The sequence below is a fragment of the Ambystoma mexicanum genome, chromosome 10, assembly GCF_040938575.1.
Source record: "Ambystoma mexicanum isolate Mex_15411 chromosome 10, UKY_AmexF1_1, whole genome shotgun sequence".
NCBI classification, from domain to species: domain Eukaryota; kingdom Metazoa; phylum Chordata; class Amphibia; order Caudata; family Ambystomatidae; genus Ambystoma; species Ambystoma mexicanum.
Window position 1 is genome coordinate 1,076,271,237 of NC_090932.1, and position 144,179 is coordinate 1,076,415,415.

A 144,179-nucleotide genomic window follows, 5' to 3' on the forward strand; every position below is an offset into this window, starting at 1 on the left:
CTACATTGTCCAGATAAGAGGAGCAAGGAAGCCATAGGAAGCCATGTTGTCTAATTAATGGAACTGTTTTTCACAAAGGGAGGGGGAGAGGAGGGTTAGTGAGAGGGATGGGAGGGGGAAGAGAGGTTGAAGATATTCGCAGGCAGACTCTCCCAACATGACAACTTCAGATGACACAAGCCGCGCGTTCTTCGGAGGATAAAATAGCTCTGGAGGGTGCAGAGTGAAAGCCAGTTGAGATAAGTCGGCCAAGGACAGGAAGGAAAGGGGGGGAAACAATGGATTCCATGGCTCTGTATTTTTTTGCTTGCCTGTGCGCGTTGGTGGACTTGGGAGCCTGCAGTCCCATCATGAGCTTGGAGGATTCGCTAAATGACGAGCGCCCGCTTTTCGACGAGGTCCTCTCAGAGCAAGGTGGCCTGGATTTTGACAAACTTCTTGAGAGCATGAAGGATGAGTTCCTCAAAACCCTAAACCTGTCTGGGATTCCAGGGCATGCTCCTGTTAAGGTGGACCCACCGGAATACATGCTGGAGTTGTACAATAGGTTTGCTGCAGATAAATCCACCATCCCATCTGCCAACATTGTTCGCAGTTTCAACAATGAAGGTAAGCTGGTACCTCCTAACCCTCACTTGAGAACTTTTCATCAACTTGATAGACACCCACATTTACTTGTGGCTGGCACTCAGCTTGTATTCCACCCATCTAACTTTTCATTCCTAAGCCTGAAAGAAAGCACATACCAAATACAAAAATTGCTTGTTAGACCTGTATATAAAACGTGAACTTTCCATTTCAATCTTTGAAAAAAAATAGTTGGATGAAAAACAAAAAAATGAGTTCATATTTGCAAAGTTTTGCATAATCAATGAAGCCAATGTAACATGCAAACAACCTTTTCCATTAGAGCAGACCAGCCACTGCAAGCCATTGTATATGGTTCTGCAAGGATGTGGATTCAAGTTCACCCAGTGTTTTCTATATTTGCAAGGAATGAGTGATAAAGGGGGAGGGTGGGTCTGCCGACCAGTTCGAACCCCAAGATAAATCACAGGGTTGAAATTTAGGAAACCTTTTTTGGAACCAAAGACATACATTGGGGGACATCCTGTTTTAGTCATGCATCCTCCAAAGAACTCTGCCGGTGCATAATCCTCTACATGGAGAAAGAGGGGAGTTGTACTGAAATGGGGGAGGAGCGGCAGTTCAGGCTGTGCAACACTGGATTATATGCACCGGTCTGGCTAGCTGCAATACATGTACTTCTTTAAAGGGAAATGTGCATTCAACTGACCTACAACTAAACCTGAGAACTATGGAAAACTTTTCTGTGTTGATTGTGAAATGTGAGCCCTCTCAGAAGGAACAAGGCGAGCAATTAAAAGTATCTCCTCGCAGAGCAAATGTGCCTTAATGCTGATGTACAAATCTACCCCCAAAATGTTCACTATGTCAAATACATTTCTGTGCATTATGTTTTCTTTAAATCAGTTTAAAACATGCTTTCACGACATATGCAGATAATGTGAGTGGTACACAGATTAGTAAATGCGTAATGCAGGGTTACTGTAATGTCTGGGATAGCAACGATAACACAGAACAAGCTCCCGCTCTACTATTTCCAGCTACATTTCGCCGCAGATAAAGGTGTTTTCAAATGTTGAATTGCTCTTTTCAATCTGGGTTGCTACAGTGCAAATAAAGCTCCCAGCGGCACTGTGTGCGAGTAACTGGAAACCTGCATTCAAGGAATCCCTCAGTTGACACTGCCCCTGCTTCATGAGACACTGTACAGACAACTCTCACGCTTCGAGAGGCTCTAAAAGGCCGGGGAACAGTCCGGGGCGATTAGTGACTGCCCTGGTGCATTGACTTGAAGCTGTCTCTATATTATCGTGTACACGGGCCACATGGGATGCTTATGAGCCCTGCCGGCACGGGTTCGTTTTCTGGGGTTGATTTCTAGACACATCACATGGTCACCCAGGATGGGGAAACGCTTCTCTGTGTTCTTCTCCCAAGAGCCCAATCAACTCTTAAATAAACACAGGACACAAAACAAGCATTGGTAAAGCAAATCGTTTCGGCGTTGTATAAGCTTTGAAATGAGGATGTGCAGGGAGTGAGGGGAACGAGGGGCGTGGAGGGAATGAAGGGTTATGAGCAGAGCGAAAAGGTCCTGCCAACCAGAGGTGTTGCTGAGTGAGGTGGGGGTCAGGAGGCTATAGCCCCGTTTTTTTTGGTTTTAGCCCCAAATAGAAGCCCAGGGCCTACAGCCAAAAGGCTATCTAGCCCCAACAATCCCGACATTAGCATAGCTCGGGAACTTTTCCAGACTGAGCAACACCCCTGCCTCCAACAGTTGTGGAAAGGGGGGTGGGGCAAGGTATGGGGGGAAACGTGTAGCTCGTATGGAGTTAATGTACCTGTGTAGAAGAGATTTGCGCTTAATTGAAAGTTACAGGCTCCAGTTCCAGTATCACTGATTATGGGGTTGAGAGCCAGCTGAAGATATGCATGTGTACTGCGTAACTCGGTAAATCTAACATGATTGTAATAGCCACGTGGGTTATTCCACAAGATCTTTGTTCAGTGCCCGCCCTAGTCTGAAGCTAAGCACACTATATTGCCCTGTAACCAGAAGAGACACAAAACCCCAGTCCATGCGGACCCCCACCCCACACAACTCAACTTACAGGAGTCGTACTACAAGACCACAAACTGTGCTCGATGTAATCGATGTGATGATCACTGTAAACGGCTGGAAAGGCACTGTTGAAGAGTGGGCGGAGCCTACAAAGATCTCTTATGGGAATTCTGGACGAACGTAGACGCCCTTAGAACCGAAGGGGCTCTAGCAGAATGCATCACTATCCTGCTTTCTGCCTGGTTCTGAACATGAAGGGTGCAACATGGTACCATTCAAAACCCCCATGTAACTGCTTTAATACAGCTGCTATAGAGTTCTATGTCTACATAGATTTTTAAGAATGGTCAGCTATCATTTTGTGTTGTGTTCAAAATGAAATCATCTCTTGAAATGTGATACGAATCCAGCACATTTTCAAAAACCCCTATGTGAGCAGCAGGGTCCAGAATAAATCATTTAGAAAGGGTACAGTGCCTTGGGATATCTCAAGTGGCTCCATGTCAGAATACATAATTATTTGGATAGGAGCAGATAAAAGGGTGAGGGATTATGTTTGCACTGCACACATATTCAAGTTCCACTGAGTTTTTGTAATAACCTTAATTTTGCCATCCCTAATGTTTGCAGTCTTTGTTTTTTTTTGCTCTTAACCTATGGTTGTATGATATGATATGATCATGTATTTATTGCACGTTCATACATAAGTGTTTCAAGGCCCGACGAGGCAAGGGAGGGGTATAAGGACAAGACAACCATCTTTCTAGGCCCAGTGACATTGCGAATCCGCAAGTGTAGCGGAGAATGGACGGGGAGAGTGCACGGGCGGGGGGAGGAGTGGAAAGTGCTGAACACAGGATCAAAACAACACAGGTAGTACGGCCAGCATGTGGCCAGTGCAAGAATTAAGCACAGACAACGGGTGTCTAAAAGTGCAGTTAGGGGGACTGTAGGGTTGCAGATACAGACCCAAGTGCAAGGGTTGCCAGGAGGCAGTGCAGATATGCAGATGGCTGGGCAGGGATCTGGGCCCAGATTCAGAGGGTAGCCAGGTGCCCAGTGCAAAACAGAAGCGATCAGCAGGGGAGAGGGAGACAGAAGGCAGAAGCAAAGAGGAAGGTCTTGAGGTGCTTCCGGAACTGAAGGTGGTTCTCAAGTTTCAGAGAGGCAGGGAGGCTGTTCCAGAGGGAGGCCCCAGCTGAAGAAAGATCTACCACCAACTTGCTGCTTGGATGTATGTTGGCAAGCCCCATGTTCGTAGACTTTACCCCTTTCAAAAAATGTTTTCCCCCAATGTGTATTGATAATGTAAAAGTAAACAGCTAGACATCGCATTATGAGTTTGCTGAATTTACCCTGCCAATTACTGCATGCTGAAGTTATAGTGAGCACATGCAGTCATCCAAGGGTGTCTGCCATACCAGCAGTTAAGTTGGCAGATTTCCAGATCAACTGCATCCAGTACTTTAGAAAATCTGCACGTCATGTTTTTGAATTCCTTTCTAAACCTATCACCATCACTGTTTTAAGCATGAACGTGGATCATATGAGCAAACCATCAGGTCGATTAGAATGTGGAATCCTATGTTTAAAAACTTTACTCGCTGCTTGTCCATCCATTTCCCCTTTCAATACTCAATAAGAGACCCCAACCAAATATGAACTTAACTAATAACATGGACCTGATGTGGAATGTATATGTCATGGAGCAGTTTCCATATATGTATGCATGACATTTCATGACTTCCTCTCAAAAAAGCTCACAAAAACACTGGTCTTCCCCATTATCACAGATTATAAAGCACATATCAGGACAACATATTTCGATTGGACCACCCATGTCAGCAAAAGGGGCTTGAAAATAGCAAAGAAGGCTAAGCAGCATGCTTTCTTACTCCGAGCACTTTAGAAAACACGAGTAGCTGACAAGTAGGCATTTATCAAATTAGAAGAGGCGAGATTTGAAGGGTAAGGTTGAGAAGACAATGAATCATATATTTCCCTTCACCCTCCAAAATCCTGTGGATTTTTTGCCAGCATCACATTTTTACACTGACGTAAAAACCAATGGATTTCTATGGAATCCACCTGCTTTTCATGATAGTAAAAATCAGGCGGAATCCATAGGAATGCATTGGAAACGCTGCTTGCCAGGCGTATATGGAAGGCAGCGTTTATTCAATTTGCACTGCAAAGTACAAAAGGGAAGGCGTAAGTTGCCCCGAGGATCCATTTTATGTTTGCACATAAGTACAAACATAACATGAATCCTGCGGGCAACTTGCTCCCACCTCTGCAGTGAGTTAAGGAGCATTGTGAAATAATGAAATAGCAGAAAGTGAGCTCCTGCCAATCTATAGCCATTCTCATAGCACAGCATAGATCGCTCGCTTTGACATCTGTGCAGAGCCTGCTGATGCAGGTTCGAATCCCGGCAGGGCCAAACTCAGCCTTTCATACTTCCAAGGTCGATAAATGAGCACCACACATCGTGGGTAATAATAAGCAGCACTCAGATACCTGAGGGTTCGTAGCACTATATAAATGCTAAATTATTATTATTAATTTTTATTAATTAATTTTATTTATTATTTTTATTTTACACAGACGTTAGCACTTTTGACAAAGCATTAAGGACCTGGTTCATGAAACTTTTAGCGCAGAGCAAAGTCACTTTGCACTGATGCAAAGTGGCTTTGCACTGCCAACAAACAACCTGATTCACATAGAGGTGCAAAGTGTATTTTTGCACTGCAAAGTCACTTTACACTGCAAAAGTACTCTTTGCATTGCGTTACATGGGTCTAAATCACAGTGCAAAGAGTACTTTGTTTGTATATATTGTATGTCGCTGCCACCCCTGCCTCCAGTCTTATCAATTAGTTATGTATTATTCAATCCATCTTTTATTCTATCGGGAGGCACCCAATCATGGGATTACACTATCAGCCTGAATGCCTCCATGTACAGAGATTTTTGTCAAAGCTCTCTTCTTATACAAATACAAATACAACACATAGCAGTTATTAAGTCGTCTTTGTAAGTTGCAAATGGGGACTATAAAACACAATTATCTTAGCTTTGAAAACCAAACATTTACAAATCACTATTCCTAACTCCACAATTAGCACTGGGATGAGATGTGGTAAAACTGCCTTCACTGAGACTGGGCTCCATTTACAGCTTAACTACTTAACGAAAGAGTGTGACCCAGCACAATACATGGAATATTTCCGTGCCTTATCTGCCAAAGGTTCCTAGAAGTGATTCAATTGAGAGTTTATATTATTCAAAAAAGCCTCTCTCAGGGTTTAGCAAGTCTATAAAGTTACTCCATGTAAAATATTATGCGCCCCCGGGAAGGGTGCTATCCCAATCACGTGAATGGAAATGCAGGCCGAAACTGCTAGTGGCCGCACATGTTACACCAGCCTTCTCGGGGGCTGGCATTTTTTATCGACGCCTCTGCCCCTCCTCCAACACCCACATCATCTCCAAGCTCCCACTCTTCCTCCTACCTTCCGGCTCCACCTGCTATGCTCCTTTCACTGTCCACACCAGGCTGACACCGTAAAAATGGAAAATGGACTTGTTCCCTTTTCGATTTACTATGGTGACAGACATCTTAATTTTTTTTTTTGGGACAGGAGATCGGGCTCGCACAATATGATGTGCGGGCCCATCTCCTTGCAACACATTTTTTTAAACCTATTTGTACCACAGATAGGTGCGAAGCGCAATCACCCCCTTGTCCTGGGGTGTACAGGGCCGGTATCAGCCCTGAGCTATCACAACGCCCTCGCCGAAAATTGTGACCATTGATATATTGCATACCACAAAGTAAGCTATCTCTTGGCTTACTCATGGCAACATTACTTTAAAACCATGAGTGCTTAACGATTGAAAAGTAAAATAAATGATACATTACAATGATACATACAAGGTTTGGTGGTAACTTTGTTTTAGATGTGTACATTTACGAAAAAACACATATTTACTCTGCTGTAGTATGCAGGCTGGGTAGTCAGCGCCTCTAGTTTTGTCTTTTCCCTATGTTCTGTGCCCCCAAACCATGATTAAGGATAGATGGAAGGCAAAGGACTATCTATTAATAGAAGCAGAATGGATTGCTGTATTTGCATGGAAACCCTAGGGCATACTGTCTATGAATTGTGGATGAGAGGCCCAGGTGCACCAAGGAAGTTTATGCCATTCAGCAAAGGATATTAATTGGGGAAAAGGGTACTAGCACGTGGCCTTCTTCTGAAGTGCACACCACAAAATATACTGGCTCTAAGTGCTTGCATAAGCAAAAATATGTCAGTATAATGTGACGATTCACCGGTTCTCGTCACTTCTCCCCAGAGAGGAGCCTTTCCCTATGAGGCTAGGGGTGTGAGGCCGCTACCCAATAGTCCCTCTAGCAGTGGTAAAAAGCAGGAGGACTTCATAGGGAGAGACTGCCCTCAGTAGGGATAAGGACTCCTATCCCGTGAAAGACCTCCCTAAACACTTGTCCACAGAAGCCAGGGGCCTATGGACTCATTTCTCCTCCCAACCTGAAATCACAACTGTATGTTATTGTGAAGTCTCTACTATGGCATCTACAAATTCAGATAGGATTGATACGAAGAAGCACCAAAGAAACACACAGAGCACACATAGAAGGAGTTATCCAAGAACTGGGATGAGGTGGTCACTAGAAGGCATGAAGATAACCTCAGAGGCTTGCATAACCAATCTTGATCCTATGCTGGGGCGGGCTGAGCTGTATAGAGTAAAGACAGGGGAAGACTAGAGCTGTTCGGGAGCAGGAAGAGCAGCAAGAGAAGCTGGTGTCCATCCTGCAGGGCTCGGGAAAGTAAAACCTAGGCTGCCTGAAGTAGTGAGAGACAGTTGGTCTCGAAGGTAGAGGCCGAGAGGAAGTACACGAGCTGGAGGGAACCAGACTCGCTGTAGAAGCAGAAAGAATCTAGCAGGGCCTGGCCCCTCCGAGGTGGACCATGTGGTCCATAAAACACACAGAGACCGCCGCACCAACAGTTGCACACAACCACACGGGGCAGAGAGGACAGCAGGAAGACACACTGAATGACTGCAGCAGTAACAGCGACCTGAGACCTTGGGAAGAACCAGCAGCACTCCCCAGTGAAGAAACAGGTAACTGGGGTTTCAAGAAAGCCGGGTGGGGTCCAGGGAATCCAAAGAGCCAAGTATTCATCGGGGGTGATCTTCCTCATCACAATAGTGATATACAAAGCTTCAAGAGTCAAACATTCTTTGGAACGATCTCCCTTATAACAATAGTGATACATAAAGCTTCAAGAATCAAGTATTCCTCAGGAGTGATCTCCCTCTTCATATTAGTTTGACACAAAGCTTTAAGAGTCCCCAGGAGGAATCTCCCTCATCACAGTATGCGACACAGAGTCAAGAGTTAAGTATTCTGCGGGAGTCTTCTACCTCATCACAGTAGTGGTACACAGAGTTTTAAGAGTCAAGTATTCTTTGGGAGCAATCCCTTTGTCACATTAGTGGTATTCAGAAAACCAAGAGTCAAGTATTCCTCTGGAGCAATCTCCCTCGTCCCAGTGGTGACATGAGAAACAATACATCTCAAGAGTGCCTCAGGAGTGAACACCCTCATCACAGTGGGAAACCCAGCATATGTGAAAAATACCAAAAGAACCAGGACATGTCAGGGATTAATTTCCCTAATAGTCAAGATATAAAAAGTCCTGATAAAGCTACAACATGAAGGAGAAGATTTGATAAAAGCTTAATTGTGCTTTGCAGAAACTTGTGCAAGGAACTAAAGAGACTTCAAAAGACGTATCCAGAGAACTATCAAGCAACAGTCGCCAAAACTCTTCCAGATAGACCAGGAGAAGGAAGTCATTCCTCTGGTCTAAGCGTTTTTGGTAAATCAGACCCTCCGGCAAGAGACTCTTGTTAAGACAACCCACGACTGGACTGTTTCACCAGGAGAAGGGAGTCATTCGCCTGGTGGCCTGGTCTAGCAGTTCCTTGAACACTTTTCTTTTTGGTTTGTTAGTGGTTGGAACAGAGTAGTTGGTTTGGACAGAGGAAGGCATTTTGGTTTATTTTGACTTACATCCTGACAAGCACCCGAGTTATCCTGTGTTGAGGTAGGGAAAAATCCTCTAGAAATAGGGAGAGGTAGGTTTGTACTCTTAATTTGAATAAAAGTATATAGCCAAAAATATACCACCTTGTCAGCCTCCTTACTCCATCACACCACAATACCCACTACTGTACTTCTAGTTCATAGTACTCTTTTGTCCATAAGTTTGGGTTGTAATTTTCAGGCGGGAAACCGGGACCGCAGCCGCTGTTGTATAGAATCTGAAAAAAAGAGCCTGGGCAAATGTACGTGCAATGCCTACGCACATACCTTACACAATTCCATGAGTAGTACCAAATGCCAGTGCGCTTCGACAGGCTTTAGAAACACATATGGACTCTTAGTGAGGATGGGGGGGCATGACGTACAGTAGGAAGGGGACTTATGACTAGGAGTACAGGATCCACTGCCATGATTAACTGGTATTTGCTCCTGTGTCCGCGCACTTTACACCATATGTTTGGGATACTTAAATGGATTCTATACATTGAGGGAGGTAGCATTGTTCAGCCCTAAAGATTCTTATAGACTGCCTGGTTAAACTGTGCATCAGCTCTCAACTGATGTCCAGGCAGTAGTTCTTGTGAAAGGTGTGGGAGTTCCCATTTCTGCAGCTCTGCAAATGTCTTCCAAGGGCTCATGATGTTAGAAGGCTACAGAGGCTTACACTCAGTGCACACAGAGACCTTAGGAAGTAGAATCTCTTGGAGAGTGTAGTACTGAGCTATGCATGAGATATTCTAGCTTCCAATGGTGGACTTAGCCTTCTTGGCTTTCATTCTGATCAGCAAGGTGGCAAACAGACGGATAGCTGAACAAATTGATTTAGTAGGCTCCAGACAGAGGTTCAAGGCTCTGCATGTGTGTAGATTATGGGTAACCCTTCAAAGCAATAGTATTGAAGTAGGGGCTACTTAAATCAATAATACAAATAAATAAATACATCTTTTCTGTGTAATGAACTGGATTAAAGTACTTGAAGGAACACTTCCTGGCAATATGAAACTCAGTAACTATTTTCGGTAAAAAGGAAGGGTCTGTTCTAAGGACCCCTTATCTTTTTGACAAACAAGGCAAGGGCTCGTCCAAACAGAATGGGTGTAGTTCATCAAATCATTGCGCCAGAACCATTAGCTTGAAACCGTCTGTAAATGAACTCAAGCCCTTAGTTCAAACATGTGTGTAACAAGGCTACGAACAAAACATTTAAGTCTCAAACCGTGTGCAGGGTCCTGACAGCAGGAAAGAGATGACTCAACGCATAAAAATGTCTCTTCAACACCAAGAGTGAAAAAATCTGGTGTACGAAATTAAGGATGCTACATTGGCTGACAAATAAGTACAGCAAGATTCATCTTTAAAAGTGAGTCTGTCAAACTCATAATACAGGATAGCACTTCACTCGAATGGCAGTGCAGGGAATTTACCTTTTTATCAAATGGCTAATAGTAGAACTTCATTCACTTACTCTAGTATTGTGAACAAGTGGAGTCTTTCCATTATGCCTGAATGATTTCATGTTTTTGGATGACTACACTAGGACACCATAGGCTAGGTCCAGCATTCACAGTCTCATCATGATCACTGTGAGGCTAGGAGAAGGCGATCGAAGAGCCAAAATATGCCGAGCCACCGGCCTCTATTGCAATCCTGTGGCATGGCACTGATCCCAGAACTGGAGAACAGTTAGAGTAGCAGAAGGGCAGGTGGAAAGGCATACAGGAACTTTCCCCACCATGGGAGGTGAAATTAATCCCCCTTCGAGTGTTACCCTGGGCCCCACCACGTGGCAGAGGGGGCACTTCTTGTTGATCTGAAAGGCCACTTGTGAATGAAATTCTCACTCCTGAGTGTTGTCAGATGACTCAAGGAGTCTTCCCTGGTTTTGAGAAGACCAAGCAGGTGCACTGGAACAGGGAAAATGCAAAGCAGGCTGGCACATGCCCACAGCTGCAAGTAAAGACTACACAGAGAATAGTATCGAGACCCGCTATATTTGTTGATGTTGAACGCTGCAGCAGTATTGTCCATTTGGACCAACACGATAAGACCATGGATGGACAGGAGACAGATTTTGAAATAATAATTGCTCACCAAAGAGCGGTGTTCGTTGTCATGACTGTGGTGCAATCTGTTTCATCGAAGGCGACAACAATGCTGAGATTGTCCTAATTGAGCAGTAACATTAGGTCTTCAGGGCTGCAGGCGAGACAGGGATTGGGGTCCACTGTAGCTAGTCCTCGTGTTCTCATGACAACAAAAAATGGAGTTGCGTTTGCTGCATTGGACATTTGCAGAACTGGACTACTAGAATGCAAGAAGACATATAATGCAGAACCTTCTTATAATGGCAAAATGAGACTGCCATCTTTTCTGCCAGTGTGTTTCAGCACCTCTGGAGAGATTCCACACTTTCTGGGGTATGGGAGGTTGTTCCCTGCTCGGTGCGTGCACTAGACTCCAACCTTATCACCAGCTTTCCCATGCAATCCACAAAAGGATACCTTTTATGTCTGTAAAAATTGCATTAAGCATTCCCCAATACTCTAAGCAATCTATTTTCATGTATTTAAAATTAGGGATTAGGGTGGAAATATTAAAAAAAAAAAATGAAAGCATATTTCTGTAAAAACAGCATTGTAGTATTTATGGAAATCCTCCTCTGTTGTTCCAGCCTGGTGACATTTCCATAATTACACAGATTTCTAGAAATACCAGAGTAAGTAACGTTCATTACCCCATGATGTATTTCCATTCTGAAATCTGACAAACATATAATGAGGGCCCTAGGCCGGTTCTGGGAAAAACGGATCCTTAGGTCATACATGTTCACAATTCTCAAATCCATTATCACTTCAGCACTCCCCTACTAACTGGTTCCTTCATTCCACATTTAGATAATAAGAAATGGATTCGACCCTCTGGCATGTGTTAACCTCACAAGCTATTTCAAAATGTGTTCAAGTGGTTAATACTGAGGGTCTTGTTGTATCAGGACATTTCCCTTAGATTTCCGCATGCATATTTACCATTTTATGGATACATATTGGCCCTGCATTCAAGTGTACACGGTTACATTATTGTGGCTGCCTCAAGCACATCATGCTCTCCTCAAGAATGGGATGGTGCCATGCAAGAAGGTTTTGCAAACTGGGTAAGGCCACTTAGGCCATCATCCTTCCGAGTTTGAAAAATCGAGTGCCATGAGTGGGTACTAATAGCATTGATGAATACAGCTTTTTGTAGCGGTCCTTCTACGTAAAGTGCTGCATGTATCTCCAACAAAATGAATAATGGATGCCTTGACATTTTGGTCTGCCTGCGAGTCGCAGGTTAAAATCTCAGCAGGACCAGCTTCGCTCTTCCCCCTTCCAAGGTCAACACATTGAGTAACATTAAATCGAGTGATAATAGCATCCACTACTAAGGAGCTTAGAATCGAGAGGCGGGGATCCAGTGAGAAGTCCTGTACAACAACAAAATATTAGCATTAATATTTGTTATAAAACCTGCCTGTTTTATAGTGAACGTTGCTCCATAGATTGTGTATGTATTGCCCTGTTTTATTACAAACATTGCTCCATATATTGATCAACAAGTCCATTTGATTCTAAACATTGGTGTGTGAATTGCTCACAATGTCCCTTTTTAAGATGCACATTGGTCCCTAGAGATTGCATGTATGCCAGTTTCAACAAGAAATTGACCCACAGGTTGAAATGTATTTCCACGAGGCAGGATGAGCAATGGCCCATAGGTTGCTATGGGTGTCCTATTACAGGAGAAACATTGATCCATACACTGGTATGCATGTCCCTGTTTTACGATGAACACTGGCCTAGAAGTTGCTATGTATGGCCCTCTTTTAAGATGACCAACAGTTGGCAAGGTTAGGAGCAATCAAGGAGGAGACCACCCCTTCTTGCATTTTATTGATGACTCAACTGATTTATCACTTAGATGAGTTGCCACCTCAGGCGTACCTGCTGGCTTTTTCCTCTGCGTGAGTAACACAGGAACATGATACACACAGTACTAGACAGCCGCCACCAATCTGTATATGGAAGTGAGGTAGGCGTTCTAAGCTCTGGGCATGCCCATATACCGTGTATCGAATAAGCGGGAGGGAAGACATGAAACAGTGATAATTGTACTGGGTGTACTGGGTGGGATTCTTGATGCTCTGTCAATCTTAGACTATTGATTTTCTTATTGTTACTCTGTTGATTCTTTATGGAGTGTCTGAATAAGATACAGAGGGCCTCATTACAACTCAGGTGTTAAGGGTTAACGCCACCGTTAACCCTTAACGCCTGATTCTGATTTTAACGCCTGCTTTTAGCTTTTAGCAGGCGTTAAAATCCATGGCGCTAACCTGCCATGGTGCTAATTACGCCGCCGTAATTTACGGCGGCGTAATTAGCGCCTTCCCCACTCCCATTATGCCCTATGGGGCAAAAATGGGAATGGGGAAGGGAAAATGGGAAATGGGGATTTATCGCCCCACTCACCTTGGAATGGGGCGGTAAATCCGCCATCCACCATGGTGTAAACGGAGTTTACACCATAGTGGTAAAGTTGGTGCACTTAGCACCAAGGTTGCAATGAGGCCCAAAATCCTCATACAGATAAATATGAAAAAAGATGCCCATACGTTTCTAGACATGTACATGTTTTAAAATCAGTATTGGTCAATGCGATGTGGTGCATGTCTGTTTAAAGATGAACACAGGTCAATAAGTTTTTGTGTTCTTGTTTAAGTGAGAACATTTGTCAACGGGTTGTTGTGTATGCCTCTTTTTAAGACAAACATTGGGTCCTTTGATTGTTATGTGAGCAAGTTAGAACATGTACAAAGAGCGCATTATGGCATTAGCACCTCTTGGCACTGGACCTCCAATGGAAGTTCGTTATGGTTGGTGGAATCAGTGCGGAAAAGATATTAGGTATAAATGGTTAGGTTTTCTTCATGTCCCTTAAATTGTGGAAGTTGATCCATGATTTTGATTCTCATGCTTTGAAAGCATGGCCATCTTGGATGTGTTTACAAAAGGCCAGCAAACCTTATGGGCCTTTTGATGGCAACGTTTGTGATCGTGTAGGTGGCAGTTAAGCAACAAAAGTCAATCCTGCTGGCTTTACTGGACAGTCGACAGCCCAGGATCTAAGGGTATCCGGCATAAATGTGAACAAAAATGCAGTCTGTGAAAAGGTGGTGGTGAACATACCTCTGCAGTGAAAAAGTTGCCAATCAAGAAGTAGTCAAAATGCAGCTGAAAAGTAGCCAAGAATGCAGTGCTGCTAGGATAATTGTTAGGATTCAGGAGGCTTTAGTGGGCTTGCGATTGTCTGGCTTAGGGTTAGGATAGGGGTTACAGTAAGGATAAGGGGTAGGGTAAGAGTAAAGATTGTTGTTAGTATTACGGTAACTTAGGGTCAGGGTGGGCTATGCAGGGCTGGGTATGTTGGGCATAGGGTACATTAAGTGTCAGGGTACGTGTTAGGGTAGGGGATATGTTAAGGCTAGGGTTAATAGAGTAATTGTTTGGGTAGGTGTTAAAGGGATACGGAGGGTGGAGAGGGCTGGTGATGTTGGTGTAGGATAGGGATTCGGATAAGCCTAGTGGTTAGGGCAAAGTAACCAATAAGGCAAGTGTTTGAGTTGCAATTATGGTAAGGATAAGGTTAGGATTAGAGCAAGGGTTTGCATTACGACAAATTGTAAATTGTCCTGCGCTATTGGTGGGGCTCGTTCACTGTTAATTTTCTATTGATTTTGTATTTAGAAACATGCAAATAAAATGCTTTAGCTCGCTGCAGAGTTAGTGTTCTGTAATAGTTCAGGGTAGAATAGGGGTTGTAATTAGAGTTAGGGGAAGGTTTAGGAATTGAGTTAGGGTGATTGTGGAAGCTTTGTTAGAGATTTGGGTGATATTTAGGGTTACAGACTTGTACTTTTGTGTATTTAAAAAAAAAACCTTTTGGCGATCTTATTACTGGCAACATTTTCACACTTTGCATTGCTTGTATTGAATGACTACATTTTAAAAAAATACTTTTTGCTAACTACATTTTCACATGACTACATTTTCCTGGGACATGTTCACATAGAACCGGTCTAAGTTATGGATCAGAGAGAACAAGTTACCCCTGGTAACGTTCTTTCGACTGTGGAATGAGCCCTCAAACCCTCCTGAGGATATTTCCCAGCTCACCTGTAGCACTCCGAAATAGTTAGTATAATCCATGTGGATAGTCTGCTTAGTGACTGACATACCAAGCTTGTGCCCTGCATAACCAATAACAAGTTGATCATGCTGTCTCAACTTTGCCATCCTAGATATATAGAAGCTTAGTGCTCTCCTCTGGTCGAGTCTATGGTATCTTTCCCCTTCCTTGCCAGGATGAGGTGGAGGATAGAAAGCCGGAAGCAGAATCTTCTGTGTCAGAAAGAAATCAGATACAATTTTGGGTAAAAATGATGGTTTTACCTTGAGAACATCTTTATCCTTGTAAAAGATGGTAAAAGGAGGTTTAGAGGATAATGCCTACAACTCACTCACCCTGCGTGCAGATGTTATTGCCACCAAGAAAATGGTTTTGTAAGTTAACAGTCTTAGGGGCAGGAGTGAAGCGGCTCGAAAGGAGCGCATGTTAAAAACTTTAAAACTAAGTTAAGGTCCCAAGTTGGTACATGGAATGGTGTAGGAGGAAAAACATTTGTAAGTCCTTTAAGGAATTAAATTATATGGGGTATTTTGAAATAGGATGCCTCTTCCGAGGTGCACTTGAATATGGAAAGCACAGCTAAACATCCTTTGATTGTTCCAACCTGGAGCACCAGATTTGCCAAATGTAGAAGAGAAGATAACACTGTAGGTGTATTGCGTTGAAAAGGGTCTACATCATTTTCCCTACACCAGCTTCAGAACTTGTTCCAACAGCAGTGGTATAGGGATTTTGTTGCTGGGCTTCTGGCCGAAAGCGCAATCTCCATTACATTATCCGGGAGGTCCTGATCCCTGTACGTCAGCCTCTCAGAACCCATGTGTGAAGGCAGAGTGTCTTGACCTCTGGATGGAGAACCCGAACCTCCTCTCGCGAGAGAAGGTCCTCTCTTTGTGGAAGACGCATTGGAGGGCAGATGGACATGTCCAGAACGTCCGGGTACCATGTCCTCCTGGCGCAATCTGTGGCAATTAGTACCATGCATTTCCCGAACCTTCTCAACCTCCTGATGATGTGATGAATTACGGAGACTGGAGGAAATGCATACAGGAGTGGAAATTCCCAATCCACCACAAACGCGTCTCCTAGAGCTCCTCTTGGGGGATATTCCCTGGAGCAGTACAGATCGCACTTCAGGTTGACACTGGTCACAAAGGTGACCACTTGAGGGGTTCCCCAAAGGGTGAAGATCTCCTGAAGGACTTCCTGAGCTAGTTCCCACTCGTGGGAGACTGTGGTCTGCCCGCTCAGAGCGTCCGCTCCTGTGTTCTCCTCTCCGGTTAGGTGAACTGCCGATATGGAGATTGCTTCTTGAATTGCCCAATATCAGAGCTGCACTGCTGGTCTGCACAGTGGTAGTGACCGTATACCTCCTCGTGTTGAGGTAGTACATTGCCATTGTGCTGTCTGTCATGATCAGGACATTCTTTCCGTGTACAGAGGGCAGAAAGGCCTTCAGCACTAGTCCGATTGTCCTCAGCTCCAAAATGTTGATATGTGGTTTGGACTCGGATGGAGACCAACGACTGTTGATTGTCAGATCGTTGGTATGGCCTCCTCACCCTGTGAATGAGGCATCCGTTACTACTGTTATCTCCTGCCATGGTTGCCAAAAATGTTATGCTGAGATGTTCCAGGGTTTGTTGAGGTGAACGTACCCTGATCAGCCAATCGTCCATGTAGGGGTTGACGTGAATCCCCCCTCTCCTGAGACTTGCTGCCACCAATGCCATTAGCTTGGGGAAACCCTTGGGCAGAGGTTAGCCCAAATGGCAGAACTTGAAACTGATCATAAGAAACACCAGCGGCGAACCACAGGTACTTCCTGTGCTTGTGATGGATTGGCACATGAAAGTAAGAATCCTGAAGGTCCAATGTGTGGGATGTATTTACCCATGCATCCGAGCCCTACCTCAAAACTGTGCAGTACTGACATGAAAACATCATGATGGCCAGAGTTTCCCAGAAAATGTACAGGGAAATGCAGGAAGAATAGGCTGCCACTCATTTTTGCCGATGTTATGGGCACAGAAGGACACTGCCTAAAACCACCATTGGACTACCCACACAGTAGTCTGAAACCATTGGGAATGGCAATGCTGATTGCCAAAAGCAAACCCATAACTGTTGGGAATTCATTTTCTTAAATCCCAAAAAGGGGTGCAGTACCAGTACTCACCACTATCCAAAAGCCGGTGTTTTAAAACCACCAGATTTTACTTTTTTGTAGAAAACTGAATAGATGAACCCAAAGCAAGCCAAAGAAAGACTTACTGAGAGGTGGATACAATGTAAAGTTATATTCTGAAGTGACTTGAAGGTTTATAACAAGACTGGTTGAGCTGTGGATTTCAGCAATTTAAGTAAATTTGCACTGAAAGACACTACAAATCTAAATGTTTAAAAGAAATGAGTGACCTACTTTGAGTGTCACATAGGTTGCAATTGTTTAAATGTCATAGTTTTAAACTTAGAATCAGCATTCTAGCTGCATATGTAAAAATGTTTAGTTTTATTTGAATGCAGAAACTGGGGAACAAAAAGTGACATTTTATCTGAAACTTGGCTTAAGGAACTGAATTCTGCCTGGCAACTACCCCCATCAGGAGTGAAACTTGAGTCACAGCTGTGTTCCCAGGCCTAGCTGCCCTTTTGCTGCTCACACCAAAAGGGATATGACACTTCCCTGATTGAATTACCTGGGCTCTGCAGGAAATTGAACAAAGCCCTGTCCTGACTCAGGCAAATGTTTTATTGGCGGGAGTCGTAAATGGAGCTTCCTCTTGGCAGAAGCTGGGAGGGGCAGGGTCTCTGAGCTTGCCAGAAACTGGAAAGACTGGTTTCTGTACCATGTGACATGAAAAGACACACCTCTATAGCCAGAATATGGTTTTAGAAAAAGATGAATAACTCATAGAGCGGACATGTGAAAATTGTATAAATGACACCATAATTCTTGTGATTTTTCTGCCCACATTTTAAGAGGTTTTTAGAACCGGTGGCATGTTCAGGGGGGTTTTAGCGGAAAAGAGGATATTACTCAAAATGTGTGCATGTGAAAAATCTGACACTTCATCAACTAATGTCCATACTCCTTGCGCACATGTGTGTAAATTTGGGTCAATGTCCGGAATTGCAAAATCAGTTAAAAAGTGAAATATGTGCCATTTCTGAATGCAAGCCCCCAGGAAGAGCAAAGTTTGGACAGGGTATATCTCCTGTGATATGTGATGTGTGCATGTAATTTTAAACCAATGCTTACCTGTGCAAATATGTCTTTTGTTATCAAATCTAGATTTGTGTGCAAGTTGACAGGAGGAGTGTCCTCTCTGCAGGCTGTAAACTGACATCACTCTGACACAACTTAGCTCCCCCAATCAAATGAGAAATGGAAGTTTGACCAATTAGAAGCTGAGAGAGAGGTAGGGTCAGTGATGCTAGAACACACCCACATTCTAAACACATAAAAGCAGACAGACAGGACAGATAGGGACCTTTTCAAATCCATTTGCAGCTGGAAGCTCTGCCGGGAAAATCCATACTTTACCTCCATCAATCTCCAGAGAAAGCTGTGCAGAAAGATCCAGACTTTAAATGCCTCAATCTTCAGAATCCAGAGAGAGAGCAGACCCAGATCACTGTGAAGTGCAGAGACCAGAGTCCCGTCTAAAACCTGACCAGATCCATGGCGAGGCCCATTTCACTCAGGAATATAGTGTGAGTACCTAGAAAACTGTGCAGAACCAATCTCCTAGTTAAAATAATATAATTCAATCCTATTTTAATCTAAGTAGAACTGTCTCCTAACTGTCACCTGTCATTTGTAAAGCTGTCACTTGTCATTTTCTAGTTGCAAGCTGCACTTGTCTTTTTGAACTTTAAAATTTCAAATCTGAAAAACGACCTTTATTTAATCGCTCATATCTCCACAACCGTTTGTGCTAGAGACTTGCAGTAACTTTCCCCCCTATAGTTTTGCCGTAATCGTGAAAAACGCATTCGCGAATTTTACCGCGATTTGCACATTTCTTCACGTGTAAAGATAGCTGCTTTTGCTTCCATTTGCCAGAAATTCGTTTAACCTACCAATTACTCCTAGATCCTTGCTAAAGTGAGCCTGGACTAATATTAACTTGATTTCACTCACCCTGAACCTCCTAGAGGGAATTAAAAGCATTTTAACATATTTTCACTCCATTGCCAGCACATATCAAAGCATTTGGGCCTGTGTTTTCAATTTCTGTAGTCTAAGTTGCTGGGTGAACTGAATCACATTTGATTGCATTTCTGAGAACTGTGTGCTTCCCTCCATTTCCTTGCATTGCATAAAAGGGGGGGGATTGCCAGAGAAAAGTGATTACATTGTTTTGTTGAAATCATATTGAGTATTTTCTGTACTGCATTTTATTCAACATTGCATCCATCTGAAATCTATAAAGCATTCTCTACCACATTATTCTTCTGTCCCTATTTACCAGTGTGCTACCTTATCCATTTCATGTCAACTCCTTAGTGATTATAAAGAAGTGTGCTAGTGCCAGATTCTCCGTTGTTAATCTTTATCATATCAGATTAAGTGTGATATTCAATTATTAATTTATTATAAAGCGTGATATAATATATATTGTTTAAGTTATCAAATAAACCTTTAAACTTGCAAAACAGAACTACTTCTTGGCTCAGTGGGGTCAGGGGGATTCCAACAGAGGGGTGTTATATAGGGGTAGTCATCCAGAACGCATGAACTGGACATAAAGATATATCAATAAGGGTTTTCATTCAGTATTATAGACTAGGCGTTGACTTAGCTGTAGTGTTGAATTGAATCCTCTTACAAATGACACCATCAAATCCTGGAGCTGGAGGGCCTGAATGATCTGAGAAAGTGTGATGATCTTGAACTTGTCCTTCCTGAAGAACTTGTTCAAGTATCTCAAGTCCAAGATGGGTCTCAGTGGTCTGTCGGGAATTAGGAAATAAGGAAATAAGGAGAATACTATCCTTTGTTCCTCTCCATGACAGGTATTGATTTTATAGCACCTTTCTATAGCATAGTAACAATTTCTTGCAACAGGAAGGGATCAGGAACGTTTAGTGAATGGTTTCCCGGTGAATGATCCTGAGGTCTATGTATGAAGGGGAGGCAGTAACCTTGGGCTACTGCTGTTTCCAGTGCCCATGCATCTGATTAATAGCCTGCGATTCTTTCAAATACTGTGATAGTCTGTCTCCCACCGGGGTGTTGTGAGACAAGACCTCAGAGTGGTTTAGAGGTGACTGAAGCAGCGGCTGTTGGTAAAAGCAGCCGCTGTTTGGGTGTATTTAGCACCTCTCCCTCATTCACCACGAGGGAATCTTATCTGTCCTCTTTGACTAGCCTGTCCTCTCGTTCTTCCAACTCTGGAACAGTAGCAAAAAGACCTACACCTCCAAGATGATCCAGTGGGTTGAAAAGGCTGTGGCTGCTTAACTGTGGCACTTAAAGATTTAGCCACCGCCTTTGAGGTCTGCAGCTTTTCAGGGCTCTCATCAGCTTTATTTCCAATAAGATGGGAGCCATGAAGGGTATGTTAAGGAATCTGGATTGTACATCAAGTGCAAATCCTGACTTCCTCAACCACACAAATCTGCGTATGACAGTGCTTGTCACCATGGCCCTGCTGACACTGTCAGCAGTACCCAGACCTGATTGCAGAGACTCGCATGCAGCCTCTTTGCCATCTCTTATCAGGTTCAAGAAGCCATCTCTTTCCTCACCTTCAGAAATGTGATCAGCCGCCATTGCTAAGCAGTCCTACAGGGTGTGTGCAAACATTGACAGGGCACAAGTGCAATTAGCAGATTTTAAGGCCATGCTGCTAGCAGAAAATAACTTCTTTGACCAAGAATCAATCAATTTATCATCCCTATCAGCCAGTATGGTTGGATACGCCTTTTGCCTGGAGGTAGAACTAGCAGCCTGAGCTACTAGACTTTCCGGGGTTGGATGATTTGAAAGGTAGCTAGGATCGCTACTTGATGGTCTATATTTTTTTGTTACATTTATTTTTATTGCGGGATTGGATTCTGGAGCTTCCCAGCTTGTTGCAACTCTCTTCTGCAGTGCTACATGGAAGAGTAAGATGGGGTCCTTCTGTGGCCTCTTGTCTATAATATATTTAAGGTCGTCCTGTTTAAATACAGGAGCTGGTCTACTTCATCCCAGGAAATCTACTACCCTCGACATTAGTGATCTGTAGCATGCATCTGCATGTTCAGCAGGATCTGTTTTTCCCAAATCTAGTTCTCAGGAGTGCAAACCCCACTGGCTGTTTGTAATGAGTCATAAAATTGTTTTTTCTTTCGAAACAAAACAATCATTGGATACAAATGGAGACCACCTGGAGGTGTCTCATCAGTAGTTTCATATCCCTCATAAATAGAAGTTAGTGAATTGAAAAAATCCTTTTGGGTAAAAGTTTAAATACCTTTTCTTGACTTGAGGGTTAACAGATGCAGTCAATGGATTAACCAATGGCGTCAATGGTTTAGGTATTGACATCGAAGGTGTCGATGGCGTCCGCGGCAATGGCGTCGATAGTGTCGACAACTTATTTCGACAAGGTATCAGAGCCTGATCATCGAAGATCTTATTTAATTTTCTCTTAAACAGTTCCCACTACTCTTTAGAAAATTTGGTCAGGCAGACTACCCTTTCTGACGAAGACAAGGAAGAAGAAGACAGTGATCTGTGTCTCCTCTTTGATTTTTGTGGAGGATGACGAATTGGATAGTTTTTTTGATTGTTTTTTGTGAGGAGAGAAATCTCTCAACTCGTGGGACGATGTCAATTTAGGATGGGGTGGATGGGGATTTGCCAACAATCCTACCCACTGCAAATTTAGCTGTGCGCTCTTTTAAGGCCTTACCAGCTCTACCTCTCCTGTCCCCTCCCAGGCCCTCTGCACTGCACTGGCCTCGCACTTCATCTCAAAAACTCAGGACATCCTGTCCTCGCTCTCCTCCTCTCTCCTCCCTCCCTCTCTTCCCAGCTCTCCCTCTTGCTCTCTTGCAGCCACCCCTCCACCCTCCTTCTCTGCTTTTCCACCTTTTTCTGCTGATGAGGTCTCCAGACAAGTCCGATCTATGAAAGCCTCGTCTAAACAGGTTCACCCCTGTTCCTCCAAAACCATCAAGGACCACATCGACTCCCTGGCTCCTGTCCTGGCTGACTTCTGCAACCACTCATTCGCCTCTGGAGTCTTCCCATCCCCCCTCAAGCACTCCCTTGTGCACCCCCTCCTCAAGAAACCCTCTGCCGACCCCTCCTGCCCGGCCAATTATCGCCCAATCTCCATTACTCCCTTCCTGGGTAAGCTCCTGGAGAAACTGGCCATCTCCCAGCTTAACCTCCATGCTGACTCTGTTGGTAATCTGCATGACCATCAATCTGGCTTCAGAGCTGCCAGAAGCACGGAAACTGCTCTCCTGAACATCCGTGAGGACCTGCTCCTGAACCTCGATACCAACACTCCCTGTGTTCTCATTCTGCTCGATCTCTCCTCTGCCTTTGACACTGTCAACCATGCCATCCTGCTCAACTGTCTCCGTGATAACCTGGGTATCACTGGTCAGGCTCTGGCCTGGCTGACTTCTTTCCTCTCCGATCGACCCTCCCAGGTCCAAATGGGCTCCTTCCTCTCTGACATCTTTTTCTCCACCTGTGGTGTCCCCCAGGGATCCAACCTCTCTCCCTGGCTTTTCAACCAGTATCTGGCACTCCTTGCCCACCGCATCGCCGCTCTCTGCCCCTACTTCCAGTGCTATGCAGACGATACCCAGCTCATCTTCAGGCTACCCTCAGCCTCCTCCTCTCCTTCCCTCATCTCCGACTGTCTGTCTGCTATCCATGAATGGTGCGCCGCCAATGACCTCTGCCTCAACGCCAGTAAGACTGAGATTCTACTCATCGGCACACCCACTCCCTCCTTCCCTGCAGCTCTCTGGCCGGCCTCCCTTGGCCCCCTTCCTGCCCCTACCTGCAAGGCTAAAAACCTCGGGGTCATCTTCGACTCCACACTCTCCTTCTCTCCTCATATATCTGACGTTTCTAAGAAGTCACACTACCAGCTGCACCTCCTCAGAGGTATTCTTCCCTTCCTCTCCTTCCCCCAGAAGCTCACTGTCTCTCGAGCCCTGGTTCTCTCAAGGCTGGACTACTGTAACAGCCTCTATCTTAATCTGCCTGCCTCCACTCTCCGCCCTCTGCAACTTATCCAGAACAGAACTGCGAGACTTGTCCTTGGCCTCAAGCCCAGGGACCGTATCTCTCCAGGACTGAAATCTCTTCACTGGCTCCCAGTGGCCGTGAGGATCAAGTTCAAAACCCTCTGCATTGTCCACAAGGCCTTCTGGGGCCTGGGACCAAAATACCTCCAACTCTCTCTTCCTAAATATCTTCCTTCACGAGCCCTTCGCTCATCCGTCTCCAACTCCCTCATGGTCAGCCGTTTCTCGAAGCAACGAGCTGGGGGTAGATCTCTCTCCGCAGCAGGGGCCTCCCTCTGGAACAGCCTTCCTGCCTCCCTGAAACTTGAGGAGAACCATCTCCGGTTCCGGAAGCACCTCAAAACCTTCCTCTTCACTTCTGCCTTCTCTCTCCCTCTCCCCTGCTAATCCTGCTTAACTCCCCACTGAACTCAGCTCAAACCTGCATCTGGGCCACTCTCAGCAACCTCGGTCCAGGGCCCAGCCACTCTCCACCTGCACTGCCTCCCCGGCTCCCCCTGCACTGTGGGACTGTCACTGTATCCCTACAGCCCCTTTCCCAGCACTTGCTCTGCACTTACCTCGCACTTGCCACCAGCTGGCCCTTTCTATTTATTATTTATTATTATTTTATTTTATTTTATTTTTTTTTACGCTACTTACCTTGTACTGCACTTCCCCCCCCCACCTCCTCCCCCCTGCACTTCCTCCTTTTCCCCTTACCTCTGCACTTGCGCGATCTGAATGACACCTGGCCTAGTAGGATCGTTTGTCTGTTTTCCCCTTGTTTCCCTCCCTCCCTGCCTCGTCGCGCCTTGAAACACTTGTGTATAGGCGCGTTACAAATACCATATCATATCATATCATATCGACTGACATGATCGGCAGTCGCTGGTTACCTGTTCGATGCCCAGATCCCAGTGGCAAACTTTATGCAGGTCTGTGATGGACATCTTGGCGCTGCATTGCATACACATCTTGAAGCCTGTCTTCGAAGTACTCAGAGTAGATGACGAGGCCATATCGACAGGATGTTGAAGAAAACTGAAGCGTGCCGTTAATCACAAAGCAATTACTATTGTAGGAAAACAGAACTGAAGCCAACAGACGCTGCACATGGTATATGTACTTGACGATGATATCAGCCGAGATGGAAGCCCTGGAGGGACATCGAGGTGACTGCCTCGACAGCACCTACTGGCGATGAGAATTTTTTTTCCGAAGCCGCTAAATCTGGAAATGAAGATATCAAAGATGAGGAATACGTGTAGGAAACAATCCATTCGAAGAACAAATTACTTACGCCTGGTAATGTTCTTTCGATTGGATGTTGCTCCCACATATTACTCACCTTTGATATACTTCGATATCCTGCAGCTCAGAAACTTTTTTCCCCAGCAGAGGGTGCAGTGAGTCATCGACCTTGTGTCCTTCGGGGGCCTCCGTCCTCCTCGAGTGTCATTCGCTGGTATAAAAGGCACACACTGCGCCCGTTGCCGGAGTTCATGGTTTTCCACTCGCCAGCACAGCAATCTCGAAGATTTGTATTTGTATTTATTGTTTTATATAGTGCCTTAATCCAAGGCGCTTTACAACGAACAACAAAAATACATTAAACATGGAACAGTAGAAGCAATAACGGTAAACATGAGTCAAACCAGAAAATCAGCATGTAGAACAATTTGCATTTGAGAAAGAAGAGGAGAGGAGGGGGGTGGAGAAGGAAGGAAGGAGAGGGAGAGAGTAGTGAGTAAAGTGAGTAGTAGGAAGAAGGGAAATTTAGAAGAGAAGGGAAAAGATAAAGAGAACACAGAGTTTTATTTTGATTCATACTGTGTAAAACAGCTTTTGCAAATGTGGATTTCGGCCCAAAATCTAAACAGTAGTGCTCTGCAAATGTGTGTACAGAAGACCAAGTGGCAGCATTGCAGATGTTTTTCAGTGTTACCCCTATCTGGAGGGCTGAAGAAGCGGCTATACCTCTAGTTGAGTTTGCCCTTATACTCTCGGGAATCTCTTTCCCAGCCAAGTTGTAACATTCAGAAATCCATAGTATGATCCACTGAGACAGCGTTTGTTTTGTAACCGATTGTCCCATTCTGTGGCACGCATAACCAACAAAAGGTTGGTCTTCCAGTCTTATCTTATAAAGACCCTGTTAATATAGAAACTTAGCGCTCTTCTAGGGTCAAGTCTGTGTAACCTCTCCTACTCCTTAGATGAATGAGGAGGAGGGTAGAAAGCTGGTAAAAATATGTCTCTGTTAAATGAAATTCAGAAACTATTTTAGGTAGAAAAGAAGGACAAACCCTCAAAACTATCTTGTCTTTGTGGAAGACCGTAAATGGTGGTTTGGAAGATAAGTCCTGAAGCTCGCTCACTCTGCGAACAGAGACAATGGCCGTTCAGAATACTGTCTTTAATGACAACATTCTAAGCAGACAAAAAGGTAATGGTTCGAATGGGGAACCCATCAGAAAGCTTAAAACCAGGTTGTGATCCCAGACCGGAACAATGAATGGTACTGGCGGGAAAATATTGGTCAAACCTTTTAAAAACGGTATGACAATCAGAACCTTAAAATAGGAACCTTGTTCTACAGAGCGCTTTCAAATAGGTAGCAGCACCAGATAACCCTTGGCCGTATTAACCTGTAGCGTCTGATGGGTTAGCTGTAGAAGAAAAGACAAAACCGATGGTGCGCCACAAGAAAATTGGTCATTTCTGGATGAAGAATGTGATCACCCTCTCCTGAGAGAAGATCCTCCTGTTGTGGAAGACAAATTAGAGGAAAGATGGACATTTCCAGAAGTTCCAGATACCATGTCTTCCTGATTCAATCTGGGGCAATCAGAATCATGGATTTCTGAAACTTCCTCAGCCTCCTGAGAACATGAGGAATGACGGGGATTGGCGGAAATGGGCACAGAAGCGGAAACTCCCAGTCCACTACGAATGCGTGCCCTAGAGCTTCTCTCTGTGGAAATTCCCTTGAGCAGAACCGGTACCACTTCCTGTTGACATTGGACGCAAACAGGTCCACTTGAGGGTTTCCCCAAAGGGCGAAGATATGTTGAAGGACTTCCTGAGCTAGTTCCCACTAGTGGGAGACTGTGCTCAGCCTGCTCAGAGCACCCGCCGCCGTGTCCTCCTCTCCGGCCAGATGAGCTGCCGATAGAGGGATTCCTTCCTGCAGTGCCCAAAACCAAAGCTGCATTGCCTCTGTGTACAGCGACAGCGACTCTACACCTCCTCTCTTGTGCGTCATTATCAGGAAATGTTTTTCCCCCATACAGAGGGAAGAAAGGCCATCAGTGCAAGTATGATTACCCTCAGCTCCAAAAGGTTGATATGTAGTTTGGACTCCAACAGAGACCAGCGTCCGCTGATTGTCAATCCATTTGTGTGACCTCCCCAACCTCTGAGGGAGGCGTCTGTAACCACTGTAATCTCCTGGCATGGTTGCCAAAAGGTTCCCACCTTCAAAATATTCTCCTTGATGGTCCACCAGAGGAGATCCTGCAAAACCTTGCTCAGGATATGTACCAGATCCATCACTCTGTTGGAGAACTGTGACAACTGAGTCCTGAGAACCCACTAAATAGACCTCATTCTCAGTAGAGCATCTGGCACCAGAAAAATGCAGGATGCCATGAGACCAAGCAACCTCAGAAAATCGAAGGCCGGAAGACTTGGGGCACTTTGCAATGTGCTTACCATCAGCGAAATGTGGATAGCCCTTACTTTGGGTGGTGATGCGTTCCCTAAAGAAGAGTCCAGTATCGCTCCAATTAATTGCAGCTCCTGGGAAGGTGTCATGTGGAACTTCTTGAAATTGAGGGAGAAGCCCAGTCTGTGAAGAGAGTGACAGGTGCTGTCCAGATGTTCCAGAGATTGTTCAGGTGAATGAGCTCTGATCAGCCAATTGTCCAGATAGGGGTAGATGTGAATCACCACCTCTATAGATTCGCTGCCACCACCGCCATCAACTTGGTGAAGACCCTTGGGGCGGACGGGAGCCCGAATGGCAGTACTCGAAACTGATAATGAGAACTGCGAATGGCTAATCTCAGGTATTTCCTGCGCTTGAGATGAATCGGCACATGAAATTAGCATCCTGAAGATCCAATGACACCATCCAATCCTGGAGCTGAAGGGCCTGGAAGATCTGCGAATGAGTCACAATCTTGAACTTGTCCTTCCTGAGGAACTTCAAGTCCAAGATGGGTCGCACCCCTCCATCCTTTTTTGGGATCAGAAAATAAGGAGAGTACCAGCCGCGATTCCTTTCTGCTACAGCTATCTGTTCGATTGCACCTTTCTCCAACATTGTCTGAACTTCCTGTAGAAGGAGCAGGTTTGGTACTTTCAGGGACTGGCTTCACGGGGGACAGTTTGGAGGTTTCTTTAGAAAGGGAAGGCAGTAACCATGGGCAATAGTTTGGAGACCCCAAGCATCTGTCGTAATACTTTGCCATTCCTTCAGATGCTGGGTTAATCTGCCTCCTACTGTAGACAGATGCATAATGTCTTTAAAGCGGTTTTGGGGCACCCGTTGGAGTGGAAGGCAAGTAAGCAGCTCCTCTTCCGTTACGTCTTTGACCGCTCCGTGGTTGCCTTCCCTGTCCCTGCTGTGAAAACTGTCCTCTTGTTCTTCCCACAAAGGAATAGCAAAAAGAACGTTTTTTCCATTCCTAGTTTGAAGACGGAGCTGTCCAACCTTGCTGAGGCTGTCTAATTGGCAGAGTCAGAGATTTTGCTGCAGCCTTAGATGTTTGCAATTTCTCAAATCAGCCTTAGAACCAAACAAATATGATCCTTCAAAAGGCATATCTAATAGCCTAGATTGTACATCGGAATCAATTCCTGATTATCTCAGCCAAGCGAATAGCCTGAGTACAGTTCCTGTAGCCATAGATCGGCTAATGCAGTCTGTAGTGTCTAAACTTGACTGCAAAGATTAACACGTAGCGTCCTTCCTGTCCTGAACCAGTCTCATGAAACCACCTCTTTCTTCACCCTCTGGGATATGTTTAGATGCCATAGAAATTACCTCCCACAGAGTGAAGGTATACTTTGCCAATGCACAGGTTGTATTGGCTGCCTTTAGCACCATACTTCCTGCAGAGAAGTCCCTTTCCAATAGCGTCTAGCCTTTTCTCTTCCCTATCCGGAGGATTCGTGGGATAGGCCACTCCTTAAGAAGCAGCGGTGGCTGCTTGTCCAACAAGGCTCTGTGGACTCGGATGTTTTGAAAGAAATTCAGGGTCCAATGAAGAAGGCCTATATTTTTCTGTAAAGTCCTTGTGGACTGCAGGAGTGGTGTCTGGTCTTACCCAGTTTTCCAAGACCTTGTTCTTGACAGCAGTATGAAAAGAAATGATTCGGTCTTTAGGGGGCCCCTTATCCAAAATATCTGTAAGATCATCCTTTTCGTACTCCACAGTCAAAGTACCCCAGTCCAGATAATCTATCACCTTTGCCATTACTGATCTATATGAAGAATCAGCATGCCCTGAGCTGTATGGGGTGCCAAAATCAACTTCTGGAGAAGTATCCAGACCACTGGCATCCTTTAAGCTGCCCACCAAATCTTTCATTCTAGAATCTTGGGATATCAACTCCTCCGGAACACCAGGAGTACCATACTGCAGTCCAAAACCATAATTGAACTTTCCTCCTCCAAATCCTCCTCATAAATAGAGGTCATGGACTTTAAAAAGACTCTTCTTCCCAGAGGTTTGTAAACCTTAGATCTTTCCAGAAAAGACGTTGTTGGTCTCGCCTTCATAGATTTCAGCATCGAAGAACTGGACTTCGACTCCTTTCGATGATATTGATTGAATAGGAGGAGACGTTTCCCTTCGAGGCATCAAGGCCATGACAGGCGCATGATGTGTCTTCGAGGATTTCGAATCCTTCGAATGTTTCGAGACCTTAGAGTATTTCGAGGCCTTCGACGACCTGCTGTCCGGGCTCTTGGGCGTGCGGTCAACAGTCTTTTCCGACTCCCTGTCGGCTAATAGCGCGATGGGGTCGTGAGTCTGTTTCAACTTCTTAGAAGGGGCTGATACCGCCGCCTCCTCAAACATCTGTAACATTTGCAGACTGCATTTTACCAATTCTGCTGCACTAGCCACCTTTTTTGGAAAGCTTACCCGTTTCCTATTGGGCGAGGAATCTGACAAGAACAATCTGGAGCGATGATGCCTTTTTTTAGATCTTCTCGATGAAGAAAAAGAGGAGTATCGAGTTCTCGAACGCTTAGCGCGTTAACCATGCTTCTTGGCCTGGGGCAGAGACCTCTTTCTCAAACTTTTATCTTCGGACAATCTTTTTGTAGTGGTTACAGAACATGATTTCAGGGGAGGGTTTGGCCAAGGCAAGTTTTCCTTTCCTCTCCTTTATCACTTTTCTAGTCATAGACTGGCATGAGCCACAATCCTCGATGATGTCTCCCCACCCCAGGCACCAGAGACATACCCGATGTGGATCGGTAATAGAAATTTTCGCCAAACACTCAGCACATCTCTTGAAGCACGTTTTTGCGTTATGAGTTGACATTAATCTCAGTGAAACTCGTACTAAGCAGTTTTTTTGACGCCGAGGCAAAAACCATTTCAAGCTGTGTGCAGAAAAACAGAACTGAGGCAATGGTCATGGTGTGTGTCTTTTATACCAGCATACAATGTCACACTCGAGATGGACGGAGGAACGGAACTGAGGCAATGGCCGCGTTGTGTGCCTTTTATACCAGCGTACAATGTCACACCCGAGGAGGATGCAGGCCCTCGAAGGCCAACGCTGACGACGTATGGCACCCTCAGTAGGGGAAAAATATTTCCGAGCTGCAAGCAGAATATGGCAGTATCGAAGTATATCAAAGATGAGGAATACATAGGCGGACACATCTATTCAAAGTGAGGTTCTTAATGTGGGCCTGTCACCATTACTGGCCCCTGAGACCTTAAACATCAGGTATTGCTGCAATTAGCAGCCATGGCTAACCACCAGCGTGCTGTATTTAAAAATGTAAAAGAAAAGAAGGGATGTGTGAATGCGGGTTGCAGGGAAGATGGATGCCATGGAAATGGAAGCTGGGTTCCAAGCGGAGCCCCTCTTCCATATTCACGACGCAGGAGAATATGCAAGAGGAGCGACACAACAGACAATTTGGAAGATACAACAGTAACTGGAGGCCAGCACAGTAGGCGAGGAGCAGTGTGGGGGCTGAGGTAGAGTAAAGTGAGCAGAATGTGGTGCAAGCGGAGGAGAGGGCAGAAAAGGCACCAGAGACCAGGACATGGCCAAGAGAAGTAGGCTTGTGGAGAAAGGTGCCAGCTCAGGAGGGAGCATGGGATTACATTGTGAGTTTTAACCTGCGTTCCTGTGCTCCTGATTATTTGGCACCTTCTCCTCAGGTGCTAACTTTATATAATTGTAGAGCAGAGTCTTTTCCCTGGATGTATTTGTTAATTATGGCCATCAGCGTTTTTATATCTGCAATTATAAATGATGATAATCGTGCACTGGAAACCAGTGTAGAGAGCAATATTGCCTCTATTTCGGAGGTGGCATGCCCTCAACACAGCTGCCTTCTGAACAAGGAGCACTAATAAAGCATAGTCCATAATAGATAAAGTTTGCAAGACATAGTGGAAAGTAGCTCAGAGATTGTAAAAGGGAATGCTAGTTACTTGTAATTAGAGTCCTACATCATTGATATTTTCATCACCAACTCCATAAACACATTTCAATCAGACCTTAACAGGAGTGTGAGGTGGAGAATGTGATCAGAGATAGTAATGTACAAAGAAACAGCCACGACTGACGATTTTCCATGGAGAGCCCTCCAGAATCTGCATCTCCTTCTGATCACACAACACAATCACCCTGAGCATGCATCAACAAACAACAACGTACCAATACTTCTACCAAGATTGCAAATGTAGCAACAAGTCAATTCAACAGCAGCCCGCTTCCCCCTACATATCTAAACATGTAGTCACTTCCCAGAGTAACTTCCCTTTCAGGGTAAATAACCCCCTGCAACGATCGGCAACAGCAGAGACTAGCCCTGATTGAGGCTCCAACCCAGGTCCTGAAATCATGTATGGCTACAGCAAAGAACACATTGACAGAAACCAACTTTATGTAAAGAAGTTCTGGGAACTTATTAAATACACCATACAGAAGAAGTTGAATAATTGTGCTAGCCTGGCCAAAAAAGTGTGTTTTGTTGGATTTTGCCTCTTGTTTACTGTCATGATGGAAAAGGTGTTGTTTCGAAATATTGCCCTGGTACATTTATCAACAAAGTGAAAATAGAATCCCACAAATTGCAACCATTTCTTAGGCCTTTTTAAATGCAACTGTACCTATTTAAATTGGAACTTTCTACTTGTAAATGTGCAAAAGGCCTGATTTAATGCTTTAAAGACACAGATGTAAATCATGTAGTTATTCAACTATTGTCTAATCCATATGAAAAGACACACTGAAAAATGCATAGGGAAGTTGGAACTGTGCCACTTGTAAAAAGAGCATACTTGCCAGCAAAAGAATTAAGCAGGCCTCAAAACAGTTACTGTAGTTTTATAACATAAATGAACAATTCCAAGACTTTTCATGGCGCCATGCCCCTGGATCCCAAGCACAGAGAAGAAAGGTTGCACTTGTGTAGTATAATCACATTTAATTTGTTTTCAATAATTGTATTTCACAAAACATTTAATCTAGCTAAATGAATATGAAGTTTAATGAAGAAAAGAGACCATCACTTGAAGTTCCATTGTATCTTGAGTAGCAATTCATTTAAATAACACTGTATTCTATTTAATTTGAAATGTGGCATGCCTGAGAATGTAGTGGGAGTCGGCTAGTAGTACTAAGTCCCATGCTTTGAAATTCAGTTATCAAGGCAGAGGCCCCAGTAATGCCCTGATTCATCCTGTTCACATAGCTTTTAAGGCTATGTGCCATAAACATCCATTATACAAACAATCCCTTTAGCTGAAGTAATGAGACACTTATCTGATATCTGTGAAAAGCAAAATAAACTAGCCTGTAGTAATATCAGTGAGGAGAGTGTATAGGTGATGCATCATCAGCGACATCTGTTGGCCTGAAATCACCATTTACTTAATTACACTTCTTGTCAATCTTAATAGAAAGTTTTAGGTGTGGTTTTTTAAAATCAAAAATTTTAATTAAACATTTGACAATTCTTATCTCTATCATGGAAGGTCCTTCAAACTTAAAACAAATTCCAGTTTGTAGGTTAAAAAGTATGTCTTGCACCCAATCTCAAATCTGCCTGGTGCATAATGAGGAATAATATTTTAAAAATAAGAGAAATAATTATCTCTGTGCAAACACATCGCACAGGGACGTGTAATGTCTTGCATTGTTCCCTCTGACATATAGAGTATAGTGGTCTTTATTTATAATTCAACTCACACATTCACTTCTAAAGTTACATTAAAAGAAGAAAGGCCTCGCCATTAGATTAGGGTTGATTTTCCCCTCCCTTCTGTCTCAGGAGACTGAAGCCACACAGAAGTCACAAGATGAAGGAAGAATGTGATGATTATAAAGTTGCTTGCACACAGACAAGAATATTGGAGAATAATTCTGGATGCAACTGGAAGGAGATGGCTGGGGAGAGCGGATACCAATTGGAGACTGGTTCCCAGGCAGGCTGGATAAAAACCCCTTTCAAAGAAAGACCTTGCTGATGGAGTAATTCCAGACTGAGAAGGTCCCTAGATGATAAAATATGAAGCCACATTTAAAATGAGAATAGGAAAACCCCAATATATATATATGTCACCACATAGAACTACAGTGCTGTCCATGGTAAATTGCGGGAATACGAGCGGCTGGGTGCAGAAAGGGGATGCTACTTGAGCAAAACACGGGTGTGGTGTTAAACAAAAATTCCATGTGTCTCCCATTTAAATTGAGTGCAAAGTGAGATTTCATTATAGCCCAATGTATGTTTGTATTGAGAGGCACAAATATTGACAGCATTTTTTGCATCTTAAATGCAGATTGTTTTTTAAGCAGAATTATACAAAATTAAATATAATTTGTGTCACATAGCGGGATAGGACTATGTTGACCATGGTTTTGTCAGGGAAACAGTATTGCTTGCCGAGGTATCATGAAAATTGAGCCTACTCAAAAATTAGATGTTTGCGCCATAGAAAGTAGGAAGAGAATTAATTCTATTCACTGAAAATCGTGCCAAGTGTTAAACTCCTGCAAACCCTTATCCTGAAATGCGCAGGCAGACCTATGCATAATATGAACAAGGGTGATTTCACATGGTACCTTTTAATGAAGACTACAACTCCTGCTCAAAACCTGTAAATCCGAAGGTACATGAATGGGAATAGAGTGAAAACTACTCACATGTACACTGAAAGTTACACACATTTACATTGAAAATTTGCACACACATGTTCATTGAAAACTGCATACACATATTCAAAAGAAAATTGTATAAACATTTAAAAATCCCCTGCACCACATTTAGTGCAGAGAAAGTATTTTGACTTGTACATGGTGGGTGTTATTGGGGAATATGAATAATGTATTTTAATATATTTAAATAGCAATATTATGCCTCATTTTCAAATGCTTTTGTGAGGTTAAGTCTAACAACCAATAAAAGTGTTTGGAGCACCTAATATCTTTTAGAGTATCATATTATATTTGGTTAAGAAAATTAAGGATTGTGTGCCAACCAATAGAGAGATTCATGCAGGCAGGTCACATTTCGTTTTGCTGAACAATAGTTTTTTTGTACCTATACCATTGAAGTAATGTCATTGTTATAAAGCTGGAGACCCCCTTTGTTTGAATTTGACTTTAATTATTGACAGAAATGTCAAGTTTTGAGAAATCACTGCATATTTTAATACCCAGAATTGTAGGATCACAGAAGGGGCCAAGCATTATACACCAAAGATTAAAAGCTGGAAAGCTTTGAATTGATAAAAACCTCCGCAAATTGGTCTGGACCTGTGGGAATTGGGCAACTTGCCTTACCTTTGTTCTTTAGTCTGTCTGTGTGATCACAGAAGGGGCCAAGCATATGCAAATCATGTTTTGCCTAGTATAAAGTGGCCAGGAACACACTTAACAGTGGGACAGGGTTGAGCGAGCAAGCAATCCCAGGCTTGTTCCAGTGGGGCTGTCCCGAGCCATGTGCCCCTTGCTTGCTGTGTCTAGCCAATCTATTATGCCATCCCCACAAGGCCAGAAATATTGTCTGTATTCCCATGCCGAGGGTAAGTGGTTAGTATTATGAAGTCTGGCAGAGCACATGCATGGAGAACAGATCTGACTCCTCAGAACCCCCAGAGTGACTGCGCCACCCCATAGGGCACACAATACAGTCGAGGCAATTAACTTCCTACTAGGGCTTTGCTCCCTTTCTTGAATCATTCAGTGGTAACACTGTGGTTACACAGCTTTTCTTCTGGCCAGATTACCAGAGGGCCTGAATAAATAATGCTGTCATGCGATAAATTAGTAATTAACAAAATGTGTGTCACTTTTAAATTACTGCAATCATTAAGCTCTGGTATGAATAAATGTTGCTACAAAAACATTTAAAAATCACATTATGTTCAGCAACAGGAAAGCCACAACCCAAACTGTGTGAGTGAAATTTGGCTTTACAGTTGATGCTGCAAAATGGAAGCGCATCGTTTGAGGTTTGAATCCCAGCAGAAAAGAAGCCAAGTAAAATATTTCTCCTGCAACTTACTACGTGTTCATCATAAATAATCGACTGTAGTCTGGGGAAGGGTTCAACCAAACCCTTTGCAGGCAATGTAGTGTCATTTTTCTGCCTCCAGTCTAGACACTCTGTGACCTCCATATTTTTGCTTTCCTGGCATGGAGGCCAAAAGGCCTATTATCACACATTATGCATTTTATCTGCACAAGGCATACACCAATACATGGACTCAGTGTCAATTGAAGCTTAACACTAAGGTCCCCCAGTCACTGGCAAAGTTTAACAGAATGGAAGCAGATTACAGTAGTTTTGCCATCGAGAGTCAGGTTGATGGATTTCCCTACACATCCTGAGGCAGTCTACTTGCTTACTATGTATGGTAACAAACATCTGAACCCACCATGCCTTGATGGCAATTAACAATCACTTTTGCAGCTCATGGTCACCACCTCAATAATGCACAGTCTAAAATTGGTCGTCTCTGTGCTCCTCCTACCCATCATTCTGACTTACAGGCAACATGTTCTGGAATCTGTGACCTGCGTGCTGTTCAAGCTGTTCCCATCCAGTCTGGGAATCTGGCCTACTCATTGGGGTGGCTGAATTCAGAAATCTGTGCTCTGGAACATCTGCCGACCTCACCAGCAAGGAAAGGGACAAACACAACCACACTGTACAAACGTACCTAGATGCAGCACTTGGTGGAAGCTATCAATGTTACTGGCAGGTATGACAGCTCAGCTGTTTTAACTGCCAAACGAAGATTTTCAACTTGCAAATAGTTACTTAAGATCCTAAAATTAGATCCTTCAGGTCAATATTATTCTGCTGGTAGGAGACCACAATTCTCAAGAGAGAAGGAGCTATTCAAGATAAAAGAGCAGGCCTGGAAGAAGGAAGGTATGTTTGAAGGTATAGGATATGGCAGGCTTGTCATGCAAGTAATGGAGCGTGTTAAGTTGTACATGGGCATGTGCGGCTATTGCTTGGTATGTGAAGCTATAACTGGGCTTTTAAAGGTGTGTCTGTGCATATCATGGCTAAATTCGGAATGCAGTGGCTGTAGATATGCACACGGTGGTTGGAGCTAGGAACATGGATGCGCGTGCCATATGAGCTTGTTCCTGAAAGAAGATGTCAGCATTTGTTTGAAAATATGACGGATGTGGCTTGGCAAAGGAACCTGTGGCTGTTCATGTCATGGTTTTACCATGGCATATAATGTTGCACCTTGAAATATGAAGGTATTCCCCTGGCACGTGCAATTGTACCAGAGCATTTAAGGCTGTACTTGTTCATTTGATGCTGCACCTTGAGCAGAAACATGAACATGTACCTTGCCCTTTTAAACCGTGCCTTCAAATGTGAGCCATAGCGGAGCACACAATGGTAGTAGCTGAGCATGTGAGGACTGTGCCTTTGTATATGACTATGCACATGGAACATTAGCTGGTCCAAGGGTATATGACACTGAACCTTGTATGGCAACACCTGGGTATGTGAATCTGTCCCATCATATGATGAATTTACCTTGAAGTAGCAGGCTGTACGTGAAGAATTACTTCGCCTACAACACGCCTTTTCAGCCTGAGATTATACATGGGTGTATGAGGATGAAACCTTGACATATGGGAGCTGCATCAATCATATGATGACAGTACCGGGTCATACGAGACGGTAGCGGGACTATGGTGGCTGTGCCTGGGATATGATGACTGTTCCTAGGCATGTGACTGTCCGCTGGATGGAGATCCTAAATGACTATAGTGGATGGAATGGAAGCTGAATTACTTATATATTTTTAATGGTTTTTCTCTTTGTCTCTTGTGATATCTCTTTGTGATTTATGTGGAAATCCTATTACTCCAACCCTCACCCCCATCCTAACTCTCTGGTGTTTATCTTATTTTATTTTTAATTTGCTCCATTATTTATATTTGGCTTATGTGTACTCACACTTCTTTTTGTCTTATCGTCATTATGGTTTTTTGAAATGGAAATGTGATTAGAACATGGACATGATAAACATGCCCAATTTGTTTTGAAAAAGGCTCTGGAGCAGCTGAAACACGTGTTAACTTGAGGGCACATCATTTATACAATTTGTGTGTTTGATCCACTCACATTATACACCACTTCATAACAAAATTGGAACTTGTGTGTGGCGGTCAATGTGTGGTGAATTACTGTTTTCTTCACTAACCAAGGAAGTAGGGGTACTGGTTCCTCCACCAATCACCACACTGACGCGACGCGTCCCAATGGATTTAATATAGGGTCACCAACAGAAGAAAATGTACCCCAAACCTACCCCAAGAATAGAATCCATTTTGCAGTTTATTCCTTCAGTTTATGGACAGCCTTTGGGCTGCTCCATCTGCGCCTAAATACGAATAAGCTTGTCCGGTGCACAATATAAATAACTCCAAAATCAAAACAATTGGCATATCACACCAGTGCCCTGGTGTGTGACGCTTCACGTGTCATATGGTGATTATACCTACAGTCGTATCATTTAGAAATGTATATAAAGAACACTTTCACCATGAGGAAGTTAGCATTATAAATCATCAAAAAGGAGCAAAATAAGAGCAATAGGAATGTAAGTGAAAATATATCAGATCTTGAAAGAACAATCATAATAAAAATCAGTGTCTTAAAATCTTAGCCCACCGCTTCTATAGGTGCAATATGAAAAATGTGATGTAATGTACACCTACATACCGTATGAAGAAGAAGGAACCTAGTCTATACATAGAGAACACGCTTGAAAGTGTTATGCAGGTAAGATAGGAAGGGGGGGCCCTCCCTCGCTCCAGCAATCTAATATTTGAGAGAACACTACATCTCATAGTCGCATTTAAAAGAGTGGGCCACAATGGCCAAGATCAATACAGTGAGCTTTACAGAAGCCCACCTTTCAGAAATTGTGAGAGTACCATCGATCTTCAATCCCAGAGAGACTGACCAGCCCTTACTGGCCAAACCACAGGAGAACATCTGCTGAAACTTAAGAAAACATTTCTCCACACAGAAGTGCATGGACACTTTTCTGTGCAAATACCTAAAGGCCAACATCATTCCGGCTGGACCTATAATAAAAAAAGAGCCAGTTCTATTCCTTGACGATATGGAATACAAATCAAACAAAAAGGGGTTACCTGCACTGTATACCCTGGTCCTTGAGGTAAGTAAACAGACAAAGATTATGGGGTGGACCAGTGGATAAGTGATGACAATACTTACTAACTCAATACATATAAATACACATTTTATTCAATCAATACAAAAATAAATGTTATGTGGAAAATGGAAGACCCTTTGCAGGTCTGTTAACAATGGTCAAAACAGCAGTGACTTGTCAATAATCAACAGTGGGAACCCGAACCGGTATGTCCAATGGTCGCTCTTAAAATCAGCGTTCCGGACAAACGACTCACAGGACCTATTATTCATAAACATCTATTGGAATCCCAAAAAAATCAAAACACTGTCCCTCTTAGAATGTATAGGGTCTCTAAATGACAACACGCAAAACCGTTTCCCTAATCCACTAACACTGATCTGTGGAGATCTCAACATCAAATGCCTGTCTCAGTCTGGTCTTCCCAAGCTAATCTCAGCGGAGAAACAACATCTGGTGATGTCGAACAAGACACAATGGTCAAACTTAATGCGTTCACGGAAACTTCATTTCTTAAATGGCCAGTCCCCGGGAGACATGCCAGGGAAAACGATGTGGTCAAATGGAATTCTTGCATCTACACTGGACTACATATACGTGTCAATGAACCATCTGTACAAAGTCTAATGGTTAGAGGTATTGGAAAGTAAAAATAGTGACCATAAACCCCTGATACTAACATGGGAAGCAAAGGCTATGACCCCGCAAATAACATGAGTTCCTGGACTAGAAATTAACCAAGGATGCAACCGATTAAAATTAAAACTCACAGAACGTGCAAAAGCAGGCGGCCATGTTTGTACATTGAATTAGCAATGAACCTCTAACTAAGTATTCCACAGTTGCAAATAACAATCAATGCAATGTCACAACATATACATATTAACCTATGCGTAAAAGTACATAGTGCTTACTTATCACAGGGTTAGAGGTTAAACTCACAGTTACAAGCTAAAACATGGCCGAATGGAAATCAGTCATTACACTTACATGAATGGATTAAAGTGAATATAGATGAATGAACCTTAACTGCATCTTACTAGCATTCAATCTATTTTCTAAAGTGCATGTATGGAATGTGTCATATGGTTCCACTTAGAATGTCAACACAGAACATTAAAATCAGCGCAACTCTGGAGGGGTTAAAGTGCATAGTGCTTACCTCTGGGTAAAAAACGCTGTTATAAAGTGCATGGGGGTTAAGCTGAGTTTTCACAATAAGGTGCATAGTCCACCTAAGAGGCATGTGCATTGTTTTACCCACATGATAGCTCTTTTAGGATCCCTATGCTTGGACCTGAGTATCTCTAATGGGAGGTAAGATGTTATCAATGTGCAAATACGCAAATTAAAATTAAAAGCCCTCAGTTGATACCTAATAAGATGGCTATTCAGTATACAGTATACATATCTCAGAGTAAAACCCTGATTATATTCAATTAAAGTGGAATAATGCAATTCTAAAATTTCAGACGCATGGAAAACAAATGTGAAAGACGTTTGAAACACATTTAAAAGAAAGAACACCTCTGCTCTTCAAATGACCGAGACTCAAACTTTTCAACCACTCAACATATCCACATTGTACAAATAACAGGAAATCTCCATGTCACAGTGACCTGTCGAAAAAATATAGAAGACTTGACACAATTAAATCAACTAATGACATAGTACATCATTCACTTAATTGTGAGCTCATTATCAGTCAATTATAGATTAGCCCTGCAGATACTCTAGAAAGTATGACATGTGTGAGTCAATGAATTGACAAAACAGCAAAAGACCAAACAACACATAGGAGCTAAAACAGTGGCAAAGAGGATATGAAAAGGATATCAAAGAATCTTATTTAAATACACAATAAGATAAAAAAAAATAACATGAAAACAATGTGAACGATTTTGAAAATATTTGAGAAAATGACACAGGAAAGAAGTAAAGAATAGAACCAAGAGGAAAAGAGATGAGAGAACAACTACAAACAGCAGACATTAGTAAATGAAGGATCAAAAGAAAATGCAAAAGAGGAAGAGAGGAGAAAAAATTAATAAATATGCCTCTAACTTAACACAATCAAACCAAATCAGCTTAGTGGCCAGAGGGCATTTTTCTGGTTTCAAAATTCTCACCTTCCATATACATAACCAAAATAACATCACTTCATAAAATCAATAAAAGTTCATGGACATTTCACAAGAAAGTGTACAATTCTTCCTCTATATTGTGTCCAAATGGGAATTGAGTTTCAAAATCTGATATTGTCTTAGTCTCCAACTGTCGCAGTATCAGTTCTCGGTCACCACCTCTGGGCGGTGGGGGTAAGGTTGCTAATCCCAAAAACTTTAAACCGTTTAAATAATTTTGGTGTGTTTCTTTAAATGTTTGGCCATGTGGTAATATGGATCATTGTTCTTAATGGCTCATACATGTTGTATTATTTGCAGTTTAAGGTTACACACTGTACTTTCTACATTCCACTTTTGGCATGGGCACATCAGTACAGAAACAACAAAATATGTACCACATGAGAGTCCTTGATTTTCACTATCTGTTTCAATACTGGGAGTTCGAAGTAGGTGAAATTATCTAGAATTTGGCAAACCTTACAACTTGTGCACTTACGAAACCCATTACTTGCATCTAGTAACCATTGACCCTTAGGTACTATGGGCTCTTTTTGCATGAAACTAGACACTAGGAGATCTTTAACTGAGGTGAAACGTCTGAAAGAGGTATTAGGATTCTTATCAAGTGCTTGGCCCAAATCCTTATCTAGCCTCAGCACGTGCCAATGCCGATTTATGATAGTCCTGATGTTGCTGGACCCTAAATCGAAAGTGTTGATGAATCTTGACTCATCTGCTTCTTTTTATTTTTCTTTCATAGTAGGAGATTCAATATTAGTCAGTAAACTCTCTATAGGCATATTTATGACTTTCACAAATGCACGTTCGATCAATCGTTTGGGTTGACCCTGATTTCTGAAGCCCTGTGCAGTAGCTTTACTTTGCTCAACAAAATAAACCTATGTTGAGCAATTTCTACGTAATCTTAGGAATTCATCATAAGGGATACTCCATATTACGCTATTGGGATGCTTACTGCTAGCATGCACAGTTGTATTGGAGGCAGTTGGTTTCCTTTACAAATTGGTTTCTATTCTACCAAATTTCTGTTCAACAAGGACATCCAGCAATATGACTTCTTGGCAACTGTGAGACTCCATACATTTCAAATTCAATGTGTTCTCATTAAGGACCTTAACAAAAAAACATTACTTTCTTTTTCTGTACTGTTCCAGATAAACATGTCATCTATGAACCTAAGCCATATAACAATTGTATCTGTATATTACACATTGCCCTCAGACCACACAATACAATTCTTGAACCATCCGATTGTGAGGTTGGCATAGGAGGCGGCAAATGTTGAACCCATAGCGGTTCCCTGTAGTTGTCTGTAAATATTTCCATCAAATAAAAATACATTGTTCGTCATACACAGTTCAATCATCCCTAAAATCATTTCAGTGTGTTTGAGATAACTTAATGACCTTGTATTTAAATAATACTGGCAAGCGTCTAGGCCTATTCCATGCTGTATCGATGTATAGAGAGATACAACATCCATGGTAGCAAACAAGTACTCATTCTCCCATGGGATCTCATTGATCCTACTCACAAAATCTTTAGTGTCTCTCATAAATGAAGGAATAGTGGACACAAACAGTAACAGTACCTCATCAATTAAGTATGGAGTATTTTGTAAATAAAAACATGCATATATCTTAATCTAGAATGCTATTTTCCACTGATTCAAAAAAGCTTCTAATTTGATCTCCATAGTTACTATTGGATGCCCATCAAAGCCTCATAACACGTTTTGTCTTGGAGTTGTCTTTTAGCCTCCTTTATGTAATCAATCGTGTTCATAATAACAATATTTCTTCCCTTTCTGACGGTTTTATGATACAGGTAGAGAGGTCTTGTAGTTCCTGCAGCGCTCTCTTGGATTTGCTGCTTAGAGTATCAGTCTTTTTTTGGTTGGACTTCCTCAGGCTCTTGAGATCCTTGATCACCAAGCTCTGAAAAGGTTCGATATACCCACCAGATGGAGCAGGAGGGTTGAACTTGGACTTGGATTTTAGTTTGGATAATTTCCACCAGTCAGTGCTGATGGCAAGTTCGACCTAATCTAATGGAGCCTGTGAGTCCTCGGGATTGAGCTGATCTCCCAAACTGATGAGACTTGTTAAAGTACCCATATCTTCAATCGGAATATGTGTCTGACCCGTTTGTTTGGCCATTTTCTTTTTAAGGTATGGATTTGTGATAAAAAAAACTTCTTAGGCGGATCTTATGGATATATTGGTAGAAATCAATCTGTGCCTGAACATAGTCATATGTCGCATGGGACAAAGGTTTAGACCCAAGCCTGGAACCTTCTTTTGTTCAAAAGGTGAAACTGTGATCTGATAGATGTATCACTTTGGTTTGGTCACCTTGTTTTATTGTTTGTTGTTCCGCTTGCCAGAGAGTGTGGATCGCTGCGGACTGACATTGGTCACCTGTTTGCCCACACCTGCCTCTCCTTGTTTTTTTCTGGCCATACCTCCTAGTCGTCCTCTTCCTCTAGAGGTATTGTTGGTTCTACTGTCTATGCAAAGAAGACGCATTTCTCATCTAAAATCTTTTATTTTACTACTGACTCATCACTGTCACTAGTAGAATTATCAGCCTCTGATGTGGTGGGTAATTCATTTGTAGAGGCACTCCTTGTAGGTTCTATAGCTGGACTCTTCTTGGACTATTTACGCAAGAAATCAAATCTGCGGGAAAAGGTATATACCCTACCTGTTTCGTAATCTTTCTTGTCACATAAAAAATGTCAGAACTTCCTTGGTTTGATTTCCTCTTCATGGGTTTTCAGATGTACTTCCATGTTTTTACGTATATTTTTACCATCTTAGCCTGCGTCACATCTAGACGGGACTATGAATGTTAGCATGTGCTACACTCAGATGAAATTCTTAATCTTAGCTTGCGTCACATCTAGACGGGATTGTGAATGATAGCATGTGTCACACTCAGATGGAATCCTTAACTTTGGCCTGCATCACACCTAGATAGAAATGTGAACATCAGCATGCGCCGCACCTAAATGAAAAATGCGAATGATGACAAGTGCAACACTGGAATGGAATCGTGATCACTAGCCTGCCTCACATCTAGACAGAATATTGAAATAAGCAATTTCATAATTAGAAATCAGCAAGCCACACCCGGATGGAATAGTGAATGATAGCAAGCATCACACCTAGACATAATTGCAAGGACAGCAAGGCCATCTAATCCATCCACTAACAATTTCATCCCTCTGCATACACCTCTCAAACTCTAACCAAGCACAACCACAAGTCTAAAATGCAGCAATCTGCACAAACTTCACTACACTGCAACAACAAAACAAACCACACATAGCCTCGCACAACAGCACATGACGACTACTGACCGTAAAACACCCCGAGCCCAGCCAACGGGCCCACCGGGCTGAGGCCGCCAACAGCACATCACTGCTATCTTGCACTTTTCCAGCTTATTCCCACTAACTCAACCACCTGCTCTTTTTTTCAGAGCCGCCAGAGCGCCAGGGGACCACTCCGGTGGTGATAATGTTAAAGGATATTTGTATCACGCACTAACATTAACATCTTCACTCAGGATTAATTGTTAAATTTCACCCCTATATCCGCAATTTTGTGCAGCATTTTCTCCCGATCTTGTTTTGCATATTTGACCAATATCGTCAAAAAAGATCTGGAACAGCTGTTAGTTATATTCACTGAAAAAACATTAGTTATGGTGCAGTTAAGTTGAGTGGATTTAAGGCAACAAAACTATTGAAATTCAGCAGATGTGGGAAGTCATGACCAGCTTAACTCAGCACGCTCCCACTGATGTCCCCCACAATGCCATTTTGCAGGTCATTGTGAATCCATTCTCTTATAATATGTATGTGCTCATGGGCTTTTCTTAACTAAACTGCACGTAACTATGTTTTTTTCAGTGAATTTCAAGTTTGTTTTTTACACCATCTATTTTTACTGCCCACTAGCCATGGCCTTCAGACATGGACAGTGGCCACGGCCTTTGGCCCTGTCCACTGTACATGTTCTGCCAATATGTTTCTTTTGGACCCACGAGATGGCCACAGCCAAAGGCTGTGGACACTATACATGTCCTTTGACCCCACTGGCCAGGGCCTTTGGCCATGGCCACTGTATCTTTTAAAACACTACCTTTGTTTGCCGCTCACTAGCCATGGCCTTCGCCCAAGACCATTGGTCCAGGCCTTCGGCTGTGTCCCCTTTACATGTTGCCCTAATAGCTTTCTTCCGGTCCCACTAGCCGTGGCCTCTCTACATAGTGCTCCATTAGGTTTCCAGAACAGGCCCAATAGTCTAAACGGGCCACCCGCCTAGCCATGACCGAAAGTGACACCACTAGGTTTCATTTTGACACACGTCATGGCCTTTACGCATGGCCCCTTAACATGTTGCCCTAATAGGTTTTGTTGGGGCCCACTAGCCATGGCCTTCGGCTGTGTCTACTTTCCATATTGCACCATTCAGTTCGTTAAAATAACCCACTACCGATAACCTTCGGCCACACCGCCCCCACCTCACTATCGCTGTAGAATGCCCCCTTTAATCAGAAAAAACGCACACAGAATCTAAAATTCTTCCCTACCGCCCCAGACACTCACCAAGTGCCCCACCCCCTCATGCCTTTTGCCAGGCTATCCCAAACATCTCAGGTCCTTCTCCCCTCCCTAGCCCTCTCCCATTCCCTCCAAATACTCGTCATTTCATGTGACACACTTTAATTCCAGATCACTTCCATTATACCATATCCCGCCAGATAACCGTGGTTATACAAAAACGTTTGAGCACTGAACTTGGTCCCCAGCCACCCACCAACACCCCCAATTTCACACCGTGTCCTCTTTCCCTCTCCCCACCTCTAGCCTGATGCCATTTCATCCTTTTCCCTCCTCCATGGCATTTTTTCTGTTTAAACCCGTTATAACTGCAGTTATCTCTCACATCGAGCAACAACAACAAATAAAATGGAAGGTTCTTCACTTCTGAAAAACCTTGCTGATGCACTGTGGCACACATATATAGCTATAATTTTGGGAGAAGGGGCACCCCTTTCTCTGTCAATATTTTAACAGCTACTGGGTGGAATAACCCTAGGCCCCTCCCAGAAATTGAGTCAACGCGTTGTGCCCAAGTTGTTTCATACCTGGTCCAATCCTGTCCAGTTGTTTTTGCTGTGCACTGCACACAAATGTGCACTTTTCTCTGGGGAAGTGATTGGGACTCGGCCGAAAACAGTGCTTTTTTGCCTTCTTAATAACATTTTAATTTTTTAATAAATCTGTCCCAAAATGTCCAGTCCAGTCACTGTGACAAGCTTTTTGTTTGCAAAATATCAGCCACATCCGTCATGCAAGACAAAAGTTATTAGCAATTCAATTTTCGTGTTTCCTATGTAACTTGATACTCAGCTTAACTATAGTGCGACTACTGCAGCACCATAATATATGCATATATTTATTCAGAGCCAAGAAACTTTAGTTAAAGGAAATTTAAGGTGAATAGGTCCACTGCAACAAAACCCTTTAAATTTAGTGAAAAAGTTTTAGTTGAGGCACCGATAAGGTGAAACAATCTGATGCAATAAAACCCTTGACATTTAGTTGAAGTGACATTAAGGTGCCAATTTAATGCTGCAAAGTCCTTGAAATCCAGCAGGTGTTGGAAGCTACAGCACCTTACCTATGAGGCCCACATTGCCCAGCCCCTAAGCACACTGACGACTTCAAAAATGACATCACATATGACACCCTTAGGACATGGCAGATGCCATCAATGATTACATCATATGAGAAATCAGGTTGGATACCACGTATGACCTCCTCAGTGACCTTACTGGGAACTCCCAGCCATTGGGAAAAATGTTGGACTGTATTTGAAGATTTAGCCTAGATAAAATATAACCTGTTTTTCATGAAGATCCTAAAACATTTGTCAAGCATTGTCAATAATGGGAAACTACATAAGGTTGGCCTTGCACATAGCAAGCTACAGTTTCAAACTGAATACAGGGGGCAAGCTTAGGATCTCCATAGGTTTCACATTACAACTTCCAATAGCCCTATGCAGCATAGGCAATGGTGAAGGGTCATGGGAGTCATAGCCAAAACATGTAGCAGAATGCCGGCTCCAAACACTGGCACTAAAACTATTACAACTTTCGTTTGTCCATGTTAGCTACTCTCTCTAGTCCTGATAACCATGTATCCTCACAACGTGAAAGTGTTTTTTAACATTGTTGACCCTCACAAGGCCCTAACGTGTACCATTTGACATGGTCAGGGCCTACCTTTTGGTTTGTTATACTGACAATATGTAGTCTGATAGATGAACATACAATGATTTCAGAAACTGTTCCTTCTCATATATGTTGTATTTGGTGGTCTGGCGCAAAGTCATAATGGTGCTAACCAAATGTCTCCTTTGGTTGCGAGAATGTTTTTAGAACAGTGATAAAGGTAGTAGAGTATCTTATCATGGTAAATGATCATTCAATACAGAGTAACTCTGGTGTGTTAAGAATTCCATGGTTCTAAATGGACAGTATTTTTAAATGCAAACTCCAATCAAGCTTTGCATTTGAATGGATCCTTGTATGCAGAAAAATGCTTTTAAGCATTGCATCTTTCTTACTTGCATGCGTGATCTGCTGTACCAGTAATACCATGTATGATGTCATATATGATGTCATATGTGATGCCATCAGTGATGTCATTTGTGATGTTTTCTGTTTTCTTATGGGGTGCACAATTCGGCCCTCATAGTTAAGGTGGCATAGCTTTTAACACCTACCGAATTTTGGGGTTTATTTGCATTAAATCAGCACCTTAAGATCACTTCAACAAAACTTTTATTTCACTGAATTTCAAGGATTTCGTTGCATCAGATTGTTTCACCTTAATGGTGCTTCAACTAAAGTTTTTTTCCACTGCATTTAAAGGGTTTTGTTGCACAGAACCTATTCACCTTAACTGTCCCTTAACTAAAGGTTTTTTCACTGAAGTTCAACAGTTTTGTTATGCTATACATCCCACCACTTGTAATTCTAGCTCGTTTTCTGCTAACATAACTGATATGAGAACATTTCTTATCAATATCTGTTCTTCAGCTACACAAGATTGGGTTTATCAAGTATTTCAACTTTTTTGTGTGAACTAGACCAGAACGGATTAGTAATGGTGCACTGTGACGAGGAAGAGTGAGGTAGGTTAGTGAGGGACTGCAACGAGGATGATTGAAGTAGTGAAGTTGGGGACTGTGACAAGGAAGTGTGAGATGAGGTAGTTTGGAACTGCGATGCAGAAGAGTCAGGTGTGGTAGTTGTGGACTGCCATTAGGGAGGGTGTGTTGGTGGCAGTGGGGTACTTTAATGAAAAAGAGTGGTGCCATGGTGATTGCTATTGAATTGTATTTAACACAAAAGGTTAAGCCTATTTGTCCTTAACTCTAGTGGGGTTTCCCTACCTAAACCAAAGAAACTCAGGTGCTTTTCAGGAAGTCTGTGAAAGTCAAAGGCAAAAGGCACCGTTGCAGTCCAAAAGCTCTTATGCTATCCCTGTCACTGCAAAAAACAAAAATAAAGTTTGGGTTCTGGTTGTGACCCAGTAGAATGACTCCATGCAAACTGTCTCAAAGACGTCAAGTCTTCTCAAAGTAAAAGTTCCATTAAGGTTTCAAGCTTTTTGTAACAAACAAAACAGTTCTACAGGATCCTCGTTGGGCTAGGAGAATGACTCCCTTTTCCTAGCTGGGTTCCCAATGTTCCTTATAGTTTTCAACAAAACTTGTAGGTCCTTCAAGGAAGTCTCAACACACTTGGCTTACTTTATACTTTTTATCCTGCCCCTACTGGGATGACAAAGATGCTCCATGAGTCCCTCTTGACTTTTGAACACCACACTCTTGTGGAACTGGCCAGGGATTTGAGTATAGTCTCGAGTCTTCCTGGCCCCCTCCCGGACTTGCACTTGTTCCCGTTACCTTCTCCTAGGGAACTCCTCGCCGGCTTCGACAAGGGTCGCGGGTCCACACACTCTGCTTCAACGTATTCTTTCGTGCTACTTCTGCTGCCTGCTTCTCTCTGTGGCCAATTACTGTTGGCGGTCTCTTAGCTGTTGTTGGGCAACTCAGTTCACCCACATCAGGTCTCACCACCACCACAGTCTCTTGTACTCTCCCCACACTCGCCTACACGGCTCGGCTGTAGGCTACAGTAGGTGGTTTTGGCACTGTTGTTAGACCGGATGGTCCACCGACTCGCAAGACGCTTCCCAGGCATCCCGTTGTTCGTCTCTTTAATTTTGGAGACGTGCCTCCCTACAGTGTCTTGAAGCCCCAGTTCGACCTTACAGGCTCTGATGTGGCCACCTCGCTTGCTGGGTTCCCCTTCTGAACGTTCAACAGCTCTCAGAATACAAGAACCACACACGTCATTGCTGGACGGATCATTGATCGACAGGTCAGAAGATGACAAATAACCTTGTCCTTCTTTGCTATTCAATTTAAATAGCGGGGACGGCCCCAGGGTAACACCAGTCCAATTGACAGCAGCTAGTTGAGCATTCCTCCCACTTGACTGTAGCATTCTCAAGCTCTTCTTCATCCCTGTTCCTATTACATCAGGGTGGTTTGATATTGTATAATAACACATAGTTTCGGACGTAATGTTATGTGTAGAAGATTTGTCCATTAACATCAGCCAGCAGGGTTCGGGCTTTAAAGCGTCTGTGTCTCCCACTCGAGTTCTTATCCCCAGGAAGGGAGTTACACTCCTAGAGGTCCTCCTGCATGTTACTGCCCCTAGGGGGACTATTCGTTTGCATCCTCACCTCCCTAGGCTCATGGAAAGGGGTTCCCTTTGGGGAGAAGTGACACTTTCTGAAGGATCGTCACAGGTGGTAGTGGGGTACTGTGATGAGGAACAGTGAGATGGTGGTGGTAGTGGAGGACTGTGATGAGGAAGAGCGAGTTGGTGGTAGTGGGGTACTTCAACAAGAAAGAGTGATGAGTTGGCAGTGGGGGACAGTGACGAGGAACAGTGAGATCGTGGTAGTGGGGGACTGTGACAAGGAATAGTCAGTTGGTGGTAGTTGGCGACTAGTACGAGGAAGAGTGACGTGATGTAGTGGGGTACTGTGATGGGGAAGAGTGAGGTGTGGCAATGGGGTACTGTGACGAGGAAGAGTGAGGCGGTGCTAGTGCAGAATGGTGACAAGGAAGAGTGAGGTAGGGTAGTGGGGTACTGTGACAAAGAAGAGTGAGGTGGTGGTAGTGGGGCACTGTGACATGGAATTTTGAGATGGTCATAGTGGGGGACTGTTACTAGGAAGAGTGAGTTTGTGGTAGTGGGGTACTGTGCTGAAGAAGAGAGATGTGGTGGTAATGGGGGACTGTCACTAGGAAGCGTAAGGTGCTGGTAGCGGGATTGTGATGTGAAAGAATGAGATGTGGTAGTGGGGTACTGTGATGAGTAAAAGTGATGTGGTGGTAGAGGGGGACTGTGAGGAGGTAGAGGGGTACTATGATGCTGAAGAGTGATGTGGTGGTAGTGGGGGACTGTGACAGGGAAGAGTGAGGTGGTGGGAGAAGGGTAATGTGATGAAGAATAATGGTGTGGTGGTAGTTGTCAGCTGTGAAGAGGAAAAGTGAGTTGGTGGTAGTGGGGTACTTTGATGAGAAGAGTGGCGTGGTGGTAGTGGGGAACGGATGAGAAAGAGTGAGTTGGTGGCAGTGGAGTACTGTGAAGGGGAAGAGTGAGTTGGTGGTAGTGGGGTACTGTGACAAGGAAGATTGATGTTGGGTTAGTGGGGGACTGTAATGAGGAAGAGTGAGGTGGGGTTTATACGTAAGGATACTATTGAGTAGGGGACAAGGAAGAGGAAAGTAGGAGTTCAAGTAGGTTTACTAATTATGTACTGTGACGAAGAAGAGGGTGTTGCGATAATATAGATATATTTCCTGCTGACTTCAGGAGTGAATCAAGATCTTCACTGTTAAGGCACGTGACAAGCTTGTCCAATCAAAACAAAGGCTATAGTAAACAAGCATCAGCTTCCCTCACTTGACTGTTGTACACTTTCTTTTCAATCTTATGTAAGCTTAATTAACACATTTAACACCCCCAAACACAATAGCCCCTTAATACTGCCTTACCACACATTTTAAGTTAATTTAGGAAGCAATCCCTGTAAATAAAATTATATTTATATATTTTTAAAAACAAATTGCTTCCTAAATTAACTTCAAATACTCCCCTTCCTTTAACTAGCAAACACAGTGATTGCAGCATCACAATATAGTATAGTTTTGAAGTATTTACACTTTTTTTTTACAGTTTGTGCCAATTCACAAACATAAAAAAACACTGGGGGGAAAAAACCTACACCATTCGTAAGCTACAATCCACACATCATCTTTTCAAACACTGCCCACATGCTCCCTAGCCTCAAAACTGCCCTACATGCATCCCTTATATCCTTTTAGGGCACTTTCCAATATTGATTAGAGAACTTGATTCTCAAATTACGTAATGGCGGGTTTTAAGAAATAAAAAAGCTTGGCACCAGCAATGCATCATGGGAGTCATATCTAACTTTTTGGGTACAGGGGCACCCGCATTTACGCCAACTTAAAAGGGATTTACGTCAAACTAACAAAGGATTTCCTTCAAGCGTTTTGTTCCCCAACTCACTTCTTATTTGGCGCATATATGTGTACAGCGGTTTGGGCTGTGCACTTGAGCAAAAATGTCCCTTTATCCCACTGGGAAATGTATTTCTGCACATACAAACAGCACACTGTTTCTCACTCGCCAAGAGTCCATCATCACTAGTTAATAGTGGCGATTGCTTGGTGATGATTGACTCTTGGTGAGTCGATTATAAAATATATACATACATATATGCATATATATTATAGTGCGGTGGTCACTGCACTATTTTTGACTATAAAATACCATAGGAAACCAGTAAAATGAATTGCTAATAATCTTTGACTCGTACAACGGATTTGCCTGGAATTTTGCAAACACAATTTTACTTACAAGGCCCCCCAGACCGGAAATCCTGTGAAAGATTCGGTAAAAAACAAAGATATTATTAAGAAAACAAAACACGCAGTTTCTGCCTAGTGCCCATTCATTTTCCCATAGAGGAAAAAGTCACATTTTTGCTTGAGCGCACAGCGATAACTGCTGGACGGAATTGGACTAGGTACGAAAGAACTTGGGCATGAAACGTTGACTCGATTTCCAGGTGCAGGGTGAGTCTGGGGTTACTGCATACAGTCATTTTTTTTAAATATTTCCCAAATTTATAGTGATATCTCCCATGGCGCTTTGCAGCAGAGAGGCTGACAGGATTTTCAGAAATGAAAAAGCAGCCATTTTCCCAGATATTCCTATTGCTAATAACCTTTGACTTGCTGGATGGATTGGGATGAATTTTCAAAACAAAATGTTTGCCAAGGTGCCTCTGGCCCCCTGTCCCCCACCCTCCTCCTCAAACTGCATATTTTGGGAACAATACTTTATAAAAATGAAAATGTCATTAAGAAAACAAAACACAGTTTCACAGTTTATAGCCCATTCATTTTCCCATAGAGAAAAAGTGCAGTTTTTGAACAGCCATAGCATGAAAACCACTTGGCAGATTTGGACCAAATAAGAAACCACCTGGGCACAAAGCTTTGACTTAATTTCCTTGACTGGTTGGGGGTAACTCCAGCCAGTAGTTTCTAAAATATTAAACATACAACAGGGTGTCCCCTGTGCTTTAATATCGATATTGGTGCTTTGCAGCAGGGAGGCTAATAACTTTCTACTTGCTGGCTGGATTTGGATGACATTTTCTAAACTAAGAGATTATCAAGCCCCCCCCCCCCGATATGGACATTTTGAGAACATATATATATAAAAAAAAGTTATTAAGAATGGTGTGAATAGTGTATGGTGGCCGTGCATTTTATAGTCGGCCGTGGCCACCCAGTGTCTCCAAAAGAAACACTGGTGGAACATGTACAGTGGACGTGGCTGAAGGTCATGTCTAGAGGCCCGGTAGTGTTTTAAAATATACAGTGGGCATGGCCGAAGGCCGTGGTTAATGGACAAAAAAGAAATGTAAAAGGGTGTAAAAGAAACATATTGGGGGAACATATACAGTGGGCACGGCTGACGGCCATGGCTAGTGGCCCGTAAAAAACTATGATGTAATAAAACTGTTGAAATTCATTGAAAAAACGATAGTTAAAGTGCAGCTAAGTTGACCCAATTCAAGGCAAAACCCTTGAAATTCAGTGGGTGTGGGATGTCATGACAAGCTTCACTCCGTTGCAAAGCACATGAGCACATACATATTATGAGAGAAGGGATTCTATTATGAGAGAAGGGATTCACAATTACATACAAAATGGAATTATGTAGGACATGAAATTATGGGGGACATCAACGGGTGCGTGCCAAGTTAAGCTGGTGATGACTTCCCAGATCCGCTGAATTTCAAGGGTTTTGTTGCGTTACATATGCTCAACTTAAGTGAATTGAACTACAGTTTTTTCAATTAATAAAAATATATAGAGTGAAATATACTAGGGTGGCGCTAGTCGTCCTAAAGTTAAGGTGAAACCAATCATCCATAGGAAATCAGAAAAATCTCTTATTATCTGTCTTTTGAATGACAGCTCCCTCTACTAGCCACAAAGAAGAAGCACAAATCGTCCCCATGGATTTCTTGAATGCATCTCTACATTACAAAGTACAACAAAAAAATCACTCATCATGGAGCCAACCTCTGCACTGACGCCCTTTGAAACTCTCTAAACAAAGGAAGTTTCCACTGGTACTGAGTAATCGTACTACAAATCATTTTCCCATGGTCATTCATGCTGCTGGCTTTGTGCAGTGTCACAGAGTTCAATGCAATGCTGCCATAAGGGAGAGCACAAGATAGTGGGGTACAAAGGGGTACCCGGGGGACTCCCTTGTGTATGTTGTACGTTAAAGGCCAGAAAAAAGACAGAACACTAAATAGCACATATTGACACAGAAGCAAACCCAGAGACTGAAAGAAAAGGTATGTGCCAAGCCGTGCAAAGAATACATTGTGTCAAAAACCAGCAAGGGTTTAGAAGGATTCACAGTGATATAAGATGACCCTGATATATGTCCATCACAGCCCCTCTCAACATGTTCAAGGCCCTACAGACACAGCTGGCTAACCCCCCCCCCCAAAATGTTCAACTCCATGACCTTCTATCTTGCGCCCCTCTACCACCAATGTCACATGTTCGAATAGGACTCCCAATGCCTGGTAGTTTTGCTATTTTGTGTCATTCAAATCGCCCCAGATACCCCATCTTTACGAATAGTCTGCCCTGAATCCAACTTTAACCTTTCAACTCAGCTTTTATCGCCAAGGTTCATGCATATTAATCCTTTGCACTGCCCATAAAACCTCAACACTGCTATCAGTATGGGATAACTTAGATTCCATGGCCCTTCTAAATAAATTCTCCCCTATGGGTATTTTGCCCTAAAGAAAAGTGAGAAATAACAAACACTACCTCTTCACCTCTGACATGCAAATCATCATGCAAGATCGGGTCACCCCTGAAATGGACTACTGCAATGCTGCACTAGAAAGTGATCATTCCTAACTATTTGCTAAACTGTAAATTGTATAGAATTCTGCAACCAGACTGATCATTTTAACTTGTTCTGAAACCTTTTCACTGTCTCCCCGATACATCTAATCCATAAATTCACACATGCCAGAATCTAGCTTGCCACACTCGTCTCTACCCAAAAAGCTTCTATGTTATTTTGCTCCCCCACTGTGAACCTGATTGTAATGTCCGGACCCCTTCCGAAGCTCATGCTGTGTAACCTGTGAAGTGACACGCAATGGCATGTACTCAATAAAAGGAATGCACGGGTGCACGTGCAGCAGTTACTAACTGAACTGCTGGACTCCTGTGTCTTAGTCTTGCAAGACATCGGAGGGGACCTGGCCTTATCCGGTGCCCCACAACAATGGCAACGAGGACTAGAGTAACCCTGTATGCAGACTGGTGTGGCTGGTGCATGCCCCAATGAGAGCCTGATGTACAGCGTACAGTGCTCACCTATTCTGTCGGGTTTCTCCGACGAACACCGGCCTCCCTGACGAGGTGCCACATTGAGCGGGCACATGCCCAGGAGTCCCCGGTGCATGTATATTGCGTTATTACTGGGTCGGACCTCATCCGACGACCATCGGTTTGCCCGGTCAGGTCCTGTCGTGCATAGGCGCTTGGCACTGGTGCCCCCAGTGCAGGCTCAAAGCACTGACCACAGCAGAAAGAAGAAAGAGAGGCTGTGCCGGAGAGAGGGGAGCAGCCTTCACCACTCTAGCCGCATTCATCAGAGTGGGGAGGTGCGTTTATTGCAACACTGGTGGAGGAATGGCGTGGCAGCTGCAGTGATGATGCAGGTGGCGTGATGCTGCACTATGAGAGAGAATAAAGGAGCGGGCAGCCATATGAGACCAGCTGCCACACAGAGGGAACCTCTTGCCTGGAGGAGCACTGTGAAGCAAGATTGCCGCCTCATTGAAGAAAGTGCTTGCAGCAACAGGAATTGGGAGCAGCGGGCCGCCACTCTTAAAAAAGAATAAAGAGCCCGCTTGGAAGAGAGAAACAAACAAGGCAGGCTGCCTTCCAGCCATCACCTCTTTGGGAGTGGGACGTTTATATGCCCAGATGTGGGTCCCATGCATGCTGGGCCTAGAGGCCCAAGCTTCTCCTCAATGATGAGTCCAAACAATGCCGAAACATGTCTGGGGATGCTTGTGGTCTCATGCAGAAGGGAGGTGACCTATCAGTTCAGGCTGGACTGTCCATTTTGGGGTGGGACCAAGCCTAATTTGCACATGGTCTTTCCCCTTCTGCAATGGCTTGGTAGGTGATGAACGATGGTCTGGAGGGTTGCCCAGAGCAATGCCAGAGGTTAAGATTCCTTCTAAACCTTCTAGCCATCACCTCAATAAAAGGGCTGCACGGGAGTACGGGTGGCAGTTACCAACTGAACTGCTAGACTCCTGTGTCTCTGTCATGCAAGACACCGAAGGGGGCCCGGCCTTATCCGGTGCCCCACAACACTGATTAACAGGCTAGTCCAAATCATCATCTATGGGAAGAGTAAGGCTCATAGTAAAATGAGCCACATTGGAACTCCAACCACAATAACTTGGAAACACCTCAACAGCCGTCAATTCAAAAGGCTGCTGAAAACTATGTATCCCAAACCTTCTATGTTGTTTTCTATTTCAGCTAGCCTTACCGGGAATCACATGGCTTTCTGCGATTTTATTTACTTATAAATGTACAAAATAAGAATAATTCTAAGCATTTGAAAAAATGTAAATAAGGACTGAATCTTGACACATGATGCTGTACCCGGCAACACTAACAGTATCTGGCCAAAAGAAGCTGTGCCTGTAATGCGATGCTGTACTCCAGCATACTCGGCTGCATCATTCACATGTTGGCTAATACTTGGTCTAATAAGCTAGGTGAAAGAATTGATCAGGACTGCTGGCGGAGATGCTGCAATAATGTCCAGCTGGTCAGTGTAGATTGGGGCCTAGAAGCGTCTCAGACTAAGCTTCTCTTTAGATCCTACTGGACTCCAGTACGTATGTTTAAAAGACACCTTATTGACAGTGACCAATGTTGGAAATGCAAACTGGCAAGGAGCACTTTGAGTCATTTACTCTGGACCTGCCCAAAAACAAGAGACTTTTGGAAAGGTGTCTGCGAGAGACTGGGCCTGGTTTTAAACTGCTCTATTTAAATGTGTGCTCCTATAATGATTCTTGGAGATGTATCTCCTTTGGAAGAGGTGCCATTCTGCAAAAAAAGTGTGGCTTCTCCAGGCTTGTATGGTGGCAAAACAAAATGATCCTAAGGGCTTGGAAGTCAGCCGCCTCCTTTTGTATTGATGACTGGGTGGATGAATCATTAACCATTTCCACATATGAGAAGGCCATTTACAAACAGTGTGGAAAGGCTGACACATTTAGAGGCATTTGCGGATAACTTCTTGAGACATATAGATAATGTGATAGCTATGTACTACTATTTTTGCGCTTTTTTTCCTCTCCTCTCTCTCTTATCCCTCTTCTTTTTCTTCTTCCTTTATTTGATTCTTTATTCACCTTTGATGTGTTTTTGTTTGATTGTCAATTCTAATTGTCGTTCTGTAATTCTGCATTGATTGTTCAGAATCCAATGTTGTCATGCACCATTTGACGAAGCTCTTGTTTGTGATGTATATCAAATAAAAACTTAACACATAAATTAGCACACAAACGTAGTTACCTGCACATATGAGGTTGTACATGGCATAATACGGCTGTGTCAGGCATGTGAAGACTGTTCCCATGAAAATGTGGATGTACCTTGCGTCGGAAGGATGCACAGAGGCATACAACAATGTACTTGGCTGCATTTGGGTGAATGTTTGTACACTACAAGGGGATTTGATGAATAAACCTTGGCCTCAGAGGCGACAACCTACATGACGGCAGTAGATGGTCAAGTGAAGCTGTACTAGAACATGTATGGATGTGCTTCAGTGCTTAAAATCAACCTTGACTTAACATTGTATTATTACCTGGGTTACTTTTATGGATCTAGACTGTCTCGATCCGTAAACTCACGAGCAGACCATATGGGGTCTGTGCCTGGTCTATAAAAACAGGAAAATTATTCCTGATGGCAGTACTTGTTCAGTTAAGGCTGTGTTTTGCCCATTTAGTAGGTACCTGGGTATATGATTGTGTAACCTTGGCATATGAGGTAAGTAATGTCTGGGCATGAAGCTGCATTTGGGTATATGATGAAGGAATTCCTCGGCATGCAAGACTGTACCTGGATATGTGAGGTTGCATGTCCATGTGGCTGGGCATATGATGACTGTAGCTGGGGATAGATGACTTAATCTAGTGTTACCTTCAATTTCCAAGTCACATATAGCCATACAACGCCTACAAGGGCTATGCTTTGGAACTCTCATGGACTGCCTCAGTCTTGCAGATTAGATTCCAGTATTCCCTCCTCCCCGCCCCCTCCTCTGCAACTCCCTCATCACCCTCCTGTACCAAAGTAAATTGCATCCTTTTTAATGCCCGATCTGTAGCAAAAAACAGACACAGCATCTTTGACCTCCTCTCCTCTGACCAACCGGACCTGATCTTTATCACGGAAACCTAGTTCTCTAACGACTTCGCCCTGATCGCCAACAAAGCCTTCCCCCCAGGCTACTCCATCATCCCACTGAACCGTCCCTCCAGAGGAGGAGGAATAGCAATCACCTTCAAGTCTCAGTTCTACGCCTCAATCATCGGCAACCACCCATCCATTCCTTCCTGCGAATCACTCCTCGTAAAACTCTCCCTCCCCCCTTCGTGGTCCCACAGCTTCCTAATAATCTACAGACCCCCTGGCTATGATAGACAATTCTCAAACAACCTCTGTGACTCTATTGCTACCCTCCAACTAAACCATCCCAACCTCACCCGTCTAGGAGATTTCAACATATGGCTTGACATTCCCACCAACCCTATGACACACTCTCTGGTTGACGGCCTAGACGCGATTAACCTCCAACCCCACATAAACGGGCCGACTCACTTTAAAGGACACACACGGACACACACTTGATTCCATCTTCAGCTCCCACAACCTGATACATCTAAACCCCCCAACCCCTATCATCTGGTCCGTCACTTCATTGTTTCTTTCGCCTTTCGCTCACCCAACCCGCTCCCCTTACCCAAACCTCATCCTCCGAATCTATGCAAATGCTGGAAGAAACTAATAATCATTCCTGACCTAGCATACGCGCTCCTTCAGTCTCATCCCCCTTCCTGCCTACTCAACGAACAACTAACCACCGACGGCTCAAAACCTCACTAATGCGGCTCACACACTCTTGCAAACCATCAGCTCGCCGTGGCCTTTTCCCTAGATGGCTCACACCTGGACTGAAGACCACTAAACAACTATATAAATCCCTAGAACGCAAATGGCGGAAAGACAAAACCCCCCTGACCAGATCGACTTTAGCCCGGCACCTTCATCAGAACAAGGCTGAAATCCAGAAAGCAAAAAAAGCCCATTACAACTCCCAAATCCTAAACTGTAAAAATCCCAGCAAAGAACTTCACAAAACCATCACCGAATTCACCAAACCATCATGCATCACCATCCTCCTGACCCCTCACAATCACTGTGCGACTCACTCTCTCTTCACTTTTACACCACAGCTCTCGAAAGAACAAATGCTCTAACCAACAAACTAACTCTCTTACACCCACCAGGCAATCCACCCTCCATACCAGCCAACCCACCGCCTGCGACCACTACCCAACCAACGTTTGACCCCTTCAGTCCAATATAACCCGACCAATTTCTCAAACTTCTCTCGGCCCGCAAACCATCCGGCTCTCCGCTGGACCCTTGCCCAGCCAAAACCCTCAAAGAAATGTTTGCATCTACCTGCGCAGGAGAACATGCAAGAACCATCATAAATGACTCCCTTTCCTCAGGAATTTTCCCCGACGCATTAAAAACGGTTCATGTCAAACCTCTTATAAAAAAAGCTTCCCTTGACCCTCTCGATCACAACAGAGCCCGACACGGAACCAAATCCACCCTAGCCTCAATCTGGGATGACCTTAAAAACACAGCAGATTCTGCGGGATGCGCCGCATTAATCCTTCTTGACCTATCCGCCGCTTTCGACACAAGCAACTACTCAATCCTCCTTGACCGCCTCCGCTCCCTAGGAATTCGTGGAACCGCTCTTAAATGGATAGCATCCTTCCTCAATAATAGGAACCAAATAACCCTACTCTCCACCTATTCCTCCCAAGCCCGACCGGTCAACACTGGAGTTCCACAAGGAGCATGCCTATCAGCCCTCCTGTTTAACCTCTACATGGCCACCCTCCCACAAATAATTTGTTCGCACAACATCCTGTGCTACAACTACGCCGATGACACTCAACTAATTCTAAAACTCCTCAACTCAAAACCCAACTGCTGACCTGACCTTGCTTCCTGCCTCCTCGACATAGATCTCTGGATGACCGCAAACCGCCTCTTGCTAAACCCCTCCAAAACCGACATCATGATATGTGGCAACACCGAACTTCTTCCACACCCACTACCCTAGCCATCTACAATGGGCAACTCACCGACACCCTCTAATTCAGTAAAAAACCTTGGATGCACCCTACACTCAGACCTAACCCTCTCGCGCCAAGTCAACAACATATCAAAGTCCTGCCACTACCACCTTAAAACTCTTAGGCACATTTTTCCATACCTCTCCTTTCCCAACAGACTCTCTGCGGTCCAATCTATTGTTGTATCAAGACTGGACTATGCTAACCCCCTCTACCTCAGAGTGCACGCATACCAACTGACTAAACTAGAAAGAGCACAAAACACTGCTGCCAAACTGCTACTAGCGCTTGGCCCAAGAGACCACATCTCCCCAGTCCTCAAAACTCTGCACTGGCTTCCGGTTGCCCCTAGGGTGACCTTCAAAACCTTATGCATTTCTCACCGAGCACTGCATAAAAACGGACCTCAATATCTTCAAGACAAACTAAAACCCTATCACCTTGCATGTACTCTAAGATCAAGCTCAGCTTGCCTCCTAGTCATACCAAAAACAAACTCAGTCAGGTTAGGTGGAGCATCATTCTCAGCCTTGGCCCCCACTCTGTGGAACACACTCCCACCCCACATCCACCTCTCAGAGGACCTCATGTCTTTCCGCAAATTACTGAAAACATGGCTCTTCCCCTAAAACCGACCCCTAACTCAAACTGATAACAGCAACTCAATGACACTAGCACAAATGCTAGATCATAAATAACACTCCAGCATCATGATCCGAGAAAGAAATCAAAAACTACTAACCTCTAAGGTAAACTAAAATGGACAAACAAAATAGAATGAGTAAAAAGGATCAAAGAAGTGAAGTGGATAAAAAGAATAAGTTGTATGAGAGCAGTAAAGTGGTTGAAATTAATGAAATGGAGGAAACAAATGTAATGGACAAAAGGATCAAAATGGATGAGAGGAATAAAATGGATTCATCTAGCCCAAACTACTAAATCATAAATAACAAGAACATAAATAACAATCCAACATCAAGATACAAGCGAGAAATCGAAACTAATAACCTCTAATGTAAACTAAAAATGACAAACAGAATAGAATGACATAAGTGGATCAAAGCAGTGAAGTGGATAAAAAGGATAAATTGTATGAACGCAGTAAGGTGGATGAAATCTATGAAATGGATGATATGGATGTAATGGACGAGAGGACCGAAATGGAGGAGAGGAGTGGAGTGGAGCGGATGGAAAGATGAATACATGATATGGATGAGTGTACAGAGTACACGGAACCGGTAGAGTGCATGAAACAGAAAGAAAGATGGCATGGAATGTAAGAGTGCATGGTATAAATGGAACTAATAGAATAGACGATTCAAGTGCATGAGACGGTATAAATGGAACTAATAGAATAAGCGATTCAAGTGCATGAGACGGGTGTAGTGCATGGGACAGATGGAGAACATGGGGCGGATCGAGTGCGTGCGACAAGTGTCATGAGTTGAACCGATAATGTATGATGAATGGATGAATTGAGTGGAGCAGATGAAGTCGGTGGAGCGTTTGAAGTCTGTGGAGCGGATGAATGTCGGTGGAGAGGCTGAAGTGCGTAGAGCGGATGAGAGTGTAGAGCGGATGAGAGTGCAGAATGAATGAGAGCGTGGAGCGGATGAGAGCATGGAGCAGATGAGATCGTGGAGCAGATGAGAGCATAGAGGGGATGTAAGGTATGATGCGGATGTAGGGTGTGGAGTGGATGATAGCGTGGAGCGGATGTAGGGTGTTGAGCGGATGTAGGGTGTTGAAAAGATGTAGGATGTTGAGTGGATGGAGGGTGTGGGGATGTCGAGTGGATGTAGGGTGTGGAGAGGATGTAGGGTGTGGAGTCTCGAGCGAGTGTAGAGTGTAGAGTGTGGAGCAGGCACAGAGTGTGGAGCGGGCGGATAATGTATGTAACGGAATGGATGATGTATGTGATGGAACAGGTGATGTCTGTGACGGAACGGGTGATGTTTGCGACGGAAGGGATGATGTATGTGACAGAACGGGTGATGTGGGTGGAAGGAACGAGTGAGGTAGGTGGAAGGAACAGCTCAAGTATGTTGAATGGAACAGATGTAGAGTGTGGAGCGGGTGTAGAGTGTGGAGCGAACAGGTGATGTATGTGGATGGAGCGGGTGAAGTAGGTGGAAGGAACGGGTGATGTATCTGGAAGGAACGGATGATGTATCTGGAAGGAAAGGGTGATGTATCTGGAAAGAACAAGTGAAGTATGTGGTTAGAACAGGTCACGTATGTTGAATGGAACGGGTGAATTAAGTGGATGGAACAGGTGAAGTAAGTGGATGGAACGGGTGAAGTATGTGGTTGGAACAAGTGATGTATGTGCTTGGAATGAACGAAGTATGGCGTTGGAACGGGTGAAGTATGTGAGTGGAACGGATGAACTGGATGGAACGGATGAACGGGGGTGAACAGATGAACTGGGTGGAACCGATGAACCGGGTGAAACGGATGAACTAGGTGGGACGGGTGACGTGGGTGGAACGGATGAAGCATATGGATGGAAAAGATGAAATATGTGGATGGAAAGGATGAAGTATGTGGATGGATCGGGCGAAATGGGTGGATGGAAACGATGAAGTGGATGGATGGAACGGGTGAAGTATGTGGAAGGATGGGTGAAATATGTGGATGAACCTGGGAAATGGATGAATGGAACGGGTGAAGCATGTGGATGGAACGGATGAAGTATGTGGATGGAACAGGACAAGTATGTGGATGGAACGGGTGAAGTGGATGGAACAAGTGAAGTATGTGCTTGGAACGGACGAAGTTTGGGGTTGGAACGGGTGAAGTATGTGAGTGGAACGGAGGAACTGGGTGGAACGGATGAAATGGGTGGAACGGATGAAGTATGTGGATGGAACAAGTGAAGTATGTGCTTGGAACGAACTAAGTATGGGGTTGGAACGGGTGATGTTTGTGAGTGGAACGGATGAACTGGATGGAACGGATGAACTGGGTGGATCAAATGAACCGGGTGAAATGGATGAACTGGGTGGGACGGGTGAAGTGGGTGGAACGGATGAAGTATATGGATGGAAAAGATGAAGTATGAAGATAGAAAGGATGAAGTATGTGGATGGAACGGGTGAAGTGGATGGATGGAACGGGTGAAGTGGATGGATGGAACGGATGAAGTGGATGGATGGAACGGGTGAAGTATGTGGAAGGACTGGTGAAATATGTGGATGAATCTGGGAAATGAAGGAATGGAACTTGTGAAGTATGTAGATGGAACAGATGAAGTATGTGGATGGAATGGGTGAAGTATGTGGATAGAACGGGTGAAGTATGTGGATGGAACGAGTGAAATATACAGAAGGAACGGACTAAGTATGGGCTTGGAACGGACGAAGTATGGGCTTGGAACCGGAAAGCATGAGGGCGAAACAGAGTAACTGGGTGGAACAGGTGGAGTGAGAGGAACGGATGGAGTGAGTGGAACGGGTGGAGTGGGTGGAACGGGTGAACTGGGTGAAGTGGATGAAACGAATGAAGTGTGTGGACGAATCGGGTGAAGTGGGTAGAACGGATGAAGTAGGTGGATTAACGGATGAAGTAGGTGGACGGAATCGGTGAAGTAAGTTGAACCGGTGAAGTGTCTGGAACCGGTGAAGTGGGTGGAACGGGTGAAGCGGTTGGGACGTGTAAAGTGGGTGGATGAAAGGAGTGAAGTAGGTGAATGAACGGGTGACGTATGTGGACGAACGGATTTTGTATGTGGATGGAATGGGTGAAATTTGGTATATGGAACAGGTCAAGTATGTGGATGGATGATGCATGGTGAACGTCGGATAACGTGGAAATGAGCAGACCGGATGATGAAGGATAACATGTATAGATTGGACAAAGTGCTTAGATAAAAAGAAATACTTAGAACTGATGGAGTGGAGTGCATGGAACGGTTTGGAGTGCATGGAACGGCTTGGAGTGCATGGAATGGCTTGGACTGCGTGGAACGGCTTGGAGTGCATGGAACGGTTTGGAGTGCATGGAACGGTTTGGATGCATGGAACGGTTTGGAGTGCATGGAACTATTGGAGTGTGCTCGATCTCAAGCACCTAATGTAAACCACCATATCACATCTACATGCTTACTCTCTTCCTTACACCACCACTCAACTAGAACACAGCGATACTATGACACCATTCGGTATACCTGTTCTCCTACTATCACTTGCCTCATACTGGCCATCAGCCTAACTAAACATAGCTGGTTATACACCCAGACGCCTAGGCGTTCTCCTCAAGCCTAACACAGCCAGAATCGGTCTGGATAACAACCTGCCAGAACGAACACATACTCTTGATCTCCCAACCACCACACCTACCACAAAGAAACAGCTATCACACGAATCACACCTGCAGCACACATATCCGGTGCTCACACCTACCTTATGACTCTCTCTCTCTCTAAAGACTTGAACTTCGGTTCCGAGGGCGTTCAACCTACCAGCGCCTTGAGATCATACCAATGGTACATTAGGCGCTATTTAAATGCAAAATAACATAACATAACATTGGGGTATTGAGAACAGAGCCAATGTTCTCAAGTTCAGACATATTTCCGCCAAATGCAACAAAATAATATTTAATTTCTGCATCCGATTAATTTTATAAACTAGCTATTCAGCATTTACTGGGAGCTATTCAAAATAATATCCTACCAATTGTGTGAAGCAGTTCATCATTTATTTTGATGATGCAGCATAATTCACTGACCAGACTAAGTCCAATCGTTTTTGGAATCACCCACTCTTCAAGCCTTCTGTGGGCGAAATCCCAAAGTGCCAAATATGGTAGTAGGGGGCTGTGCCTATTTACAAGAGCATAGTTTACAAGGGGCCCCACTCATTCTTAGTAAAAAGAAATACCGTTCACCTGCTGCAATCTATCAAGCTTTTGCTTTGGTTGAAGGTATTAAAGGAACATATATGATGTGGTGTCATTTTAACAACAGGAGACTTTCAGTAGCTGAGCATGAGAGACTGCTGCACCTATCAGACACCTTAGCTGAGCTTGTCCTCATTACTTAAAATACTACTTTGTTTATAAGGCGCCTCGTGCCGTAGTCCAGCCTCCAAGTTGAAGAGCGGGTACAGAACCTGTGCTGTTCCACGTTGTCTTGTTTCCAAGACACGTGAGTTACCCCTGAGATATTCTCCCAGCACGTGCTAACTTACACGTGCTATTGATGCTGCCACAATTGTTTATTTAATAGCGAATGTTGATATTGGCAAAACACCACCAAGTGAAACCCTGCCGTTTCAATCATCTGTTTCTCCTCACTCCCCACCAGGTTCCTTGCTTTCCCCCTTAAAATTCCCGCGTCGCCGGTTGCACCCTACTTGAAACGTTTTTTTCATTTTGTTTATTTTCGTAACTGCAACTTAATGTCAGGAACCAGGAGTGGAAATGCTGGAGTCGATGGAAGTTCCGAAACCGAGGATCTTTCTAGTCCTCATCCAACATGGCGCCTTGCCTTGGGAGTTCCGATACCGAGGATCTTTCTAGTCCTCATCCAACATGGCGCAATGCCTTTAAAAGCAGGCTCCGCCCCCCTGCTCGGCGCGTTGTATCTGTTGCTGTTTCTTTCAACGCTCCGAGTGCTGTTTATTTGTATCGTCCTTCCGTGATTCAACTCCTTCTACAGCCCTCCCGTAGCGAGCCTGAACTACGCTCGTTTCCTTTCCTCTCTTACCTATCCATTCCGCCAGCAGTGTTGGTTCTACTTCCAACCTTTTGGACACAGTGCCTCTCCTTCGCACCGTGTTCTCTATTCCTTTTCGGCTGCCTTTCGTCCACTACCATCTCGGCAGCTCCTTTCTTACTTGATTCTGTACCCCAGTCCTATGCTGTGTTTTGCTCGCCTCCGCGAGGTTTATCCATTTTACCATTGGATTGTAATTTCACCTATCTGGATCCACAACAAGAGCAGCTGTGCCATCTCTTCGAATCATCATCCAGATCATCTATGAACTAGGGTTTTTTCTGCCTCGTGCTTTTTCCCTAGATTGGAGGCTGGCCCCCTGGGGTTCCCCTAGGACAGGTCTTTGCCTCTGTCAAGGTGGCCTCCGGAGGGGCTAGACCTTACCTGCACGAAAAGAAGATTCGAGCACCCAAAGGTGCAAGGATAAAAGAAAGGAGACTCCAGAAGACTGAACCTGGCCGTCAAGAATCCACCTCAGGAGAGTCAGGTGAGGAGAAGGGGGAGGTAGACTTAGAACTTGACAGAATACAACGCCCGTGTAAAACCATGGCCTCCTTGGAACAATACCAAGAACTAGTGGCAGCTATGCAGAATCTAACTGCAGAAGTCCAAGCACTGAGAACTGAGAATATCGCCCTCCGACAACAGGTGGTCTTACACCGTGACGACCGCGGGGATCTACCCGCTATGCCCCTTTCTTTTGGCAAGTATGATGGTCACCCAGGGGGATTAAAGGACTTCCTCGACGCCTGCAATGTTTATTTTGCCTTTCGCACCCATACCTATGAATCCGCCAAGTCCAGAGTCGGATTTATTATTGCCAACCTCATTGGCAACGCACTGGCTTGGGCCACTCCCCTGGTAGCCAGAAATGATCCTTCCCTGAATGACTATGACCGTTTTGTAGAAACCTTTAGGGAAAGGTTCGACAGACCAGAAGTAGTCTACTCTTCCCTGGAAGCTATATTAGATGTCACACAAGGGAACACAGACGTCCAGACCTACATATCCCGCTTCCAGAGATTGGCGGCTAAGGCGGATTGGCCGGACTCTGCTCAACAAACAATATTCCGAAGAGGGCTACACGATGAAATCAAGGATGAGTTAGCTCGTGTAGCTCGACCCTTGTCCTGCCAAGGACTGATGACTCTATCTCTACAGATCGAATTCCGTCTATCAGAACGGAGACAAGAAAGAAGACGAATCAGAGGCACCCCTCAGACTATCGGTCTACCAGCTCCTTCTCCCACATCCAGGTCAAACCTCACTCCTGAAGAACCTATGCAAATAGGAGCCACCCGAGGACCTCTCACCCCTGAGGAACGCAAACGAAGAAGAGAAGCCGGATTGTGTATGTACTGCGGTTCCTCTAAACATTTACTAAGAAACTGTCCGGAAGTTCCTCCTAGGCGGAAGGAAAACTACAACCCTCGAGCTGTCGCAAGGGAAGTCTCGGGGGAATTGCTAAGTACCCTTGCAACTGCTCAAGACCCATGAATAACCCCGAGGAAAACAGTCTGATGGTGTTCCGTGTCAAGTTGTGGCTATCTGACTCGAGTCCCACTGAAGTTCTTGCCATGTTAGATTGTGGAGCAGCCGGAAACTTTATGGACTCCAATTGGGCTAAGGAACATCAGGTTTCCTCAAGACCAAAGACAACTCCCATACCTGTAGAAGGTGTGGATGGGAGGCCTTTATCTTCCGGACCTATTACTAAAGAGACTATACCTTTGAGGATGGAATTGAGCCACCATTCCGAATATTTGGTGTTCGATCAGATCCGAGCTGCGCACTTTCCAGTGGTCATTGGTATCCCTTGGTTAAGACGACACAATCCTCAGATCAACTGGAAGACCAATAGAGTGAGCTTTAATTCGCACTTTTGTAGGTCCACTTGTATGAACCAGTCAATCAGCTTAACTCACCAGGGCGGAAGGGCAGGTCCTGCTCTAAGTCCGGCTATCATCGCTTTGGTTCCAACACATTACCAAGAGTATTCGGAGGTGTTTTTAGACATCCAACCACGTGAGTTACCTCCTCACAGGGCAGAGGACTGTGGTATCGACCTACTTCCGGATGCCACAGTTCCGTTTGGACGGATGTATCCCTTGTCTCTCCCTGAAAGAAAGGCTCTACGGTATTACCTAGACTCCAATCTTCAGAACGGGCTTATTCAGGAGTCTAGATCCGCTTGTGGTGCCTCCTTATTCTTTATTCCAAAAAAGGATAGTGCAGAATTACGTCCCTGTATTGACTATAGAGGTTTGAATAAGGTGACAATTCGGGACAGGTATCCCATGCCTTTGATCAGAGATATTCTGGAGGCAGTACAGGGGGCTATTTACTTCACCAAACTGGATCTAAGGGGCGCTTACCACCTCCTAAGGATAAGAAGAGGGGACGAATGGAAGACGGCGTTCCGCACCCCATTTGGACTCTTCGAGTATCGGGTGATGCCATTCGGACTTGTCAATGCCCCAGCCATTTTTCAAAGATACATGGACAAGGTATTCACGGATATGTTGTTCGTATCTGTTGTAGTGTACTTGGACGACATCCTGGTATTCTCCCGGACATTAACCGAGCATAGGGTACTGGTTAAGAGAGTACTACAACGTCTTCAAGAACACAAGCTATTAGCTAAACCGGAGAAGTGCCAATTCGAAACCACCTCTGTATCCTACCTAGGATTCCTTTTGTCAGAAAGAGGCATAGAGATGGATCCAGGTAAGGTTAAAGCCATCAGGGAATGGAGAGAACCCAATACCGTCAAGGAGCTACAAAGCTTCTTAGGGTTAGCAAATTTTTACAGAAGGTTCATTCCCAACTTCTCCAACCTAGTGCTTCCTCTGACCTCCCTGCTAAAGAAGGGTGTCAAGTTTGTCTTCGGAGAGGAACAACAGAAGGCTATGCTAACCCTTAAGGAGTGTTTTTCTTCTGCTCCTGTTCTGGTACAACCAGACCAAACCAAACCTTTCATCTTAGAGACTGATGCGTCGATAGGAGCGATAGGTGCTATCCTATTGCAGAAGGCCGCGGATGAGTGTGAACATCCAGTGGCATACTATTCTAAGACCCTCACCAGCAGCGAACGCAATTACTCTGTTCTGGAAAGAGAGCTATTGGCCATCAAATTAGCCTGTCAAGAATGGCGTCATCTCCTACAGGGCGCTGCCCATTGTTTTGTCATCAGAACGGACCATCGTAACCTTCGGGTACTCCAACAAATGGAGTGTACCAATGCCCGACATGCCCGGTGGGCTTATTTTTTTTTACAATTTGATTTTGTGATAACCTACATACCCGGCTCTGAAAACAAGAAGGCGGATGCATTGTCACGAAGCATAGGGGACAGCTCAGGGAATTACGAAGGGCATGACCGTATTTTCCCCGATCTTAAGGTTTTAGCAACTACTGTCTCCTTCCTCCAAGACCTGATACCTCAATATCAGGCTTGCACAGAACTCCCTTCTTCGGTCCGCTTACGTAGTGATGGGTTGTACTACCATGAAGACGCACTTTTCATTCCCACTAAAGAACTGCAGAAACTCATTCTTTCCTGGTGTCATGATTCTCCTTTGACAGGACATCCCGGAATCCGAAAGACCTATGAATTGCTGCAACGAGGTTTCTGGTGGCCAAGGGTAAGAAAGGATGTGCACCAGTATGTCACTTCATGCTCTATATGTGCTTCTAATAAATACCGCACTGGCAAACCACTCGGTCTCTTGCAGCAGCATTCCTTACCATCACGACCATGGGAACACGTGTCTACAGACTTCATTGTCGAACTCCCTCCTTCTAACAACATGACAGTAATAATGGTCACAATAGATTCCTTCAGCAAGCTGGCCCACTTTTCTGCATTCAGGCAGATACCATCCGCTTCTGAGACCGCTGAGGTCTTTCTTCGAGACATTGTCCGACTGCATGGATTACCCCGGACTATTGTATCGGACAGGGGATCTCAGTTTACGTCCAAATTTTGGACTTCTCTTTGTCAGACTTTAGGAATCCACCGCGCTCTTTCCTCGGGGTACCACCCTCAGAGTAACGGGCAGACAGAAAGGCTGAATGCCAGCCTAGAACAATACTTGCGGTGTTTCTGCAGTCCACAGCAGGAGAGGTGGTACCATTTCCTCTCGCAAGCAGAGTTTGCATACAATAACACTCTGCATACCTCCATCCAAATGAGCCCTTTTTTGTGCACGTATGGGTATCATCCTCAACATCTACCAGGTCTTAGTTCTCCAGCCACAAGGATCCCTGCCTTGGATGGTATCTTACAGGAAATACAGGAAATTCATGGTCTTGCCAAGAAGGCACACCAGGCCAGTCTACAGACTCAAAAGAGATGGGCAGATAAGAACCGGGGATCTAATCCCAACTGGGGTGTGGGTCAACTGGTTTGGTTGTCAACCAAATTCCTACCTAGATGGGTTCATGCTGGGAAGTTTTCCCCTAGATATCTTGGGCCATTTTCTATCCTTCAACAAATCAATCCGGTAGCCTACAGGCTCAGACTTCCGGACTACCTCAAGAGAGTTCATCCGGTTTTTCACATATCCTTACTTAAGGAGTATAAGGAAGATCCGTTCCTTAGACCCGTCCACAAGGGTCGCGCCCAGGTACGAAGTATCCCGGAAGAATACGAAGTGGCTTACCTGGTGGATTCCAGATACCGCAAGGGCAGACTCCAATACCTGGTACACTGGAAGGGCTATCCAGTGGAAGAAAGGACCTGGGAACCAGTTAGCCACATCCACGCACCCAGACTTCTCAGGAAGTTCCATTATCTCCACCCGGGCAAGCCGGGGGGCTCCCCGAGAGGAAGGAGGTATACTGTCAGGAACCAGGAGTGGAAATGCTGGAGTCGATGGAAGTTCCGAAACCGAGGATCTTTCTAGTCCTCATCCAACATGGCGCCTTGCCTTGGGAGTTCCGATACCGAGGATCTTTCTAGTCCTCATCCAACATGGCGCAATGCCTTTAAAAGCAGGCTCCGCCCCCCTGCTCGGCGCGTTGTATCTGTTGCTGTTTCTTTCAACGCTCCGAGTGCTGTTTATTTGTATCGTCCTTCCGTGATTCAACTCCTTCTACAGCCCTCCCGTAGCGAGCCTGAACTACGCTCGTTTCCTTTCCTCTCTTACCTATCCATTCCGCCAGCAGTGTTGGTTCTACTTCCAACCTTTTGGACACAGTGCCTCTCCTTCGCACCGTGTTCTCTATTCCTTTTCGGCTGCCTTTCGTCCACTACCATCTCGGCAGCTCCTTTCTTACTTGATTCTGTACCCCAGTCCTATGCTGTGTTTTGCTCGCCTCCGCGAGGTTTATCCATTTTACCATTGGATTGTAATTTCACCTATCTGGATCCACAACAAGAGCAGCTGTGCCATCTCTTCGAATCATCATCCAGATCATCTATGAACTAGGGTTTTTTCTGCCTCGTGCTTTTTCCCTAGATTGGAGGCTGGCCCCCTGGGGTTCCCCTAGGACAGGTCTTTGCCTCTGTCAAGGTGGCCTCCGGAGGGGCTAGACCTTACCTGCACGAAAAGAAGATTCGAGCACCCAAAGGTGCAAGGATAAAAGAAAGGAGACTCCAGAAGACTGAACCTGGCCGTCAAGAATCCACCTCAGGAGAGTCAGGTGAGGAGAAGGGGGAGGTAGACTTAGAACTTGACACTTAAGCGTCACGTTACTCTACAGCATGCGTGCGAGCTTCGCCACTTGTCAGTTCTCCTTTTCCAATAAATCATCAAACGTGACTCTCGTGCTTTCCTCTAGCCGAATTAACGCGAGAGCTGGGTTCCCAGGCGCGAATGCGCAGCCATGTTCAAGTAAATGGACTCAGGGTCGGACTGGGACAAGAAATAGGCCCGGACACCCAAAGAAAAGTGGCCCACCCCTCACCCCAAAAAAGTGGCCCACCCCTCGCCTCAAAAAAGTGGCCCTCAAACCATCATCCGTGAATTGCGTCAATTCACGACTTTAGAGAAAATGCTACTTATGGAGGGTTCATGTGTCTGTTACATTACAACACAACTCATAAAATAACAACTTTGCATACAAGAATGGATCACCATATGTATCATTAATATCTGTATTTATAGATCCATATTGTCAAAATACTGTGATTGCAAGCTGACGTCCAAGGCCAAATGATAATATTTTATTGTATTGCACTTACGCTTAAATTCTTATTTATAGAACACATATGCATACAATATCACCTAACCTGTGTTGGTACTCATTTATCGACCTCAGAAGCTTGAAAGGGTGAGATGGCCTTGTTGGGATTTAAACGTGCAACCTGCAGATCACACACACACATTGCAGCAGTGAGTGCTGAACCCACTGAGCTATCATATCATCTATAGTAAAATGAGCAATTATTATGTAGTGGATACCATTAAACTGGTAACTGAGATTTAACAGCAGACCAGTTAAGTTCAGTTTGGTACGCCCTGTGCTAAACCTATGTCAAATACCAACATGTCCCAGCTCCCCACTCCATCCCAGCTGGAAGGGTTAGCATTTCATCAGTTCTGCGCTTACCTTCTGCTCGCACCGCGCATGACGCACGCTTATCTGCTTCTGCTTGGGTAACGGAGGCACAGCATTATTTGCACCAAGAGTACACATGCACTTAGGATCTGCGCAGGATTTGAATTAATTGCCACTTGGCTCTAAGCCCAGAGACCTACATTGGCAGCTCTACCCAGGACCCTGGGTATATATTTCCAGCATGGCAAATTTCGTTGCATATTATGGGTCCCAGAAGCTGTCACTGGCCACATCTTTCACGATAAGTCAGTGAATGGTGTGATTCTGGTTTATGAACTTCTGCTCTACGTGGCTAAGATAAAGGTTGCATTCAGGGAATATGGCATGAGAGGAAGTAAACATATGTCGATCATCAAGCCCAAACACTGTAGAAATTCTATATGATCCTCAAGGGGACAAGGTAATGTGTCCATACGGTGCTGGCTAGTATCAGGGCGGTGCATCTCTTACCTCAGCTCAGGGTTGTTTGCGTCTCTCCGTCTCTCCGCTACCAGCAGCAGGCAGGCAGTCTCAGCCACCTGTGGTGGTGGTGGTGGTGAGTGGGCTGTGGGGTAGGGGGTCAGAGGGTCGCCTCTGTGCTGGCTGGCTAGCTGGCCTGGGTGGCTGCCTGAGTCAGTGCCGCTCTGTGCCCTCCTGAGCTGGCTGGGGCAGGGTCAGCAGCCCTCTCTGGCTGTTGCTTCACACTGCTGCTTTGTCTGGACTCCGAGTCCATCCGAGACTCCTAGACTCAGTGAGGACAACAGCCGCCTGGCCTCCTCCGGACACCAGCCTCCTCCTCCACCTCGACTCGCACAGCCTGTGGCACTGGTCCTCCTGAGTCCTGGACTCCTGGGCCCTGGCAGTGGTCCTCCTTTCTGTCTGTGCGTGCGTGGCTGAAGCCTTGAAGGAGCTCTGCAAGCTGCAGCCCGACCTCTCTGCGCTGTGAGTCTGTGTCAGGGCAAGTTCAGCTCAGCACAGTCGATAGCAGGGTCAGAGAGAGGCTGCCGGGCCCAAGCAAAATATAGTCAGTAGGGGGCAGGCAGTGCCAGTGAGGGCTGGTGGCGACACGAAGTCTTGCTGCATTTTAATTGACAATAGTTGTTTTCAATTTGCAAAGTGGCGTGCAACAAATTGGTTGCTTGCATCCTGCAAAGTTGAAATCAACTTTAATGTGCACGCCCCTTGCCCAGCCCAACTCTGCAGGCATCCTGCCTCCAGGCTCCTCAGCCTGCCCTGCCGCCTCAGACCAGGTGTGAGTTCTCACACCGACAGTTGCTGCAAACAAACACTATCTCCTCTTGAGTGATGCTCTCTCTGTGTGAGCGGAGCATGAGCCGGGCTCGAGCACCATCTGGTCCGGACCACCCGTCTACTTTTTTGTGTGCATAACCATAATTGCATGCATGGAAATCAATACAAGGTAACAAGTGTTACCTTGCTTTGATTATGCTGCCCTGGCCCCAGCAAGCCCAACCCCTTGGGCTGAGGCAGCTCCGCCCAGCATTGCTCCGACAGTGACTGCTGCTGGCGCCAGGGTGTCGCGGCCGGGCCGCGGCAGTTGGCCGCCGGCCCGCCGCATTTATCAAAGAAAGGTAACACTTCAGTGTTACCTTTCTCTGCATCTGCGGCGGGCTGGCGGCGGCGGGCGCAGGGCTGCAATTGCAAAGGATCTGTAAGTTGCTTACTTACAGATCCTTTGCAACTTGCATCCATCCGTCCGGCGAGGCTGAGGCCTTGGGGGCTGGTTCCGAAGTGTGAAGGCTTCACAATGAAGCCCATGCCTGGGCCGAAACCGGCCCACATGGTCTTCAGGAACCGGCCCCCAGGTCTCCAGCCATGATTTTGCATCGGCCACGGGCCGATGGGCCGACGACCCAATCCGACCCTGAATGGACTCCCTGGAAGATTGTTAGGTTGGCATAAGAAAAAGAGGAATTGAAAGAGGTATGCAATGTGTGGCAGAGGAGTGGAGGTGAAAGGGGGACTTAAGAATATTACAGCCTTTCAGATAGGCAGCAGTCACTGTCTTAATGAAACATTTAACCAAAGCAAAGTGTATCTTTGATATACGATTTAGCAGCAAAAACAATTTGAAGTCACAATTGCTTTTTGGTTAGGAAAAATACGTTGGTAATATTACAATGTATATAACCAGTGGGTGTTTTAAGGCAAAAATGACAGAGGACATCCTGTGGGCAGGCCATGGAGGCAGACCCTAGAGGGGGCAGAGTTGCACAATGAAGAACTTTAGGGACAATGCTTCATTTTTTAAATTTGTGTTTTTTTAGAGTGTTTTGTGTTTGGGTGTCTGACTCTAGCTAGACACAATTGGGTCTCCTTGCTGGGTTTTGCTGTCAATGTATTGAATGATCATTACTGAAGCTAATGTTGTAAATGATAGGGTTCAACGCAATGCGCACTGACATGGGCAATCGAAAGGGACATTGCAGGAGGTGATATCACAGGATAATTCCTACAGCATGTAGATCCATTTTATGCATGTCCCCTTTGTTCTTACCCCAAACACATGAAATGTCCCCGAACATCACAGATTTAAAGGAGTTTACCTTTTAATCTCAAAACATACCAGTTGTTACCTTTTTTGTGGGAGCTGCTTGTGGCACTTGAAACACCCATTAACTCCAACCCACCACCTCCATATCTCCTCCAGATTCACAGGGCCCTGCTGCAGGAAATGGAAAGGGAGTAAGTGCATGATAGTGAGGGATAGAAGTAGAGATGGGGCAGGTGACATGGATGTTGTGTCCATGTCACTGTGCTGGGCAGGACGTGGCGTGACGTGATAAAGTCTGGGGCGCCGAAACTTCCGGCAAGGAAGCAGGCAGTCCTAACCCACGACCAGGCAGAACATAATTTATTTACAGCTCGCATGCCCGCGCTCCCCTCCTCCCCCCAGAGCACGACCTCTGCATTGTGGATCTTGCAATCCAACACTCCCAACAAGCGAGGAGGCTGGCCCATGTCAGCGGCTCATCTAACATTACACTGTCTGCCTGGAGTACGCGTTGTACATGCATGAGCAGCACTCAAGCCACCTCCATGTCTGAGAGCAGTGGGCACGTAAAGGAGGCACACTGGCAACCTCACAGAGAACTGGTAACACAGGAAGCCTACCAAGCCATTCCATAATTTTGACGTTTAGGAAGGGCATAGTAAAGAGGAAACATCAGCCAGTACAACAAAGAACAAGCCCCAACTAGAACATGGAAGGGGGCATGTCCACGCAGAGGCCAGGCACACCATCAAGGATGGCAGCCACGCTCAGCACACCCTCTACAACGTAAGGCCAAATTGGCTTGAACACAGTACTGGGCCCATTTGACCCATACACTGATCCATCAACGGTGGGGACCAGGTGGGCCATATGCCTACAAATATTAGAAATGCCATTGCACTGTAAAGACGTGACTACACCCAGGAAGATGAGATCTCAACTGCTACTGAACATGGGTGATGACATGCTGCATATTTAACTCTCTAGTCATTGCGGATAGTACAGACGTCTACAGGTCGACGAAAGACACCCTAACAGCACATTTCATGCCACAATTAAATACGGACGAAGAGATCTTTAACTTTTGCACTACAGTGAAAACTGATGACAAAACCCTCGACGCATCTCACACCAGACTATGACGGTTGTCCCTATTATGCGACTTTGAGGACGTCGACAAAGATATCAGGTGCCAAATAATCAATGGCATGCAGTCCGAGAAATTGCGGCGAATAATACTAAGTGAGAAGGGCATATCCCTAGCGAGAATCCTAAAATATGAACAACAAAGGGAGCTCTCTCACGCCAGAGCAGCCCTGCAGAAGCTCATATTTGCCCCAACAACTACAGATGCTCAAATCACCAACTGCCCATAACCCAGAGGAGATAGTAAAGAACCATACAATGCCCCCAATGTGGCAGCAGGGAACACCAGGAACGAATGACTGCAGTTAGTGCGGCGGGCAATGCTATGTGACGAGGAACCGCCCAGCACAAGGGACCACATGTGGTGCATGTGGCCACCGGGACCACTATACAGGAGTCTGACGATCAACGGGCCCACCAACTCAGAACCATGGCCAAGCATGAAGAAAAAGGAACAGACAAAATCCTGCCATGTTGAGGCCAAAGACAACTCCTCAGACGAATCGGAAGACGATAGGGGCAAAATGACAGAAATAGTTGAGATGGAATGCACAAAAAGAAGGCGAAATGTCCACCTGAAATCAGCAGCGGAACACGGGAGGAAGCCTTCAAAGAAAAGGAGGCCCAGATGCCTCGTACCCATGCAAGGACAAGAAACAGTGATGACCTTCGACATAGGGGCCTCAGTAAACATCATGCCATTGAGGAATTATGAGCAGATGCAGCCTCAGCCAGAACTGAAGAATACTGACACACTCCTGTATGCTCACGGCTGCAAGACACCTCTACCAGTGGTGGGGCCGTTTCAGACAACACTCGGCAGAGGCGACACAATAATCCAATCCAAGATCTACGTTGTCGACGCCGGCATAGAATGCCTACTCACTTGGAACTCTGCAGAGTACCTAGGTCTGATCAAGTTTATCTGCGATGTCAGACACAGATGACATATAAAGCCTGCTGGTAAAACACCCCAACCTGCTCCATGGAATAGGATACCTAAAAGTAAAGGTAATCAAATTACATATTGACACAACAGTACAGCTGAAAGCAGTGATACACAGGAGGAAGCCTTTCCACATGCAAGATATGGGCGCAAAGGAATTGCAAGAACTAGAGAAGGCGGGCATAATAGAAAAGGTGACAGGGACCACGCCGCAGCTCTCCTTAATGGTCATCACCAAAAAGCCAAAACATCTAGGAAAGGTACGCACTTGCATCGATCTGCGCTTGCTGAAAGTGGCAACCATCTGTGAATGGCATATCACCCCGACCCTGGATGAGATTGTGACTGACCTGAAGGGGTCACAGTTCTTTTCAAAACTAGACTTAAATGCTGGATACCACAAGCTAAAGTTGCCCAAAGACTTGCGTTACATTACCACCTTCTCATCCCATTTGGGGCTGAGAAGATACAAAAGATTGAACTTTGGGATATCGTTTGCAGCAGAGGTGTTCCAGAAGACAATCCAGACAGTCCTTCAAGCCATACCATGGGTGCTAGATGGCAGTGATGACATCCAGGTCCATGCCGGTAGCAAAGAGGAACACCTGCATTCTTTTATAATCAGTATTAAAAGTATTTAGACATAGTTCAAGTCGTGCCCAATAGATAAGCGGCAGCTAATGCAGTTATTAATACTTAAATGTGCTATAGTTGCATATGTTCCCTTAACCAACCCCAACCCTTGAATAGGTTTTAAGTTTGCCATGAAACATCCCGTCATAGCTGACACATATTGAGGTATAAAGCCTTTGTGTAAATAAAATTGTGTCTGAGTGTGCAGACTACTGCGTGTGGCTCGCCATATTCCCCTACTTTATTTTGAACAGACAATAAAGTAGTACTTTGCCATATTCTTTGGCTCTGTCTGGTTATTTGAGTCTGGGGTCAATAAGTATGGTAATTCCATTCTGCGCTTAATAAACATTTCAAGGTGCTATTGCACAGCGGTACCCTATCCAGAGGTCCGAACAGCCGCAGCCGATCCAAAGGCAGCTTCCACTGCAAACAGAGATGCAGGGGGCGACAAGGCAAAGAAACCATCACGGCATCACAGCAGGTACAACCTGAGGGCAGCACTTTGGCCCCAAGGCAAACTGAGTGACTATATGTTATTAGGCAAGAATGTATGTAGTAACACTGTGAGACTACAGGACACGTGTCTACTTGGTATAAGGTAACCCACCTTTTGGTATAGGGCTGTATTACACAAGTTACTAGTGTGACTGAGCAGCCAGGCCTGTCTCAAGAGGGGTAAATGCGAGCTGTAGAGCTGTAGCAATGAAATGCGCAAATACACTTGGCCAATACACGTTGTCTTAGGAGGATAGCTCAGGGGCAAAGTGCTCTCCTTGGAAGCAAGATGACACGGAGCACCACAGGTTCGATCCCCGGGTCCATGCTTAGAAACCTCTGGGTGTTAAGCGCATTATAAATAACCTAACCTATCATATCAAGTAACACTTATACTCAAGGTTTCGGTCATACATATTTATTTCTTTAACGCCAGTTTTTCAATAAGCGTTCTTTAAAAAGGGCAAGATATGTAACAATCAAATGTACCTTAAAATACTTTTCCAGAATCAGTTTAGTAGATACTCTTTAGAGATGCTTTGTACACGCTTCCTACGCCCGGAGGTGACTTCATTCAAAAGGACAGTAATGGCATTTATATATCACTAGTACACTTTGCAGATTCTGAGGTTGCAGAAAGGAAAGGTTAAAGGAAGGAAAAGGTTAAACAGTTTCTCAGGGCATGTGAGTATACTTTCTTCCAATGAAGTCTAGACAAAACCTTTCCCAGCAATAACAGTCTGAAAACAAGTTATCACTTCGGAGGGACAGAAAATATCAAAGTCAATGGACTAGAAGAGTCTGCAGGGAGCCAAGACAGCCAAAGTCAATTGGAGCACAGTCTGTGAAGCTGAGGCACTTCGTAGTTAATAAAAGACTTCCACAAAGTTAGAGAGTTTTTTAGAAAATCACTGTAGGGTCACAAGCTGTTAAACTTGTGGAGAGCAGAGCTGAAATCAACTCTAACAAAAAGAAGCTACTGCAATCTCAACTGAGAAGAGAAAAGCTAAAGACACTGAGGTAAGTACCCCAAGTCTGAACAGTACCTCTGGTTTGAAGAAGAGTGGTCCAGCTGGATTCTGTCTTCTTGTAGCGATGCAGATCCTGGGTTCCTGAGCCTCAGTCATGGGGACAAGAGGGAGGATGTCTGGAGAACTCCTGCGGCAGCAATTGGGAGGTCATCGGCAGCTACGAGCTCTTTTCATTTCAGTAGCACTTTGCGGTTTCAGCGAGCGGTTAATAGCACCACCGCGGATCTTGGATACCGGTTGGGCTTCCTTCACTCCCTGAGTCCTGCACTCTGGTGAGGGACTCGAGCCCTGGTCGTCCTGCTTCTGGAGGGTCCTTAGGAGACTCCTAGAGCTTCTGGCCGGATCACAGATGTTGCACTCAACTACAGATTTCTCGATCCCTAGCACTCGGTTCCTGCAGCAGCAAAGAAGTACAGCCAGTCGGGGAAGATGGTCCAGTAGAGTTCGTCTCGGGGTTAGTTGTTCCCACTAACCCAAGGGAAGAAGTCATCCCTTACGAAGCTTCTCTTGTCAATCAGAAAAGGGAGTTACAGCACAGCAGCAGGGCTTCAACGGACAATTCAAAGGTCCAGGAGGATGCAGCAAGCTTCGTTCATGGTTTCTTCGTCGGGTGTTCTTCCCAGTGGTCGACTCTGCCTCTAGTCCCAAAACCCTCACCGTTTAAGCGGGTTTCTCCCATTCATGCACAGCCTAGGCTGTCACTCAAACAGCATGGTGGCTGTCCTGAAAGGACAGCCAGCCATTCAGGACTGGTTGCATTCAGGCACTCCTAGAGACAAAGGACAGGTGCGTTTTGGGAACCTCCCTAACTTCCTGCCCTTCCAGACCCACTGGAGCCAGAGGCTGGTTTTAGGACTGAAGCCCCCCAAAGGCAAAAAGAACAAAGGCTTCAAACCTGGCTTGGCGAACAGAGTAAAACACAAGAAAGACCTCACAACTAGAAAATGGCGAAACAAAAGAAGACCGGGCCATTTTGATAAAATGGCCAGCCATGGGTACAATACTGCAGCTGAGCTTTCAGCCTGTGGTGGAAAAACACAATGGTAGGAAAATTAGACAACTGACACCAGCCATTTAAAGTAGTGATGGTATAATGTTACATGAGTAGGTAGGATAAGGGAATACTATGTAACACCCCAGGACTCCACATAAGATGGTGTGTGGTGGACCTACAAAGAGAAAAGGTAAGTAAAGCCTATTTCACTTTACTATTCTTGGGAACAGTAGTTCTCACAAGAAAAGGTATTTACACCTTATGAGAAATCGAAAAGATTTCTCTGTGACACTGTACTGAAGGTGCTGTCGGTCATCATACAGAAAATGGATCGCTATGGAGTTTGTCAGACTCCAAAAATGGGGGAAACACATAATCCAAATCAGGTCAAAACACATGAGAGGGTGAGAAAAAGGTCCCACTCACTCCAGGGTTAAAAGTCCTAAAGTCCAGGTAAAGAACTGAGGGTCTCTAGGGTTGAAGGGAATTAGTACAGAAATGAGAATTCTCCCTAATATATATGCTACATGGACAGGAATGGTTTGAGTGTAAATTGTTGTTTAAGGAAAAAGGAGAGAAACGTTGTGTCCACGCCACGTCACCACACTGGGACAGGATGTGGCATAATAAGGTCACGGGCGCCATAAAATCCGGTCAAGGATTCCAGCATTCCCATACTAACCCACAACCTGGCGGATCCTGTTTTATTAACAGCGCGCAGGCCTGCACCAATTCACAGCACGGCCTTGCATTGTGGATCTTGCGATCTAACAATGGACACTAATGGGACAGGAGTGGGAGAAAGATGGAGGGCAGAAGCATGAGGGACAGATTGAGAGTTAGGGAAGGCAGGAGATAAGGTGATTGAAGGGAGCCAGGGGAGGGTAAAAAGGTGAATGGGTACAGAGAATGAACGAGGGCAAGAGAATGGGTCAATAGTTAATAAGGCACAAGAGTGAAGGGAAATGTAGGGTAAACAGGATGAAAGCGAGGGGAAATAGAGAGCAGGGGGTTCAGGAGTGTAAAGAGAATGGGGACTAATGAAAATCTAAGTGTCAGGGAGAAATGAAGAGTGAGGGAGGGCAGGAGAAAGGGAGAGAAGGAAGGCAAGTGAGTGAGCAATGGGGAGTGGAGGTGGAGCAATGTAAAGGCAAATGGTGTGTAACTTGGGTAAATGACAGAGGGAAGAATTGAGTGAAGAAAGGCCAGATCTTTATAACAAAGAACCTTTGGCAGAAATAGAGGGAATGAGGCAAGAAACTAAATCAGAATAGTGGGGTTCGGATATATAAATGGCAACCTATATAGTAAAGCAAGTAGGTAACTGAATAATTGAAAGCAATTTCTTTTTCTGGGTATAGAAATTAGATGAAAGACTTACAAATACTCAAAAGGTGTATGTGGTGCAGGGACAATAGCCAAACACAATGATAACAAATTTAAGGGGGGCGTGGCTATCCACCATGCAGTAGAGACGTGAAGCTGTATGGCAAGTAACTATGAATAGGCCACCGGGCCCGGTATAGAAGCTGAGAACAGAGGTGTTGCTTGATGATGTATTCTGGGACCAGATGGCAGACAGTGTAGATGTTTCTTTCGAGAATAATGAAGGAAGTGTGGATTGTGTGGGTACACAGTTGGAGGCCTTCAAAATGGTGATAAGAGGGGAAGCAATTGGAATAATGTGTGGCATCAGGAAGAATTTGTTAAGTGACCTCTCTGATATTGAAAGACAAATAACCAAGGTAGAACACAAACATTTAGAACACGGGGAACAAGATAAGATATTGTTAGCACTCAAGCAGCAATGTATGGCACAATGGGAAAGAGTGGGTAAGTTTGACTATGCAAGGTATATGGAGACGTTGCATGATGAAGGGGATAAACTCAGTAGACCATTGGGATGGCTGTACTGCAGAGGGGAGAGAAGATAAATGATTTGTGTGATTAACGATGATGATGAGGTAACCAGAGGACATAAATAGAAATTAATTCAGTGTTTGCTAAATTGTATAAGTCTTTGTACAGTGAGATAGAGGGAGAGGATTATTCAGAAGTGGGTGAAGCATTGTCGCAGATAGCCTTGCCGAGCTTCGACCCAGAACATGTGGAGTTGTTAGATGCTCCACTGATGATAGAGGAACTGCAGGTGGTTATCAGGGCACTACCCACCGAGAAAACATTGGGAGCTGATGGGCTGCCCAGAAAATTCCATAAAGAAGGTTTAGGTCTACTTGGTTGAAAATATTTGGCCTTTTCCAATTTGACCTAATTGTTTTTGGATGAAAATGTGGAGGGAGATCCACAGCATCCTCCCCACTTCCTCCCACCTTAACCTATTCTCTTACCCCTCCCCATATATTTATTTAATTTAATTCGACCGAAAAAAACGATCAACAAAAATACCGTCAAATCGAAAACGTCAAATGTTTTTCAATCAAGTATGCTAATACCATAAAGAATACATTGAGATATTGGTGCCAAAGCTACTGGTGATCTATGAAGAGGCATATGAGAATGGGATACAGCCACAAAGCTTGATGGAATCCATAATTATACCAGTTCTGAAACCAGAGAAGTTCACTTTATACTGTGGATCATATAGGCCCCTCTCCATGATAAATTCAGTTTGTAAGATCCTCACGGCGATGCTAGCGAAAAGATTACAGAGGGTGATAGGCACACTGGTGCACCCAGATCAAACGGGTATGTCCCAGGCACATCTTGGAATGTAAGAAGGTTGCATCATATAATAGATTGTACTAACAGAACGCGCAGTGGCCTCTCTGGATGCCATAAAGGCATTTCATTCTGTCAAGTGGAACTGACTGTATGCAGCCTTGCAGCATTTTGGTATAGTACTGGTCTTTTTGCGATGGGTACGTTTGGTTTATACAGCACCACTGGTTAGGGTACGGACGGGGAAGCACATTTTGGGAATCTTGGAACTGAGAAAGTCACGAGATAAGGGTACCTCCTATCCCCCATGTTATTTATTCTGGCTCTAGAACCTCTCGCAGAGTTTCTGCGGTCTGAATATGGGGATGCAGGCATCATGGTAAAAGTAGAGAGGCATGTTGTATCGCTCTATGCGGACGATATGCCACTTTATCTAAGCAGACCAGAAGACAATGGGCCTCATTACGACCCGGGCGTTAAGGGTTTAACGGTGCCGTAAAAGGTGTTGGCGCCGTTAAACCCTTAACCCCTCATTACGAGTTCCCTTTGCGGGACCCGACCTTAACGCCTGCTTTTAGCAGGCGTTAAAGTAGGGTGCCGCAAAGGGACCTTGGTGCTAAGTACGGTGCCGCAATTTGTGGCACTGTACTTAGCGCCTTCCCCATTCCCATTGAGCCCTATGGGGCAAAAACGGGAATGGGGAAGGGCCCATGGTGAATGGGGAATTACCGCCCTGCCAACCTTGGAATGGGGCGGTAATTCCGCCATTCACCATGGCGGACCCCGGCATGGACCATGGTGCTAATAGCACCATGGTTTAGCGCTGGGGTCGTAATGAGGCTCAATGGGCCTCATTACGACCCTGGCGTTAAAGGTTTAACGGCGCCGTAAAAGGTGTCGGCGCCATTAAACCCTTAACGCCTCATTACGAGTTCCCTTTGCGGGACCCGACCTTAACTCCTGCTTTTAGCAGGCGTTAAAGTAGGGTGCCTCAAAGGGACATTGGTGCTAAGTACGGTGCCACAATTTGCGGCACCGTACTTAGCGCCTTCCCCATTCCCATTGAGCCCTATTGGGCAAAAATGGGAATGGGGAAGGGCCCATGGTGAATGGGGAATTACCGCCCCGCCAACCTTGTAATGGGGCGGTAATTCTGCCATTCACCATGGCGGACCCCGGCATGGACCATGGTGCTAATAGCACCATGGTTTAGCGCCGGGGTCGTAATGAGGCCCAATCTCCCCCACAATCTGGAGGTGCTGGATAGGTATGCAGAGATCTCTGGGATAATGATTAGTCGGGAGATATTTTGTTTGTTCCCATTGGGAGACCTGAGGGGTCTGAGAGCAGATCAGCTTCCGGTAGTGGGGTAATAGTGGTCCATTCGGACGTTTTGGTATCTAGGTGTCAACAATTGGCATGATTTTATCGACATGCATGAGCAGAACACGAAGGTAGTAATGGAGAGTTTTGAGACGACCATGCAATTCTGGAGGAAACTGCCACTGTCGCTAGCTGGTATGTCAACACTAATTAAGATGGTGGCGCTCCCATGGGTACTGTACCATTTGGTTAATATCCCATATGATATACCTGATACATTTTTCAGAAAGGCAGATAGTGTGGTTCAAGAGTTTATTTGGCCAGGAAAGAGGAATAGGATAGCGTTGAGTATGTTACAGAGGGATTATGTTGGAGGGGCAATGCGAGTGCCCAATTTATTTTGTGGCAGGGCAGTTACAATTTGTCATTGATTGGCTAGCAGATGAGAGACTTCCCTGGATACAAAACTCCTGCGTGGGTGGAACCTCTTTACTTAAAGTAGATACTGCGGCTCTATGGAAAGAGCTCAATAAAAATGCTGCTTCTGCTAGCTCATGGCAGGAAGATGTGGAGAAGAGCTTAGAAATTAATAGGTATTAAGGACTCCTACTCCCCACATGTTCCCCTGGCAGCGATAGTAGGTGAACACCAGGCATATGAGTAGCTATCAGAACACACTGGGAAGATACAGGGGTGGCCACTGTAGGAGATTTAATGCAGGAACAATGGTTAATGGCCTTTGAAACCCTATGTCTGGAAAGTGGACTTCACAGAGGACAATTATTGATATGTATTAGCCCGGTTGACATCATTTTGAAAGGGTGGCCTGAGGCACGGACTGGAATAGACTGTGATTGTACACTTGCGACCATGTATGATTTGATGGAGGGGAGGCCATGTTGTGTCCCAATTGTATGATATGATATGATATGGGATTTATAACGCACCTATACACAAGTGTTTCAAGGCACGACGAGGCAAGGGAGGGGAACAAAGGGAGGACAGACAGCGATCCTACTAGGCTAGGTGTCATTCAGATCGCATGGGAGGGGGGCAGGGAAAGTGCAGTACATGGAAATAGATAATAGCAATATGTAAAGTAACTGCCAGCATGTGGCAAGTGCAACGGTAAGTGCAGACATCAGTTGTCAAGGGCTGGTGGGGGACTGTAGGGATACAGAAACAGTCCCAAGTGTGGGGGTTGCCAGACGGGCAGTGCAGGTGTGTGACGATGGCGGGGGAGGGACCTGAGCCCGAGATCAGAGGGTGACCAGGTAGCCAGTGCGGTTCCGGTTACAGCCGAGAGGTCAGCAGAGGAGAATAGGAGAAAAGGCAGACGCAAAGAGAAAGGTTTTGAGGAGCTTCTGGAACCGGAGATGGTTCTCCTCAAGTTTAAGGGAGGCAGGGAGGCTGTTCCAGAGGGAGGCACCGGCCGGAGAAAGAGATCTACCACAAACTTGTTGCTTGGAGAAGCGACTGACCCTGAGGGAGTTGGAGGTGGATGAGCGAAGAGCTTGAGAAGGAAGGTATTTAGGAAAAGAGAGTTGAAGGTATTGAGGACCCAGAAGGCCTTGTGGACGATGCAGAGGGTTTTGAACTTAATCCTCGCAGCCACTGGGAGCCAGTGCAGAGATTTCAGTTCTGGAGAGATACGATCCCTGGGCTTGAGGCCAAGGACAAGTCTTGCAGTCCTGTTCTGGACGAGCTGCAGAGGGCAGAGAGTAGAGGCAGGCAGATTTAGAAAGAGGCTGTTGTAATAGTCCAGTCTAGAGAGAACCAGAGCTCTGGAGACAGTGAGCTTCTGGGGGAAGGAGAGGAAAGGAAGAATACCTCTGAGGAGGTGCAGCTGGTAGTGTGACTTCTTGGAGACATCAGCGATGTGAGGAGAGAAGGAGCGTGTGGAGTCGAAGATGACACCAAGGTTTTAAGCCTTGCAGGTGGGAGCAGGAAGAGGGCCAAGAGAGGCCGGCCAGAGAGCTACAGGAAAGGAGGGAGTGGATGTGTGCCAATGAGGAGAATCTCGCTCTTACTGGCATTAAGGCAGAGGTCATTGGCGGCACACCACTCATGGATAGCAGACAGGCAGTCAGAGATGAGGGACGGAGAGGAGGAGAGAGGGTAGCCCGAAAATGAGCTGGATGTCATCTGCATAACACTGAAAGTTGGGGCAGAGAGCCGCAAGGCGGCGGGCAAGGAGTGCCAGGTATTGGCTGCACAGCCAGGGAGAGAGGTTAGACCCCTGGGGAACACCACAGGTAGAGAAAAAGATAGCGGAGAGGAAGGACCTAAGTTGGACCTCGGAGGGTCGGTCAGAGAGGAAAGAAGTCAGCCACGCCAGAGCCTGACCAGTGATACCCAGGTTATCACGGAGACGGTTGAGCAGGATGGCATGGTTGACAGTGTCAAAGGCAGAAGAGAGATCAAGCAGGATGAGGAACGCAAGGGGTGTTAGAGTCAAGATTGGAGTGCAGGTCTTCATGGATGTTCAGGAGAGCAGTTTCCATGCTTCTGGCAGCTCTGAAGCCAGACTGATGGTCATGAAGACAACCAACAGATTCAGTGTCGAGATTAAGCTGGGGGATGGCCAGTTTCTCCAGGAGCTTACCCAGGAATGGAGTGATGGAGATTGGGCGATAGTTAGCTGGGCAGGAGGGGTCGGCAGAGGGTATGAGTTGCTCATGGGTCAGCAGGGTCAGGAGGTATTGCGAGCGTGAGCAAAATAGGAGGAGGTTTTGGGTAGAACATTTACAGATGAGGAGTGGTGGAAAGCCCTTATCTACATGAAACAAGTGTTGAGGAATGCCACACTTCATAGAATATTAATGATTCCAGGTGCAGGCAGGCAAAGCCGCCCCAGATGTGAGGCAGAAGGAGCAGGAATGTTGCATATGTTCTGGAATTGTCCTGTCATTGGAACATTTTGGGCATCAATTGTAGCCAGGGTAGCTAAAGGCGGGGTTGAGATGCATGGATGGCCTCCTGAGGCTTGCCTTTTAGGCATGTTTCCACGGGGTGGAAGAGGGAATAGGAAGGGCAAACATGCTGTGCACTTAACGAAAATGAATGGACCATATCTGCATATTGGCGAAGCGAAGAATAGCCATGTCCTGGAAGTTGGCAAAGGGTCGGTGTATTGAGACATGGCGGGGAGACATACGACGATGGGCAATGACGGAATCAGTGATATGGTACAGAGCGACACGCAGGGGTCAATGAGAGGGGAGTGAAGATATATTGGCTTGGAATACGCTTACCCAATTAATATTTGATGTTGCAGCTGCTACACAGTGCATGCAAGATGTAGCGTGACAATGCTCTCTTTTTGAAAGAATTATGCATTTAGATGGTAGGTTGCATGGGAGTTGTTCTTGTGGGGATGGATCTGGTAAGCTATGAAGAAGGGAAGTAAAGTAAAAAGCAGACGGGGCAGATGAGGAGATCATGTTCAGATAAGTAATAGAATGGCTGCGTTTGTTGTCCTGTGGAACCCTAAGAGTTGGAGGCCCTGCTTTGAGAAGACCTATGTGACTGACCTTAAGTAATACGGGACATAAGACTGTTACATGACAAGAAAACCAAACAAGATAGGAATCAGTTGGATCTTGATTTCACGAAATGTATGGTTACCGTTCTTAATGCTTTGATACATTGGGGAGGGAAGAGGGGGAGGTGGGAGGAGGTTGGCTGGGAGTTTGTTGTTGAATGTTTATCTTTGTTGAAAATAAATAAAATACGTTTTTTTTAAAATGATAACAAATGTAACTGATTACAATAAAAAACAAGTATTAAACTACAGTATTAAATAGTGACTAGCAACCTCTCAAGGTAGAAAAAGCTTCTGCTGTAGAGAGCCTGCTGAATTTGAATGGAGTGTGTAGTATACATTCCCAAGTTGAGTTATGATGACTCAGTGTATTAGAATATTTATGCACCTTAACATACGCATGCTAGCATCGGTAAACTCTCTACATGTTTCTGTTCTTAATCCTATTAATGTTAAACATTCAGCAGGAGCAATAGAATAGAGTTAGGGTCACTTATAGGGCTCTAGAAATTGGAACCCTTATGCTCCATTTTAGAATATTTCAATAGCGATCTTTCATGTAACTACTTTGCTTCTTCCACGATATAGGCTGCCAAAAAATAAGAAACAAAAATAGCCATTAGTGCTATTATAAACATAGAGAATAATTAGATAAATCCATCTTCAAAACTGAGGTTTGCTGGAACAATCCCTATAATTACCTCAAGGGAGTAGTGGAGTAGCTGTTTTCACAGGTAAGGCCTCCGTTATTAATCCTTGGATGTGAGTTATCTGTGGAAACATAAAAATATCTTTGTAAGCTACTTAACACTTAGAATCTCTCTCCATTGAGTCTCTTGCAAAGCTCAAGAGTGCAGGAGAAACATGCTCAGTCACCTTGTGTCCAGGTATCTGGCACACCCTTCCACTGTGTGTCTTAAGGTTCTCAAAGGTTGTCAGGTGTTGATTAATCCACAGGAGCTGGGGACCAAAGCCAGTGGTAAATCAGGTCAGTGGTAAAGTCCCACTGGGGATTAAATACATTTATTCAGATAAGTATATGATACACGTTACAGTGTATCACTTACCTAAGTATGGAGCGTGTCTGTGCTCCTTGTTTTTGACGAGTGGTAAAATAGTCATAGGCAAATATGGCAACCTGGTTTGGCTTCCTCTCCGATAGGTCTCCTCAGTGTTAGAACCCTGTAGATTTTTGATAAAACCGTGTAGATTTGTGACAAAAACGTCAATCCGACTGCTTGAACAGAATGGTCAGTTTCACATCTATAACGTTGGTATTCAGTGTAGCGGTCGCTGCACAGGTAATTGTTGCTAGGCAACCAACTGAAACTATGAAGGTTTTACATGTTGGGTTGTCAATTAATTGTCTAATATTGCCTTTAGGTTACAGGGAATGAGGCAAGAACAGGGGGTGACATAGTGTTTAAAAAGAGCAAGCAGGGAAGAGTAGGATAGTAGAGGTGAAATTGCTGGTAAGGAAAAAAGAGGGGGGCAAAAAGAATACTATATGGGAGAAAAAGGAAGCAGGAGGGAAAGCAGTAAAAAGGGAGTATGTCTGTGATGCAGGTGCTTGCCCTAACTTCCCACCTATACGCAGTCACACCTACAATAAAAAAATGAACAGGGAAACAATTACAATGCAGGCACTTAGATAATGTTGTATTGAAATGGGCCAAACGGATCCACATGGATAACGAAAAGTACCTTTGCGAGTTCTCTGTGTTCACCTTATACCAAGTTGGTAGCTAAACAAGCCCAAGGTCGGGGAACAGGGCTGGGTGTGTCTGTAGGGTGGCCACCCATCCCGCATTTTGCAGGACTGTCCCAGTTTCATGGGCTGTGTCCCGTCTCTCGCACACAGCCAGCTTGGGACAGGAATGAGGCCTGGCTTTTCTCCTGTTAAGCAGGATAAGCTGTCTAAAGTCTTCCAAGATCTTCGTGTAAGAGTTAAAAGCAAAGGGAAGCACAGCGCCTTTCCCAATGCTCCCTCAGCACACCCATGTTCCACTTTGTGTCAACCTCATTTCAATAGACCGATTAGAGGTTGATGACCCAGACACATGGGTGCCTGGTTAAGGACTGTTATCCCTTAGAAGGTGTAATTGGTGGGTGATAATACATGGCAGGGGAGTATAATGCTGAATGTTGTGTAAAACAATGGCTCAAGCAGATTACCTTATGTTGAATTCTCTTTCACTGTCAATACCTTTTTTTTAAAAACAAATGATATTGTTTTTAGGTGCATAATCCTTTGAAGGCTGCTACTGCAATCGTGCATTCAGGGTGGTGAATATAAAGCTATACATGTTTTTTGCTTGACCTATTGTTATAACAATGTAAATAAGGTCAGGTTGGTTTCTTATGTGATTTGTGTACTTTTCAAGGCATTGATAAAAAAAAACGAATTATTTTGTTTATGGAAACTCAACCTTAAAAAATAAAATTGGGACCTCTCTCTTGGAAGATATGTAGACAAGTTCTTAAATCATAGCCTGGGCCCAAATACTGATTTCACCACTTTATGGAAATGTGGAATGCTGGGCAAATGTTGTAATCTTACTGTGCCTGATCAGCTGACATTGGGTGTCACTAGAAGTGATTTCGTTTGCAATTTTTCCTATGAATAAAAACCCTCATGGTTGACTAAACTATTGCTGCATATTAATAATAGTGAATATAGATTGCACATCACATTATTCTTTTGGCTTGCACATGAAAACTTATTTTAATGTCTTTTCCAATAGTGTCCTAGAGTGCTGAAGACTGATGTCACTGCTTGTAACATGATTTACTGTGATGATGCTTCTGATCGTGCAAATTAGGGTTCTGCATATCTTTTGCTGGACAGGTCCAGAAGTCAAGTTAGAACATATCAGTGCCTTTTATGCCTACAATGTTGTGATTTTGTTGCTCTGTTCATATGTTCAAGAGCCTCTGGAAAGGTGGGCAGGGAGGGGTAAGCAGCTGTCCCTAATTGGGCTACTACACAGCAACATATTTATTTCATGGCATTAAATGTACACTTTGCCTTGTGCGCAGTTACATGCTGCCCTTTGCTGGCTGCTGTCACCTTAACTGAAGACTTTGAATGTGCGCTTTGCAGCCGGTTACATACTGGCATTGATAGCACCCAGCATACAGCAGTGTTATGACCTCTTTGCCTTTACTCTGGTTTCCTCTGCATTTGCACCTTGCTGACAGAGCCATCACTAACTTTTCAGTGGCCGTTCAGTGTTTCAGTTCCCCTCAGGTTTCCTGCATCGTGAGATTAAAGAGCATTCCTTTGTATCCATCCATTCTTATTTAAGCAACCCAAGGGTGTCCAACCGCCTTAACTATACTTAAAGGGGGGGCCCAATAATATTGAAATGTACTCCCACAAGTCCTGACAAATGTTTAGCTGGGCCCTGTGAGCGAGCACTGAGACTGCCAGCAAGAAGGGATGAGGGCTTGTGTGTTGTAGCTAGTGTGAAGAGAATGGAAATGCGTCGGAGCAGGACACACTAGCCATTTTTTTCTGTCATCTGAGTGCTAATCCGCCTCTTTGTATAGCCAAAGGTCAAAGTGTGAGGGAACTAAAGGGTACAACGTTCCCTTACTTCTCAGGGTAATATGCCATAGGGCCCCTACTTTATGTCATTTGGAGTACCGTTCCAGGGTGGTCAGAAAGGCCATGTTTTGAATGGGATTTGAACCTAGGGTATGCTTGTAACAACCCTGTGTGAAACCTCATTGTGCTATCTCGCAATTGCTGCCTATGCTTTGTTTATTTCAATGGACTGCTTATGCACGTACCCCATTCCCAAATAGACGGCAATCCTTGAATACTTGAATCACTTACTGGTGGCCCCCTGGCACAGTCAATCGTTTTATACGCACGAGAATCCCTGAAAAGATACACACCTTAACTTGGCTAGCTTGTGCTCCCTAGCTATTCCCGAAATCTGAAAGTTGCTCTTCCTGCAAGGGTAGGCCCTCCTCGAATAATAGGCCTCATTCTTCATCGCCTCAAGCCCCTTCCTCAACTGCTACAGCTCCCTGAAGAGGACCCGCTTTCGCTCTTCCGTATGACTGCGCCTCGTTAACGCACTTCTGTACTTTTTTTAGCACAAGGCTCCTCACTTCATAGGGCTCGAATGCATAAGTTAGGGATCGACTCTGATGAATTGCCTAATGTGATAATTGTGTTTACTTACCTCTTCTGTTACAGGTTGTGGTTGTGTTTTCCCCCATATCCGCATTAGGCAAAACGCATTTGTATATATGGTACATGGTGTAAGGCGTGTATGGTAACTGTTTATTATTACTGTGGTTTATTCATGTTTAGTTTTAAGTCCTATAATAAATGTATTTTTGATATACACTTGTCTAAAAGTATTCTGTGGAGTTTTACTCTGTGTGCTCATTGTGGGCTTCCGATCACTCTCACCCCTCCTGAGACTTAGTCTTGACTGCCTGCCAAACTACTGCAGATTGGTCTGGTTTGTCCAGAAGGTTCCACTATTACACTAAACTAGGGTGGCCTCCTAAACTTCTGCCCACCAGGTCATAGTTTCGAAATCAATCTTAAAGGTAACACAGCTCATTAAGTTCAGTATCTGCTGCACAGACAATTGTGATCTATTGCTAACATGTTTGAATATTGTTGGAGCCAGCAATTAAATTATGCTAAGTTATGATGCCACCTATTAATGACATGAGTAGATAATGAAAGTCTAGTTCTTTTTATGAAGGTGGCACCTCCTGGCACTAAAGACCCACAAAGGGCTTACTTTCTACAATCCCCCAGGCTCAGTTAAAAGCAAAGAAAGTTGTAGTGGATTTTCCTGTCCTTGCTAACAGTTCATATTTGAAATCTTCACTATTCACTGCTCTAATTTCCGTCCATCCCAATGATGCTATAATTTAATAGTAAATAGATTGTCGTATGTATTTATGTCCGAATCCAATTAAAGAAAAGGGTTATTTATCCCCCAGAGCGAACATGAAAATATCTAGTGGGTGATAAACTACTGCATATTTTAACCAATTACATTTGTGGTGTTACTGTGGTGCGATTTCCTAACTATCTGCACGGGGTGAGGGGTATATTGGATTGTTTATCCGCAAAAGTAGATGTTTCCATGTAAAGTAACATTGCCAATCAAATTAATAATGTTGATTAACTGCTGCCCAATATTTTCATCTAACACTATCCCTTCATTTCCACTAATGTCTCAAAAATATGCATAAGCAAATGCCTTTGTTTTACAATTCCAGTTTTCAGATATACTACTGATCCTGTTTTTTTTGGCTCACATTATTTTGTTTTCTTATGTAATATTAAAGTCTAATGTTTATGTTAAGCAAGTATAATTTATTTCAATACAATTAATCAAACTTAGCATCTTATGTACGGCATTCAAATATTAAAAAATAAAATATAACAGATGACTTGAATCTAAAAGCACAGTGTATACATCACTCCAGAAAGAAAAACAAATTATTTGACTCTAAAAAGGATCAGATAGAAATTGTACAAGACTATGCATTATATAAATATCCACCAGTTCCATATAAATTTGAAATTGCAACCTATAATTCAGTGGGTTAAAACTTCTCAGCACCGGAACAATCTAATTATTCTAACAAAATGTGCTGTTTTGATCTTATTGTAACACCGTCACAATTACATTTTGTGGAATATTCAAACTCATATTTTTCCCAAACAGAATGTGGAGGTAATTGATTAAAACTAAAGCGTGTCTTCTGTTTCCTGGCGTTAATATGTGTTATTTTATATAGATACATTTCTTAAGATGGTATAAATGTTGTGTACATGTAATGTGATTTAACAGTTGTTTTTTCTTCTAGCTTGTTGGTCAGTCTTTGATCGTATTTCTTTAACTTTCTTTTTTAAGACATTTATATCTGTTTTTATTATGTTGTGCCTATTGTTCTATAGACGCAGTAGGTCCACTGATAATAAATACTGCCTAACGTAAGCTAACCATTTAATTTCTTCAACATCTGTCATCTTCATAATATTCTCAATAATAGCCCTAGTCAATTTGGCTTTTCCATTTGACTAAATGTCCATCCATAGCTTGGCGTGAGTAGCTTTTAAAACACCTCTATCGGAATATCTTTCCGCTCTAGGTATAATCATTCACTTGCAGTGGATTTCCTAACTCACAACAAAAATATCTGAAATTCACGTTCTACTTTAGATATACCTTCTAATGAGATAATGGCCCATACTCCGGCACCATGGGGTGTTAAACCACATGCCTTGGCTGTACACCCTTTTAGTGACAGAACAAAGGTGCTGCCACCATAATTTGCCATAAAACATTTTATTCCTGCATTAGTCTATGCCAAACATCTTGCCATGTCCTGGTTTTATTTCTTCCGCTATCTATCTTTGTTGAAACGTATTCCTAAATAATTGAAAGTTTCAACTTCCTGAAGCTTTTCAGAGCCTATATAAAATGTGTTAATCTTTCTTCTTCTTAATGTCATAATTTTCGATTTCCTGGTCATCCTGTCTGCTTTGTTTATTTTGTAGCATTCTTTTATCTAGATATTGTGCTTTTGCATCATAAATGCAGAACTGTGGCTACCGGAATGCAAACAAAGAAAACAAATGAGGACTGGATGGGATGCTCACATGTGACATTTGACAATTTAAGCTCTCTGTGGTATTTACAGATCATGGTGCATTGCACCAATAAAGTGAAAGTGTGTGCAGGAACTGAAAACCCAATGTCAGAGGGAAGTGGTGCGTCCACTACACTCGGTTTGTCTGAATTCAGCAACAGTATTGTTTTGCCTCCCACTATAAATTCCTGGCTGCAAGTGACAGAATGGCCGCAAAGGAGGGAGAGTTGGATGGGAAATTAACTCTTGAATTATGAGATGCCCATAGAACCTCCTCAGGTTTATGCTATCAACAAAATTCCCCTTCCTTTTATCATTAGTTCAAACATGCATTATACGAATAAAATGTTCAACTCTAAAAAAGTCAAAAGGATTTTGATTGTCAAACAAGCAACAATGTTGTGCACTTTAAAAAGTGTTTACCTTTACTTTCACAAAATAATCAATTGATGGAAGGCTGTGGTAGGGATTTGGCTTTAAAATGCTGTTGACTTATCAAGAAGCATTACATAAAATGAAGCGCCCCACCCCACAAAATGTGGTGATGTTTCCCAATGATTTGCCCACTCATAGACACACATGGCTTAATTATGGGGGGCCTCTGCACCATGTGGGCTGTAGAGTGGTCAATTATTTATTTATTCAGATTTGTAGAGCGCGCATCAGCCCGGGGGCATTGTGGCGCTTGTTACAGACAATATCTTAGTTACATAGGATACAGTAATACATACAAGTACAGTATTTACAGTGGACATGAATACATTAGCAATGCAGTATATTTACATGGATTCCTGAGAGTTTCTTATTTATTATACTAGGAAGGAGGTTTTCAGTTTCCTGCGAAACATGGGGAGTGAGTTTTCCGCTCTGATGTCAGCAGGAAGAGCGTTCCAGGTCTTGGCTGCAATGTAGGGGAAGCTTAGGCCTCCGGCTTTGGCTTTTTTGATGCGTGGGATGCAGATTAGATTGGAGTAATGCGATCTAGTGGGACGGGAGGAGGATGGTTTGAAGATGGTTTCTGATAGATAGGACGAGGCAGAGAGAGACAGGCATTTGTGAGTGAGGGTGAGGATTTTGAGAGTGATCCACTCGTTGACCGGGAGCCATTGGGCTGAGACCCTGGCCTGGGTGATATGCTCTCTTCTTGGGATTCGAAGAGCGGCCCCGAGAGCATTGTTCTGAGTGACTTGAAGTCTGTTTAGGTTTTTGGCTGATGTGCCTGCTAGAAGTGCATTGCAATAGTCCAGTTTGGCTCCAATGGTTGCCCTTGCTATAGAGAGGAAATTGGGTTTAGAGAGGTAGGGCTTGATGGCGTTTATGAGTTTGGTGGTGTGTGCAGATGCGGAAGTGATTGCGCTGACTTGTCTGGTCATCGATAGTGACGAGTCAAGGTATACTCCAAGGGTCTTTACAGCTGTGGATACGGGGATGATGGAGTCGTCAATGGAGAAGTTAGCGTACAGTTTGTCAAGTTTGTCTAGGATGTTCTGTTGACCTAATATCATGATTTCCGTCTTGTCTCCATTGAGGCAGAGGCCATTAACTGCCATCCATGCCTTGATGACGGAGTAGATTGTGTGGAGTGCCTTGGCGTCTTCGTTGTATGATCCTGAAAGGGGTAGAAGTACTTGTGTGTCGTACGCGTAGTTTGTGTATGTGATACCGTATGAGTCAAGTTTGTCAAAGAGGGGCTTGGTGAACAGGTTATAGAGTGTGGGTGCAGTGCATGATCCTTGAGGGACCCCGCAGTGGATTGTCGTGGGAGTGGCGTTGGCGATGTCCGAGAAGACTTTCATGGCTCTTCCCTCTAGGAAGGAGGTGATCCAGAGGGCTGCTTCTTTAGAGAAGTTGGCTGAGTGTGTGAGGTGAGAGTCTTGTGTTCAACCAGATCAAAAGCGGCTGAGAGATCTAAAAGGAGCAAAAGTGCGCGCTTGCGTTTGTCCATGATTTGAGTGATCTGATTCTTGAGATCTACCAGAGCTGTTTCAGTGCCATGTCTTTTCCAGAAGCCTGATTGCCTAGTCCCGAGGATGGAGTGTGTTTCCAGAAAGTGTTGGATTTGGCAGTGTGCAGGTTTGTCCAGTAATTTCAGCAGGAATGGCACTGTGGTTATAGGTCTGTAGTTGTTTGGTTGTAAGGGGTGGAGAGTAGGTTTTTTTAGGAGAGGCCGGACCCAGGCCTCTTTGAGGTTAGCTGGGATAATGCCTGTTTTAAAGGACGCATTGATGAAAGCTGTGAAGAGCGGCGCAAAGCAGTCTATGCAGTCTTTGACTAGTTTTGGTGGGCAAATATCGCCTTTACAGGGGGAGGGTTTGAGATTTTTTAAAAAAATGTTTATGTTTTTTATGTCTGAACCTATAACATCATTAACAACACGAACATTAGTACTTTTCACAAAGTGTTTTACCTTTTCCCATTAAAGGATCGTTGATAAAGAGATAGCCCTCATAACCTATTTTTCATTATGTGGTGGCTACTGGGCAGCCCCTATCTGATAAACCAACTGTACGTTATTACAGCATATAGGTAAAAATGCAATTGAGAGTAGGACAGGAAGTTTTGATAGGGGAACCCCAGTCATGACGGCTCTGGGCCTGACTCATACCTTTCAAAGAGAAAACGTACTCTCCTTACTCAACACCAGGATAAACATTGGGAACAGTTGGGCATTGTTTAAATGTACCAGGGGCGGGGTCAAGTGAGGGAAAACCTTAGGATGCAATCTTTACACCAAGTGGGGGGCTCCAGATCTGGATAGATCTTAGCCTAGGTTGGGAAGTGAAAGAGTGCCAGACCCACTCACTTGATTAATAGCACCTGTTTATCTGTATGAGTAATGGAGAAGCAGCCTCACTGTTTAACATTTACAATAGGACAATAGGCCATTCGTTCCAAAGGGGGTGGGGGCACTCAAGAAACTGCAGGAATTAGCATCCCTAGGGGATAATCAAAATCCACATACACATTGCACAATAGTTATGGGTGACATTAATCTCCAGCTTGAGCCAGTTAGGGATTTGGAAGGTCTCTGGGAGGATCAAGACCTGGCCTGGAACATGCCTACCCTGTCAGTGCCATACCCAAAAAAGTTACATCGATTAGCTATTGACTGAGCCACAATATTTGCCAACCTCCCTTTAGGGGTAGGATCGGGAGCGAAATGCATATTTAATGGTAACAATGGCACTTCCAACACAGATCACATACTAATCTCTGGCGAAGACTGGGCAAGAGTAGGAAGCTTTGAGGTCTTGGAGAGGCCAGAAAGTGACCATAATCCCTTGAGACTAAATATCCCAGGGATAGGGGCAGCAGGGGTAGACACTACGCCAAAATTACACCTTCATACAATATTGATATATGGGCATGCACGTAAGGCATTCAAGTGAGCCGACATTACTGATAACACAGTTTAACCAGCCATATATGAATCTATAAAGGAACATTTAGAAATTATATTTGGAGAGAGGAGGTCTGCCGCGAAAATTGTACAGGAATTTGAATGCTTGACTCAGAATTTGATTCCCTATATTTCTACCAAAATGGGTTCCATAAAGAAAAGGGCAACACCACACAAGAGATGGTATCATGAAGAGTGTAGAGTGGCAAAAAACGGAAAATAGAGGCATGTGTTGGTGAGGGGCCAAAGGTGGATAAAATTAAGCTTAGACTAGCCAGGGTTGAGTACAAAAACCTTCTCGCATTAAAAAAAGGGATTATGCTGATAATCGCTGGCTGCTTGTGGGGAGGCAATGATAACGCTGTGAGCCAAACAGAAGGACCAGTAAGTAGTTTATTGTAAGAGAGAGCGCAGACAGCAGCAGGCACCTCAACCATCAGTAACCAAGCTCCCCTTCTAACGAACCACGCGTTCCAGAACATACGTGTGTTCTGGAAGAGCAACATCAGTAAGACATAGCACATCTTCCCCCTCACGAAGAAACAGAAACATATTGGAAAAAGGAAATGGGAGTTGGGAAGTAACAACAGAATGCAGAAAATACTAATTCAGACAGCCAAATGAATAAAGTGATATTGACTAAATCACACAGCCAATTAATAAAGCATTATTGATCACACACAAAATCCTTGGTGGGAAACGTTTTAGCTCTCCCACTCACATGATGCTCAGCAGAAGTTCCCTCATCCGACATTCTTGCCAAACTTCTCTCCTCTCTGACCACAGCTCCATCATCACAGTCCTTGGATGGAACCGACCCTTCCTCGCATAAAGCCAACCTACCCTGGCCCATACTTCTCCTCCATCCACCACCACAACACTGGTTCTCACTGCTGCAATACTTTTAGGCTCCTCACCAAAGAAAAACTCCACAAAAAATGACACTAATTCTGCAGTGGTTGTCTACCTCATGCCCTTCCACTCTATCCATTTCGAGTGGTAATCCACTAAGGGGAAAATGAACTTGAAACCTTCACCCAACCCTTGAATGGGTCCCATTATATCTACTGCCAGCTTTTACCAATGGATAAGGGCAAAAGTATGTAAAAATGTGTGATAAAACTCTCCCATGCCCATAAATGGTCTCAACCGATCTTTATCTTGCGGTGCTGGGGCCTTACTTATTGCTTCTACCAAACTGTGTTTAGGAGATCTTCCTTGAGCTGAAATCCTGTGCCCAAGATACTCTACTCCACACACCCCAATCTTACATTTGCTGTGCTGCACTGTTAAACCAGCCTCACTTAACCTCTTAAGCACACTCCTCAACTCCTTATCATGTTGCTTGATACAGTCAGCAAAAATGAGAATGTCATCCTGAAAAACAATCACATATTGACACCCTCCAAAAGCATCTCCATAATGCGTTGAAAGACAGCCACAGCTGAAGCCAATCCAAAAGGCATCCTAATATGCTTAAACGTTTCTTGTGTTTGATGAACGCTGTTACATCCTGACATTCTTGGTAAAAGGGCAACTGGTGGTAATCAGATCCATAATCGTGAATCAACTCGATTCTCCAAGTACAGGCAGAACCTCAGATATGACCGTCAAGGGGTGTCTCTCCACTAAAATGTCCATTGCTCTTTGCCACTAGGATCACCGAGGACAACCAATCTGTCCCATGCACATGATCTATCACTCCTCTTGTCAAAAGTCCATCAGGTTCCCCATGTAGTTGCTCCTTCATGTGATGAGGAACAGGCTGCACCTTATGTACCACTGGCTGTGCCCTTGACTTCATCTTCATACAGTGCTCACGTCCCTCAGTCTCCCTAGACTCTGTGAGAACACCATGGGAAATTCAAAGGGCCATTTATCATCCACTTCTGCTATCGTCACAGGAACAGACGCATTTACTTGGATGCGAACCCCCAGGTCCCTTTGTTCCTCCCATCCCAGTAAGGACAATCCCTTCTTTGCTACAAGAATTGTAGCCAATGATCGCCTGAAATTTTCCCACCAGTTCAATCTCTGTCTTGCCATATCCACACGGCTGGATGTCGGTGGGTTCCAACTCTTGCTCTTCCCTTGACAACGTTCATATGAACGTATCTTTAGAAATGATAGTCCATGGGGAAGCACTGTCCAAGTTCTTCCAACAATGAGGTCAGAGCCATTTATGCAAAGCATATCTACAGGCCCTCCCATTCTTACTGACAATGGGGAGATCTCAAATACGTGACAAGGTCCTCCCTCACCGCTCTGAGGAGTTAGCACACTTTCTTGCTCACACTAGGGGTGTCTGTGCTCCACTGCATTGATGGTATTCTCCTTACACATGCGTGCCAAGTGACCCTTGCGCTTACACATGATGCACTCTGCATTCCTTGCTCGACAAAATACGCTGGCTACTCCAAGCCTTGGCATTTCCATGTCTGAAGCATTTTGTGTCCCATCTCCCATCAGTGTTCCTCTTGTGCCTTAATGCATAAACTCCTGGTTGGGTCTTTCTATTTTCATCTCATTCATGTACTGTGTCGTTTGCTCAATGCTCCTGTTGAGTTTCACAACTTGTTCTAGGGTCACATCCTTTGCCAATAACTTTTCTTGCACCTTGGCATTATTGGTGCACCTTACCAACTGATCTCTGATGAGGGAATTTGTCAAAGCACCAAACTCACAGGTGTGGCTCAGTGTCCTCAACTCAGCCACGTACCCTTACACTGGCTCCATTGGTTCTCGTAATCTCTGAAAAAACGTGTGTCTCTCAAAGTCCACATTTATTTTTATTCAAAATGTTCTTCAATCATCCTTATTGCCAGAGTGAAGTCATCCAGGTCCCCTGCCCCTTCACCGTGTGGTTCTGGTAAGCCATCAAATATGCTGCGGCCAACTGGGCCCAGATTATGCAGCAATAACGCATTTTACCTGGAAGGATTAAACTTGTCCCCACCCATGGCACAATGTAGGTTTCAAACATCTTCTTCCACCTCTCCCACCTTGTCGCAGGTGTCCCGGGTTCAGCTAAAATGGGGGTGGAGGAGGGATTGCTTCTGTGGCCATGGTTAATTCTTGGTGCAACACTCTTCCTTTTATTTATTTTTATTTTTTGATTTGAACTGCACTGAAAAGGCAACCCTAAAATAGCCTTAGACCTTGAATATGAACAACGAACACTGCTATCACTTTAAAACAACCTTAGGCCTTTGAATCATGAAAACAACAAACACTGCTGTCTTTTGCAGCCTTTGTTTCCCTTAACCTGCATCAGATTGTAGCGCATTGAGGTTATCATGGCAACACTCCAAACATTGAAAGTCGTGAAGGGAGGGCGGTCGCCAACGTAGCGTCCAGCGTTTAGAGGCTCTTTACTCGAATGTGCTCCTGACCCGGCCGCATCACCTTCCAGCCCTTGGCTTCCTTTCCTTGTCCCTCCTCCGGTCACTGATTTGCGAGTGGGAAAGAGCATCTCCCAGAACACCTCTATTTTCACCTCTGCGCTGGAGAGTCAGGGGAGAGGAGCCTTCAGGTAACAGCTGCTGCACAAAGAGGCCTCCACGCTTTCTTCCACCCCCTTGTGCAGTTTCCAGTCCTTGTCGCCAGCGTGGGGAAGCAATGATAACGCCATGATCCAGGTGGAAGAGCCAGCAAGTAGTTTATTGTAAGAGAAAGTGCAGAGATCAGCGGGTACCTCAACCATCAGTAACCAAGCTCCCTGCCTAGCGAACCATGCATTCCAGAACACACACATGTTCTGGAACACCAACACCAGTAAGACTTATCACTACTCCTCTCAAAAGCCCTTAAAGAAAGGAACTATGCCCTTTTTGAAAATTGATTATTGACCCCAAATTGAGTGGGGACCAGACGTTGCATTTCTGTGTCCCAAGTGATTCTTGGTGGAATCATTTCTCTAAGTTATATGCTAGTTTTGAGTCAGGCACAGGAGTTGGGAGACCTATGAGGGTGATGCCAGCACAGGGCAGCAGGAATCTAGTATTTACTATAAAAGAGGTGGGAAAGGCCCCTAGATCACAGAAGGGTGTGAAGGCAGCAGGCCACATTTGGTCCCAATTGATTTACTGGCCCCCCGTTTTGTGTAGAATTTGTAACGCTGTTGCACTTTGCGGGAGAATGCCAGACTCATGGCGGCAAGCAATAATTGTCCCTACATATAAAAAAGGTGGTAGGGACTTTCCACCTAATTACCGCCCAATTTCATTGTTGAACAGTGCTGTCAAAATCTTCGAGAATGTGATCCTGAATCACCTGCAAGAGTGGGCATACTCTAATAACATAATTAGTGGCATTCAGCCCGGGTTCAGGACAAACAGGGGGACAGTGATCATTGTTTTATGCTCTTGTTGCTTGTCCAGAAATATACAACTCTAAAGAAAATGAAATTGCACGCAGTTTTCCTGGACCTCAGAGCTGCATTTTACACTGTGTCCAAGAACATCCTGTGGAAAATATTCTGTCGAGGCAAGCCCCTCCAGACCTCGTCAGAATTATAGAGATGCTGTATTCTGAGAACCAGGCCGTAGTTCAGTTTAGAATGGGAGGAGAGGTAACATCTGTATTTGATGTTAGTATCAGAGTGAGGCAGGGGTGCGTATTGGCACCCCTGCTATTTAGCATTTATATACAGCAGATCATCGAGACATTAATGAAGGGTTGCCTGGATTGCCAAAGATGGGCTTCGAAACATGCCTGGCCCTCTTTTAATGCCGATGATGCTGTCCTCCTCTCCACTTCCCCACAAGGTCTTAAAGCTTCACTGAGAATCTTTCAGAGAAAATGTGTACAATTATTTCTCAAACTGAACACCGATAAAAGTGATGGTCTTCAGGCCCCTGCATTCTAAATACTGTCCTTTGCAAATATCAGCTGAGGGGATAGTCTTAGAACAGGTAAAATATTTTGATTACCTGGGGGTTAGATTCCAAGAGGATTTGAGTTGGTCTGCACAGATCGCAAAAGCAAACATTACCTTAGGCAAATATAGTGGGGCAACCAAGTTGTTTTTCAATACAGATGATAGTGGTGCAATATCCCCAGCCTTAGACCTATACAGAAAATAGACAGTCGCGGCATCTGTGTATGGTGTGGAACTCTGGGGCTGTGAAAAAATTGACAGTTATATACTGGATTAGGCGATGGCAAACTGAAAGCTTGGGAAAATACTGTGTGGCTCTATTGCACCTTATGTCCCTGGAGGGAGGTAAAAACCTTAGATGGGTTTCTACAGTAAATAATACACTCAACGCCCTGGACGTGGGTGCCCTTTGGGAAAATCCTTACACTCTAGATGGCCATGATGCTATAATTGTAAAGGAGAAAACAAACATTTGAAACAATGGGCCACTGTTCGAGCAGGCGTTGAGCTTGAAGCTTGGACCTGTAAACAGAATTCGGCCTTGAAATGCATCTAGATAAAGGGCCTCATTACGAGATGGGCAGAATGAGATTAACGGCGCTGGTAATGGTGCCGGCGCCGTTAATCCCATGCCGCCCTATCGCGAGGTTCCCTCGTGGGACCCGCTCGTGACGTCTGGCTTTACCAGACGTCCACGGCGGGTCCCGCGAGGGGACCAGGGAGCTAACAACGGGCCTGTTGTTAGCTCCCTCCCCATTCCCATTGAGTCCTATGGGGGCTCGAATGGGAATGGGGAAGGACCGGGCCCGGGTTCCCTGAAGGAGGAAATACCGGGCCCTCCCTTGTTAAGGGCATGGCTACCCCCAAAGTCGTAATGAGGCCCAAAATCTTTCCAGCGTATGAAAAATCCCTGTTTGTTCGTCTAAGGCTGGGGATTTTGTCATTGGGGTACTTTACAAGATCCTGGAACAACACAGAAAATGGAGAATGCCCCTTATGTGCGGCAGCGACGGAATCTGTGCCTCACTTTTTCCTGCTCTGCCCCAAGACAATCGGTTTGAGGAGATGTTACCTGAGGCTGATTATTACATTTGCTGGGATCTGCACAATCAACAAAGCCATGAACCCCTTGAGCTCTGCTGTAGAACTGCAAGTTGTTTTTGCAACTGCTCGTTATCTCCATATAGCATGGCTATTAAAGAAAGGAGTTATAGGTATGAACAAAGTTGATATGTAGTATTAAGATGTGCTCACGCTAAGGCTTTCATACGTCTACTGATCTAGCAATCCCTTTCTGTGTGAGGCTGCGAGCTAGGCTCACCTTGCTAACTTTGTAGCATGCTCAATTAGTTTAACAATTTTTGCGTAACAATGTATTTAATGATGTATAGTACTACATTTCTACCTGTCTATGCCCAGTTTTTATTTAAGCGAAATGCTTTACAGGTTTTTAACTCTTAACATATTTTTGTTGGTTCTTTTATTGCCGGACATGAAATTAATTACTTTTTATGTGTGTTTTTTGTTCTGTACTTGAAGTTTGCATACCGAATAAAAGTTGGATTGATTGATTGATTGCAAACTTTATCCAGGTGATGTAATGGGGGTCAAACACTCTCTTTCCTAAAATTAGATGAAAATAAGTTTTGTTTTGTACACTTTGACCCTTCTTAGATTTGGGGCAGGCTGAAATGCCACCATAATAAATGTGTGAGTGTGAACATATTCAGATGAAACAAGTTGAATAAATGAATTAACTTCTTACCTTCAAGGTAATTAAAAATAAAACCTCCAGCATTTTCGCCCTCTTCCTTTTGGTATTTACTGGTGTTATGGTAAGCGATATCACCGGAAGTGATGTTATAGAATATTGCATCACATGTCTGTGGGCGACGACGCATTGTCTAGACTTTGATTTCTTTTGGTGGCCTGCTTCCCACGCAAACTACAAAGCCACGTTTTTTGTGTGAATCACAGACACTATTTTTGCTTTGGGCAACTTTATATACCCAATGTTGGTGTTAGAACCAATACTGGATTGCATCTGACTGGTCCCCCTCTGTAATTTGGCAGAGAGCATGAACAATGATGGTATGGAAGGCTGCCCAGAGGAATGACAGTGGTTATGATTACTTCAAAGCCTTAAATCCATCACTGTTGCATTGCCAAGAGGCCGCCCAAATGGCCCTAGAGGAGCTTTGAAGGGTCTACCAGGGGGTACAAATGAGAGCAGGATACAACTCCCACATCCTGGATGGTCGGAATTGGAGATTTGTGGGGGAACTACAGCAATGTGTGGAAGGTAGCAAGTCTCATTATTAGGCTAGCATGCATCATGCTTAAGTGAGTTTCTCTCCACCGTCCCACACACAAACTGTAGGGGTCCTATGGCCACAGCCCCTATACCGATGTTGTCGTGTTAGGAGTATAATGAATTGTGCTGGTAGATAGGTTGCATAGTCAAGGCACAGGCAATATCCTTGTCCACCAAACATTGCAGTACTTAATGTGTTTTTATTTTCTGCTATGAGAGAATGATGGCTCACAAGAGACAATGGTCAAGATAATCGACAATTTTCAACCTGTGATGTGCGCTGTATGACTTATTGCTGTTATTATTTGTTTTTATTGAGAAAACACAGTAGTGTATTAAGCCATGCTTAAGTGAGGCTTTTAGGTGTGTGCGTGTGTGTTTGTGTATGTACTTATGATTCTTACTAATCTTTTATGAATAGGCTGTACTCCTGCTGACCCTTTCAGAATCCAAGTTTTCAGTTTAAAGGGCTACTGTAGTTTCTTATTTCTGTAAATATAATTTCTCAAAACACGGAGAATATTCATGTTCTTTGTGCCATCGAATTTGCAATCTCAAAGAGACTAGTTCGCGAAATGCCACCGGTAGCGGAAGTGACATCATACACCCTGTGGCATTACAGGAAGGGGTGTCATGGGAATTTTGAACCAGATGACATCACTGGAAGTAATACCGCATTACCTTTGACTCTGTATTCATCACAGGAAGTGATGTTCCAGGTGTAATGATTTAAAATAATAGATAGTTACTGAAGCATAAAATAGACTGTTTTGTTTCCAACTATATTTTATCTTGCGGGCTACCTTGATATACTGTGGTTAGAATATTTTGCCTGTTATACCCTAGCACAACGCGTCTTGTATAGGGTGTAAGTTTAAGGTACAGTATTAAGTCTACATGCTTGAATCGCACACCAAGTGCAGCCATAAAATGCCCATTAATGCAATGCAATGCCTTTTAATGCCTCATGAGCATGGCATAGCCGCCATATGTAATGTGCAGCCTCACTGGTCCATTTAGTGACAGCATATGCTAAAAGCAGCATTACGATCCTACTAATGCAATGCAATAACTATTAATGCTTCATACGCAGTGTGCAGTCAGCACATGTAATGTGGACCCCTCTGACATTGCCCCAAACCTGCCTAATTTCACACATTTACTTTGACACATGCCAGCCGCCCTAGACCGGGTCCCCAGCACTGCTCCCACCGTCGGCACCAATGCCACTCGTGTTGCCATATGCAGATCTTCTGCAGATGCACTAGGGTCCGAAGTCTCTTGCTTTCTTATTTTTCTCTTCCGCCATGCCACTTCCCACAGTATCCCATCAACAATGTCCTGCTGATGTGATGCACGCGAGAAGAGGCCGCCTCACCTCGTGTGCCGCTCGTCCGCCATTAGGAAGCTACCGCGGGGCCTGCTCAGGGACAAGGACTGGACACTGCTGAAAGTAAGCGAGCCTCTCATCAGAGCCCGCTTTCAATTCAATGTAAAAGTAAAAGGACACGCAAGGTACATTTAAAAATGCCCACTTAAACAAGTGCAATTAAGAATGGCATTTGTTTAGACAGACCTGGCACCAAAGCACATTTTTCTATTCGTATTATTTATTTTTTATTTATTTTGGTCTTCTCACCAAACAACTCAAATTCATGTGGAACAAGAAAAAGAGCAATGCCAAATGCACCCATCGACAATCAGTGCTCGCCAATTGCATACATTAATGCCGGTTTACAGAAAACACAGCTAGGTGATCCTGAATACATTTGAAAAGTATACAGACTGAAAAAAGCAAAACAGAAATGCTTCTCATCGATTGACAAAAGTAGTTCCGGTGTCTGCAAAGTCAATCTTGGTAGCAGCTGCCATCCAATTGGCAATCCAAATGACGTCTGTGTGACCTCGGTTTTCACAGGAAGTAGTACCTGATCTGTAATTGAGTGTCTTAGTTCGGAGCATTCTTACGTGTAATGTTAAATATGCGCTTCACTTACATTTCATATTGCATGTTGGGATTGAAACATCAGCTGACTTTGTACCAGTGTGTCATGCCCTAACATGAGCCTTTGCTCACAGTGCGTCGATTAACATTCCAAATAAAACTTTCCATGCCTCGCAAGCCACAAAACAGACCCCAGCGGTGTGCAGCGCCCCTATTTAGACCATCCTTTTGCGGGTCGATGATGTCACGAGCCTAGCCCTTCTCTACCTTCTGCCGTCCTGCAACTAGAGGTCCTGTTGCCCTTACCCACGAAAGCCCCACTGGCCTCGAGGCAAGCAGCCGGGGGAGGCAGCAGCGCTTGGGGGTGCAATCCAAAATTACCATAAAATATATCTTTCAGACATTTCCGGCTCTATTTTTCCATGTTTATTTGTTACATCTACTATCTCTACTTTCCGTGTTTATTTTTCTATAAAAAATGAAACTGCAATGAGCATTTTTCCACATTTTTTTTTGTTGCTCAGGGACACTATGAAGTCTGTATGGAAGACTAAATATTCTCCACATAATTAGTAATACAAGTGTCAGTCTACAATGGCCACCAGCCAAATACAAGGTCCTTCTCCAATGGACGATGGTGCCCAATTGCTCAGCGCAGTCATCACAGTGCCACCACTTTCTCTGTGGCAGCAGTGCTAGTGCTTACTCTTTCCCGTCCATCTTCCATTTATTTTCACTGTTAACAGATAAATGCAAACTAGAAACAAATGTGTTTCTACCTGTATTTATCACTGTATTTGACATTAATAGTGGAAAACACGGAGCTCTTTCACTAATGAAGCACTGTTCATCTCATCTGTGGGCGGGAATTGCTGTTGATAGCCCGCATTCCAAGTTAACCAAGTTTGAGGTCATTTTGCAGCCATTATTATGATATGATAGGTTATTTATAATGAGCTTAATACCCAGAGGTTTGTAAGCGAACTTGTGTTGCTCTTTGTTGACTTGCGTGTGTGTGTGTGTGTCGGGGTGAATAGTGAAGCGTACTTGTCTTTCTAATCAAGTGATTTGCACCATTTCATTTTTAAGCTTTCTGCCAGTTCTTTTCAAGTAGGCCAAATGTCTGTTGAACCATTGCATTGTCGGTTTGCTAGGTGATTTTAATCTTTTTGGGAACATGGGCACTAGTATATCCAGTGTCCTGGAGAGTTCTGAACGGAGGCTTTTTAGGATGCCGTCTGGCCAGGTGACCTTGATATCTGAGGTGGACAGGCAGGAGAAGGCATTGGTGAATGTAGAAGTGAAGACAGTGCTTACTGTAGGGAGCTGCATTCATTTCTTATGGATTCCTCTTGGTCTCATAAATATTATAGATATATTCTTTGACCGACTACAAGGCCAGTGTGGACCCCTCTTGTTGGTTGGGCCATCAAGCCATTTTGAGAAGCTCAAGTTGATAATTTAATTAGGAATTCTTTTGATGGCATGCAGGTTGAGTCACCGACCTACAAGATTAATCACCTAGTATGATGAGTTTCTGGGTGACTTGGAATAGCTCTGTCTCCAGACTCTCTTAGTTGGTATAATTCATGCATGTACTATTGCTGTCTGCTAGGGGCTGTGATGCTGGAAATGCATCGGAGGGACAGGGCCTCTGTATCCTTGTCCTTTACTGCCTTTTTATCGTGTGTTCTGACGTATTATCCGCACAGGAGTTCATGTGGGACTCCTAGCGGTGCAGCTCTCTCTCTTTTGGTTTGGTGAGCGGGCCCGTGGGATACCCTTATGGCACCCATGGGTGGGGGTACAACCCTGTGCCCCTAGTGTATGTTTCTGGGCACCTGTGGGTGGCCCACAGAGCAGGGTATGGGCTGGTGGCAGCTCCATGCTGAATTTGACAGGTGCTCTTGGTGTCCTCCATTTTGGGATACCCAGGCCTTGCCATTGGAATCAGTTGATTACTGATGGAAAACAAGATGGCCCCTGTGGCCTCTTGCTTTCTATTACCCGTTACCTTGTTTTCCCAAAGTCCTGGGAAGCCCTGACTCTGTCCCTTCCCCCTGACTGCTGTTGGGTGGAAGTGCCATGTATGGTGTTGTTGTGAAGGCCCAGCCAGACCAGCTGGAGCCTTCCCAGTGACTGTATGTTGTGGGTACCTCCTGTGGGTGGGACCTGGGTGAATGGAGTGTGTGACCAATATGCACCTCTTGTTGTGGTTGTCTGGTTTCTGGCATGAGAGACAAAGATTGAGACAGCCCTGCCCGAAACTGGCCTGAATGCAGTGTGTAGTATTGAATGGCTGGGTACTTGTCCCAATCCACATTCCTTGTTGTGAGTGTCTGAGAGGGAGGAGGATGGCCTGAATGCACTTTGTGCCTGATTGGCTGACTGACTGCATGAATGCCCTTCTGTACGATTGGCTGCTGAGAGTGACCCAGCAGTGTGGATGAGAGACAGAATAGTTTATCTGGGGACCTCTCACCACTGGAAATTGTTCAGAAGCGTTCAGAAGCTGTGTCTACACTTTAAGAGTAACCAGAACTGCTGATCCTTGACGCCCAGCTGGAAGACGAAGACTTGCTGTGGCATTTCCTTCGACCTAATCTGAAAGCTGCTGAATTCGTCAAGGACTGATCCGAGAGAGGACCTGGTAATGCGCCCTCTTCCTGTTCTCCGAAGGACCATCGAGCACCGCTAACCTTTGCCCAAGCTCCCTGGAAGTCAGACCCTCGAAAGGCTGCCGACCCGAGACGGGACCACTGAGGGGAATGAAGCAAAGCACCCAGACTTCGCCGCTGTCGAAGTCCATTGCCGTCGACCAGGGTTCGCAGGTTCGCAGGTACCTCCTGTGGGTGGGACCTGGGTGAATGGAGTGTGTGACCAATATGCACTTCTTGTTGTGGTTGTCTGGTTTCTGGCATGAGAGACAAAGATTGAGACAGCCCTGCCCGAAACTGGCCTGAATGCAGTGTGTAGTATTGAATGGCTGGGTACTTGTCCCAATCCACATTCCTTGTTGTGAGTGTCTGAGAGGGAGGAGGATGGCCTGAATGCACTTTGTGCCTGATTGGCTGACTGACTGCATGAATGCCCTTCTGTACGATTAGCTGCTGAGAGTGACCCAGCAGTGTGGATGAGAGACAGAATAGTTTATCTGGGGACCTCTCACCACTGGAAATTGTTCAGAAGCGTTCAGAAGCTGTGTCTACACTTTAAGAGTAACCGGAACTGCTGATCCTTGACGCCCAGCTGGAAGACGAAGACTTGCTGTGGCATTTCCTTCGACCTAATCTGAAAGCTGCTGAATTCGTCAAGGACTGATCCGAGAGAGGACCTGGTAATGCGCCCTCTTCCTGTTCTCCGAAGGACCATCGAGCACCGCTAACCTTTGCCCAAGCTCCCTGGAAGTCAGACCCTCGAAAGGCTGCCGACCCGAGACGGGACCGCTGAGGGGAATGAAGCAAAGCACCCAGACTTCGCCGTCGACCAGGGTTCGCAGGTTTGTGTAACTGCTGGAGGCCCGTCGAAGTTGTGTTGCCCAGCCATGGGGACCACTACAGCTCTGTGCCGCCGACGACCGGAGTCGCCCGCTCCTTTGCCTAAGAACATTTGAATCCAAGCACTCCCTTGTCCGCAACGTCGACCGCTTTGTCCCGCCGGAGAATGTTGAGAATGACCAACGCACCGAGGAGAATCCGCCGGTGGGTTTCCCGCCACCTGAAGGCCACAAAGACTTCGATGACTCGACGCCCTTGTTGGGCCACAGTTCTTCCGAATCTCTTTGTGGTCCTGAACAATCCATCGCTGAGGTGCCCCGCACACCTCATCCTCGCAGGACGTCGCTGACGAGCACCGCCTGGATCTCCATCGGGGTCTCGGCACCTTTGAACTTTTCATTGCCGCCGTCAACGACAAGTTCACCATCTTCGACGCCTCTCGACGATCCGTGGCTCCCGCTTTAAAGGGAGTCACTCAAGAAGGATCCTTCGACGCGTCTTCGAAGGACTCTACTCCACTAGGTATATTGGGGGGGGTAAAACCTTAATAGGAGGAAATAAGACTATTGAACAATATATGGACTGGGCTTGTGCTATATATCTTTATTTACAGGTTGCCCAGGTGGGGGATCTCCACACAGAACTGTGCCTAGCAGTAGGGGTCAGAAATCTGCCTATTGTTTCAACCATCTTGCTTTCCTTCCTATCTCTATTGCTGGTTTCCTCGTTATTGATCTGTGTGACATTTTAACCGTACAGTTGATGCACTTTAATGAGATTTGATAACATTGGTGGTACCACTTTAGAATTGTATATATTTATCATTGTTGATTTCCGAGTACAAAGTGCGTTATTGTGATCGTGTATATACCTTTGAATATTAATTATATAAAGACTGTGTTTTCAGTAATACAGTGTGTGGACATTCCTTTGTGGGGGTTCGGGGACTACACTGTACTTAAGACCCAGCCCACACCACCTCCTGAGAAGCTAGGCCTTGATTGCTCATCCATTGCTACCTTATTGAGAATCTTGGCTGGGGTCCTCTGTGCCTCTCCTCTACCATATAGAGAGCGGAAGTACAGGCACCCCCCACCAGTATCTTCACAGGGGCTACCACCAATTAGTACATTCTCAGTTTGTTTGCTTTCGTTTCACCACACAGATGAATGTTGTAAGGCTGGTTGAACCTTTGCTCAGCTTTGAGTGTGGTTCAAACCAAACACACCTCAAGGTATTCTGTAAACCAGCAGGATCCGGTGGCACCCGGCAACAACCAATGGGGTTCTGTTTGGGGACCAATCAGAGTTATCAAGTCTCCCAGTGAGATTTGATGTGCTCTGTGAGATCCAGGAGTCCTATAAAAAGCCCAGATCACTTTCACTTGTTCTGCATCTGTGTTATCAGGCTTTAAGAGCGAGATTTCACAGAGCAAGCCACAACCTGCGTTTAAAAGAGTTTTGGTGGATTTTGGAAGCGCTTGGTGATCTTTCTTGCTGCTCCCTTTTGTCTGTTTTTGTGTTTAATAGGTGCCCTTTGTTGTCCTCCTTATTTCCCTTACTTTCTGGCATACTAAAGGTCCATGTTCCTTTTTCACTTTGTGTCACCTCAGAAAGTTAAAAAGCCAAAGAGTCCCTTCATCTTTTGTGCTCCTACTCCCATTTGTCCTGCTGAGTCGTGTTGGACTCCCATAAGACTCGATGGAAATGGGGTCACTGAAGAACTGGCACTTGCTTCAGTGACAACCATGACGGTAGGGGCCTGAAAACCCAGCAGGTCAGGCCTGCCGAGGGATACGTGGCCCCTACCGGCATTGTTGTAATATGGCGGTTCAGAAAGGCTGCCAGTACATTGCTACCAGCACCTTTATTTCCGGACCGCCATACTTGTAATGAGGGCCACATCTTACTCGCCAAAAGTCAAATAGCACTAGCCGATGGCTAGTGGGAAGTACACATTTTGCACCTTGCCCTAGTCAGTAACTTGCCTTTGTTGTTATTGTCTAGTGTTAGTCGTTCAGTATAAATCCTTCCTAAGAAGGGAATTGAAATCTTGAAGTGGGACAGGGATTTGGTGAAGGAGAGTATGAGCAGGAAGAGGAGATTGACTTCTGAAGAGATGAGGATCTTGATTGACTGGTGGCGGTCTTTGAGAAGACCAGTTTGCCTCTTGCATTTGTAGACCTTGGACAGTAGGTGCCAGACAGCCACAGACAGCACCTGATGCCTGAGGTTGGTGAGCCATTCGCGGACAGCTTAGGAAGAGGAGAGGAGACAGATTTGATGATGGAGGGGGATTGATACTGCCACAGAGGAGGAGGAGGAAGGAGAGCTGACATCAAGAGAGGTTTTGTCACTGACATAGGAGTAGAAGGCATAGGAGACAGTGGAGAAAGCAGTACCATTGAAGGGTGTCCTAAGGATAATTTTAAATCAAAGATCCGAGACAATCTAAAGAACTAATGATTAACCCCAATAGAAGACATGCCATCATTAGTACCATAGACTCGTTACAACTCTATCTGACTTTTAGCCGCATTAAAATAGATTGTCCCTGCAAACTACGGCCATTTTCTGGCGACATCTTTGTCAGATGACATTTTTGCATGGACATTATCACATGGAACCGAAAATACACCATGACAAAAAGATATCAATGATGTAAAATATACATTCTTGTCAGTAGCTCCAATAGGGAGGACAGTAATGTACTACCGTTTGGAGAAAAATGATTGCAATTTGGATTGGATTGTAAGCACCTCTAAGTGTCCCCTTTTTTTATGAAATTTCGTTTAAACCTACTTCACTTGCAAATAAGAACTTGCAAATGGAGCCTACACACATGTACTAAACAGTAGCACCCTTGATCCTGTTAAAACGCTGACACTTTAACCATCAAGTACATTGTAAAAATACAGTTTTCTGTGCATTTCTAGCATTGCTGGGGCAGCATAGCGATGCACTGATATGATATGGCATTTATAATGTGCCTATACACAAGTGTTTCAAGGCGCGACCAAAAGAGATGGGGTTGCCTTTCCCACAGAAAGCTGGAGATACTGGATGAGTTACTGAGTCAGGTTCTTCATGCAGAATTCCAAAATCAGGTTTAAAAAAAACAATGGGCCAAATTCACACGTTTTTGATGCAAGTGAGGGGATGCACGTGCACATCCCTTCACTAGATGATCCTTCATGTCCATCTTTTATTACATTGCAGTGCAGCATGGGTTACAGGTTATAGGTCAAACCCTTCAATTGTGCTACACCATCTCAGGTTTCGGAGGAGCTTTTATATGGGGTATTGCCCTGAATTTTTCATAAACAAGTGGCATATCTGTGATGAATGCTGCATAATGCACTGGATCTGAGTAGCTTGTGCAGGGAGGGGAACTGACTGGTCGAAGTGGAGTTGTATGAGAGTCTGGAGACTTCAAGAACGGCTTCAAGAAGACAAATGAGGGACTCTGATCCATTGATTGACGGACCCCATAGTATGAACGCAGGGGATTAGAGGGACGACTAGGAGAGATGCAGATCTCGATCATAGGGTGCACTCTTGGGTTTTTCAAAAGTTAGATGTGTGTGGTTCTAATTCCTTCTTCGCCAGTCCAAGATTAACCTGCAGGCAACAGGCTGTAATCACTGCAGAGTGTTTTGTCAGGGTTTATTATGCGGTCACACTCAACTCAGGGAGTTCCTTTCCCCCCAATGAATGTGGCACACAATAAAGCACTTTTAGTTTGTTAAGGTTCCCTTTGGTAAGCCCTCCAACCCGTCTCGCACCCAATTCCAACAATTACCTGGTGCCACAATGGACTAGGAACCAGGCCGGTGTGTAGTAAGAATATAGATTTATTCATTTATTTAAACCAAATTTGACAGACTAAAATCAGCCACCAATGCTGTGGCAACACAATAACAAAAATGACTTCTGTAATGGCAACAACACAGAGATAATACTGGGATAATACGGAGATCATGCAGTCACAATTTCCTGCAGCTTTCTTTTCAACTCACCAACCAGTACGGAAAAAGAGCAATTAAAAAACACAGTGATTGCTGATTTGGTTATAATACTTTTCTCCGAGCAACCCCCACCCTCCAAACATCAATTAGACTTGGCCCCTCTGAATTGAAGACAGTGGCAGAGAGTGGGAATACAATGGGAAAATCGTTGTGGGATTCTGATAAAATGCACTTTTTGGAAAAAGGGATTCAAGGGGCAAAATTGTTTCACTTATTACCGCAGATGCAATATTAGGGAAAGAAAAGCAATGAGAAAATTTGTTTTGCCACACTTAAAAAGAACAGGCAGGGCTTTGTGGTTTTGGTGAGAGCGCAATGGGAACAAAGGGGCAAATTCATTTTGCACCCTGCACATTCACGTAGAAATAGGGTTTTGGGCTTCATTCTTTTGGCAAATCTTTATGTCTTTATGTCTATACTGGCTCAAAACACACTGGTAAGAGCTTCTTAGTTTCAAATGCCAAATAACACATCCCGTGATTTCTATAGGGGAATTAATTGATTTACTTTAATTAAATATGCCTAGGATCTACACAGACCAACAGGATATTTTGCTATGTGAAAATAAATAAAACATGCTTCAAAAATGCAGGGCCTACCCAATCTATGGCTTTGGGGATAGTTTAATTTACTGGAGAGGTCTTGTAATGGACATCAGGGAACAGCAGGGCACCACTGGGACAGCAAGGGTGTCAGTCCGGGATAGTCCACTTTGGCTTCTCCAAGGGGTCCCAGTCAGTTTCTATGTCTCCTGGTCCCTGTGTGCAATGCAGAATTTGGGGTCTGTCTGTTTGCATGTTTCTCGCAAGAGTTCAGCAGCAGTTTACCTCCTGGAATAAGTGGAAACCCCCAGTTCTGATGGAAACTGGTTCACTTATACGGCAAATGACATCACTACTTGTCACGATTCCCCCAAAAGGAATTGGTTGGCTTTCTCTACCCACCTCCCACCTGTGTGCTATTAGAACAAGGAGATGAGGGGTGTGAGTTAGGAAAGTTGTGGGAGGAGAAAGCGTTGTCATCCCAAACTGACATGGGGGCTCGGTCTGTTTAGCTAACAAAATCTACCAACATGGCAAGTAATTTTTCAATAAGGCAAATCAGATGATGCTAATCTGAAGTCAACACACCCTTCCTATGCAGAGATACGTTTTTTCTTAGTTTACTCAGGAGCCGTATCAGTGAAAAATATGCCACTTCATAGTTCCCATGTTAATTTTACCCTTCACCCTCACACCAATTTTCAAATCTCTCGGAATCAAGGGAAGGCCCAAATCTAATTGTCATTAATAACTTTAGTGATGTTTATCACCCAGAAATCGTTTTGGCATGGTTCAAAGGGCGTTACTGTCCCCTTTAATAAAAGTCTGGAATAACTCTTGTGACGTATACACTGCCCTTTTTATGCAATATTATGTATTTTTCCATTAACTAAACTCATGCCTTTCCATTGTTCTCTTAAGGTGCATTTCCCCTAAGCTTGTAATCAGCCAGAGGCTAGGTCATGTTTAGCTTTGCCTCTCCCTCCATGGCCTTTAATAGCCCTGGCTGCAACTCTAATGGACATTTTATGGGAATTGTGACCTCAGGGTCACTTCTGCTGAAAGACCAATCATGGCCTTATCTGTTTCCACCGTGGTTTAAATCTAGGCAGTGTATTTCTTTCTATATTTTTAAGCAATGGCCCTGATGGATGGTTGACAACCAGACCTCCCTCTCCAAGATCAGCAGAGGAAATTTCTTGGAAGTTAAGTTTCATCTTTAGGAGAAATGACCAGCTGCATATACAATTCTGCAAGCAATGGCCTTTAAACTCACATACAATATATTTTACATTACATTTTATAAGGCACCTAGGCCTTATATCCATGTGTAACATACTTCTTTAATCTTACAGTTGCAAAATACATGAATATCACTGCTGGATTGTCCATATGCATAGGGCAGTTATATGAGAGAAACAGTTATATGAGAAAACTCTGAAAGCCTAGTGAGCACTTCTCTCTGCATACTGTCATGTGGATGAGGGAAAAAAAGAAGTTCTTGTATTTCTTATAATTGCAATGATCTAGGTTTCACTTGAGATGGCTAGAGCACAATCTGGTATTACCTTTAAGATTATGTAGACACTGCCATCTGTCTCTTTAAGTAAAAGTGCAGCTCTCCAGGGATTTCGTAAAACAGCATTGTCAGCCACATGCCTTTCTTTTTCTTGCTGAAATGCATTGCGCATATCTTTGCACTTTTGAGATTCAAGCCCACTTTCTTTCCTTTGAGATTTAGGCCTGTTTTTGGTTCAATGGGCCTCATGTCTGACATCACCATTTCTGTGCTGGCCTTATACTTCAATGGGACTTCCCACATCACTCTGGCCTTTTTATTTATGGCATTCAGGGGCTATATTTCACCCCACATGTTACAACTGTTCATCTTTTTTATGCATAAGTGATCAATATTATTTACAATTCGATTGTTCCTACAAGAGCTTTTACGCAAGTGTATTTTAATATTGCTATGTTGATTTGTCCTCACCAGCAAGCTTTTTGGAATATAGTACATCTATATATGGTATTGTGTTGAGAGCCTCAGACTTAAGCTAATATGTGTTCTTTTTTCTATTTTTCAGAACAATCCATACAGCCCAGTGCTGTGGCCAAAATGAGAACCTATCCTTTACTGTTCAATGTGTCGATCCCTCACCACGAAGAGATCACCATGGCAGAACTGAGACTCTATACACTGGTGGAAAGGGATCGCATGATGTACGAAGGTGTGGACAGAAAAGTAACCATTTACGAAGTCCATGAATATGAAGATGCAGAGTTAGAACGCAATCGGAGAAAACTGGTAGAACTGTCCTCACGCCAGGTCTACGAGACGAGTAGCGATTGGGAGACATTTGACATGACAGAAGCTATTCGACGCTGGCGTCGATCGGGTTCCACCACACACCGGCTGGAGGTCCACATAGAGACTGTGGATGATGGGACTGAATTCCCTGGAAATGGGCAAATGTCCATCGACACAAAGCAAGAGACCAAGCATGTTCCTCTCTTGGTCGTTTTCTCTGATGATCAGAGCAATGACAAAAAAGAAGAGAAAAAGGAGCTGAATGAGATGATTGACCATGAACAGTTGCTGGACTTGGAGATCTTGGAGGCAAATACCCCCAACGATGGCCCAAGCGAAGAGGCCCTGCTCCAGATGCGGTCCAACATCATCTACGACTCCACCGCCCGCATCCGGAGGAATGCTAAGGGGAACTACTGCAAAAAGGCTCCACTCTATATTGACTTTAAGGACATCGGTTGGGATTCCTGGATTATAGCACCACCAGGGTATGAAGCATATGAATGTCGTGGTGTCTGCTCCTATCCACTTACAGAGCATGTCACCCCGACAAAACATGCCATTGTCCAGACATTGGTGCACCTCAAGAATCCTCATAAGGCATCCAAAGCTTGCTGCGTACCTACCAAGCTTGATCCCATCTCCATTCTCTATCTAGATGCAGGGGTGGTCACTTACAAGTTTAAGTACGAGGGCATGGTGGTAGCTGAGTGCGGATGCAGATAGTAATATGGACAGAGCATGAAACTTTTTGAGTCAAAATGTAAAGCTGGAGTATGTACATTTGTACAGTTTAAAATTAATATTTAAATTGTTTATTTAAATATGTGTGTACAGATCATCTATGCATATTTCACGTTTTCCCAACAGGCCCACCAAATAGATGTACAATTTCTGGAAGCTCTGTTCCCCTTGTTGGTCTGATTTGTTCTCCTCTGATGCTTTATTAGACCCAACAATATGAATATATTTATTTGTATATCTGCTTGAAAAATGTAAGCCTATTACATGTATATGTTATGTGAAAACACATGTTGTATAATGTATAGGAAGCATTACCCGGTTTGTTGCTTGGGTAGTGATATTGTCGATATTTTCCATTTAGCGATTTCACGTTGTTAACTGCAGTTTTAAAGTGACTATGCTCGTTAAAGTTGCATATTTATTATTGCACATATAAAACACTTTGTTGCGATATAATGATAGCTTTACTGGAGGGGTACTATAACGTGCGAGACAGGATCCCTGAAATTAAAAAATAACTCAAATATGCTCATTACACTGAGTAAAAAAGGAATATATTACATTATTGGTTCATTTCAGCTGCACTTTCTCCATCTTGCACAAGACGGAGCCAAAATTAAACTGCAGGATAATCACTTTTTCTTTAACCTCAGATCAGATTTAAAATATATGGAAATATCTGTCTGCCTGAGATAACCTCTTTTCCAATATACATAGGACTATTACTAATTTCCATAAGTCACACATCTAAAGAAAACCCAAATGTGGCAGGTATTCTATCAAATGTGATGAAGTAAAGACCTGTCTGGTGGACTTATCACAATACATATACAACACAAAGGGCCTAATTCACAGAATAGTTTTATAATGGCAAAACACCATTGGAAAATGCTCTGTGAATCAGGACCAAAATGTAGAGTTGATGGTAGGCAACTGACTTCCCCCTCCACCCTAAATAATTGTTCTGATTTGGGTGGTCAAATATTACATGTGGTTCTCCACAGTAAAATAAATACGACCAAAACATTGACCAAATATATCTAACACTAAAGAATTGCCCAGGTTTGTGAATTCACATGATATATACTTTGCTTTAATAATGTCAACAAATATTGTACTTTTTGTCCCCACAGCATAAGTAAAGCAAAACTACTACCCGGTATTCCAACCCCAAATAAAGAAAAAATAGCACACATTTTCTCCAATCCACTCTCCATGGGCTGGGATGTCTGTAACTCTCATAGGCCTCTAAAACAGCCAGATGACACTCCCCTCCAACCCAACCATGGTGGCCCTCTGTACCCTCACAGCTAATTACTCCCCGCAACTTTATCCTGCTACCCTCAGTCTGTATTTTGCAGTCAGCACCATTACATGTGTATGTCTCAGAAATGTTTGCAGTCCTTACATTAATAGCAAGATACCAGCGATGCATATACCACCACAGCGTATTGCAGCTTTTCCAAAGGACTCAACGTGATATGCATTAGCCAATTTATTCAAATGAATCCTTTCGTGGCCTTATTTGGAGGGGGCAGGGGTGATAGAAGGGAGGTGGTGTGTTCCACTAGAGAGTTTTGCGATGTCTTGAAAGTTGGCAGAAGAGGAATTGGTTTGTCACATCTCTTTAGTATCACAGCAACAATTAGCCCCCTTTTGGGGTGTATATGTTTACCTTTCCTCTCAGAGGTACACCTGGTGGAAAATGTATTTATTGCAAGCACCTGAAGGATTCTGCACGAATTACAACTAATATGCCACAAGGCTAATTTTCTGCAGTACCAAAGTCTTCACTGCTTGCCATGAACAAAATGTACAGAACTATTGCCATGTTATCGCTAGTAAAAAGACAATCCTACCCCATAGACCGCACTAGGTGGTGATTCATATACTACTGGTGCATAGAAGCCATTCATAAAGGTTTTTAGACAGCATGAAAGCACACCCAGATGAAGCAAATGCCCAGTGTTTAGTAGCTCGAACCAGAATCCATATGCAATGCCATGATCTTTGTCAGCACCACCTTAAAGGTAGCTCTTTAGTCGGAGTGTACATAGTGTGTCCAAAAAATCAAATCTGTTCTTCAGCTGTAATTTTAGATTCTTTGTTTTCAGGCGGGTGTGTTAACATTCTGCTTAGCTTAAGTTTCAGGGCTGTTCCTCAAGCTTTTTGTGTAGGTCAGGCATTTGTAAACATTGAGGTGCAACAGATTAAGAAGTGCTTGTTATGACGACCTGGGTTTGAGCGCAATGAATACCCGAAACAAAACAGCATTGGTCCCTTGGCAATGTATGTTGTCATGCCATGGTTATGGTAGAAACTGCAGCTTTTCTTTTAGTTGTAGGAGAATTCGTACTGGGCATTTCAAATTCCAGTCTTTGCCCTTCGGATTCATGAACATGTATTTGTATCGATGGGAGACTCCTTCCATCCCCACCACCTAGCGCCTTCTATCAGGAGAAATCATGTCAGTTCCATGTTATACCATGCAATAGAAGCGCATTCTGCTTATAAGGCATTTAAGGACATTGCTCTTGGTTGGGGTTTAATTATTCCTATAATTTAGGTCAAACGCACTGGCATGTTCTTCAACTCCTTAAATGCATTTATTGATACTATTAGCTGGCATCAAGAAAAATAAGCACACATTCCCATTGTTAATTCTTGGGACTCTCCATATGTACAATTATTTATTTAAAAAAACAGTAAATACTGTTGCTGAGTGACGATTAATAGCATTGGGAAAGTTTCCCTCCTATGACCTTTCTCCTGCATTCACCAATGATGATAAATTGCCCCAGGTGCAGGACGCTGGGATGTGATGTCTATATAAATAGGTTCCAAGACCCAGTGTGCAGTTTTGCATCTAGTACTAGACTATAGGTAACCTGGAACATAGGGTCTCATTACGAAAAACCCGGTCTGGAAATAATGCCTGTAAAACGTCCAGTGCTACTGGCTCTGGCATTTTTTACAGACCAGGTTACTCTGAGTCTGCCTGTAGGGGTAGTGAACAACCGGGAGGCCTGACCTGCCAGTAGTTCAGACCCCTATCGGCAGACAAATAACTGAAGCAGCTGCACCATTAACAATGGTGCCATTGCTTCTGTGTTTCCCATTCCATGGAGTCCTTTGGGACTCCATGGAATGGCAATTTACTGTCATTGCTGGTGCCCATAACATCCTGGTAACACCGGGACATCGGACGCCGGTAACGGTAAGGCGAGACTGCCAGTAGCACTGGCGAGTTACTGGCAGTCTCGTAATGAGGGCTATAGGATAGAAAGAATGCAAAAGATGGAGAATACATTCTGGCCAGAGTACCCATTGCAATCCCAAAGAGTGTTAACCCATGGGAGATAGGCGAGATGAATGAGGTGTGATCACAAATTAATGCAAAATTAGAAAGGAATTTTCAAGGGAAATATGCTTTCCAAATCTGGAACTTGCAAATTGTTCCTTTGACAATTTAATGCGAATGTACTGATGGAAAGGATTGTGTATGCAGCCTTGATCGGGGAGTGAGTACATATGCGTGATACGCTGTATTAAGTGGCATCATCGCTGGACACCAGGTTAATCACCTCAAGGGACTGAGTAAAACAGGATTTCGATTTTTAGGAGGATTTTGAACACACACTGATGACTTTTAGCAATTTGGCCAAGCCATAAACCAAATAGGGTGTGTAGATTACTAAAACAGGACATTACGCAGAAATAATTGGGGATCTGGCATACCGGATGTTAATTTCTGCGTCTTCCTAACTATCCATAGTGAAAGGATGGAAGTGATATACTATCCAGAGAGAGGGTGAAAGGCAAGAAGTGAGAAGAGGAAAAACTGAGCAAGCAAGACCGAGATTCAGGAAACGTAGAGCGAGGACGACTGTGGAAATAGCCATTGAAGGAAATGTTGGTAGTGAGAAAACCATTCTAGAAAAGAACAAGTAGGCGTGGGAGTAAGTGAGTGAAGTGAGAGCAGAGGGACAGGAGTGGGAACAAATTGAGAGGCGCAAAGAAGAAGAGCACATAGAATACCTGTACTCCCACTGCTCCAGTGACAGCAGGGCTACCAAATATGTAACTATGTGGTGGAAGGTATAAGGAGACAAACCCTTTTACTTTGCATCTTTGCTGTGATAATGGATCTGGAGAATGTGCTGCTTTGCTTCTCTGATGTCACTTCCGTTTGAGGGCTTTCAAATAGTTCTGAAAAAGGAGGAAAACCTAAATAAGAAAAAGGCTCATAAAATGATGAAATGTAATGTAGATAGAAAGAGTTTTCGCTTGGAAATCAACAGAAGACAAGCATTACATCCAGGTCAAATTTTCTTTCTGAAAACGTCTAATTTAAATGCAACTGAGGTTTCTTAGGCACATGGAGTTAATGTCAAACAGGGTTTAGTGGGTGCAGATCCATTGGATGTGAGGAGCATTGCTGGAGAACGCAATGCAATTCTCCAGACTAATTAAGTGCTGCTTTTAAGAACTTGTCATGTGCCACCTCTTCTACGCTGCTGTCTATTGCCAGGTCCAGCAGCAGCAGGGCCCAGGGAAGAGTATTTCCATTAAATAGAACTGCTTTAGCATGTTCTCCTTTCACTAGCCAACCCCCTAACTTCTAATCCTTAGTATTATCATATTAAAATCCTGACACCATCACGGTTTTAAATGGGACCACCTCAAAACTCCTGCAGATCGTGAAGGAACTCAAGACCCTGCTCTTCAGAGAATACTTAGGGGTCCCTTTGGACCTGATAGCCCTAGGCGTATACCACCCCTGTATAACTATCCTAGTTACTCGAAACTGTGCGCTATCTTTCCACCAGCCTCTGTTAAACCCAAATGACTTGTATGGCGCTTAGTTGCTTCCTCCCCAGTTTTGCACTATATCAACTCAAATACCCTTCACCCTGCACCAGGCACACATTGCACTTGCAAGCTCAAAAGCAGAAACACTGAGCAGGCGACTTGGAACGTGTGCCATTTCGTTATTGCATTGGATTAAAACATGTTATTCCTTTGGACCCATACCACATCCTTTAAAGAGGAGCGTGCCAGCCTCTTTAACTCCTGTACACATTGATTTGAGTTATCATTTGACAGAAGGTTGAGGTATCTCTTCTGCCCCGAAAAATTGTCTCTGTGCTATAAAAGACACAGAAACCAAAAATGGAGCACAATGATTTTTCTAAATACCAAATTTCACTTTCAAAAACAGAATTCGACCAAGGTTGTTTCCGCATTGTGTCATTATGCAAACATGGTACAATATATGGTTCCTGTCTTTTTGCACAGTGAGATTTTAGGCCCATGCCTTCACCTCAATGAGCGCCAATTCATCTTGTGGAAACGGAAGGAAAGGGCTGCTTTATAGAGACCACATTATTTGTCAATGTTCACTTTTGATTGTCGGTAAAATATACACATGCACAGTTTTTTTTGGGGTGTATATTGGAAAAAAGGTCCATGAAAACTTTATAAATCAAAATTGAGTTTGTTTATCCATAGAGGTGTTGGGGGGAATTTACCATTTTGTAAAATAAGGCGATAGGATGCTCTTTGGTAGTTTTTTCTAGTGCCCGCCAGCCCTTGCAGTACTATTATTAATCCACCTCCTGCCTCTACAGCATGCACGTGTTCATCAACATAGAAGAAAAACGAAGAAAATCACTAAAGAAATGCCGTTCTCATCAAACCGCTCCAGCCAACGTAAAACAACGTACGTCCATATATAAAGCTATGGTCCTAGGAGGCTTCGAGTTGCCATGTCACATGCCGTGTTTCCACCACTTTCCTGCAACCAATCGGGACGATAAGGAGGTGTTGGTGTCGGAGAACAAGGGGCCCGTCACGTTATTTTTACTGTGCTGCAAATTGGTCAGATTCCTGGGGGAGTGCAGCTGACGCGATGCGCACTCCGGCCCAGGCCTGTTCCTACTGTACGGGCCCCTGGGCCGCCCCCGTGCGTCTGTCCGACGCTTTTAAGGTAACGAGCCACTCGCAGGACGCGATAAGGACTTGTCTGTGAGAAGATCGAGTCGGACACTTGAGGGCAATCGACGCAGAGCGCAGGACGGGAAACGAACTTTCTTATCAGGCGCCAACGGCAACCAGTTCAACCCGCCTATTTATTTGACTATTTATTGCCGTTTCGGGTTTGTAATATAGTGTACAGTATGTGTTAAACAAATATGTATTTATTTTTGTGCTTGGATGTAACCCGCAACGCGTGTAGAATCTTGCAATGTACAATTGAGTGTAAATACATCATTCTCTATCATGGCCTCTCCACGTGCAGGTTTTATTCTGGAATAAATGAAGGGTGGCCTAGTGTATTGAATCTGATCCATGAAACTCGGTACTGGGAATTGCCGAATTGATGTTTAGTTAACAGAGGAAAGTATGTGAAGTGTGAGAAGCGGTGAGGAGAGATAAGAAGGGGAGCGGGAAGCAATGCACCTCATTGATTGGATGTTCTTGTCATTACATGTGATCTGTATTATACTCTACAGCAGTTTCCCGCAGTGCACAATAGCCATGACTTGGTAGGCGTGGAGCCAAGGATGGTTTTTTTTTTGTGATGCATATTGTCATGTAAATGTTTTCAAACCTAGTTTTCACGCTTTGCCCAACTTGTCTTCTTTTTGACACTGGATACCAAAACATGCAGCCCTTACCACGTGTTTCTGATTTCATCCTATTCCAAGATTCCACCCTCCCTTGTCATGCCGCAGGGGTGCTCAGACACACAGCTAGGTCCTGGCGTGCAGTCTTCAATGACCGCCTCGTCGCTCTCCCTCGTCACAGTGCTTGACATTGTGTGAAGAACCTCCCTCGAGATAGCACCTTGTTGCCAATTTCCCATTGAAAATGAGAATAGGCACCTCGATGTAATAAGCACTAGAAACACTTGTGTACAGGCGCGTTATAAATGCCATATCAGATCATTATCATATATTAAGAGCCGGTGCCTCTAACATTCCCCCTACTTCCCCTGCTCCCCGCAATATTCCTGTTTTGTTTCATCTCTGTAGACGTGTAATGTTGGCAGGGGCACTACCTGCTATTGTCAGTGTGAACTTTGCGCTGCAATAAGGTCCAGTTGTGGGTCTGGGGCATGGGCAGGTAAGAAGCCCCTCTGGTGCGGGCACAATCAACAAAAAACTCGAGACACAATGAGTACAAGGCGTCATGCCTCTTATCCGACTTGCAGGGTTGTTGCAAGGTCTGTTTATGTTTATTTGCTTTTATTGCGCGGAGACCGCAGGCATCAGGGCGCATACACTGATAACAACAAAAAACATCACAAACACCATACAACCGAGGCGCATAGAAATGTTTTCAGATTTTTCCTAAACGTGGGAAGGATCAGGGGCTACGCTAATGTTGGGACTATTGGGAATCAGGGCTAGCTAGCCTTTTGGTTTTAGCCCCTGACCTTTTATCCCGGGCAGACGTGCAACGTCATTGAGCTGACCAGACTGAAACCCCCCCCACCGAAATGTTAGCTGAGGGGCGGGGCTTCTGTGCCCTTTAACCATTCAAAGGATCAGGAACATGCTCCTGGATGCATTTTGTTTATCCCGAGGCAAATCTACTATCTGCTTGGGTCAGATAATCAAGCACTGCCCGTTTCCTCGAGTCACAGCCCCCTGAGACACACAGTCTGAGTCCCAGTACCGTAATGAGCTCAAAAACATGTTTCTTTTGTCATCAGCAGCTTAACCTTTCTTATGCACGATGATGAATTTCCAACTGAAAAACCACCAGTCACCTTCCAAACCTGTGACAGTTAAAGCGAGCAACACAATAAAGCACCGTTTGAAAATGTGTTCATACTCATAACGTCTAATAGCTTGATATGCTAAAAAGTAACGTTTGCTTTGATGTCCTTAGTTAAATGTTCTTAAACCACACATAACAACACGTTGGAGGTTTGTGATGAATCTCCAAACCTAAGTGAGTTTATGACACAACTTATTTTATTGTGTGCCTTAAAGCGCTGAAAATAAACAGGGTAAATGGATATTTTGCCTTTTGCATCTAATAGTTTTCCATTTAGGATGTTGAAAATAAAGGTACACATATTAATTTGGCCCAACATGCTGCTGTAAGTATTTACATGTTGTCATGATGCTTTACTATACAATTTGTTTATTTTGCAACAACACTCTATAGGACAGTATTATTTTAGGTCCTGACACCCAAAACATAAATATTTGTTCCAAGTAAAGCGTGGAAGAAGATGGCAGTGCCAAAATTGCAGAGAGTGTTAAAATCCCTGCTTCGCTGTTCAGCGTAAGTGTGTGATCCTGGGCAAATAACATAATCTAACCCTGACTTCAACTACACAAATTGGCGTGCTTATAAGTGATTACGTTTACACCCTTAAAATAGGACAGTTTTAATAAGTGTAGGGACAAGTTGGTTTACCCTGGTGCTCCGCTGTTGGTGACTCCATTACTGCCACATAGAATTGCATTATTGCTGCACTGGCCCTCCCCAGTCTCGTATCACTTGAATTGACAGGCAGACATAGGGAGTCATTACGACCTTGGAGGTAACCATGCTGCAATTTGCGGCATGGTTACACCCTTACTGGGTACCGGGTCTGGGTTCCTTGAATGAGGAATTACCGGGCCATTCCAACCTTGGAGGACCCGGTAATTCCTCATTCAAGGAACCTGGACCCGTTACATCCCCATTCCCATTCGAGCCCCATAGGGCTCAATGGGGAGGGAGCTAACAACGGGCCTGTTAATAATGTTAGCTCCCTTGTCTGCTAGCGGGACCCGTTAAGGGCACCTGGTTTTACCAGCCGCCCTTTGCGGGTCCCACAAGCAGACTCGTAATGGGGCGGTAAGGGGTTGACGGCTCCGGCACCATTACCGGCACCGTTAACCCCTTACCACCAAGGTCGTAATGAACCCCATAGTCTCACTAGCTAGTCAGTGTACGGAGGTTCTAGTATAGCGAACTAACTGTGGCAGAACCAACATTACATTTTCTCCCCTGTTGCTCCTAGCACCTGAAGTTGCTTCGGCCGTCCAGAGTACTGCCCCACACTCTGCAATGTCCTGCTATGCTATTGAGTCTTCCATTGCATACCACCTGCCGTTTTCGCTCTTTCCAGGACCTTCAGGATCTGCAAGAAGTGGGTGTTTCAGATTTAAAGAAAAGAGTTAACTGATTGTAACATTACTAGAATAGTCTCATCAGAAGGAGTAATGAAGTTAGATGCCCCTACCCAAGTAAGTTTGCCACTCCACCACCGTCTCTGAAGTTAACGTCTCTCCCAACATTTGAAGGGTTAGCCTCCGCCTAAATTTTAGCCTAGGTACATCCCTGGATGTGCACACTTGCATTTTGTTAGGCAAAGAGGTGAGGGAAGCCTTTCCCTGAAACCGGCGGTGTTAAAGTTTTACTGTGTTTATTTAGAAAAATGTACTTGAAAAAACGCAGTAAAACTTTAAAGCTGCTACTTTCAAGAAATACTTCCATCGCCTCTCTGCATATTGTGCTTTAACATATGCTATTTGATAGTTGGTCCGCACACCAGACCATGTGGGGGTAGAGGGGTACAACAGTGGGGGCAGAGCCTCCATGTTTGCCCCACCTATTCTCTGAAGTGGCCCCTCCCATCACCACTTAACCCCCTCCCCCAAAATGTAGGTTTCGTTGTGCCCCTGATCTGGGGCTACAACCAAAAGACCCGGGGCTATAGTCCCCTAACCCCCACCACCCCCCAGCAAAACCTCTGTGTTCAAGCAGACATTCCACGCACAATGTTTTCCCTGAATACTATCCAGCATACAGGTAGTGATACCCGGAGACCTGACATGCCCAGCATATATTTGACTGGCAGGCAGGAAAAACTGTGCAAAACGACCTCATGGATTACTGCAGAACAATGGCTGATTTACGAGATAACAGGGAAACAAGGTGCCATGACACAGTCTCTTCGTATTCCTCATTGGAAAGACATACACACAATCAGCAGCATGGGAAACTCCCCATGCTTGCTTCCTTGACACCAGCACATTTTCTCCCTTAATCTCCTGCCAACTTTTCTGCTGGTAACTACTGTACCTGAAGGTGACTTTTGGACATATCCCATTTGTATCACCTGAAACAGTCATTTCAGCAACGCTGATCCCCACAATGTAAACCAAAATATCCCCACACACATCTGAGACAGCGATGTCTGAAGTTTAGCCATTGTCTCCTTTTTAATCAACAGTGATATATGCACTAAAGCATGCATCCCCTGTAGACACCGCGCACAAGCACACTTGTTCTCTGGCACAGAAGTAGTCAGACACATATCATACCTAGAAAATTGGTGAACTAAAGATCTGAACACTTGCCAGGCATGGGGGAAAGTGGTCAGCCAGGTGTGGTGGGCTTGAGCCTCATCACTAATGCTCTTTTTTTGTTTTTTCTGTTGAGCTATTTAACAAACACAGTGATATTTTTAAAGTTGCTTTTTTTGCTTTTAATAATCTTAACATGGGGCTATTCGAAATGTTCTTTCCCAAAGTCCATCTCTGTAGTACTACTCATGCCCAGCTAACTAGTCACATGGTATAAAGTAATTTCGTCTTCAGTAAACATTTACTATGCAAAAGGTACTGAAAACATGACGTGCATATCCAGGCAGGGCATGGGTGGTCGAGGGTTACTGGTTGAGTCTGGAGAATGTCAATTGACTAAATTCAGACATTTAACTACGTTACAAGTTCAATCCCTCCAAGAGAACCAATGCTGCCATCATGAGCCAAAATGTGAATATATTTCCCCGGTTTGGTCCCTTTTGGTGAATCGGTGCTCTTTCACACAATATTATTTTACGGGGACACAACCAGCTGAGAAAAGAAAGCATTTCCCAGTGGTCTGTTGAGTTCACATATACAAATATTTGGTATGTGTGGCTAGCCACTGCCCATCTGTCTCCTCCAACCAACCACTTACTGCAGGAGTCTCAACTTTCAATTCTAAATGCATGATATGACTTGTAGTATTGGGTCACTTCAATTTACAATAAGTAATATCAGCCCCAACAATGCTCTTTATGTGACTATTCTTTTATAACTTCACTAATTATTAATGCAGTTAACATGGAGGTATTCAAAGGGTTATTTATCAAGATACACTTGTACATCTACAATTCACTGCATTAATTATTATTCTTGTCTGATCTATTAACTGCTCAGTGCACATGATTTCATGCCATCAAAAATAAAGATGCTCTGTACAGTAGGTACTTAAAACCTGTCGAGCATATCAGGGCAGGGCAGAGCATGGTTGGCCTAAGGGAACTGACTGAGTCCTGTGAAGGTCATTATTAGTCAGAGGTTGAAGATTTCAAATATGTCCCTAGTTCGATCCTTCCTAGATAACAATTGCTGGTAGGTGACTCATAGTGTGAAAGGGGCAGGGCATCCTCATTAGATGATATTCAAACATGTTACTTAATTTGTTCCCCTTCAGTCAACCAATGTTCTGTTTCTTAGTGCTTAGTCGAGGAAGTGATCAGCCAAAAACAGTACTTCGCAATCATCAATTGAGTCAATATACATATAAAAAATTGTGTGCACAGGTTTTTCCAGCAGATGGTAACCTTAATGTATGGTTCGCTCAATTTATGCAATTTTCACAAGTACAATCCCTCTCCTAAATGTGTGATTAGCCGCTGCTCATCTGTTCTGTGCCCCACACTGTGTTCCTGTAAAGACTGGAGGGGGTATCTGTACTCCTGCCCTCTACATGGAAGAGTAGAAGCACAGATCACTCCAGCCAAGGTTCTCTATTGGGTAGCTATGGACAAGCAACCAAGGCTTAAGCTCTCATGAGGTGATGCAGGCTGGTTCTTAAGTACAGTGTAGTCCAAAGGCCCCCACAAAGTAAGGTCCACATACTATGTTATGTGCTAACGCAGTTCTTTATATATAAATAAGGTTCAAGATATATACATCAATTAATAACACTTTGGGCCTCATCACGAGTTGGGCGGTAACGTCGGGGCTAATAGCGCTGGCGCTATCTGCCTTACCGCCAAACCCACCGGCGCTATTAGTGCCGGATCACGGGTTTGACGGAACTGGAAATCCCAATTCCCCATTGAGCCACATTGTGGAAAGGCCCCATTCCCCATTGGGCTCAATGGGGAAATTTCACGCTCTTACCGCCGGCAGATTTCCCGCCAGCGGTATGAGTGCAAAATGTCAGCGGATTTACCCCCAGCTAAGAGCTGGGGGGAAATCAGCCAAAGCCATGATCTAGTGGACCCTTAAATGCTGCGGTAATAGCACTACTGCCACATTTAAGGGTTACCGCCAGATTCGTGATGAGGCCCTATGTATTCTGGCAATTCGAAAATGGCAAATATACACAATGGGCCTCATTACGAGTCTGGCGGTAACCGTGGCGGTAAAACTGCCTGGTTACTGCCAGACTCGTATTACCATTCTGCCTCTGTGACACCCGGAATTACCAGGACATTACAGCCCTGGTGTCCCGGGAATTCCAGAGGCGGAATTTGGTAAATCCCATTCCCATTGAGTCCTACAGGACTCAATGGGAATGGGAAAGTGGAAACACTGGCACCATCTCGTGATGGTGCTGGTGTTTCCACGTCCGCCTGCAGGTGGGAGGTGTTCAACCCGCCAGGTGAGACCTGGCGTGAAGACCACCTCCCGCCTGCAGGTCTCGGGATCGGGTGGTCCGGAATTAACAGTGACGGCGGGTTTACTGCCACTGTTAATTCCGGACCGCCCGACCTGTAATGAGGCCCATTGTCAACGAGGTACCACACTTAGCTATTGACTCCTTTAAAATGCATCAACTGCTGACAGTTATAATGGCATACAAGTCACACAGCAATGGGTAACAGCATAAATCATAGGAAGGAAGGCAAGGTTAGGTTAAACAATGGCAGAATGTTGTCTCCTTCTTCCAAAGCATAATTCTGAGTGAGGATCCCCCCACCTGGTCAACCTGTAATAAAGAGTATTAACAAGCCCAGTCCATTAATGTCTAAATAGTCTTGTTTCCTGGTTAAAATGTTCAACTACCCCAATGTATCTGAGTTAGATGAGTTTCTTCAATGGTTCATCGATGGATCCCTCAAAAGTGGACTCCCTTTAAAGCAGGATACACAGGGCATCAAGCTTCCTGGAAGAAATGTGAAAACTGGCGTCGAGACAGCAGCTTCGATCTATGTGGTGCACCTCGATACAAAGTGTTCATTGCTGCAAAGAAGACTCAGTGAAGAACGTAGGCCCAGCTGGGAGTCGAGTGTTGGCATTGGCATCGACAATCGGGACTCCACCACGGCTGGATTTCGGAACTTCACTTGTCTGCATCATTGTGGACTTTGGGAGGGAGGGACGGTCAGTGTGGAAGGAGTACAGCCAGTCCAATGCCCATCTGAGATACCAAGGGTATCGTGGAGCCTTTTTGTGAGGATGTAGTGGTTGACCGTATCAAATACAGAGTAGTAGAATGAGAACAGCTGGAGAGTTAGAGCCAGGAGATGCCAGCAGTTCTTCACGAGGGTTCAGGAGAGCAGTTTCTGTGCCTCTGGATGCTCAGAATCCAGATTGATGGTCATGTAGGCAACCAACAAGCTCAGTATACTGGGCCGGTTGGGTGGTAGACCAGTTTCTCCAAGAGTTTCCCAAGGAAGGGGGTGATAGAGATGGGGTGGTAGTTAGCCGGACCCAAGGGGTTGGCAGAATTTCTTTTCAGAAGGGGGTGAACAAGAGAGTGCTTGAGGGAAGAGGGGAAAGACCAAGTAGCAAGAGGGTGATTGCAGAAATCAGCAAGTGCAAGGGCAACGGAGCCGATATTGTCCTTAATAGCTCTGTAAGAACAGGGGAGATCTGTTTAGAGGAGACCTTCATAGAGCGGACAACTCTAGTGACCTCATCAGATGTGATAGGAGAGAAGGAGGAGAGAAAGGCAGAGGAAGGATGGGAGGCCAAAGGTGACAAGCGGAGGGGAGAAGGAAGTGAGAGTGCTCAGGATGTCCTGAGTTTTTGCAATTAAGTGAGTGGCCAATGCATGAGAAGGAAGGGGCAAGGTGGAGACTGCTGAAGGATTGGCTAATTCCTTGCAGATTTTAAAGAGTTCAGCCATGTTGTTAGAGGCACCAGAGATGCATGTCTGGATGTGGGACCTTTTCAAGGTGTTACTGATGGCAAGATGGAGGTTGCTGAGAACGGAGTCAGAGGTAGTGTCTGCAGTGGGAGGATGAAGGTAGATGCGAAGGGAGCAGCTGACATTTGTTTCATCGGGCGGATGTCCATGAACAAGGTTTGCTGAGTTGGGGGATGTGTAGTCGGGTGGCAGAGAGGACCCAGCTGCGAGGAGAGGAGGGAGTGGTCTGACTAAGAGAGTGGGCTGGTGAGTGGGAGGGAGAGAAATAGATCTGTGTGGCTCAAGACATCTAGAGTGTGTCCAGCTGAGTGGGTAGGACCAGAGGGGAGAATGGAGAGGAAGAGTGAGGTGCAGAGGTCACAGAAGCGAGGGGACCCTGTGAGCAATGAGTGAAGATGGATGTTAGAGTCACCCAAGAGAAGGAGTTTAGAGTTGGATGTGAGGGGAGAGGAGGAGACATCATCCATTCTGAGAGGAACAGGGTGTTACAGCCTGTTGGACTGTAAATAGTGGCAATGGTCAGGGAGTAAGTGGGAGAGATGACCAGTTTACAGACTTCGCCCTCGAAGGAGGTGTTTGGCTAGGTGGGTATGAGGGAAGAAGGGACCCACTCAGGGAAGATCAGGGCAACACCACCACCAACATGGTTAGGACAGGGCTTGGCGATGATCTTGTAGCCATCAGGGAGAAGGGAGTCAAAAGCAGTGACTAAGCTGGCCTTAAACACGTCTCGGTGAGAGTGAGGATATCTAGGTCAAGGTCATCAAGGAGCAGGCATATGTCGGCAAACTGTTTGATAGCAGAGCGAGCATTAAGCGTGGCTAGATGCAGCCGGTCACTGCCTTTGAAGGTTTTCTGATGAGGAGAACAGGGGCGTGGTACACCAGTCAGAGCAGGGGGGCATAGAGAGAGGAGGAAGTTGTGGGAAATGTAGGAAGGAATTTGATGAGGGATGGCAAGTGCCGGTCGAAGAGGAGGAGGTTGTGTTGAGGACTCTGAGCCATGATAGTGCCAATGCGATAGGTATTAATGATACACCTGGATGATAAGAAGCCTGACAAGAGTACTTCTTATCTAGTGACACCATTAATGTGTGAAGAAGTGTAAGGAGAGAGAGTACAGTTAAAATGAGGAGTCCAAAGATCTGTAGAGGGGACAGAAAAGAGGATATCAGTGAAAATCTGTCTGGAAGTTGCGCTGACATAGGTGTCTGCAATGGGTAGACCTGGGTTGGTGGTCAGAATTTCTTTTTAAACTTTTTTCTTCCAGACTTCATGAGAGAGTGAGAATAGGTGATAGTATAGCAGCTAGAATAGATAGGGGAGATGGTGTGTGCTATGGGGTGGTGGACAGATTAGGATAGATGCTAGAGGGACTGCTACGCACCAATGAACTCGCCAGGTGGCCTAGTAGTCAAAGCGAGAAAACAGAAGCAATAGAAACACATGAGCCCCAAGAATGTGAGTGTAGGGTTGTTCGATACCCAACAGGATTAAAATTTCACCAAAAGCACAGAAATGCAATGCACAATGGGGTGAAGAGTTGTTATAACATACCAGGATTCGAATTTCACCAAGAGCACAGAAATGCAATGCACAAGGGAGATAAGAGTTGTTACAACACATTAGGATTTGAATTTCACCAAGAGCACAGAAATGCAATGCATAATGGGAGTGAAGAGTTGCTACAACACACCAAGATTCAAATTTCACCAAGAGCACAGAAATGCAAGTCACAATGGTGGTGAAGAGTTGTTACAAACACACCAGGATTCGAGTTTCACCAAGAGCACAGAAATGCAATGCACAATGTGGTTGAACAGTTGTTACAAAACACCAGGATTTGAATGTCACCAAGAGCACAGAAATGCAATGCACAATGGGGGTGAAGAGTTAAGCACAGAAATGCAATGCCAATGAGGGTGAAAAGTTAAGCACAGAAATGCATTAAGTAGAAGGGAAATAGTAAGGTGAGGAAAGACAGAATGGTATATACACACCTAGGTTCAGTGAGTCAGTAAGAAGGCATTACAAACTCCAGGAGATCACTCAAAGGAACTCTTGGTGGAGGGAAGCTACAGAGGCCCACGTTTGTGGGCGGCTGGCAGCATGCTGGGTCGCTGTTCCATGGTCCTGCAGGTGATAGAGCACGAAGAGCTTTAAGGGGAGCCTCTGACCCTCAAAGCCCACACAGGCTCAGACAGGGGCCTTACTGTGGACCTTGGAGGGCGCCGGCCGTTGCCTGCCAGCTCCCATGATTGGATGAAGAAGAAGGAGGTGAAGGCCAATCACTGCAGAGGATTGTGAGGCAGGGCAGGTACTGTGGTGCATGCCTTAGGTGACGACCATGTTGGTGTTACAGATCTGGCCCAGAACACATAGCCGAACAGGGTTTTGCCGAAATAATTCAGGCAGATAAACAAAAAAAAGGCACTGTGCAGCTACATGATCAGTATTGGGCAGATCAGGTTATTTTCTATAATGAAGAGGGCTCGCTGCTCAGGATGATCGCAGAAGCACTAGCGAGCACACACAGCCCAACAGGGCTTACCTTGCAGAGGCAGGAGTAGGCACTGATTCCTGAAGCCTTGTGTTGATGAAGGAGGCTGCCGTTATTTCCTCAGGGCTGGTGGCAGGCTGAATGAGAGGAGTGGTGGTCCAGGGGCCTAGTGTGGGCCTTGGAGGGGGCCCGCATTTGCCTGCCTACTCCCATGATTAGATGAGGAGGAAGGAGGTGAAGGCGAATTACTGCAGAGGGTGGTGAGGCAGGGCAGGCACTCCGATGAATGCCTTAGACGACGGCTATGCTGGTTGTTACAGATCTGGCCCAGAACACATAGCTGAACAGAGCTTTGCCGAAATAATACAGGCAGATAAACACAAAAAAAGGCACTATGCTGGTACACAATCAGTTTTGGGCTGATCAGGATATTTTCTATAATGAAGAGCTCTCGCCGCTCAGGATGATCGTTTTAGCGCTAATGAGCACACACAGCACAACAGAGCTTACCTTGCCGAGGTAGATGTAGGCACTGATTCCTGCAGCCTCGTGTTGATGAAGGAGGCTGCTGTTCTTTCCTCAGGGATGGCGGCAGGCTGAATGGGCGACGAGGTGGTCCAGGGGGCTATTGTGGGCCTTGGAGGGGACCAGCGTTCACCTGCGAGCTCCTGTGATTAGATGAAGAAGAGGTGAAGGCCAATCACTGCAGAGGATGGTGAGGCAGGGCAGGTACTCTGGTGCATGCCTTAGGCGGAAGCCATCTTGGTGTTACAGATCTGGCCCAGAACAAATAGCTGAACAGGGCTTAACCAAAATAATACAGGCAGATAAACACAAAAAATGCAATGTTCTGCTACACGATCATTATTAGGCAGATCAGGATATTTTCTATAATGAAGAGCGCTTGCCGCTCAGGATGAGGGCGGTAGCGCTAGCGAGCACACAAAGCCCAACAGGGCTTACCTTGCAGGGGCAGATGTAGGCACTGATTCCTGCAGCCTCGTGTTGACGAAGGAGACTGCTGTTCTTTCCGCAGGCCCTGACACCCAGATTGTACATTTCCCCAGGAGAGGCACTCTGGCAGAGATTTCATTTCTTTAACAGCATCCTTACCAGCGAATTGTTTGAACCATACAGAACAGGTTGCTGAGGGGACGTATCGCTGGGGCTTTTAATTTATTGTTTTGAGCCCCCATCCCTCAAAAAACACAAATGTTCTAAACCAAGACTTCTTTGCCTGTGTGTGGTTTCCCTATGTCTTCATGACACTCCCACCCCTTGGCAAATAAATGAATGTGTAATACAGAACCTCTGCTGACATGACAATCGTCCTTTTAGGACTTAAATTGAGATGTCTTGGGAGGATAGCTCAGGGCAATGTGCTCGCCTTGGAAGCAAGACAACGTGGAGCAACACAGGTTTGGTCCGGTTTATGGTCTTTCCATCGAATATTTTCCATCGAGGGACTTTTCTATTGAATTTCTTTCATCGAAAAAATTTGCATCAAATGCATTTTTTTGATTTATTCTTTTTTAATCAGGGGTTCCTCCCAACCCCCTGTTTTTTACCATTTAAACCCCCCAAAAAAAAAAAAAAAGAACCCTTTAAAAACATGCATTCAATGCTTATTTTTTCGATGCAAATCCCTTGATGCAAATTAATTTGATGGAAAGTCCATCAATGGATTTACTAGATACCGTTCGATCCCCATTTCCGCACTTAGAAACCTCTGGGTATTAAACACATTATTAATAACCAATTACAATTATATAGATGCCACCATAACTGCAGACTGAAATCTGAAGACAATATTTACCAAGACCATATCAATCAAGGTCGCAGATCTATACATGGAGACCAAGAAGTTCTACATTAGGTTTAACATGCTAGCAAAAGGCTCACGTTCATCATTAGACTGGTGTTAAGCACAGCAGGCAAGCCTTTGGCGCCTCAGCAATCAAGGCCGCTTGGCCTTTGCATCGCTGGTAGACAGAAATCTCCCATTATAAACGAGAATGCCAAAAAACGTCAATGCAGTGCTCTGTACTTTGCAGGAGGTTAGCACATGATTTCATATCATCATTGTGCCCAATTCAGTATTTAACATGGCAGAAAGACATCACTGCCAGGGCACCCTCCGCAAGACAAAACGAGAAACTGACCAATGATGCATGACATGGTGCTTGGCCCAATAGAAAGAAAAAGCTGAGCACTGGCAGAGAGGGTTGAACCTAGCTCTCAAGGCTGCTACTCTTTATCCCCCCGCATCAAAAAACTTGCTGTGGACAACCCACACATAGCCCTCTCCACACCTGTCAAATACCTTGGTTTCACCATCAACCCCCATCTTTCCTTCACAAATCACATAGATGCTGCCATCAAAACAGGCAACCTACAACTACATCTCCTACGAAAGATCCGACATGTCCTTCCTCCTGATGACTTTGGCACTGCAGCGCAAGCACTGGTTCTCTCCTAACTGGACTACTGCAACACCCTTTTCCCATACAAAACATAGCAGCCAGACTAATCATCCACCTACCCAAACATTCACACATCGCCTCAGCTCTCGTCTAACTCCCCTGGCTCCCCGTACTCCAGAGACTTGCCTTCAAAGGAAACAGCATTGTCTTCAAAGCTATCCACCGAAAGTCCCATCTTATCTTCATGACAAACTGAAACCCATCACAAACACCAGACAAGCAAGCCAGCACCTCCTACACATTCCACTCTGCAAACTAAAATACATACACAAATAAGCATTTACGGAGTGCAAGGAAAACCCTATCTCTTAACATCAGCTCTGCACCATCAATCACCACTTTAAGAAGGAGATTCAAAACATACCTGTTTCCCCACACATAACCCAGCACCGCCATCTATCCTTCTACCACTTGGCTATTCATACTCTAGCTATTCTATCCTGAAAATAGTTTGTAACTTCAGTTTTGCCTTCCCACCTTTTCAACCTTTGAACTTTGAAAGGCGTTTCGAGACCCTCTGGGTAGGGCCAGGGCTAAAACAAAAATTACAATAAAATAAAGAAAATAAAACAATATCATCTACCTGTAATGAACCCCTTATTTTATTTGTTGTTCCTGACCACTTTCTTTGGTTAAGATGTAAAATTATATTTTGTTTGTAGAGTTGTTCACATGATCATTATTATTATTTTGTTATAACAGTTCACATTAAAAAAACACTGACAGGCCTGAATCCAGCTTATGAAGCCCCCCCCTTTCTTTTAAAGTCAAGTGGGTCATCAGCTACACTACCAATTCTGTAGTTATGAAGCACATACACGCCAATTCAATACAGCACAGTGCATCACTCTGCAACCAGAGACATCTTGAGAGTCTGCCCTGGAGGACAGGAGATGTCGCAACATGTTGGGTATGACTAAAACCATGTACATGGGCAGTGCAGACTGCCTATAGCAGCACACTACGGAGAGAGTGAAGTGGCGCTTTTAGTTTGGCTTAGGTGTTGCTGGGGGAAGGGGGGGCTAAGGGGGCTATAGCCCCGGGTCTTTTGGTTGTAGCCCCGGATAGAAGCTCAAGTGCTACAACCAAAATGCTAGCTAGCCCCGAGTCCCGCTTGTCACAACATTAGCTTAGCCCCTGATATTTTCCAGACCTAGCAACACCCCTGATTAGGTGCATGGACAATGGGGAAAAAATAAATGAGTGAGAAGTGGCTCGCTGAGATGCTGGGTATCCAAATGAGACATTTTATGTCGGATGGTATTTAAAATCACGATGACCTGTATAATTGTTGACTGAAAATTAGTGAGACACATCCTGGATTACATAGAAGCGATATGGAGTGACCCTGCACTCAAACACTGGAAATCGTCTCTGCGAATGAAGACGAAGCAGAATCAGATACTCCTGACATTTTATGCAAATACTTTTGCAGGAAACAGATGCAGGAGATACTGGCCCGCATCGACCTTCAGTTAAGTTTTCAGGATGCTGGGCAGACTTTCATCAATGGGGTGGTCAAATTCAGCAATTATAGACCTTAGTGACACCAGGCCTATCAATCATGATTGACATATGTGCCATCCAAGACAGGAAATGGGAGGAGCCAGATGAAATGGGAGTGCCAGGGTTTTGTCTTGCCTTTATCGTTTGCATTGTTTTGGAAAAGAGTTCCCCAAGGTACTGAAGCTGGGTTCATTGCTTCCCACATTCTCCTCTTATAATGCAGTGCCATACGGGGATGCAGCCCCTTCTGACAGTGTCGGTTTTGCCTGTAGGACAATTGAGCCATACCTAGAGGATGCTCCGATAGGCCAGTGTGGCTCAGTTTTGTTGGCCAATTTGGGCCCATTTGTTGACTTGGTACACTGTACAGCTAGTAGTTATGAAAAATGATACTTCCCTAAAGTGATTTAAAATGCATCAGTTGCTATATTTCTTTTCTGGCAAATGTGCCCCAGGTACTTCTCTCAACAGTTTCTAATAAATTCTGATTTGAGAATGTGTGTCACGTCTTTCCTGCCTGGGCCTTTTTTTTACCTGGTCTGACGCACCCTTTCAACCGTGTTGATCCTGTAGTATAGGAGGAGGTACTTTCTTGGTTTTGTGAAAAGCAGACGGCTTCTGATGAGGTTTTAACAGAGATGGATGACAAAATGAATGTATCCTCTTCAGCATTTAGGGAGTTTCAAGCAGAAAGCTACTGGATGAACTATCTTGTCTATCATGAAAGATCCATAATATTTAGGAGAGAACTTTTCTTTTGTGAGATGGGACGGTAGATATCGACAAGAGAGCCACACTTGATCTCCTTTTTGAAAAGCCGGGTTTTGGCTCCTGTGTAGGTCAGCATATTTCTTGGTTTGTTCTTGAGCCGTGTGGAGGAAGTCGTCGTCTTGTAGACAGGAAGTCATAATTAGACGAAATTTAGTAGGAAGCATTGTTTTTGGACCCAGTTCTTCTTTGAACAAAGGATTGTTAAAAGAGAACAAGATGATAAAACATCTGTATTCCCGAGGGAAGTGATGGCTTCTAGACACCGCATCTGCGAACACATTCTGGGGGGTGTAAGTCAGAGAAAGTAGTACGCCCATCGGGTCTGATGACTATTTCTGCAATCAAAGGATTGTAACAGGAGCAGGTTTCGATGGTCTGTCTGAATTTCGGTCTCCTGTTGTGCTCCCAATATATAATGCCTCCATTCTTTGCAGGCACATTTCATAGCCAAAAGCTCTTTCTCTAGAACTGAATAATTAACTTCTGAATGTAGATAAATCCTGGAAAAATAGCCTATTGGGCGCTCTTCATTTTACTTGCACAGCTGTTTGTGTACTTCCCCAACTGCTTTGTCCACAATGAAACTCTTGCAAGGATCTGGCTGAATTAACAAAGGGTCAGAGGTAAAACTTTCCTCAGAAACTCAAAGCTTGTTCCACTTCAGGTCCCCAGACAAAAGGAATGTTCTTTTTTAGGAGATGGGTTAATGGCAATACCTTCTGAGAAAATGCTGGGATAAACCTCTGATAAAAGTTTGCTATTCTTAAGAAGCACTGTACTTCTTTTGCAGAGGTTGGCTTCTTCCAGTCCAATACTGCTTTCACCTTTCGAGGGTCCATAGAAATTCCTTCTTTAGACAGTATGTATCCAACGTATGGTACTGCAGAAGCATCAAAAGTGCACTTCTCCAATGTGACCTGTATCTGATTCCGTTACAAACATTAGAGAACTTCTGACATGTGATGTATATGATCTTCTGGATGTTTGGAATATAGCAACATGTCATTGAGGTAGGTGATTAACGAGTGGAAAAGGAGGTCAGAGAATAGGTGGTCAATGAACCTCTGAAAGACCGTGAGGGCATTGGCCAATACGAACAGCATTTACACATTCCTCATAGTGCCCAGAGGGAGTTATAAATGTGGTTTTACACTCATCACTTTCTTTCATCCTGATCAAATGGCAGGCACTATGCAGATCGAGTATGGTGAATATACACGCCCCTTGAAACTCATTTAAGATATCTGTAATTAGTTGGAGTGGATATTCATCCTTGATGGTGACATAGTTTAGCCCTCAAGCGTCTAGACAAAGTCTTAACTCAGTTGTATTTTTTTTCGGAATAAAAAAGAGGGACGCTCCAGCAGGGGAGATGGACTCTCTACTAAGACAGTTTTCCAAATGTTCCTGTAGGTAACATTTTAGGAATTCCTTTTCTGTAGGGGACAAATAAAACATCCTTTTGAACGGTACCGTCGTGTCTGGAAGAAGAGGGATTGCACTATCTTCTGGCCTATGTGGTGGCAAGGTCTTTATAACTTCATTATTGAACGCAGATTGGTAGTTTAAGTGTTTAGGTGGAATGGCACAGCATAGCGGTGAAGGATGTGTGAAGGATGTGTTTTAGAATCAGTTGGAGACAGAGCTACTACAGAAACATTGTTCATCACCCCAAAACAGGGTCTGCACTCTTCAATTGATATATGGGTTGTGTAAGGTGAGCCATGGAATGCCAAATATGATCGGAAAATGTGCATCTTGAATAATGTCGAACTCAATGGACTGCACATGCTGATGTATGCACATCCTAAAGAGGGGAGTAAAGGTAGTAATGAGTTTGCTTTTTAGTAGTCTTCTGTCTACTTCCGTCTACTCCTTCGACTGGAACTGGATATTTCTATTTGCACAAGGATATAGCCATCTGGTTTTCCCAAGCAGCATCCATAAACAGGCCAGCAGCACCTGAATCCACTAAAGCAGGTACCTTGACTGATTGGTTTTCTGTGATGCATGCGTACACTGTCAAAACCAGGAGGAGGGGTGTTTCTTTCAAAGCTGAGTGTATTATGCTGTTATCTTGTGAAAGGGGACTGGACAATTGCTCCCTCTCCTGTGTCTGTTTTAGGTTTGGGATATGGTGTTTTCCTTCGTCCTGTGGGCAAAGGAGCACACTCTCAGTAAGTGAGAACAAGAGCCATGGCACATACATAAGCCCTTTGCACGACATCTGTTTCATTCTTCAGGGGTTAAAGGACCTCTTGTCATCCCAGTCTGCATTAGTTATGCTATGTCTTTATTTTCATCAGAAATTGAAGGGAGTTGTTGGAAGACAAGAGGAGTCGAAGGGCGTTGTCTTCTCTTCTCCAAACAACATTCCTGCAATTGGAAGTCTATCTGAAAGACCAGCTGTATAAGTATATCCAAAGAAGCCAGAAACGGCACCCGAGACAGCTCATCTTTCAGGCCATCTGGAAGCCCATAACGGTATATGGTGAAACAGGCCTCCTCAGACTAGGCTGCTTGCATGGCCTTCTGCTTAAATTTCATGGTGTAAGGGAGTAAATCTTGTTTGCCCTGATTGAAGACCAGCAGATCTTCTTGTGGAATATAAGTGAGATCTGCCTGATCAAACATCTTCTTGAAAGCAGTCACAAACCCCGGATAGGAGTTCAACAGTGGATCGGTTGAAGAAACCAGATTACTAGCCCTCTTCAGCTCATGTTAAGGGCTTTGGAGAGTGCATCTCTCCCAAAGAAAGTCCATTGAGATCTTCAGAAAAAATCAGCAGTCTTAAAGGATCCATCCATGGGGATCTGAGGGAATCTTATGAACATTGGAAGACCCCTTATTTTAAAGGCACAAGTCCTCAGGTGATTGGACTAAAGCAAGCCTGTCTTAGTGGTCCAATCCCTGCTCTTGAATGGAGTGGAGTTTGCTCTTCTGAAGTCACACCCAAAGTGCTTTATTCCAGAGGAAGTGAAGGGGACAGGAAAGAGAGAGAGCGACAGTGAGACAACCCATTATCTAACCCGTGTTTCCCCTCTTGCTTTTAGACCCCCAACCGTGTACTTGTGGGAACCTGAGGTGCTCTGATGTGGTACTTCATCAAATCATTCCACCCAACTAAGTCTCGGCACCGCGTTTCTGGGGAGCAGACAGACCTTTAACCAATATGGCATCTGCAGACCTCCTTTTCACCGGGCACGGAAGGCTGGTGCCCTTCAAGAGGTGCCATAGCTGAGAGGTGTGGACAGAAGACCCCCCAATGTCTCGGAAAAGCCTGGGCTCCTACCTGACTCGCCAAATTTTAGGGGTGGACCTTTAATCACCTTAACCCAAGACAGGCCCACTACTTGAGAAGCAAGTACATTGTTGTACATAAAGCAAGTTTATTGAACAAAAGCTCTGGGGAGCGGTTAGATGGTGTTGCAGGACTAAACTAACTCAAGTCTCAACAATGCAACATACACTCCCAGATACACCTATTACCCTCCACACCTCAAATATGATTTGGCAAACCTCTTCAAAGAAATCCCATCTTTCCCCAATCCTCCCATTTTCATTGGGCAGGCTTATCTTTATTATTATCTGCAGATCATATTAGAAACACACCTCCTCTTCTTTGTAGTAGGTCCCGACATCAGTACATGGTTAAACATTGGTATTGAAAACATAATTAATTGCTAGCAATGACTGGCCTAAGACCTTTAACTTTACATATGATTACACATGGTTCTACTGACGTATTTTGGCAAATAGAGAGAGGTCTACTTAAACAGAATTTTTCTTTGAACCACAGATAGCCATCTCCATTCTACAGACTCCTGGCATTGTCACGATCCATGTCCCTGACCCCCTCAGGTATAACCACCCCCTGGCAGCAGTGGGGCTAAAGCCCTTAACACTGGCCCCAAGGGCCTTAAAACTCCATCAGAAACATACATGGAGTCTGTCCTGGCGCCTTTGGCGCCAGCCTCATTATCAGGAATAAAACAATACCAGTTTTGGACCTTAATCCAACATGGAGGCTTATTACACAGCTCAGTTCTTTAGAACCAAGCAGGGCTGGACTGCCCCACCGGGACACCGGGACATCCCCTGGTAGGCCTCTGGCCTTAGGGCCCTTTTGGAGCAGAAGGATACTCATGCAGCACATTGTATGATTCCGCCTCTGCCTGGGTGGTTTGCCTTGAATTGGCTGCCTGCAGTGCCGGCTGCCACCACCGGCCGAGGCAGCCGCTGGGCATTTTATTTTTTTCAGCAGATCTTGACCCGCGCTTCCGCCTGAAAAAGTGACACAGTGAGTAGAGCGCTCGCTTTGACATCCGTGCAGAGCTTGCTAACACAGGTTCGAATCCCGGCAGGGCCAAACTCAGCCTTTCATCCTTCCGAGCTCGATAAATGAGCACCACACACTGTAGGATAATAAGCAACGTTCAGATACCCGAGGGTTCGTAGTGCTATATAAATGCCAAATTATTTTATTATTATTATTATGAAGGCCTCCTGGGCTGGGCACCATCACCGCACGTGCCCTGCTGCGTGCACAGGTTGCTAGCAGCTGACCCGGACTGAGTGAGGGCTTCGGCTGCAGCGGCAACTTTGATCAAGTTGGCTAATGTAAGCTGAACAACAATATCACTGTATCGTATGAAGGAACATTTGCTATGGCAATGAATAAGTTCCTACTGACGGCGCCCTTCAAGTGTCAGTTGCAAATCATTTTGATCATAAAAACGGTCTCTCTGCTTCACTTGAACATATTATGGAAGGAATATTGAAATGCAAAATTAGGAAATAAGACATGTAGACAGACACCTCTTTCGTAAAATGAATGCTTAGCGTTCATGGTCCTGCAGGGTGACCTGCTTTTATTTCTTTAAATGCGCTTTACGGTTTAAACAGAAGTCGCAATTTGCCCACATCAGCACAGGCCAGGGTGCATCTGGGCTTGAACTGGAAGGCCTCCTTCTCACAGATTGCTCTTGGTTTTCTTTCCTATGTGGGCTTTTCTGACTCTACAGTGTATTCGTTAGCTGTTTATCCACCTCTGTAGACTTGCTTCTTTCGATAGTTCCTCTTTTCATACTGCTTTCATAAAAGGTTGCCCCCGTTGTCACCTTCTCCCTCTGAGCACCGCCATTTACCCAGAGATTTCATTCTGCACTTGACATGTTTAGCTTGGTGGGATGTTCCACAGGCGAAACAACAGCCCTGATAAGTGGGAGAAGCGAAGACCAGTGAGAAGGGCTCCCTGTGTTTTGTGGAAAGAATGGAAGCCATCTTGGTGCTACGTGG

General features: G+C 44.5%; 1 protein-coding gene across 1 annotated transcript; it reads left to right on the top strand.

Annotated features, from left to right (window-relative positions):
* The first annotated feature begins 225 nt into the window (after positions 1 to 225).
* BMP10 (bone morphogenetic protein 10) lies at positions 226 to 117,972 on the top strand. The gene is made up of 2 exons (XM_069618882.1): positions 226 to 609; positions 116,492 to 117,972. The coding sequence occupies exons 1-2, from the start codon at positions 279 to 281 to the stop codon at positions 117,439 to 117,441; spliced, it is 1,281 nt and encodes a 426-aa protein (XP_069474983.1). The 5' UTR covers positions 226 to 278; the 3' UTR covers positions 117,442 to 117,972.
* Positions 117,973 to 144,179: the final 26,207 nt, after the last annotated feature.

Coding starts and splice junctions, on each gene's coding strand:
- BMP10 (XM_069618882.1), top strand. CDS start 279: ATGGATTCCATGGCTCTGTATTTTTTTGCTTGCCTGTGCGCGTTGGTG. Junction 610..116,491: donor TCGCAGTTTCAACAATGAAG/GTAAGCTGGTAC, acceptor TCTATTTTTCAG/AACAATCCATACAGCCCAGT.